This window comes from Lates calcarifer, linkage group LG14 (genome assembly GCF_001640805.2).
Source record: "Lates calcarifer isolate ASB-BC8 linkage group LG14, TLL_Latcal_v3, whole genome shotgun sequence".
Taxonomy (NCBI): Eukaryota; Metazoa; Chordata; class Actinopteri; family Centropomidae; genus Lates; species Lates calcarifer.
In genome coordinates this window covers 6,140,005-6,277,487 of record NC_066846.1, presented here as the reverse complement: position 1 = coordinate 6,277,487, position 137,483 = coordinate 6,140,005, and the positions used below count along the sequence as shown (strand labels likewise).

At 40.0% G+C, this 137,483-nt stretch overlaps 4 protein-coding genes and 1 long non-coding RNA gene across 9 annotated transcripts; 2 read left to right on the top strand and 3 right to left on the bottom strand.

Annotated features, from left to right (window-relative positions):
- Nucleotides 1-3,721: 3,721 nt before the first annotated feature.
- Nucleotides 3,722-4,945, bottom strand: LOC127143244 (uncharacterized). The gene is made up of 3 exons (XR_007814535.1): nucleotides 4,903-4,945; nucleotides 4,317-4,511; nucleotides 3,722-3,862 (listed from the first exon to the last, which is right to left on the bottom strand). It is a non-coding gene; the product is annotated as an uncharacterized LOC127143244 (long non-coding RNA).
- Nucleotides 4,946-15,900: 10,955 nt separating this feature from the next.
- LOC108888772 (sodium/calcium exchanger 3) lies at nucleotides 15,901-104,751 on the bottom strand. 3 transcript variants are annotated; one of them, XM_018684932.2, is made up of 18 exons: nucleotides 104,487-104,751; nucleotides 87,392-87,499; nucleotides 66,792-67,051; nucleotides 65,613-65,752; nucleotides 65,236-65,388; nucleotides 64,915-65,142; nucleotides 64,367-64,777; nucleotides 61,968-62,078; nucleotides 61,688-61,840; nucleotides 59,043-59,139; nucleotides 58,629-58,820; nucleotides 57,935-58,127; nucleotides 32,991-33,097; nucleotides 29,411-29,535; nucleotides 28,619-28,654; nucleotides 27,850-27,949; nucleotides 26,598-26,870; nucleotides 15,901-23,046 (listed from the first exon to the last, which is right to left on the bottom strand). In XM_018684932.2, the coding sequence occupies exons 3-18, from the start codon at nucleotides 66,970-66,972 to the stop codon at nucleotides 22,667-22,669; spliced, it is 2,880 nt and encodes a 959-aa protein (XP_018540448.1). In that variant the 5' UTR covers nucleotides 66,973-67,051; nucleotides 87,392-87,499; nucleotides 104,487-104,751; the 3' UTR covers nucleotides 15,901-22,666. The 3 variants fall into 3 exon arrangements, with proteins under 3 accessions (XP_018540448.1, XP_018540446.1, XP_018540447.1); XM_018684930.2 differs by lacking the exon at nucleotides 87,392-87,499; XM_018684931.2 differs by lacking the exons at nucleotides 28,619-28,654; nucleotides 87,392-87,499.
- Nucleotides 104,752-119,015: 14,264 nt separating this feature from the next.
- badb (BCL2 associated agonist of cell death b) lies at nucleotides 119,016-123,629 on the top strand. Its single transcript, XM_018684943.2, has 4 exons — nucleotides 119,016-119,177; nucleotides 119,817-119,969; nucleotides 120,404-120,624; nucleotides 120,769-123,629. Exons 2-4 carry the CDS (start codon nucleotides 119,825-119,827, stop codon nucleotides 120,904-120,906), a joined length of 504 nt encoding a protein of 167 aa, XP_018540459.1. The 5' UTR covers nucleotides 119,016-119,177; nucleotides 119,817-119,824; the 3' UTR covers nucleotides 120,907-123,629.
- A 103-nt stretch (nucleotides 123,630-123,732) lies between these two features.
- zgc:101765 (uncharacterized protein LOC450036 homolog) lies at nucleotides 123,733-126,522 on the bottom strand. Its single transcript, XM_018684936.2, has 6 exons — nucleotides 126,319-126,522; nucleotides 125,444-125,751; nucleotides 124,939-125,084; nucleotides 124,653-124,792; nucleotides 124,375-124,533; nucleotides 123,733-124,280 (listed from the first exon to the last, which is right to left on the bottom strand). Exons 2-6 carry the CDS (start codon nucleotides 125,692-125,694, stop codon nucleotides 124,101-124,103), a joined length of 876 nt encoding a protein of 291 aa, XP_018540452.1. The 5' UTR covers nucleotides 125,695-125,751; nucleotides 126,319-126,522; the 3' UTR covers nucleotides 123,733-124,100.
- A 72-nt stretch (nucleotides 126,523-126,594) lies between these two features.
- LOC108888775 (membrane-anchored junction protein) lies at nucleotides 126,595-134,617 on the top strand. Of its 3 annotated transcripts, XM_018684942.2 has the most exons (10): nucleotides 126,597-126,745; nucleotides 127,068-127,175; nucleotides 128,106-128,151; nucleotides 128,362-128,437; nucleotides 128,667-128,777; nucleotides 129,273-129,301; nucleotides 129,569-129,705; nucleotides 132,216-132,279; nucleotides 133,437-133,618; nucleotides 134,204-134,617. In XM_018684942.2, the coding sequence occupies exons 2-10, from the start codon at nucleotides 127,075-127,077 to the stop codon at nucleotides 134,241-134,243; spliced, it is 786 nt and encodes a 261-aa protein (XP_018540458.1). In that variant the 5' UTR covers nucleotides 126,597-126,745; nucleotides 127,068-127,074; the 3' UTR covers nucleotides 134,244-134,617. The 3 variants fall into 3 exon arrangements, with proteins under 3 accessions (XP_018540453.1, XP_018540458.1, XP_018540454.1); XM_018684937.2 differs by lacking the exon at nucleotides 134,204-134,617 and having other exon boundaries at nucleotides 126,595-126,745; nucleotides 133,437-134,194; XM_018684938.2 differs by lacking the exon at nucleotides 134,204-134,617 and having other exon boundaries at nucleotides 126,745-126,807; nucleotides 133,437-134,194.
- Nucleotides 134,618-137,483: the final 2,866 nt, after the last annotated feature.

The following is a 137,483-nucleotide window of genomic DNA, read 5'->3' as shown; positions in this document are numbered from 1 at the left end:
AATGTTTTTTGATGCCATACTATACTTGACTTTTTTTCATTTTTGACGCCATACTATACTATGACTTTTTTTGACCATTTTTGACGCCATACATGACCATTTTTTGATTTTTTGACCATTTTTGACGCCATACTTACTATGACTTTTTTTCATGTTTTTTGACGCCATACTATACTATGGTTGCATACTATACTATGACTTTTTTTTTTTGACGCCATACTATACTATGACTTTTTTCATTTTTTTGATGATACTATGACTTTTTCTGATGACTATGACTTTTTTTGACCATTTTTGATGCCATACTATACTATGACTTTTTTTCATGTTTTTTGACGCCATACTATACTATGACTTTTTTTTCATTTTTTTGACGTACTATGACTTTTTTTTTTTGACATACTATTATGACTTTTTTTCATTTTTTGTGACTTTTTTTTTTTGCCATACTATGACTTTTTTTGACATACTATACTATGACTTTTTTCATGTTTTTTGATGCCATACTATACTATGACTTTTTTCATGTTTTTTGATGCCATACTATACTATGACTTTTTTTCATGTTTTTTTGACGACTATTTTTTATGATGGACTTTTTTTGACATTTTTGCCATACTATACTATGATTTTTCATGTTTTTTGATGCATACTATACTATGACTTTTTTCATGTTTTTTGACGACTATGACTTTTTTTCATGTTTTTTGCCATACTATACTATGACTTTTTTTCATTTTTGATGCCATACTATACTATGACTTTTTTTTTTTGACGCCATACTATACTATGACTTTTTTTCATGTTTTTTGATGCCATACTATACTATGACTTTTTTTTTTTTGATGCCATACTATACTATGACTTTTTTTCATGTTTTTTGACGCCATACTATACTATGACTTTTTTTTGACCATTTTTGACGCCATACTATACTATGACTTTTTTTCATGTTTTTGAGCCATACTATACTATGATTTTTTTCATTACTAACTATGACTTTTGACCATTTTTGATGACTATGACTTTTTTTCATGTTTTTTGATGCCATACTATACTATGACTTTTTTTGACCATTTTTGACGCCATACTATACTATGACTTTTTTTGACCATTTTGATGCCATACTATACTATGACTTTTTTCATGTTTTTTGATGCCATACTATACTATGACTTTTTTCATGTTTTTTTTACTATACTATGACTTTTTTTGACCATTTTTGATGCCATACTATACTATGACTTTTTTTGACCATTTTTGACGCATACTATACTATTTTTTTGATGCCATACTATACTATGACTTTTTTTCATTTTTGACGCCATTATACTATGACTTTTTTTTTTTACGACCATACTATACTATGACTTTTTTTTGACCATTTTTGACGCCATACTATACTATGACTTTTTTTCATGTTTTTTGACGACTATGACTTTTTTGACCTTTTTGATGCCATACTATACTATGACTTTTTTGACCATTTTTGACATACTATACTATGACTTTTTTTCATGTTTTTTGATGCCATACTATACTATGATGTTTTTTGAGTATGACTTTTTGATGCCATACTATACTATGACTTTTTTTCATTTTTTTGATGCCATACTATACTATGACTTTTTTTCATGTTTTTGACGCCATACTATACTATGACTTTTTTGTTTTTGATGCCATACTATGACTTTTTTCATTTTTGCCATACTATACTATGACTTTTTTTTTTTTGATGCCATACTATACTATGACTTTTTTTGACCATTTTTGACGCCATACTATACTATGACTTTTTTCATGTTTTTTGATTACTATACTATGACTTTTTTCAATACTATACTATGACTTTTTTCATTTTTGATGCCATACTATACTATGACTTTTTTTGATTTTGCCATACTATACTATGACTTTTCTTTTTGATGACTATGACTTTTTTCATGTTTTTGATGCCATACTATACTATGACTTTTTTTCATGTTTTTTGACGCATACTATACTATGACTTTTTTGACCATTTTTGACGCCATACTATACTATGATTTTTTTCATGTTTTTTGACGCCATACTATACTATGACTTTTTTTGACATTTTGACGCCATACTACTATGACTTTTTTTCATGTTTTTTGACGCCATACTATACTATGACTTTTTTTTTTTGACGCCATACTATACTATGACTTTTTTTCATTTTTTGATGCCATACTATACTATGACTTTTTTTGACCCATACTATGACATTTTTTTGACTATGACTTTTTTGACGCCATACTATACTATGATGATTTTTTTTACTGATGCCATACTATACTATGACTTTTTTTCATGTTTTTTGATGCCATACTATACTATGACTTTTTTCATGTTTTTTGACGCCATACTATACTATGACTTTTTTTTGACCATTTTTGATGCCATACGACTTTTTTTCATGTTTTTTTGATATACTATACTATGACTTTTTTGACCATTTTGATGCCATACTATACTATGACTTTTTTTGACCATTTTTGACGCCATACTATACTATGACTTTTTTCATGTTTTTTGATGCCATACTATACTATGACTTTTTTTCATGTTTTTTGATGCCATACTATACTATGACTTTTTTTCATGTTTTTTGACCATACTATACTATGACTTTTTTTGACCATTTTGATGCCATACTATACTATGACTTTTTTGACCATTTTTGACGCCATACTATACTATGACTTTTTTTCATGTTTTTTGATGCCATACTATACTATGACTTTTTTCATGTTTTTGACGCCATACTTACTATGACTTTTTTTCATTTTTGACCATACTATACTATGACTTTTTTTCATGTTTTTTGACGCCATACTATACTATGACTTTTTTTGACCATTTTTGACGCCATACATGACTTTTTTCCGATGACTTTTTTTCATGTTTTTTGACGCCATACTATACTGACGTTACTATACTATGACATTTTTGATGTGTGACGCCATACTATGACTTTTTTTCATTTTTTACTATGTTTTTTGACATACATACTATGATTTTTCATGTTTTTTGACGCCATACTATACTATGACTTTTTTTACCATACTATACTATGACTTTTTTGACCATTTTTGATGCCATACATTTTTTTCATTTTTTGATGCCATACTATACTATGACTTTTTTTCATGTTTTTTGATGCCATACTATACTATGACTTTTTTGACCATTTTTTGATGCCATACTATACTATGACTTTTGACCATTTTTGATGCCATACTATGACTTTTTTTCATGTTTTTTGATGCCATACTATACTATGATTTTTTTCATGTTTTTTGACATACTATACTATGACCATACTATACTATGACTTTTTTGACCATTTTTGACGATACTATGACTTTTTTTCATGTTTTTTGATGCCATACTATACTATGACTTTTTTTTCGATGACTTTTTCATTTTTTGACGGACTTTTGACTATACTATGACTTTTTTTCATGTTTTTTGATGCCATACTATACTATGACTTTTTTTGACCATTTTTGATGCCATACTATACTATGATTTTTTTTTTTGACGACTATGACTTTTTTCATGTTTTTTGCCATACTACTACTTTACTACTATGACTTTTTTTTTTTTGACGCCATACTATACTTTTTTGACCATTTTTGACGCCATACTATGACTTTTTTTCATGTTTTTTGATGCCATACTATACTATGACTTTTTTTCATGGTTTTTGACGCCATTACTATACTATGACTTTTTTTGACCATTTTTGACGCCATACTATACTATGACTTTTTTTCATGTTTTTTGATGCCATACTATACTATGACTTTTTTTGACCATTTTTGATGCCATACTATAGCTATGACTTTTTTTCATGTTTTTTGACGCCATACTATACTATGACTTTTTTTGACCATGTTTTTTGACGCCATACTATACTATGACTTTTTTTCATGTTTTTTGACTGCCATACTATACTATGACTTTTTTCATGTTTTTGACGCCATACTATACTATGACTTTTTTTTTTTGATGCCATACTATAGTATGACTTTTTTTCATGTTTTTGATGCCATACTATACTATGACTTTTTTTTCATGTTTTTTGATGCCATACTATACTATGACTTTTTTTGACCATTTTTGATGCCATACTATACTATGACTTTTTTTGACCATTTTTGATGCCATACTATAGTATGACTTTTTTTCATGTTTTTTGATGCCATACTATACTATGACTTTTTTTCATGTTTTTTGATGCCATACTATACTATGACTTTTTTTGACCATTTTTTGATGCCATACTATACTATGACTTTTTTTGACCATTTTTGACGCCATACTATACTATGACTTTTTTTGACCATTTTTGACGCCATACTATACTATGACTTTTTTTCATGTTTTTTGACGCCATACTATACTATGACTTTTTTTCATGTTTTTTGATGCCATACTATACTATGACTTTTTTTGACCATTTTTGACGCCATACTATACTATGACTTTTTTTGACCATGTTTTTGACGCCATACTATACTATGACTTTTTTTTGACCATGTTTTTTGACGCCATACTATACTATGACTTTTTTTGACCATTTTTGACGCCATTTTTGACGCCATACTATACTATGACTTTTTTTCATGTTTTTTGATGCCATACTATACTATGACTTTTTTTGACCATTTTTGACATACTATACTATGACTTTTTTTCATGTTTTTTGACGCCATACTATACTATGACTTTTTTTGACCATTTTTGACGCCATACTATACTATGACTTTTTTTCATGTTTTTTGACGCCATACTATACTATGACTTTTTTCATGTTTTTTGAGGCCATACTATACTATGACTTTTTCATGTTTTTTGACGCCATACTATACTGACTTTTTTTTGACCATTTTTGACGCCATACTATACTGACTTTTTTGACCATTTTTGATGCCTTACTTACTATGACTTTTTTTGAAGCCTTACTAGACTATGACTTTTTTTGAAGCCTTACTTTACTATGACTTTTTTGATGGTTTTTGATGCCTTACTTTACTATGACTTTTTTTGAAGCCTTACTATACTATGACATTTTTTGATTTTTGATGCCTTACTTTACTATGACTTTTTCTGAAGGTTTTTGAAGCCTTACTTTACTATGACTTTTTTTGAAGCCTTACTTTACTATGACTTTTTTGGATGGTTTTTGAAGCCTTACTAGACTATGACTTTTTTTGAAGCCTTACTTTACTATGACTTTTTTTGAAGCCTTACTAGACTATGACTTTTTTGATGGTTTTTGATGCCTTACTTTACTATGACTTTTTTGGAAGCCTTACTTTACTATGACTTTTTTTGATGGTTTTTGAAGCCTTACTAGACTATGACTTTTTTTTGATGGTTTTTGATGCCTTACTTTACTATGACATTTTTTGATGGTTTTTGAAGCCTTACTTTACTATGACTTTTTTTGAAGCCTTACTTTACTATGACTTTTTTTGGTGGTTTTTGAAGCCTTACTAGACTATGACTTTTTTTGATGGTTTTTGAAGCCTTACTAGACTATGATTTTTTTGAAGGTTTTTGAAGCCTTACTTTGACTTTTTTTGAAGCCTTACTTTACTATGACATTTTTTGATGCCTTACTTTACTATGACTTTTTTTGATGGTTTTTGAAGCCTTACTTTACTATGACTTTTTTTGAAGCCTTACTTTACTATGACTTTTTTGATGGTTTTTGAAGCCTTACTTTACTATGACTTTTTTTGAAGCCTTACTATGGTATGACTTTTTTTGATTGTTTTTGAAGCCTTACTTTACTATGACTTTTTTGAAGGTTTTTGAAGCCTTACTAGACTGACTTTTTTTGAAGCCTTACTTTACTATGATTTTTTTGATGCCTTACTAGACTATGACTTTTTTTGATAGTTTTGATGCCTTACTAGACTATGACTTTTTTGAAGGTTTTTGAAGCCATATTATACAGTGAGTTTTTGACGCCAGATCTTCCTGCTCCATTCATCTCTGCATACCCTCTGCCCGTGTCAGCACTCAGCTCTGGAACTCCCTGCCACCAGCCCTCCAAAACGCTGACTCCTTTCCTGTTTTAAAATCCAGACTCAAAACCCTTTTTAAGATTGCATACTCACTTTAACAGTCCTACTGCAACTTCACCGCCCTACATTTCTTTTATATGTTGATTTTGTCCATTGTTGTTTTATTGATTATTGTATATTGTACAGTTTTATTGTTTATTGTATATTGTACAGTGTCCTTGAGTGTTCAGAAAGGTGCTTATAAATAAAATGTATTATTATTATCATACTATGCTGTGACATTTTTGGAGCCATGTTATTCTCGACATTTTAGGACCGTTTCTGACGCCATACTTTGCATTACATTTTTTGACCATATTTCATGCCTTACTATACTATGACATTTTTTGCTGTTTTTTCACACCTTCCTATGACATTGACTATGGTATGACTTTTTTGACAAGTTTTGAAGCCTTATTGTGGTATGACTTTTTTGACCCGTTTTGAAGCTTTACTATGGTATGACTTTTTTTGACCAGTTTTGAAGCCTTATTATACTATGACTTTTTTTGAAGCCTTACTATACTACGACTTTTTTTTTTTTTAACCAGTTTTGAAGCCTTACTAGACTATGACTTTTTCTGACCATTTTTGAAGCCTTACTTTACTATGACTTTTTTTGAAGCCTTACTATACTATGACTTTTTTGGACTAGTTTTAAAGCCTTACTATACTGACTTTTTTGACCATTTTTGAAGCCTTACTATGGTATGACTTTTTCTGACCATTTTTGATGCCTTACTTTACTATGACTTTTTTTGACCAGTTTTGAAGCCTTACTAGACTATGACTTTTTTTGAAACCTTACTATACCATGACTTTTTTGGACTAGTTTTAAAGCCTTACTATACTATGACTTTTTTTGACCAGTTTTGAAGCCTTACTATACTATGACTTTTTTTGAAGCCTTACTATGGTATGACTTTTTTTTGACCAGTTTTGAAGCCTTACTAGACTATGACTTTTTTTGAAGCCTTACTATGGTATGACTTTTTTTGAACAGTTTTGAAGCCTTACTTTACTATGACTTTTTTGGACCATTTTTGATGCCTTACTTTACTATGACTTTTTTGACCAGTTTTGAAGCCTTACTAGACTATGACTTTTTTTGAAGCCTTACTATACTATGACTTTTTTGGACCAGTTTTGAAGCCTTACTATACTATGACTTTTTTGACAATTTTTGAAGCCTTACTATGGTATGACTTTTATTTTTTTTTTTTTTTTACCATTTTTGAAGCCTTATTATGACTTTTTTTGAACAGTTTTTTGGACCAGTTTTGAAGCCTTATTATACTATGACTTTTTTGGACCAGTTTTGAAGCCTTACTATGGTATGACTTTTTTGGACCAGTTTTGAAGCCTTACTATACTATGACTTTTTTTGAAGCCTTACTTTACTATGACTTTTTTGAAGCCTTACTATGGTATGACTTTTTTTTGACCAGTTTTGAAGCCTTACTAGACTATGACTTTTTTTTTTCTTTACCATTTTTGAAGCCTTACTATGGTATGACTTTTTTCTGACCATTTTTGATGCCTTTCTTTACTATGACTTTTTTTGAAGCCTTACTATGGTATGACTTTTTTTGAACAGTTTTGAAGCCTTACTATACTATGACTTTTTCGGACCAGTTTTGAAGCCTTACTATACTATGACTTTTTTGACAATTTTTGAAGCCTTACTATGGTATGACTTTTTTGAAGGTTTTTAAAGCCTTACTTTACTGACTTTTTTTGAAGCCTTACTATGGTATGACTTTTTTGAAGGTTTTTAAAGCCTTACTTTACTGACTTTTTTGACCAGTTTTGAAGCCTTACTAGACTATGACTTTTTTTTACCTTACCATTTTTGAAGCCTTACTTTACTATGACTTTTTTTGGACCAGTTTTGAAGCCTTACTATACTATGACTTTTTTGACAATTTTTGAAGCCTTACTATGGTATGACTTTTTTTATTTATTTATTTTTTTTTTTACCATTTTTGAAGCCTTACTAGACTATGACATTTTTTGACCAGTTTTGAAGCCTTATTATGACTTTTTTTGAACAGTTTTTTGGACCAGTTTTGAAGCCTTATTATACTATGACTTTTTTGGACCAGTTTTGAAGCCTTACTATGGTATGACTTTTTTGGACCAGTTTTGAAGCCTTCCTATACTATGACTTTTTTTGAAGCCTTACTTTACTATGACTTTTTTGAAGCCTTACTATGGTATGACTTTTTTTTGACCAGTTTTGAAGCCTTACTAGACTATGACTTTTTTTTTTCTTTACCATTTTTGAAGCCTTACTATGGTATGACTTTTTTCTGACCATTTTTGATGCCTTACTTTACTATGACTTTTTTTGAAGCCTTACTATACTATGACTTTTTTTAATGGTTTTTGAAGCCTTACTATGGTATGACTTTTTTTGACCAGTTTTGAAGCCTTACTAGACTGACCTTTTTTGAAGCCTTACTATGGTATGACTTTTTTTAATGGTTTTTGAAGCCTTACTATGGTATGACTTTTTTTAATGGTTTTTGAAGCCTTAATAGACTGACTTTTTTTGAAGCCGTACTATACTATGACTTTTTTTGAAGCTTTACTATACTATGACTTTTTCTGACCAGTTTTGAAGCCTTACTAGACTGACTTTTTTGAAGCCTTACTTTACTATGACGTTTTTTGATGGTTTTTGAAGCCATATTATACAGTGAGTTTTTGACGCCAGATCTTCCTGCTCCATTCATCTCTGCATACCCTCTGCCCGTGTCAGCACTCAGCTCTGGAACTCCCTGCCACCAAGCCCTCCAAAACGCTGACTCCTTTCCTGTTTTAAAATCCAGACTCAAAACTCTTTTTAAGATTGCCTACTCACTTTAACAGTCCTACTGCAACTTCACTGCCCTACATTTCTTTTATATGTTGATTTTATCCATTGTTGTTTTATTGATTATTGTATATTGTACAGTTTTATTGTTTATTGTATATTGTACAGTGTCCTTGAGTGTTCAGAAAGGTGCCTATAAATAAAATGTATTATTATTATCATACTATGCTGTGACATTTTTGGACCGTTTCTGACTCCATACTTTGCATTACATTTTTTGACCATATTTCATGCCTTACTATACTATGACATTTTTTAAAACCATTTTTGAGGTCATACTACTATGACGTTTTCTGACCATTTTTAATGCCATATTATGCTATGAATGTTTTTGACATTTTTCTATACACTTGCTATGCCATGACCTTCTTTGACCATTTTTGATAATTTTTTACATTTTTTGACGCCTTACTATACTGATATTTTTTAATGGTTTTTGACACTTTTTTATGCCTTACTATATAAATACAGCATTTTATGACATTAAAAAATATTACTATAATAGTTTTTTTCATTTTGATGCCACAACATTTTTACCCTCATTTTAGATTAGTATTTCCTCTTCATTGCTTTTATATTCCGGGATATTTTCACTCCAACATTAGATTAGTTTTACCCTTACAGAGTACTTTTTTTTAAAATTACATTTTACTTCTAAACTTACATAACTTTCACTGTTGCAAATTACATCTAGTAACAGATTTTTACTATTTATCTTACTTCTGATAATGCAAATTACTTCTACATTATTTATATTATTAATACAGATTTCTGATATATTGAATACTAAACATAAACAATGTCGGTGCTCTGTGTTATACAGCTGATGTAAAGCTGTTTGTGAATTACCTTGTCTCTGAAATTATGGACAATTCCTTTGCAATCATGGACAATGTCTCCCTCATCCTCAACAATGTCTCTCCGATCATGGACGAAGTCTCTGTGATTGTGGACGATGTCGTGGACAGTGGTCACACCTGGAGGAAATCAAAGAGAAGCATACAAAGGAAAATGATTAATACACTACTACCTATACCCCATCAAAAGTTTAACCATGAAAACACAAATAAATATTCAACATTACAGCTGAACCACTACATAATTTTTTGGCCTGTATTTGATAGGACAGTGAGTGAGTGAGAGACAGGAAACGGGAAGAGAGTAGGGGAATGACATGCAGCAAAAGGTCCGGCCAGATTGGGAGTCGAACCAGGGTCCACCTGCTCAGGCCACTAAGGCCCACGTGGTACGTGCTGAACCACTACATTTAATAAACATTTTAATAAAAATGTTTATTTTTATGCCTTACTATACCATCTTACTTCTGATATTGCTAATTACTTTTACATTACTTCTATTAATACAGATTACTTATACATTATTTTTTATATAGCAGATTACTTCTATTATAATACTTTTCTGATATACTGAACATAAACAGTTTAATATCAGTCCTCTGTGTTGGACAGTTGATGTAAAGCTGTTTGTGAATTACCTGGAGGCCTCAGTCCCAGTTCTCAAAGAACTTCTTTATTGTACGAAGACTCTCTGTGATCATGGACTACGTCTCTATGATCACGGACAATGTCTCTGAGATTATGGACAAAGTCTCTGTGATCATGGACAACGTCTTTATGGTCGCGGACGATGTCTCTGAGATCATAGACAGTGTCTCTGTGATCATCGACAAGGTCTCCATGATCGCGGGCAATGCCGTCAAATCGGTGACCCCCGTCTCCGCCGATTCTATCGCAAGGTCTCTACGAAGCATGGGACAATGTCTCTGACCAAGGACAACGCCTCTCTCATCTTTGACAAGGTCTCTGTGACCGTGGACAACGTCTCTGATCGTGGACGATGTCTCCCTCATCCTCAACAATGTCTCTCCGATCATGGACCGTGTCTCTGCGATCATGGACGACGTCTTGGCGATCGTGGACTATGTGGTGGACGAAGTGGTGACACCTGGAAGAAATCAAAGAGAAACATACAAAGGAAAATGATCAATACGCTTAATTTTTGAATGCAGAATTTTAACTTGTGTTGTTGATTATTCTTCAGTAAAAGCCTAAGTATTTCTTACACCATAGACGGTCACATACTAAATCATTATTTCGCATTTCAACCTTCTTCTTATTAACACATATTTAAAATGTCTTTGTTTTGTGTTGTTTTCGTATAATGAAGAACAACCACATTTAAAAAGGTCTTAACAGCAGCATATTTAATTTTTTTAAGTAAATGAGTGTAGAACTGGTCATTATATACTGTAAAGATGACTCTTAACTCTTACTGTTGCAAACTACATCTAGTAACACATTACTTAGACTATTACATTTTACTTCTGATATTGCTAATTACTTTTACATTACTTCTATTAACACAGATTACTTATACATTATTTTTATATTGCAGATTACTTCTATTCTAACACTTTTCTGATATACTGAACATAAACAGTTTAATGTCAGTGCTCTGTGTTGGACAGCTGATGTAAAGCTGTTTGTGAATTACCTGGAAGCCTCAGTCCTGGTCTCAAAAAACGTCTTTATTGTATGAAGACTCTGAGATTGCGGACGACGTCTTTGTGATTGTGGACTGCGTCTCTGTGATCGTGAACAATGTCTCTGAGATTATGGACAAAGTCTCTGCGATCATGGACAACGTCTTTATGGTCGTGGACGATGTCTCTGAGATCATAGACGGTGTCTCTGTGGTCATTGACAATGTCTCCATGATCGCGGGCAATGCCGTCAAATCGGTGACCCCCGTCTCCGCCGATTCTATCGCAAGGTCTCTACGAAGCATGGGACAATGTCTCTGACCAAGGACAACGCCTCTCTCATCTTTGACAAGGTCTCTGTGACCGTGGACAACGTCTCTGATCGTGGACGATGTCTCCCTCATCCTCAACAATGTCTCTCCGATCATGGACCGTGTCTCTGCGATCATGGACGACGTCTTGGCGATCGTGGACTATGTGGTGGACGAAGTGGTGACACCTGGAAGAAATCAAAGAGAAACATACAAAGGAAAATGATCAATACACTTAATTTTTGAATGCAGAATTTTAACTTGTGTTGTTGATTATTCTTCAGTAAAAGCCTAAGTATTTCTTACACCATAGACGGTCACATACTAAATCATTATTTCGCATTTCAACCTTCTTCTTATTAACACATATTTAAAATGTCTTTGTTTTGTGTTGTTTTCGTATAATGAAGAACAACCACATTTAAAAAGGTCTTAACAGCAGCATATTTAATTTTTTTAAGTAAATGAGTGTAGAACTGGTCATTATATACTGTAAAGATGACTCTTAACTCTTACTGTTGCAAACTACATCTAGTAACACATTACTTAGACTATTACATTTTACTTCTGATATTGCTAATTACTTTTACATTACTTCTATTAACACAGATTACTTATACATTATTTTTATATTGCAGATTACTTCTATTCTAACACTTTTCTGATATACTGAACATAAACAGTTTAATGTCAGTGCTCTGTGTTGGACAGCTGATGTAAAGCTGTTTGTGAATTACCTGGAAGCCTCAGTCCTGGTCTCAAAAAACGTCTTTATTGTATGAAGACTCTCTGAGATTGTGGACGACGTCTTTGTGATTGTGGACTGCGTCTCTGTGATCGTGAACAATGTCTCTGAGATTATGGACAAAGTCTCTGCGATCATGGACAACGTCTTTATGGTCGTGGACGATGTCTCTGAGATCATAGACGGTGTCTCTGTGGTCATTGACAATGTCTCCATGATCGCGGGCAATGCCGTCAAATCGGTGACCCCCGTCTCCGCCGATTCTATCGCAAGGTCTCTACGAAGCATGGGACAATGTCTCTGACCAAGGACAACGCCTCTCTCATCTTTGACAAGGTCTCTGTGACCGTGGACAACGTCTCTGATCGTGGACGATGTCTCCCTCATCCTCAACAATGTCTCTCCGATCATGGACCGTGTCTCTGTGATCATGGACGACGTCTTGGCGATCGTGGACTATGTGGTGGACGAAGTGGTGACACCTGGAAGAAATCAAAGAGAAACATACAAAGGAAAATGATCAATACGCTTAATTTTTGAATGCAGAATTTTAACTTGTGTTGTTGATTATTCTTCAGTAAAAGTCTAAGTATTTCTTACACCACAGACGGTCACATACTAAATCATTATTTCGCATTTCTACCTATTCCTCATCAACAGTTTAACCATGAAAACACTAAAAAATATTCAACATTACAGCTGAACCAGAACATTTTCCAAACAGACGGCTGTTTCAGAAAATCAACAGTTGACTCTCATCACCTCCTCAAAAACCAACAACAAATATTTGGGAAAAAGTAAAATGATTTTTAATTGTGTGTCTACCAACTAATCACTGAAGCAATCATGTATGTTACTGTAAACTGCACAACAATAATAAACACTATCAGTTAATTTAATTTTTGAATGCAGAATTTTAACTTGTGTTGTTGATTATTCTTCAGTAAAAGCCTGAGTATTTCTTACACCACAGACGGTCACATACTAAATCATTATTCAGTTCAATTACTTTTACATTACTTCTATTAAAATTGATTAAGAGTTTATGTAAAGCCATTTGTTACCTGGAGGCCTCTGTCCTGGTCTCAGAGAACTTCTTCATGGTATGAAGACTCGTGGACTATGTCTCTGAGATTATGGACAATGTCTTTCTGACCACGAACTTCGTCATTACGATTTTTGCACATGTCTCTGATCATGGACGATGTCTCCCTCATCCTCAACAATGTCTCTCCGATCATGGACAACGTCTCGGTGATCATGGATGATGTCGTGGACAAAGTGGTGACACCTGGAGGAAATCAAAGCGGAGCGTACAAAGGAAAATGATCAATACACTACTACCTATTCCTCATCAACAGTTTAACCATGAAAACACAGAGAAATATTCAAAATTACAGCTGAACCAGAACATTTAACAAAACATTTTTACGCCTTACTATACTATGACATTTTTTGACATTTTTTAAGCTTTACTATACAGTGCCGTTTTTTGACATTTTTAACCACATACTACAATATGACATATTTGATGTCTTACTATAATACAACATTCTTCTTTCTATTTTGGAGTAGTATTATTTTTGCATTGCTTTTATACTAGAGATGGCTTTTATTGTTACCTTTAAAGTTGGATTACTTTTACCATTACATATTACTTTTCTTATTGGGGCCCCAGCACAAAACGTGCAAATGCCCTATTGGAATTTCTCAGATCATTAAGGCCCGAGCATGAAGCCTGGAAAGGCCCTATTGGAATAGGCCGATTCTTACTGTTATCATCATCCGCAATGAATAGCCTTTTTGAGGGCCTACAACTGCTCAAAAACACACAAAACTTTGCACATGTGCCAGACCTGGTGAAAATATGTGCATTTGAGGGGTCTCGTCCATGGACGGTGCAAAATGGCCCAATAGCGCTCCCTGGAAACATTCAAAAGTGATCCCCCATTGGGCTTAGTTTGTCGTAGGTGGATGAAATTGTGACCACATATATAACATGCCCAGATGTACAAAAAAGTCTCCTGATGTCATGACCTCAAACCAACAGGAAGTCAGCCATTTTGACTTTAATATATTTGACAAATATTGCTCATTTTTCGCCATTTGAGGACACTGTATTTGAACGAACTCCTCCTAGATATTTAATCATATCGACTTCAAACTCAGTCACTATACTGTTAACGCCTTTGTGATTAAAAGTTATCAAAATCTTGAGTCTTCGCCAAAGGGTGTGGCCGTGGCAGCACCTCAAATTTGCTGTTGCTAACCCTGACATCCAGGTGTAAAGCAGCACGGCACAGCCGCAATATTATACAAAATGGCCACAAATAGACACAAACCGATGACAACGATATGATAGACCGCTTTAAACTGAGTCTAAATGACTAGGAGGGGGTCCACAACTCATGACAGAGACGTCTAAATCACGGAAACACAAACACACTCTTACCCACGCGATAAAACGTGTTAGCAAATGCTAACGCTAGCCGCTAGCTACTTCGCTTCATAACCTTACCATCGCGCCGCAGGTGTGTTCAGCGTCCCGACTCACTCATGTTCGACAAAAAAGCTGCTTAGAAGCTTGTTCTAGCATCCAGGCGCGATGCGTTATTAAGTTTTTCACGGTTCAGACAAACCGAGCCAACGCCTCAAACGCTGGCTTTACTCTGCTTCCTGACCACGTTTCTCCGCCTCTCCGCGCTCCTGTCGGCCACGCCCTTCTTGGACCACTTTTTAATCATTAAAGGATCCGTTCACATTTCAAGTCTGAGATGGGGTGAAGCTTTACACAGTCAAATCAAGTATGTAGGTATGTTCTGAAGTTACAGACTTAACATGACATTTCCGCTTTTCATTTCTCTGGACATTGTTTCCTCACTGAGCTGAGATGGAGGGTGACACAAAAAGGAAATTCCATTTAAAAAATTAGTAACCTTAAAAACAACCACTTAATTTTGCCAATCCAAATTACTGCCTTTCTAAAGTTAATGAAATAAGGGATGTAGCTCAGTGGTAGAGCGCATGCTTTGCATGCATGAGGTCCTGGGTTCAATCATCAGCTTCTCCACCTCTGTAGATAACTGAACCTCAGGAGGCACAGTGGGTTGCTGTCTAATTGCAGCACAGATGTTTGATTTAGAGTACACAAACATTTCTGGGGTACTTGCAAACACAGATATAAACCAGGGCTAATAAACTGTCTAATCAATTCTATTCAAATATAATTACATACTACAGTCCATTTGCTAATTGCTTAGCATTTAGTGAAATGAGCATCTTAATCTAGAAAAATATCCCCAACCTCAAGTGAGTTATGACTTCATCGCCATCATTAGAAAAGGCACAGACACACTTCTGAGCATTTGCCAGTCAAGTTTTATTTCATCTTTGAGAAAAACAAAAGAGAGAAAAGAAAAGTTTGGTCTTTGTAAACATCTAAATCGTTTTTCATGTCATGTCATTTTTCAGCGTTTAAAAATACTTTACTCTTTACTACAACATTTCCAACATCAACACTGTATTCAGAATGAGTTTAATTCATGCATCGACACACTCATGGACGGAATGATATGAAGAAATGCACGCGTCCACACACGCAAGCACACACACATGCACACACAGTAAAAAGGATAAGAGCACACTCATTGTAATTTGTTACTATGCTAATTTGCTGTTCTACTCTCTGAGGGCTTTTTTAAAACAAATCACCTAAACAACACAAAACAATGAAAACAAATGTGACAAAAAGTACAGTAATATAACATCAATACAATAAATGGAAAAATTATAATACCAGATATTTATATCAAAAGCACTTTGTGACCTCATAAATAAGACTGCATGATATGTTAATAAAATTATGAGTATAAAGTGATAAAATATCTAAATATTTGTAAGGTAGAGAGAAACAGAGTGGCTCTGACAGTATAGAGAGAGGAGGAAAAAAGAAACACTGATCAATAAAAAGAGGCTTGTTAACACAGGTCTGGGAGCTTAAAACACACACACACACACACACACACACACACACACACACATCTGAAATGTGGCAAAGCATAAAAATGTAAATATTTCTTCTCTATGAATTTGCTCAGTGTTACCCTACATGTATTCAGAAACCATGTTACCTCATCACTGTGTAAAAATACAGGTGAAATAGCCTTATAATGCTCTGCCGAGGGCCAAAATGTGAACACAAACAAGTGACAACAAGTGTTGAATATTTACAAAATAAATAAGACATTATGAAATAAATGACTACATGAATAAATACAGACAATGAAAAATTACATGAAAAATGTCAAAGAACATTTTAATAGAACTCCTCAGTGGGGACAATTACATCCAGAACCTTCGGCTTCTCAACGTGATTGTGAAAAGTTGTGAGATGTAATAACATTTCATAATGTCTTGTTTATTAATTTAACATTGAACACCTCTGGTCTCCACATGAAAAAACAAAAAACAAAACAAAAAAACGCTTTGCATTCAGGTTCACTCCTGTATGTAGTCAGAAAATCAACACCATGGGAGCATGGAAATTGTGAGAAGGATAATGTAGATATAACAGCAACTACTTGCATTAGCAATACCTCCAGCCTCTGTGTTTACCTGAATACAAATACTTTTATAAATAATCTTTCCATTTCAAAGTCAGATTCAGTTACATAAATGTCTGTTAACACCCCGAACACACACACAGGCACAGCAAAGCAACTGAGAAACCATATACTTACAGTGTAGTCACTGTGGTCACTTTCTAACTAATATGATGTGTTACATATTTCTTCTCACATATCTTTCATTTACAGACTGTAGAGATTCAAAAAATACTTAAACTATTGAGCTCGGCTAGCATTTGGGTGTGTGTGTGTGTGTGCTTATACACAATATGTGTGTATGCCTGTGAAAATTCTCATTCATCCAGGTCATAGTTATCTCAAGGAAGTTTTAATCGAAAGCAAGTGGCTGGGACGAGTTGGACCAGTCCCAGCCAGGTCAGATGCGAACACGAACTGATGAAGCCTCTTGGATGAGAGGTGAAGCGTCTTCCTAGACTACAACTAAGTCCAGTTGCTTTCGATTAAAACTTCCTTGAGATATACGTGTGTGTGGTTTACTTGAATGATTTTTAGATCAATTTTCTGACTGTCTGCATATACAGTACATAATATGTATAAACACCTATGTGTAGGATGAGGAGTTAGCAACATTAATGTAGTGTATGACAGTAAAGTAGTGATGACAGTTTCTCATACTGTTCACACATACTCACACACACACACACATGCACTTAAAGCAAAATGCCACCATCTATTCCCAGTCTCAATTGTCAGTCAGATCTATTATATACCTAATCTTATTCAACAGGTGCGCACATACACCTGGTGAGGGAGAATGCCAGGTACAATCACACACACACACACACATGCACACACACAACGGAGGGAATCCAATTTCCAGGCATTTTTTACTGTGGGTCAGGTTGGCATTCTAATTCATTAATCTAGCGTTTGGGACTCAGCCAGGGACACACAGGGCGAGCCCTTATAAGGAGATTACAACACCAGCCAACACACATACACACACAAAGGCACAAATACGCATGTAGATGTGCACACCATGGATACACATGCAAACAAAGGGAGGCACATGGAACATAAAGTAAAAGGGAAACATGTTGAAAAGATGAACATATGAGGAAGAACACATGTTGAAATTCACCCACAGAGAAAGAAAAAAATGAGTGAGAAGCTGTATTGTCACATTCACTAAAGGAAAGGGCAAGCGGACAAAGTGAGAAACATCAAAAGAGAATGACACACACACAATGTCTCACACACACACCAGCAACAGTCAAGAAGACAACGGCTTGCAGATAGATGGTCGCTAAGCAACAGGCAAGATACTAAAAATATGGTTGCATTTCTTCACTCACTTAGAAAGCATGCACACGCAGAGCGAGCCACGCACACACATACATGCACACTCACTCACACACACACACTCACACACACACACTCAGCTGTCCTCCAGCAAGGCTTATCAACCTTTAAAAAGCCTACATTTCTAAATCAGTCCCAGTATTCTTGTGTTCCTGTGGCGTCAGCAGCACTATTATCCCGCCCACTCATTCTCAAACTGGTAACTGTTACAGAGGCTTAAGTCATTGAGAAAAAGAGTTTGGCCCGGCAGGCGTCCTGGCGTCACAGTGGGCCAGGAGCCATGCCAACGTGCGAGTCATGTCAAAACTGGCAACTGGCTGATGACCTCCGTCACGTCAGCTTTAATCGTGTGTTTACAGAAATGACTAAAGAAACAGTGAAAGGATCTGGGTGGTTTGTCACACCGTTTCAGCTGGATGATATGGATTCTAACATCATGTCAGCATCCAACTCCGTAGCAACCACTGAGGAAACTGAGGCCATGTTCTGTGTATTTCTTAGGTATTTGGACATTTTAGAGATTTGCTGGGGGGAAGCTTTAAAAAAAAACTCAGACAACAGGTGGCAGTGATACACAGCTCATGGAGGTAATTAAGATACTTCAACCAGATCGCTGCAACTTGTGTGAAAAATCCCATGTTTTGTCCTCTTATAACTCAAACCTGAACACACAGACATAATATACATACTTTTAGATTAAGTGTGACTCATAATTTATGAGGAATTTGTTGTCTGAGCATCCATAAGAACCTTGAATACAGGAAACACTAATAGCTAGTTCTGCAAACTTTTAATGGTGCTAATTTGCCAAAATGTGAACAAATATTTTTTAAATCAAGGTTTAAGATTGTATATTTGGTGTTTTGGGGTGGGGGTGGGGTGGCCAATGGCCCTGCAAGCAGCTATGTTGAAGTATCCTTGACCAAGATACTAAATCCTTTCAAGCTTCAGGCCAGCTCTTCTGTGAAGTGGAAACTCTGGGCATGCCATTGTGCCTGCAATGTTAAATATTTGCAGTTAAGAAATAGGGCACAAGCATCATGGCAGGTGGCCAAACTCCTTCTATCAGTGAATCTAAACTGTGCCTGGCTGGAAAACAGCTGTGTAAGAAATTGTAGAGGCTTTCACTGCTGCTTTTACTGATTTTCTACTAAAAAGTTTTCACTTTCTCCTTTCTTTCACAGCTGGTAGAAAGTGAAGGAACTGGTGTGGCATTTAAAATGTCACATTTGAGGGAACGGGGTTAATGCATACAGGCATGTTTACCCCCATGGATCAACGCCCCTATGCTCCAAATCACCTGTTTCTTCTATTTGTACAAGCACTGACCTTGCAAGGCTGCATCGGACAAGCTGGTGTCTGTTTAGCTTGGTCACGACTGAGCTGGTTTTGTAAAGCCCTGCATTTACATTGGGCTGAATGCGGCGGGTAATTTGTCCATATTTAACAAGGCGGATGGTGGGCAGGTAAATTGTTGTTTTCAGTCCCATTTTTCTCTTAGTGAACAGTGGTATAACAAAAAGCTAAATTATTGTTTTCTCCCCAAGAGGATTTTCCTTGAAGTTTACAATCAGCATTGTGGGCAGTGGAGAGGAAAACCACACGGTTCCTGCGGAGCTTTCCCTTCTATGTCATTGTTAACAATGCATTTAATAATAATCTGCACTGACAAGCCATATGCTGTTCCTTCTGTCCAGCTTCAGTCTAGCCCTTGGGCAGGGCAGGGGTATTAACACAAACATAATGTAAATCTGGGCTTTGACACTTTCTCCAACACACAAACTTTGACAAAACAGTTGATTTCATATTATATATGTCATAATACTTTCCTTTAAGCTAGTTCTATATCTTTCTCTTTTCACACCATGCCTGAATCAACAAACTTTTAACAAACAAAAAATAAACAGAACAGCTTTTGATACAGACTCACACCCATAAAAAATATCTATGGTCAAGCACATTTATCTGGAGCATGAACACCTTTATGAATTTAAATCTGCCTGTTTTTTTTTTTTTGTTTGTTTGTTTGTTTTTACTACAACTGGCAGCTTGTGGGACTTGTACAATGCCTGCACACTGAAAACAAATGAACGGTTCTCTACCTGTAAAGTGATCTGTGACAATGTTCTTCTATCAAATCTTTGGATAACAGAGACTGGTGGGATTTTTTTTGTTTTGTTTTGAGTACAAAGAAACGTCCCAACATTAAAACTGCTGCAGAACAGTCGTGTGATATTTCAGAGCTGCCGTACATTTCCCTCAGAGCTCTCAACTCTTCTTTCTGTCTGTGAGTCATCTCTGGTTTTTTCTATTCACCATCTTACAGCTGTTGCGATGGATTTCCTTAGAATGTTCACATGAGCTGTGTTTCGAAGAAAAAGGGTGGGTGGATTTTTCTCTCTTCTTCCTTCAGAGATTTCCTTACAAAGAGAGGGACTTAACATAAACGAAATATCAGTGTTTTTGCACACACATCAATAAATGTTTCTTATATTATCATGTACAATTAGAAACACTGGGTATGGTCATTGTTTGATTTGTCATCATCAACACTGTGATCGGCATCATCTTTGTACTGGTGTCCACGGCCACATCCTTCGTTCTGATTGGTCCTCCTCGTGTCTCATTTATTGGTGTCTCTTGCCGTTACGTCATTTCCTGCTTTTGCTCCGGTTGTTCACATTTCATTGTAAAACTTTAGGGTGTAAACAATGTACCTCACAATGTGTAGTGCACAATGCTTCCTCATTGCGTTGGTTCTCTAGTCGTTTTAATCAAACATTTCTTCAGCCGCTCCACACTCCATTTCTTCCCAGTGCAAATCCAACATCTTGATCTTACAAGTCCAATCTTCCTGACAACCGTCTTTTTCCTTATCTTTATCTCATCGTACCATATTTATAAGTCTTTTTTTGTTTGTTTGTTTTTTACAATTGCACGGTAACAACATCAACACGTGACGCCATTGAAAAGTTTAGAAAAAAAAGGGGGCAGGGGGGTAGAGTAAGTTTCCTTCACGGGGATAAATGAGGCTGTTGATTGGCGTTAAAAGGAGAGGGGCTCTGGATTGGCTCAATTAAAAAGTGGGTTGGCGGGAGGTGACTACAGCGTTTCTTTATCACAACTTTAAGACAATTCCTACGAGGGAGATAAGAGTAAGGCAAGAGGGAAGGATGGAGGAGTGTGTACAGTCTGTTGAGGGGAGAGTACAGTGTGTGTGTGTGTGTGTGTGTGTTGTGGGGTGGAAAGACTATTTTGCACAGTGTATTCAAGAAGAAAAGGAATAAAGAAAAAAAATGGTTGTCAGTTTTCATCTCGCCCCAAGTTGGAGAGTGGTCCTCTGTAGCAGAATCAGCTTAGGGCCCCAAAGCGTGTGTGTTCCTGTATGTATGTGTGTGTATACTGTTGGCAGAGAGGAGGTTAAAAGTAATAAGTCATTGATAGTACTAGATCGAGTTCAACGGGTATGAAGGGAGGATCCACCGTTCCCGCGACGACGAGATGCAGTTACGATAGAGGAAGCAAGAGAAAGTGAAGAGGGGCTGTAGAATATTTTTGCTCTTCTATTCTTCTTTTACCTCATTCCCTGTCTTCTTTTCTCTGGCCTCTCCATCAGCGTTATACAGACCTTTCTTTAGTTCTGTTGCCTCCGGCTTCCTTTCTAAACTTCACTTTTCATCCTTCAACCTTACCCTCCTCCTCGCCTGCTGGGTTGGCAGCATACTGGAACAATATCACTCTGTTATTAAGTATTACACTGCTGTCCACTGCTGAGGAACGACAACATATGAGTGCTCTTTAAAAATCTTGCATTGCAATTTTTGTCATTAATGCTTTAAGTAATTCTTAATTTAGAGGGTTTTGTATCCTTCAAGCTTCTTCATTTCTGTATAGAATAATTCATTTGGACATCACTGGAGTGTTTTAGTGTTTTGTGATGGTTTACACTCTATTCAGGTGAGAAAAAAATGTATTCAACTAGAAAAAAGTGTATTTTGGGCTTGTAAAAAAGGAAATTTGAATGAGAATTAGCCCATATCAGTCCAACTATACCTCCGATCTCTCCTCATCCCTGTCTGTCTTTGAAGATTCCTCCTTCCCTTCATCTCTCTCTCTCTCACTCTCTTTCTCTTCATATTGGCAGTGGGTCTCTCTCCCTCCCCTCTCCTCTCCTCTCCATTTAAAACAGTGGTATATGGCAGTAGGCCTCCAGTGAAGCCAGCAGGATGTAAACCAGCCACAGCGAGACGAACAGCAGCGACGTTAGCAGCTTGCAAGTCCGCGGTCCGCCCAGCTCGCCGCCAGCCACCGACGCCCGCCGCCGGTACAGCAGCGTGATCACGCACACCACGGCCAGGATGGTGAAGAGGGTGACGGAGAAGGCCAGGTTTCCCGGGTCCACTTTGAAGGGCTTGCCCTCTGCGCGCCAGGCGATGGCTGCGATGGTCCACGCCACGCCAATACCCAGGAAGACGTTGACGGCGTTGGAGCCTGTGACGTTGCCGATGGAGGCGTCTGCGTACTGGTCCTGGATGGCAGCGACTTTGCTGGCGAATGTGTCTGGATGGGAAAGACAGAAATCTTAAGGCTTCATCATCCTTTATGTACTTTTTAATAGCAAAAGAAATGTAGGAGCAGACAAACAAGGCAGGAAATGGATACCAAAGGTCAGAACAAAACAATGTAATAATGTAAAGCAAACATAATGGAAATGAGTCTCATATGAATAACGTTTGATGTTTTAGTGACTGTCTTTCTCACACCCACTGAGGAAATAACCTCTCACATACAGTATGAAGGCCCACGCAGTATTCCAGAAGCCATACAAACACACATACACACCGTGGCATACATGTAGGAAGAGGAAGAAAACATAAAAAGAAGCAAAGAGGATAAGAAAGATCAAGGAAGGCACCGTGAACCAGTGTCAGTGTTTATGGAAATAATCACATCTTTAATGGATGACTGTTAGAGGCAGAGACAGACAGGAGAAACAACACATAGACATAATTGAGCTGGGAGAGCAAACAAGGGGAAGGGAGTGCTGAGATATGAGAGCATAAAGAACTCAGCTTTTATTGTGAAAGACATCACAAATTTTGTAATGGCAGCCATATACAGAGGATCAGCTGTTTGTACTAAAACTTACTAAACATTTGGTCAAACTGTATAGGTGCACCATTTCAATGCATTTCTCACCAGTATTAATGGGAAATTAAACCTCACAATTGTGTCACGTCTGACTTTGCACCACTTCCACCTCTGTCGTACAGATTCAGATTGCCCTGTTAAGTAGGTTCCTATGCAGTTAGCAAAAACAATTAATCCTGTGAAATCACTTTTGTGTTAACTTGAGCTTGGTCTTACAGAGATTTTAAAATAACATAATTTTCCTTTTAATTCACTTTCCATCCATATTCTGAAAACATAAATCTGACCTGGATTATTTTCAGGAATAATCCTCCCTGAATCTGTAGATGTATACTGACAACAGCCTATGCTAGAAATGTTAGAACAGAAGTAGTAAATGCTGTAAAATGATGTAGGTGTATGTGACTGGAGCTCTTTGAGGAGAAATTGGATAAAAACGGCAGAGACTCTACAACTGGGTTGGCAGGGAACACCAGGGAAACAGCTGCCAGTTATTGTGAGCCTGTCTTGGCTTAATTCTATTTTTAGACGGGCTGGTGAGATGGGTCTCAATTCTTATTTGAATGTCAGCGAGATTAGTTGAAATTCATAACCCAACATGAAAAATATCCTCCAAACTTTCTTGGAGGGATGAATTGTAATCCTGTTGGCGACAGACCACACAAAAAGAAATGAAAAGTTTGTGTGTGTTGACACATGGGCACATGAGATTGTGGGTTTTGAATCTGAGTCATGAAACTGCATGTTACTGCCTCCACACACATACAGTGCACACACTCTGCACTAACTAATTCTGGCACAGAGGAGGATCATACCCAAATTAAGAAACGCACATCATCATATACGGTACAGGTTCACCAAGCTTACCAATCTTTCTCTTCCAGTCAAGAAGCTATTAAAGATCCAAACTACAGAACAACATACTGCACATTATACAAGCAGCCAACCATGAATTTACTGACCATCAACAGCTATCTTAACCCCAGTAACTACCCTACAAAGATCCTGTCCTCACACTAAAGCTCTGGGGTTCATTTCCTTCTATTATTACAAAATTCTGATATCAAATTACAGGAGCATTTACCCCTTATCACGTCCTTTCACTGTCTTGAATGTGACGCAAATCAGAAAGTCAGAACTCAGTTCATGCAGAGAAAAACTTGAGGTATTTATTGTACCAGTTTGTTAGACCAAGACCTTAAACTGTTTCACCATTCTGACGATAAAACCTTGATCTCTGCAGGACCTGTTCACCACCAACACAGATACAACAACACTGACACCACACACAATAGCTCAGATGGCTACAAATAAGCTCTTAAACAGCCAGAAACATTTAGTAGTTCACAGTGTTCAACCCAAGCCCCCGATCAACATTTGCCTCTAATTGCCTGAATCTGCAAATCTGGTGTAAACTGGCCCGATAATCCTCGAGCATGTCTCCGATGTAATAACGCAGAAATGCTTTTATAAATCTGGGGGAGGGCTGAGAGAGAGGAGGAGGGTGGGGTGCACATCAGAGACCAGGAAGCAAGAGAGAAGATAAATGTTTCTAACAACTTTTTTACGGAGATCACAACCACACACAGACACACACACACACAAATGCTCTAAGGGAGCACATGCTCCCGGTGGAAGTTATAATGACCTGCCGGACTTGTCACACACAGGCTTGCATCACCTCAGCAGAGCAGACACACATTTTCACCCACACACACCTGGGTATGATGGATGATACCACAGTGAAAACACAACATCCAATAAGAGGACGGGAGAGAGAGAGCGAGAGGCAAGGTAACACCTAGTCAGAATAATAAATTGACCGGGATGGGGCACAAGAGCAAGCGTAACAGATAAGTGAGGTGGAATATGAGAGTGTGAGGGAGGAACAGAGAGAGAGACAGGAAAAGGAGGGAGAGAAAACAGTGATTGTGAGTAAAGGAGACAAAGCAGAAGAAGAAGAAAGGCAAGAGAGGCCAACAAATTAACAACAACATTTTTGTGACAGGACACACACACTGATAATGGATATTAAATCCATATTTACAGCCTCCGATTCCAACACACAACATAATATGACTGTTGAAGAAATTGATTCAACACTATTTTCCGGAGACCTCGCCACAAGGCATCAAAGTTATCGCCTGGAAGAGTAGCAAAGGAGCTATTTCTATAAATCATACAGAGGGGCAACAATAAAACGGCTGACGAGAGGAATGAGGAAGCGAATTGAATTAAAGCCCTGGGACGATGCGTCTGCCCCAGCAGAGACGAGCTCAGGCTGAGGGCTCTGATGGAGCTGGGGTTTTACAATTCAATTTTGATTTCGGGCCTGCTTACTGAGGGCAGCTGCAAGGGAAATCAGATGGAGGAGAGAGCATCAGTCTGTCCATTTATTTGTTTATTCACTCAGGAAAATACGCATCTTATTTCATGTTTACTGTTTATTTACTGTTCACTATTGATGTGAGGAAACATAAAAGAAGATACATTTTTTGGACATATTTGTGGAAAAACTGTCTAAACTAAGGGTGGGTATTTCGCTTGGTAACAGCTGACTAGCATTTGAGAGTAGACCTTACTTAGAGATGGGCCTTAAACTTGTGTGGTGACCACTGATTGGACCTGTAGCCATGGCCCTGTAGCCTACAAATGTTATGAATATGAGATGTTTTGTTCTGTGTTTTCGGTGAGCCCACATAGCATTAGTTACAACCATAGGTGCTATAACACATCTGTCCCTTCACAACATTTGGGACAGATGTTAGGTTTAAGCTAGATTAACTAGCTTCAGACAGTTGAAGCTAGTTAGCTTAGCTTAAGAACAATTACAGTTTTATCAGATAAATCAAAACAACATATTTTTATTCTCTTTAATTTCAGTTTGACTTTGGTTTTTTCAGAATTCTCAAGCGTTACTGTATGTATATATGATTTACTCACACTATAAAATCACTCACCTGGCACTGATGTTCCCAGCGCCACAAACACCACAGCGGTCACAGAGTCCTTCAGTCCTATCGTGCAGCCAAAGTGTGAGGCCAGATCGCCGGTGACTGCTGTCAGGACGCCGATAAGTGATATTGAGACGATGAAGCAGGCCCAGCCGTTCCAGTACTCTGTGGGTGGGACGAAGGCGAACAGAACCTTCCAGAAGACGGTGAGGAAGTGCATGATGTAGTCAAAGCAGGACGGCAGCCGCTCCTCCCCACTCTCCTCCTCATCATCATCTCCTTTCAGGTGTGGCAGGAGATTGAAAGTGTGGAAGATGGCAAAAAATAGCAGCGTGACAATTGAAATAAGGAGGAAGAGACAGACAGGGATAAAAAACAGCAGAGACAAGTAGAGTGAGACTGATGGAACTGACAACTTGAGCAAGAATTTATCCCAAGGCAGTAAAATAAAAAAGCTCTCAGACTAAATAAATAGTTCAACATTTAGGGAAAAACGCTTATTGGATTTATTGCTACAAGTTAGTAGATGAGCACACTGACACCTCTCTCATACCGATCTGCTAATGAAAGAGATAGAGCCAGGTGGCGATTAGCAGAACTTAGCATAAAGATCACAGCTATACACCTAGCTTGGCTCTTTCCAATGACATCTGACTGCCAACAGCTTGAAAGCTCCCTCATTAGCATGTTCATACTCAAACAGAACTGTACATGAGGCAAATTCTGCTCACAAAAAAACAGCCAATGCAGAGTTTGTTTTAGACAGACAGAATGTGTTAATTAGTGAGCTTTAGAGGTAAAACACTAGACAGAGCCTAGCTAGGTGTTTCCCTCTGTTTCTAGTTCTAGTCAAACTAATTGCTGACAGCTTCATATATATTTTTATAGGGACAGATATAGGAGTGGTATCTATTTTCTCTTGTCAAGAAAACAAAAAAAGTATTTCTTTAAAGGAGGATTGAAGAAAACCTTTTTCTTATCTAGCATAATAGAGGAAATAGTCTGTACTTGGTATTAAGATCACTGAAAGCAAGGAAACCTGCATAACAAGAGGACCATGAATAGATTATAATAAATGCATGAAAAGGTTCAAAATAATAATGCTGATGCAAACCTTTAGGAATTCTCTCTCTCTCATCATCCATCATCTTTTCAAAATAAAGTCAAGAAAGCTGTCAACCAAAACCACTGTTCATAAATCAAAATGATGTGTTATGTCCTGTGTGTGTGTGTGCGCATCCATATAAGACTGTTTTACCTGCACTGACAGTAACAGCACTGACAAACTGCTCCCTCCAGCTGCTGCTTCCCACCACCAACGCCAGGTTTGTCTTCTTGATCAGCTTATCTACTGTACTCTACAGACAGACAGACACACACACACACACACACACACAAAAGCAAACATGCAAGTACATACAGACCAGGCAGAACAGGAAAGATACAAACCTCAAGTTGTTAATTCACTTGCAGCCACACAGATAGAAGAAAATGCTGATTTCAAGCCTTTCAATTATCCTCCACATTTTAAAGATACATGTACAAAGTCGATATTTCATAACAGTGAAAATTTTAGGTAAAGGATGTGCTAATTAATACGATACTATGAAATTGGCTGTGGTGCCATGTTAGACTGATGCTCCCCATGAAATCTAGGAAAGACCTTCAGGCAGACTGGTTGAGTTTTCTGTTTAAAGCAGCGAGGAATGGGAATAATAAAAGATGTTGATGCAAAACAGCTTGCAGCAGCTATGAAGCATTGCACTAGCAGTCATTATCATAACACAGCTGACAGGGCCTTGTGAAGAGAAAACCCTGCATGGTTTATTATCTAATAAGTGAAAGGCAACATTGAAAAAAAAACCAACAATACACTGTTTATCAGCAGTCTTAATAAGAGTAATTCCACTGACAATTAAGGGTTTATAGATTGGGATATAATGCGCTGAAACATGTCAGTATTGTCTGCGAACAGATAGAAGAACTGACATTGCATGCAAAGACAAACAGTGAGGAAAATAGATAACCTTTTGAGCCCTCCTAAGAAGTGTATTTAATGCTCTCTGCACACGCACACACATACAAAATGACACAAAATGGACAAATGAGCAAATGAAATCTGCAACAAACATGTACAGTATGAACAGTCACATTTAAAGACAAAAACAAAATCACAGATTACAGGCAAACTCAAGTGGAAATTGGCAGAAAAAACATGACAATGTGCAAAGTAATGAAGGCTGACCATGAGACAGATAGATCTAGTTTGTTTTGTCTGGCTGCGTTTCTTGTGCCGCACACAAAATGTTAAGTAGGAACTCTCCATGTCTAAATTACAAACTGATCAAATTTGAAAACGTATTCCTTCTAATATACAATATTTATTGAGTGACTAAGCCAATATAGTTTCTAATTTGCTGGATGAATGGTTGACTGTACCAGCAAATGTCCTTCTTATAAGGCCTGTTGTGAACTGAAACAAGATGACAGCTCACTTTGAATAAATTATTTGTTGTCTTTTGCATGTCTCCCATCAAAATGACAAGCATCTCATTAGAGAGTCCATTACATGCTAACAAAATGAATCATTCTTCCTCCTGAGAGGGGTAGCTGACATTCACTTTAAATCATTTTAGCTCTAATTTGCATTTTAAGTCAGTTTACTTTTTAGGTGATATTTAACACAGCTGGCGTAATGGCTGCCAAAACGGTGATTATCATTATTTTTTTAAAATCTGACTGACCAGATACACACACACACACACACACACACACACACACACACACACACACACACACACACACACACACACACTTACCTTAAACTCGTAGGACTCTTCTATGATCACTTCTAGTTGTGTGTGTTCACCCAGACTGGGACAGCCCATCTTAGCCACCTCCTCCTCCTCTGCCCCCACCAATGGCTTGTTCTCATTGGAGTCACCTAGGAGACCAAAGAGATGTATGGGTCAGCAGGCTGCAGGTTGCAAGTTGCCATCTTAGAGGAGTGCAGTGATAGGAACTGAGTTTCTCTTTTTCCCCACTGACAAGGTATAAATAAGCAGGTCCCTTGGTACCACTGTGAGTACTGAGGTTAAGCTGCTCTGGATTTATGGGTACCTGCATTGCATTAGCAACTTTTGAAATGTCTTAACTCCAGTCGGTCATTTCCTGTAGTAGATTCGGCCCAATGCTGCTGTTTTTTGCATTTATCTTCTGGTGAGGTTGATGGAATAAGGAAACAGATGTCAAATTTTATTAATTAAGCAACACCATGTTGCAAATGCTTCACCATCAGCTCTGATGTTGAAAGGAGTGTACTTTCTTTGCTTCCATGCAGACATGTTTTGTAATATTTACCATAAAAATGTGTGTTTTTTAATGTCCATGGAATTTATCTGATGATATAACTGTAAACCTACTGGTCACTTCACTAACCAAAGCAGGCAAAAAATACTTCTTATCCAAAACTGTCACAGATAAGTTGCATGATCATCTAAGCATTTCTGTAATCCTGGCTACAGCCCTGGATCAAATGTTTAACAGAGTTGTTTAATGAAGACTCTAAACTGAGAGTTATTCACAACAGTAAGAGGTTGGCTCCCTCTGTTTTCAAAAATTCATTACAAACCACTCAAGAAATACATTACTGCCCTCACTAATGAAATAGATTGCGGTGAATAACTGTTGCATTTCAAATGTCAAATCCCAGGAGAGTATCCACTCATCAGATTTGCCTCATTTGAAATAATGTGTCCAGAACTCTGACAGCTCTGGTTATGACTCTGTAGTTTCTACCCATGTCACATTCCAAGTCACAGTATATATGAAAATATATTACAGTAAAACTTGGATCATTCATCTGTTACTTGCTATGGAATTATTTATTATTGATCTGCTGATTTGACAGCTTTTGTCAAGTCATGTATCATTTAATTTTTTCATTAGACTTTGACTAGAGCAGCATGAACTCTAATATTAGTTTTGCTGAGATTTCACTTTAGGAAATGTATGCAATCAGTTGTGAAAGACATTAATGTAAATGATAATATTCAAATACTGTTGTGACATATGGGAATCCAAGCTATCAAGCATCCCGTGTTATTACAAATACGAAGAAGTTTATCATTTTGTCCCATTAAATAATCCATCCATATGTCTCCTCGCTCACTCTTACACACGACGACAGTCTTTAATTGAGTCAGCTGTTATCAGCGCAGGCCTTCTGCAAGTGAAAACCACTGTACAGTATGTGATACAGTATGTGTGTGGCCGAGTGTGTGTATCTGTGCAAATGTCAGTCCACTCGTTCTGTGACAGTGTTATAAAACCAATTATTTTCCTCTGTAATGAAACATGCCCCAGGCTGTTGGCTCTTCATGTCTGACATCCAGAGTGTGGACCCTCACACCATCATGAAGAGCCTCTGTGTGAGTCTGAATGTTAAGAGACAGAGGGAGCAGTAAAACACTTGTCAACCACCGTGGGGACTAGGCTTTTTAAATCCCAGACTGTGGCTGGGGGCTCCATCAAACACAACCCCTGTTGTTCACACGAGGGAACCTGATAAAGAATCATGTCCTTGTTGCGATCAACTTCTGCTGCTTGGTTGGGACACGTGTAAAGAAGAGGTGTGGCTTGAACTCTCATGCTGGCAGGTTAATAAAAGTAGCTGGTAACTTTCTATCTATTGGAACAAGTACTTGGCTGTTCATGACCTCCAAAGGCCAACAGCAGGACATAATAATGAGAGGGACCACATTTGAAAATAACAAAGTCTGTAACCACACTAGCAGCTCTAAGAGGCTTTTTAGGCAAGTGCTACAAGCTAAATGCTAACATCAAGATGCTAACCACAACTGTGCTGATGTTCAGCATGTACAACGTTTAGCACCATCTTAATGTATCGTGTTAGCATGCTAACATTTGCTAATTAGGTCTAAACACAAAGTACAGTCAAAGCTGAGGGGGGTGTCATAGGTTCTGCAGGTATTTGATCATAATCCAAAGTTTCAAATTGAAAATCTGACCTGATGATGACACTAGATGAGAAGTGATGGGATCACCACAGCTGTTAAAATGCATCCTGAGGGGATGAATGTCACATCCCAAATTTCATGGCTGTCCCTGACATTTTGCTCAAAACTCAAAACTTCATCTTGTGAATGCCTCTGAATGTCAGCACATGTCATTGCAGTCTGTCTAACAGACTGACTAACCAACACTGCCATCCATAAAGCCTTGTCACCAGCAAAAGTAAAAAAGAGAGATGGGGTTGTGACCCTCTGTTACTAATTGCATATGTCTACTGGCTGTGACCATTTCAACCAGAGTGATTTAGGAGCCCAGGTAGGGAACCACTGTGCTTGAGGTTAGATGTATACATGTTATCCCATTAATAACACAAAATGCAAGAACACAGTGCTGGAAGACTAAAACTAATGAGGATGAGAGAGGAAAAATAAAGAAAGCCAAGAAACAAAAGGAGTGAAATTAAGTTAAATGATACGAGAAAAGCCTCATTTAGGTGAAATGGTAAAAGGAAAGTTTCCCTAGATTTCTTTTTTGTCTTTTCTTTCATCTTGTAAACTTTCAACCTTGTGCAAAATTCATTTGAAGAGGAACGTTAAAGCAGAACAAGCTGCAGAAATTACTTATTGACTTTCAGCGTTGGTGCTCTTTTAGCCTTGAATCACCTGCCAGAGATTAACTGTCTGCCTGCTGTAATGAGCCTTTTTAAATTTCAACTAAAGCTTTCTACATTCTTAAAGAATGTTGAAGGGCTTAGACATTTTAGATTCATGGATTTCTAAGCTTTTTGGTAACTGGAAAGTAGGAAATGACAGAGCAGAGCTGCCCCTGAGAAAGGAACTTGATCAGCATAGTTCATCAGGCAGGAATGAACTGCAAATTGTTCAATCTGCTTTTTTCTTGCTGTTTAGCTCAGTGAAATCCTATTGTGATCCCAGTACACACTGAGTATTCAGAGCAGCATCTGGCTATTAATGATATTACCTATTTATGTGGAGTCGATGGCAACAAAGTGGACCAAATGCTGCTTGGGGTAGGTGATTAATCCTGTTCTCCTGTTATCTGTGCAATCCAACATTATGTGACAAAGATGTTGATGTATTAAAAACCTAACAGCTTGAGCATGATGTTTTCTAAATCCAAGCCAGGTCCTTAGTGGTTCAAAGTAAAATGTTTCCCAAGCTAATCTGGGTTTAGATCGGAGGCTTCAGACAATCAATGCAGGCCTCGCTCTGTTTATAAGAGATAGGTGCAGTGGCAGTGGCACTCTCCTTGTTCCTGCTCGCGCTCTTGAATTCTTGATATTCTCCTTGAACAGCTACACACACACACACACAGACACACATGGACATAGGCAGACGGACCCACCATGTTTCTGTCCTATCTCCAACAGAACCGGCTCTCCCAGCTCGATGGTGAAGGTCTTGTTCTTCTCATACTCTTCATCGTCAATAATCTTCACCTCGATGATCTTCCTGTTAAAAAGAGAAGCAAATGATGAGACAGAGTGAGTGCATTCCAGACAATTAACCTTTTTAGTTTTATGCCCTGCCTCATAATAAAAGGGTGCTCACGGTGCGTGCTCTATTAAAACTGGGAAAGCTAACCTTAAGTAACAAATACAATAAAATTACAAAACACAAAAATTAACAAGACTGAATTTGCACTCCTCTGTTTTCTCTTGCAGAGGATGATGAGGAGCCTCTGCAAAGACAAAGGCTGTGGCCCAAGTCGACGTGGCTCAGTGAGACACTACATGAGGCTGCTAATTTGTCCCCAGCTGACAGTGATGCAATGCACAGTCCAGCCACTGCTGAGACATTTTCAATTAGGAGCACCCAGGGGAGAGCCCCAAAATGCAGCACAGAGAGTTTTGAGGGGACGCATGCCTCAGCCAAACCTTAACAAGTTAAGTGAGAGAAAACAGTGTGCACAGTGTGACTGAGCAATATGATGTGTTTGTCATCACCTCTGTCAGGATATTCAGAGATGGAGCATTATTTAACTTGAAATATGTGTTTTCAGTAACTCTGTTCAGAAACATTCTTGTCATACTGTATATTAGTCACTATGTGACTAAAGCTCGTTTAGAGACACTGTAAGCACAGCCCTGTGTTTATAGGACTTCCTGGAACATCTCTCACCAAAACACACCTCCATGCTTAACACTGTATTCCATCTACATTAAACATTTTCAGAGCTGATGTTTCAAATAATTTCAATCGTACAATGTTTACATCTGCTCGTTGACTTTACTCTCCTGCATGGCACATTGCTTTGCTTCTCTGCATGCTGTCACCTCCATCACTGCAATAGTGTTATGTCAGGAAGAGTTTGGCATCAACCAAGTGCTTGCATTATGAGCATTTTTGTGCACGTAAATAATACAAACACCACTTTTAAAAACATTGCTCAATAGCGCTTTCTGCTTTAACTGTAACCATTATCTGCAGTAGGGATGCACCGATACTGATACCAGCATTGGTTATCTGTCCGATACCCTGTTCCTGTCCCGATACCACAGCACCTGATACCACTTTACGGCAGCGTGACGTTCAGTTGGGCTTGTACTTGTAATTGGATTGAAAAAATGCGGTATCCCTAATCTGCAGTATAACTAATTCTTCCCCTAATTTTAAAACATTCACAGGGCACCAACATGCACATGTAGAAGTTTTGGTGCCTCAGGGTAAATCAGTCTCTTTCTGGCCTGTTTCACCCACAGTATATAATCTTCATTTCAACACTCCATCTGCATCTGACAGGCAGAGAGGAAGAGAGAGCGTTCATTTCCACCTGGCTGTGTCATCATATGCTTCACTGTCAGCCATGTTGACTCTGAAGCCGCAAATAGGCTTCGGTTCAACAGAGAAAAACAGGAGGGAGAGAAGGAGGGGGGTAGCATACCTGGGAGGACGGAGAGAGGGATGTGAGAGAGTGATGGAGGTGTAGAGAAGTGGAAGCACATTGTTTTCATTGGTGAGCTGTCACAGCAACAGTGGATAAAACTGGCTGGATTTGCTATTTCTAGCACCACATCAGCTCGAGCCAACTCTCAACAATGTTGCAAAACGAAATTAAAACATTATGTAGTCAGATGTGAAACAGAGGAGGAAAAAATCACTTTACAACTACACATAAACTCATTTAAGGAAGAGGGAGAGAGATGAAATGTGTCTTATATCTCCCAGCTGACTTCTTTTCATTTCCAGTCATCTGCCTGTATTTCTTATCTAACAATATACTTTAAAAATATAACCTGAATTGAAAGGAGATGAATCATGGTGTCAATGAAAGACATGAGAGGACTGTTTTTTTTCTACCTCCATCTGAAATCAAGGACTCATTCTGTTCCAACTGAGAACGTTGATGGTAAATCTGCTACTGTTGCCACTGTAAACTGCACATATACTCCCTGAGAATGGAAAGACTGACAGGTGTGTCAACAGAAAAGACAGATGTAAGAGGCTAGAGAGAGATAGAGATGAGAGAGAGGGGGGAGAGAGGAGAGGAAAAAGAGTTTGGGGAAAAAAGGAAAAAAGACGTACTTACAATAGGGTAGGATGAGAGAGAGAGAGAGAGAGAGAGGAGTAAAGAAGAAAAAGAAGGAAACAGAGACAGAAAGAGGCTGAAGGAGGAGTGTGAGTAATGCACAGAATTCACTGATATACAAAGGGTTACGACTCAATACACACTGAGTTCACCCGGGGGGACAAGAATGCACACGCACACACACATACACACACACACACACACACACACACACACACACACACACACACACACAGTGAAGGATTACAGTTTACCTTGCATATACACATATAGACAAATCACAAGCGCACACACACACAGTGGATATGCACACATAATGTTTTTCATGTTGCGCATCATGCACATTACACAGATTGTGGTTTGTATGAACAGACAGCGAGCCACCCCCACATGCTCTCATGCCTCACCAGCGTTACAAACACAGAGGCGTGTACACACGAAACGCAAACACACAAACAATTCAGCTCAATGTACACAAGCATGCACGAAAACGTTGATCCAACTAAACACTTGGGGGTTTAATTAACGTATGTATGCACGAATCCAGCCAATTTACACATTGCAGACAACACACACACACACACACACACACACACACACACACACATACACTTCACGCACTGACTGTACAGTTTTCATTATTCATAGTTGGCGCTGGCTGTAGCAGCACTCCCATCTGTGCCCTCCTCCCTCCAGCTCTGTCTCATTAGGACTCTCTTAGCCTCTTCTTCTCCTCCTCTCTCTCAAACTTTTTTCTTTTCATCACATAAACCAAAATCTTTCCCTTTTTTCTCTCTGTCATACATGTGAATATACTCAGGGGACTGACTTGAGAGTTAGGAATACTGGTCCTGGGGACTCTCAGTGGTGGTCCAGGGTCTAGTGTGCCTCTTTTTGGGGACATTTTACTTTAGACCAAAGTCATGACGATACATTCTCTGGGACTGTGAATGTCTGTGTGAAATTTCATGACAGTGAATTTCATGACAGCCCGTCCAATAGTTGTTTTTCAGTCTGAACCAAAGTTGTGGACTGGCTACAATTTCACAGTGAATTTGCAGCTTTCCTTAATAACTACATCACTATTCATAATCCAAACAAGTTTCCAGTCAAACACAAGATGCCCTGAAAATGTTAGAGCAGACAAAAATGATTTAAGAATTGGACCTGGACCTGCAACTGCTACCGTCCATGAGTAAATGAAATCTGCTGATATTGATTAATCCAAAAACTACGTCAGCATCCTGTGATACCGCCTGACAAACAACAAACAAACTTCTTACTCTGTGAGTTTCTGCTGCTCTTCCTACAGACACAATCCTAAATGCAACACATTACTTCTCTCCCACCTTGGTTCCTCACCTCCCCCCACCCCTCCCTCCTTCTCTCTCTCTCTCCCTCTCTCTGTCTCACCTTCTCTCTTTATTTCTACCTTGTTACTTTTTGACACCTGCTCCCCAGAAAGTTCCTCTGTCAGACAGTAGCCTTGGTGCCCCGGTCTGTCAACACACTGACACAAAACACAGACACACAGACACACACACACATACACACCAACTTCACTGAACACAGAACTCGCACTGCCAGGAATAGAGACTGAGAAAGGCGAAGAAAAAGGAGAGTGACAGAGTGAAAAAAGGTCTAGAAAAGGTATTGATGATTGAAAAGCCCCAAACACAATGAAGTGGGCTATAAATTAGTTTAATGGATAAGTTTTTATCACCGCAGAGTTTGAGTGTATGTGTGTTTGCATGCAGCTTTAAAGTTCTTACAGAGGTGAGTGATTGAGCGACAGTTTGATTTTATTAGTTGAGACCTCATCACATTACTTAATGGACAAAACCTCTCTTTATATCTCGGTCTCCATCTCTTTCCATTCTCTTCTGGCTCCAGCTCTACTTTTGATTTACAACCACTGGAAGCCCTGTGTTTATGTGTGTGCGTGCATATGTGTGGTTTCAGGCAATGAAAGACTGCCCACCATATTTTTAGGTGCTGTGAGCAAGTGTGTGAGTGCAAGAAAGAAAGAGAGAGAGAGAGAGGGAGAGAGAGAGAGAGCATCTTAGAGAACCGCAGCAGCAAACAACTCATTTTCTTGAGTGAGCTTGATTTATACACACACTCCAGTTTTACCGTTTCTGCCTCTAAATCTCTCTCTCTCTCTCTCTCTCACACACACACACACACACACACACACACACAAACAAGCAGACACACACAGTGAGAGAATTGCTGCAACACAGCAAAATTGGGATCATAAAAAATTCATTGTAAGGAGTGTAAAACTTGAACAACGATGGAGGCCACAAGGCCATCGTTTTCCTAAAGCAAAAGGTGGAGTCCACTGTGCTTGACTCTTCTTTTACAAATAAGAATCTTTGCAGGCCATAAACTTTTACTTAAATAATGGATGCTACTGGCTGTGTATGGATCCCCAGTGATGCAGTTACAACTGCAGGCACACAACTCAATACTTTGTGTGACCTAATACCTCTGACTTTTCTTGTTGTAATGCTGATAATCTAATAACTGAGGTTTCTTTCTACTAAAATGCTGTTCTGCGCTATCTACTGTCACACTATCAGGAATGACTTCAAAAGTAAATAAATCAGTGTGAAAACTGCCAACATTGGAGTTAGTAGGATTCAGAGCGACAGCAGCTTTTTAGTATTTAGAGATAGTAGAAAGTGCAGAAAGGCAAAAATGTGGAGCAGAGCTGTGTGCGATCAAGTGATATGAGTCAGTCTAAATCTTTCTGTCTCTGTCGCGCACACACACACACACACACACACCACCCACATGCACATTTCTACAGGAGCAGGTAGGTTGAAAGAAATCCTTCATTCAGCTCTTCTCATCTGAGTAGAAGCAACACAAACAAAACAATTTGAGGGAGGCCAACAGAGAAAGTGAGGGAGATAAAAAGCTCTTAAGGGGAGGGATATTACCCCTCTCAATGATATCATGGAACGCATAATGAGAAACCGCACAAAACACACACTCCTGTGACACCCACAAATGCACTCGTGCTAAGTGGTCTCCAGCTGTGGTGAGTAATAAAGTTGCATCTCTGGTGTATGTGGGAAGACAGAGATGGATAGGTGCAGGAGATGATTTGAGGTTGAGGGACAGAATAAGTTTTAGAAAGAGGAGGATTAGGCTGAGAAAAGCAGGACACATGGATAGGATGAGGAAGATGACGAAAGGGCCAGGATATGAAGTGAGAGAGAAAAAAAAAACAGCAACTGAGGTGAGAATAGAAGAGGAAAAGACAGAACTTCCCCTGCCTCTCACACAGGAAATTCAATAGTCAGGGCAAAAATGAGCCTCAGTTAAAAAAGCACATGGATGACACTGTCTGGTTCTCAGCACGAGGGTATCACACTTGACTATACTTCAAATCCAACAGATTTTTTTTCTGTCTTTTCAAAGATTTTCCAACTGCAAACAATGCTTTGGAGTAAGCGTCAAGACACGCTACATTCAGCCAATCTGCCAAAGCTAGTGTCTGTTTACATGGAGCAGCTTCCACAGATACTACTTTTGGTACGTTTGGCTTCAAATTTTTGATTAATGCACACAGACAATAAAAATTACAAGGTAAGATGTCCAATCTATTTACAAGGGCATCAAACATCAAGAATGAAACTTTGAAGATCGCTGTTGAGTGTGAAGGCTTTTGAAACAGCCGTTTGTAAGGGTAAAAATCTCCTTCCTGTGAATGACCACTTGCTTTTACATGGCCTTGGACCATATCAAACTGAAGATAAAACTTGGTGAATTACTTACAATTTATTGTAAACAGCATTTCACAGGGTATTTTCAGTTTGTTCTTGGCAAAAAAAAAAAAAAAAAAATTAAGTCGCTGGGTTTCTGAATGGAATTCAGTCATTTGTCATTTAAATATCTTCCTTGTTCTTGTACAAATTTGCATCTTGCTAGCAAAGCCTCTGCAAACAAGAGTATTCACGAGATTTTGAATGCACAACATGGAGCTGATAATGTGTGACACATCCGTACAGGGTATGGCAATGACGCTAAGACAATTAGTGTGTGAAACCCTACACTGGACTGTAATCCAGCTGCTGCATAAGAAGCTTCCTCTGTATGGTGGAAGAGCCAGAGCACCTCGAGGGCGAGCAAAAATCCAGCTTCAGTCCATCTATCAGCATGACTGAGACTTGAGAGAACTTCCGTTTTGAGAGATCCAGTCTTTGGGTTTATGGCCTGAACTAGATTCTCTGTTGTCATCCAGGACAGAGAGGAACAAGGTTTAGAAGAGTGAGAAATGAAAGAGGAGTAGAGGGAGGGAGGAGGGACATTAGGATCTGAAGCACTTATGGGAGGTACAGTATAGAGGATGTATGGTTGGCATGGAAACCATGGAGACAGGAAAACAAAAAGTGGAGTATCACCCACGCACAGACATACAGTACACACATCACAGTCCCTTATACACCTCATATATTGTACATGATGAAGTACAGTATGTCTTCACATCAGTCTTGGATAGAAAACCCACAGAGTATGTGCATGCTAATGCTTCCTATCTGTATTAAGTTGTGTAGGATTAAGCTATGTCACAAATCACATCAAGCATACATTACCACATGTACACACACACACACACACACATATACCCACACGCACAAATCTGCGTCATGTAATCCAGAGGAGCTACTGTACTGTTATCCACTGGGAGTGGAGGAGAAAAAGAAGGATGAATGAGAGGGTGAGGAAGAACAATAGTGGCAAGAAATGTCCAGTGTAAAACAGAAGAGAGGGGATGAAGGAAAAGACTGAGAGAAAAAGAGAAATGAAGGGTAGAAGAAAAGAAGCTGAGATATAGCAGGATAATGTAGAAGAGGAGGGGAGAAAAAGAAGAAGTGATTTTGGTGAGAAACTGATGAGGTTTGATCCCAAGTGTTGCCCACATGATGGTTGGACTAGGCTGAGAAAGCATGTAAGCATTGCTACGACTTCTCCCATGGGGTTTAAAGTAGAGTAGAACAGATAGGAGCTGACACAAACATATAATATACAGTACACACACGAAGAGTAGCGGCAGTATAGCACACAGTCTGCGTGAATCACTTACATGAACATAAACACACTTTCATTTCTCCCCCGATCATCATCTATCCCCCGCAAACTCTCTGCCTCTCCCTCCTCATCAATTCAAATTCAGCATGCTTCATTTGCATGAATGGGTGCTGGGTGTCAGCCATTGTTGCAAAAGATGGCCTGTGACATAAACAACGTGACTCTTCATTAGATTCACATGGGAGGATGTGACCTGTGGATGTTTGTGTTCTTTCTGTTGTCATATTTTGATAAATATATTCTTCTGATATGTTTCTATTTAGAGCAGGAAAGTAAAAACTGCTGCTTGTCTCTGCTGATTTACTGTACATGTCCTAATTGAGAATGTTGCATCTCTTTCTGCCTCTGTTGCGTGTGTGATGCGTCACTTGGAGAAGGTCTCATGAGGAAAAGACTGCACTTAACAGTTTCCAAGAGGGAGAAAAAGTGAAAGCGACGGGGAGAAAAAAACATTAAAATTTAAAGGAAATATGCAAAATGATCAAAAATGAGTGAATGGAAGTGAATTAGTAATGAACAGCCTCTGTATTTCATATAACCTAAACACATTCGCAGCACTCCACACTTCATTAACAGCTTTCTTACACTATGCATGTAAAAAAAGAAACAGAATTTGATTCAGACTGACAGTGCGGGGAGTCAGGAACGAGGGCTTAGTGTAGCTGAAGATTTGAGGCTCATGACTTCAATCATATGAGACAGACAGACCCAGACTCCTGCCATTTTTACATGGCAGTTTGCCTTCCTTGTGTAATTTGTGTCCATTCAAAAAGCGAGAGAAGACTATATCAGGATCCCGGCCTGACAGTTGACGGGTTTTGGGTACAGAAGAATCACAGCCCACAGTTTGCCTCCGAAGAGAATCGCCCGACTTTAATGAGAGCATATGAATCTGTGAGTCAGCTGAGAGGTTGTTTTTTTTTTTTTTTTTTTTTTTTGATGTGGCTCGTTCATCATGGGTCAGGGGCTTACCCAAACACTTTGACTTTATGTAATAGTTTATGTAACAGCTTGTGTTGTCAGCCATTTTGCATCCTTCTCGGGAAGGACTGGAGAACAATTCACTCCTGGAAGATGGTACACAGGACAGACACAGGAAAACTTTAACCCAAACGGTGACAACCATTGTTGTTAGAATAATTATAATTCATTCACAAGGCAGCAATTCACTTAGTGCCTCAGGTGTCAGAAATAGGCAGCTGTTATTTTGTAAAAAGTGAACTAAAATGTAAAACACCATGCAGATTTTCACAGTTACAGTGTCACCTGTACTTGTAAACTAAATGCTAATTGGATTTGCAGCTGCCATGCAATTACAGATTCTTAATCTGTTTTTGTAACTGTATAAATATAAAACTTGTACAGCACACAGCACACAGTATGTCCCAGACTCTTCAGCTTGACAGTGTTTCAACTTCAAGCTGTCATTAGGCAGTTGCCATGGAGATGACCAAGATACATAATAGCCACCCTGTTCTCCCGATGTTGTTGTTGTGTTTCAGAAAATGTTGTTTAAATGTTACGGCTGCCAGTTCCGCTCTTCCCCCCGCTGCAAACCCTTTTACTGGCTTTCAATTATACATCACCATTGGTTTTTCACAGAGCGCAGAGATGCATGGAGGCATGGATGGATGGACGGATAGAAATGAGAATGGAGGAGAGGATAAAGAGGTGCTTGGCAGAGAAAACAAAAAAGGGAAATTGAGACAAAGGGTATGGAAATACAAAACAGAAATAAGCCAATGAAAGTAAGGATGAAGGATGGATCAGTCAATAGAGACCAGCAGATGAAGAGATTAAAGACAAAGTGAGTGAAATGCAGGCTGGGAGATAGATTTTTGAAGAAAACGAGGGACAAGACAAAGAGAATGAGTAAAAAATGAGACAAAGACAACACACAGAAAAATAGCCAGACAGCCAGACAGACAGACATCACTTCATTTTAACCACTCCTTACTCATCCTCCATCTTTATCATTGTGGAGAAATGATGAAAAACAGGCAGTGTTGAAGACAAACAGACAAAGAGAGATAGATGAGCGACTGGCACATGTCCTTCCTCCTCTTCTGTTGTCATCCCTTGTTCTCTTATCCCCCTCCTCTCTCTCTCTCTCTCTCTCTCTCTCATCTCGTCTGTTCTCATGTATGTTTTAACACTTCTCATCAGATATTTATGTCCTGGTCAAATAGGGTGCTGCCATGGAGATCCAAGCTGTTTGAAGAATGTCATAACACTAAGGCAAAATCTGTTTCACAAGCCTCTGTGTTGTTTGGATTTGACATTAGGACATTTAGTTTAGGATCAGTTTTCCTCTTTTGTTCCAGCTTTAAGGCTGTTGAAGTCACCTCATTCCTCACTGTCTGACAGTACATGTTGATGTGCTCTACTTCTTCACTGAAGCTATTCAAACATTCAATCATTATTTTCTACATATTTCCTCAAAATTCTGAAATTATTTTGTATGGTTTGAAACTTTGTGATCTCCACCATGTCCTTCCACTCTGGCCAGAATACAAGCTGGCCCCAGATTTACTGTGAGTTACTTACTGTGATAAACTCATTAAACACATATGAACTCAAAAATATGCTACAGATAAGCTCAATACTGAAAAAATGACAGTCCTGAAACTGTGAAACTGTATTATGACACAGAGATCCTCTTTGAGGTCAGATTTGATATTAAAACAGAACCCATCTAGTGCATATTTTTCAACAAATCTTCAATTAAATTAGCACAAACCACTTGACACAACTAAGCCTGGAGCTTTTAGGGCCCTGGAGTTTTGGGGCCAGTTGGCAACCCAGTGTTAATCTACACTAGAATTTGAAATGAAGTCTGGTGGGTATAGAAGATATTTGGCTGCACAGCGTGAGCTTGTAATGGCTGACCCACGCTGACCCTGCTATATATATATATATATATATATATATATATATATATGCCAACCGCTGCCAAGCCTGCATGCGGCCGACTGCCAAAGGCTTTCACTCACACACACACACTCACATCCTAATTCTCTCCCTGCCCCTGGCACAGGAAAAACTACCGCTCCCCTATTTCCCACCCCTCAATCTCCCTCACTTGTTCCTCCTCCTTCTCTCCCCTCTTTTCCTCCTCTCATCCCTCCATTCACCACCCAGGGTGCCAACAGTTGGCTCCACTAAATGTGAGCCATTCTCCTCATCCATTGTTGCTTCCTTTCTTCCTCCTGCCCTATTTGTTTTACTTCCCTGCCTCTAGCCATCTTTTGCTCCTGTTCTCTCTCCACCCACCTCCACCTGCCCTTTCCTCTCCCTCTTGTCTTTTCTCCCAGCAATTCATCTGTCTTGCTTTCTCCTGAACTCTGCATGTGTCTGTCTTTCTGTCTCGCCCCCCCTCCACCTTCCATTCGTCTTTCTCCTTCTCTCTCTCTCCTAGCATTCTCATTTACTGCTTGTCCCTGGACCTATTCATCTTCCTCTGACACCCACCCTCTCCTCCCGTGTCCCCTCTGTCCATCTATCTGTCTTTTATCTATCATTCATAATACCTGCACAAATGTGCTTATAACGTGGCGGTCATGACAGGTTTTATCATTGACCATCAGGGGAAATTAGAGTGAAAAAGCAAAATCCACAAAGAATATTACTGTGTGTCAAATGGTACTGTAATATATGTGAATTATAAAAGCTAATGTAATTGACCATACAATTCCCCAGCTGTATTTTGTACCTGTTAATAATGTAATAACATTTAGACGTGACGTGATAAAACACAGCAATTCACTCTTGTGTTAACTTTTTAAATTATACTAGTGTAATATTAGATAACTATAAAACACTGGGATATAATAATAATATAGGGTTATGGGTTAAAGAGGGAGATCCAGTGTTGAATGTAACTGATTTCTATGGCCACATGCCTCACACACAAGACTGATTTCAATCTTCACTTCTCACAGATCATCTCACTGTGGGAAAATGAGACTAGGATCTTCAAAGACATTCCCATAAGGTTTAATAAGATGTTTAAGCCATTTAGAACAACACAACATCACATAATGTCAGTTTTCACGCTGTCTGACTATTTTAATGCATTTAAAGGTTCTGTGCATTTTAAAACAGATTTTTTTGTGAACTGGGGCAGTACAAGACGCTGTAAACACAAAACATGGCATTATTATCACCATATAATAACACATTATCTAACAGTTGCCAATTTACTCTTTCTCCCTTGGTTCCCCTTTCTTCCTCCATTTTTGTGCCTCCACCTCTCTGCATCTCACCTTTATCTTTTCATATCAGTCTGCACTGTCTTAAATCACCCTCTTTTTACAGCCTCAGTACCAACCTTCCCCCCTCTTTCCCCCACCCACCGCTTCCTCCTCCTTTTCATTCAATATGCACTTAGTTGAATCTGTACACTCTCAAGTGCACAACAGAGGATATTTTCAAATTCATGTCTCCCTCTTCCACTTTGTTTGTTCATGTCTCCTTTGCATGCATGTCTCTCTTTCCAGTTTACCCTTCACCAGCTATTCACCCTTCTACAGTGTTTCTATTTACTGACCATTAAAACTGAAAGTCGTCTCTGCACTAAGCTTTGTTGGCAATGCATTTATGGCATGCTAAAGAAATCAATAATCACAAGCCGTAGAGTACACTAATAACGGCTTACAAAAAATGTCGGTGTGTTCGCGCATACGTATGTGTGTGTATTTAAAGCCTGCCTTAGGCTAACCTTTAAAAAGCACCGGCCAAACTTTCTTAATTCCTCTTTTTCTCCCACAAACACACATTGTTCAAACTTCATCATTCACTACACACAAAAGAAAAAAAAGAACAACAAACTTAAAGGAAAGAAGGATGCAGGAGGAGGATAGTAAAGTGAGGGGTGATAAAGATGGAGGGCAAATGATGAAGCGGTAAGAAGAAGCGATGCAGCAAAGGAGAGAGCAGAAGAGGTGAGAAGGAACGGATGGGTGGACGATAAAACGGCAAAAGGATGATATATCATCCTGTAAAATGAAGAGGGAGACAGAGAAGATATCTACAGAGATTAATAAAGGAGAGGAAGGATAGAGTGATAGATGGATGCATGTTGAGGAATGAGGGGCAGATCAGGGCATGATATTCAGATGGCGATGGAGAGTTGGGGAAAGATAAAGGAAGAGAGAAACGATGATAGAAGGAGAGAATAAGGGAAAATAGGGGGACAGAAAGATGAAAGAGATGATGAGTTAAATGGTGTCAGATGGGGAGAAGAAGAACTGTATTGGAAAGAGTACTGAGAGGCAGGGCGATGAGATGTGAGTTGAGATGGAGAGCTTGTGTGAGTCACATTGTCTCCTCCGCAAGCTATTAGTGATTTAATCACTCTGACATCAGTGTGTGTGTGTGTGTGTGTGTGTGTGTGTTTGTGTGTGTGTGTGCGTGTGTGTGTATGATACCAGATTACCCTGAGCTAGTGCAGTCAGGAACTGGCTCATCACTCTTCCACAGCAGCGTGCATTCATCATGTCAGAGTCGAGTTTCTAAATCTCTGGGCTGCGACCCCAAACAGGTCGCAGGTTTTCATGGGTGGGTCGCCAATGATATAAGCTCTTACAAATCTATTTCATTTGTGAGACTGATATGCTCACTAGCAGTGTGATAAACCTCATAACTGATATGATATGACAGGACTGTAGTGACACAGCAGAAAAACGCTACACTTCAGACTTGAAAACTGAGCTGGGGAAAATGTAGTACACAGTGTTTAGAGACACACCAGCAATAAACCTATGCATAAACTGCGTGAACCGTTTATGCAGCAGCCGTGCTAACAAGCTTGTTCGAAGACATTTAGCGAGTATGTAGTGGAGAGGGCTTTTTTCCCCTCTTCAAATCAAAAATAAATCTTTATCTGTCACATACATCATTATACAAGTAGAATGTGTAATGAAATGCAACATTCTCTTGGTCATAGACTGTGCAGTAGAGCAAGATCTGACAAAATATGGTGCTAATATTTGCAAAACAAACAATATAAAGATATTAGGAATATTAAATACATATGTGTCAAAATACAACTAACCAGGAATATAAACACAGTCACTAAAATGAGATGAGCACAAATAAGACGTTATGGTTAAGGTCCAACACAGAGAAAATGGAGAGATGCTTTACCAACACTAGCTTGTCCCAACTGGCTAGCACGTTGGCCACAAGCTTCTGTTGTCACCTGACCGAAAGTCTAAATTATGGAATCACAACCACATCATCTATCACAAATGACTGCTTACTTTCTCAAAAATCTTCTCTGCAATGTAAGACAGTGTAACACAGTGTGATTACCTCAGTTATTTTAGTGCCAAAGCACAGCTATGGAATAAAAGCAGTGTGAATGAAAGACTGTTGATTGAACACTGTTATTATCATCACCTACCACCAGCATTAACCTGCTTTTAGATACAAAATGAAGGAAATTATATTATTTAAATCCAACCCCCTTTCTCGTCAAATTAAATTCAGAAAAAATGTGATTCAGGCACTTATCATCTGATTGCACCAGACTGCATTTACAATGTTTTGCAATCAGACTATTTCTCTTCTTTGTTGTAAAATGTGACCAGTCTTTCTCTTGTGTACTGGACAAGAGTTTGGTAATCCCCACCATGGGACAGTCTGAGGCTGCATTATCATTTCACATCACTTCATTAGCTTGATACTGCCATCAGAGGAGTATCCAATCATGCATAAACAGAGGTCACAGCTCTAATTGAATTTAACAATGCCCTCTGACCAATCAGAGGCTAAACGAGGCAAAATGAGGCCATGCATACAGAGTAAGTGAGTAAAGACAAATAAACCTTACTTGCCAACTTTTTTCAGATGTGAACCGATAGAAGCCAAATGTGTGAATAAAACAGATGGAGAGTTCAGAGGTGACAGAGGAAACAAGAGGGGAGAAAAATTTAAACTTGGCAGTATGGGGGTAAAGAAAGGCCAAAATGATTTGAAATTTATAGGCAACAAATTGTGAAATATTAGCTAAAACAATTAGTGGATCAACAGAATTTTTTGTCTGTGTGTGTTTGTTTAGTTTACTTTTAGTTTAGTTAAATTAAAAAACTTGAACATCCATGCTACCAAGGCAAAAAAACTTGGAATCGGACCTCTGTCCTGTCAGGTTACAATTTCTCAGTCATATGACCCATAAATGAGCCACTAGAATATCTGACCTATTATTCAGTTTTGAATATGTATGAAGTATTCAGTTGCTAATAAGATTCAAATTATTATGGCCGCCTTCCATATAGCAGTGTCTGGTCGGCCTCTGCACTACACTAAACTGTCTGTATGTTACACTTCCTGGATTGCATTATGGAACAAAGAAGGAGGGCGCTGTTCCTCCAGCACTTTTAGCCTCTTTCAGTGGCAGATGGTGGAAGGAGTGAAGAACTAATTTAAAAAAAAAACCACTTCCCACATGTTTATCCTGTTTGTTTGGGGAAAAAAAGAAACATAGCACACACAGAGAAAACATTGGATTTATGGGAAACCGACTTTTTTTTTTTTTTTTCTTCCCAAAAACAAGAGCAGTGGTGTGAAACAGATGCTACCAGTCATTCCAAAACAGAAATATCAACAGGAATAATCCCAGGATAGTGTAATTAATTCGATGAATTCATAAAGTCCAAGTCCAACCCATTACATACATGTAGCAGTTAATTCAGTCAGTCTGCTGAAAAAGTGTTGCAGCAAAACTTGCAGTCAGACTAAATAAATGGAAAAGTGGCACCCCAGCTGACCCACCCTGGAGCTTGTACCGCGGCCTCGTTGGTCAGTGAACCCAGCACGGGCTTCTAATGTGGTCTCAGCGTGGCAGGGTGGGGGCCAGTGGAACAGGGAGGCCCGGGGCAGATGGGGAGCACTGACTAGAGGAGGGTATAGTGGGTAACTCTGTCCCCTCTTAAGGCTCTAATCATGGGCATGAAAGGGCAGAGGACCAGCAGCCTGTTGCTGCAGCTCACGGTAGGTCTGCGAGCCGTGATTACAGGGTGTGTGCAGTCCACGGGGGTTTGATCACAGGGTTTCGTTGGCAAGAGTCAGCATGTGCATGTGCTTCAGTGCGCATATGTGTGTATGTGTATGGGCGCGGGACTCTGACCATAGGGTGTGTTTGTGTGAGTGTGTGTATCCTTGGCAGAGAAAATTGCTGGGACTGCAGGGCTAAAAAAACAACCACAGGGCTAAGAAGTACAAAAAGAGAGCCACAGAGAGACTGAAAGAGAACAGAAACAGGGAGTGACAGGGATGCTAAATGGCAGAATTGTATAACAAAGAAACAGAGGCATGGAAGGAACGAGGAAACAACAACTGGGGTAAAAAAGACAGACAGGCAGACGCAGGCAGAAGCGGCAGGGTTAGCATTTCAAAGTCAAAGCTGCTTCAACTGAAAGCTGTTTTGTATTTTAGCATCGCAACATCTCTACCTTTCGATACACCTGTCTAAACCACTACTATAAAATCCTTAACTGCAACTTTAAGTGTCAGGTTTTTGGCTTCATCTTAAACCCACAAATCAATAGACTCTTCTCCTGTTATACAGAAGCACTGCAAGACAAAGGCACTGAGAGAGAGAGAGAGAGAGAGAGAGAGAGAGAGAGAGAGGGGAGCCAGAGGCGGGGATTAAAAATGGGTTAAAATTGTGTTTAGAGGAAGCCAGGGGTGCCGTGTGGGTATGTGTGTGTCTGTGTGAGAGGCTGCCAGTCGAATTACTGTAGTACGGAATAAAATGTCAATAGGCAAACAACAGACGGCGGCTGCCACATTGATTTTAATACACAGCTGAAACATAAAGCACACAGGCCGGCACACATGAAGAGGGATGGACGCGCACACACACACTCAGAGAAGCTGCTAAAGTTGTTAAAGATGTTGACTTAAGCTACTTAACTTTGACTGCTCTGACATTAGAGGAGATGAAGAGGAGTGGTGGAGGGGGTTGAAGCGAGAGAAAATAAGAGGAGGAGGAGAAACAAGTAGAGGCAGGAAAGAGAAGGAGAGGAAAAGAGAGGACAGAAGCACAAAATGAAAAAGACAGAGAGAGGCTGGTTTTATTTTTTTTTCTCCTCCTCATCATTTTTTCTTTCTGACTCTGTCATATTTTCCATCTTTATCTCTTTCTGCCCTTCGTCTTTCTCTCTGTCACGTAGACCATGACTGTGCCAAAATGTGATTTGCTCTTTAATCTTCATAATCCATTTGGCCAATGAATGTTTTCCTTTACTAATTAAAGAACAAACAATGGATGTGTGTCTCACTCCTATGCACGCATGCACACGCACACTCACACACTCACTCACTCACAGTGGTAGATGTCTTCTGACAAGAGATGTTACAGAAATTCATAAAGAGATGAATAAGAAAGAAAAGGAGGAGAGAAATAATGTGGAGTATAAAATACAGTCTTCAGAACGTTCAGTGCGCAAACATGGCAGCAGAAAAACAAATCCTTAGAAAAAACCACAAATCAAAAAACAACTAAGCTCCTTTTTCTACCCCTATAATTTCTCCCTTTTATTCTTTATCTTTCTTTCTATTTTTCTGTCTTTTCTGTCATCTCTTCTTTGTTGTGCTTACAATGGTAGGGAGGGATCAAAAGTTGCTAAGGCAACAAACAGAGAGAAGAATAAAAAAGAAAACCTTGTCATCCTTAGACGGAGGAATCCTGACGTTTGTCAGTAGAACGGAGAGAAGGGGAGAAATGGAGGGAGGCAGAGAAACTGAGGGAAGTTGAAAGTGTTTATCTGCCCATTAGCAGGCGGCTATTTGAACCTGAAAGGATGCTGGGTGTGCAGAGTAGACGGGAAGAGAATCAGAGAAAGAAATGCTACTGCCAAGTGTGAAAACAGTCCTGAAATGCACGATAAATGCTGCATGTTCCTACTGACTGTCTAATGTTATACAAAATCTCAAGAACCATTTTGTACAGTACAGAAAAAGACCAATATGTATTTACTGTGGGATCAGTTGAATACGAAGCTTTGACTCAAATAACTCAAAACTGGTTAAAACCAACTCCCTTCTATTCAAAATTCAAAGTTGACAGTACATGGAAACAGCAGGAGATGGAAAGAGTTAACTTACAGGATTAAAATCAAGAATAAGTGGAGTAAATAGCTTGAAAATGAGGCCCATAAATAAATAATACAGGCAGGTATATCATTAGACTTGGGCAGATGTAGGAATGAAATAATAGGGTATAGCGGAGTAGATGATTTATCAAGTAAATTAAATCAAGAAGCTGGTCATCCCATTGCTCACACTGACCTTAATATCTTAATAATTATTGCAGTGTATATAAAAATGTTGCAATCATGCTTGTCCACTTTTCTTTGTAAATAAAAATATATGAACAGACAACAACATTGCCAGAAGCTGCTTTTAACCGCATTAAAGGGTTTTAGGATGGATACTTTCTAATGCCAGTTCTGCTGCATAAATATGCCCAGCAGGAAGCAGTATGCAAACTAACCAGCCAACATTCATGCTGTGTTTGTGACAACCCACCGCCTGACAATTTCAACATGTATGATTTATATAAAACATTCTTGCTTCTGGTGTCATATTTCTGCTGTGTGATTGGTTAATTGCATCATTACCCATGATGCACAGTGATTATTCTGGTGTCTTCTCAGTCGCATCTGGTAAACAAGACATGCTTAGACTTTTAACAAACTGACATTGACGAATAAAATCCGAGCCACTGTCTGAAACCAGTTTAATCTCAATATAATGATAAACAGTTTATTAAGCAGTGCGCTGATAAGCAGGAAGGGCACAATGTGCAGACATGGTGATTGTTTGGAGAATGCTAAAGATGCTAAAGCGTGTGTCTGTGCGTGTGTATGTGTGTGTGTGCGGGGCTAAGCCAAAGAGACAATGTGCCACTCAATATAAATGACTATGTAGTGAGCTGTTGATACACACAAACAGACACATATGCACCTGCAGCAGCAAGTAAACCAAAAACACTCCCACAAACATGAATGCATCTGTATGTACATGAGCAGAAAGACACACACACTTGCATGCACACGCACACAGACAGCGCACAGCTCTTGGGGATTTGGAGTTCAAAGGATGTTTTATTTTGGGAACAGCTTTGGGTTAGTCACCCTACTTTGGTGACAGACGGAGAAACAGGTTGCAAATATCAAACACTTTACAAGCACTGTTACACTCACACTCCCCCACAAATACACACAAAGACACACACACAGGCTCACACTCTCACTTTCCTTGTATTTCCTGCGTCTTTCTCTTAATTCCACGAAACATCTCGCCAAAGGGAGAATGTGTTGTTACAAGCTGACTTCTCCTTCACCAGCAGCTAATGTATGATCACAGCTCTTCTGACAGCTTTGTCAAAAACACTAAGACGTTGTGTTTGGGCTTCATTAACACATAACGCAACATGGAAGGATGCTGGGATTACAGCAGATAACATGCAATATTGTGGAGTTGCAATTTGACTGGTGCACTTCGAGGGTGATCAGTGATCTCTATGATCTCATTAGAAAACAAAATAACAGATCTTTCCTGCCCATTGAATGGTGCTATAGTCTGAACTTTGCCTAACCCTAACTATTCACAGCAGGCCACGGAGGTGTGACTGTGGCTGTAGTTAGAACCAAACTCAGTGTAGAGTATGAAGGTTCTTGTCTTTTGGTTAGTTTTTCAAAAACCAGGAATACAAAAGGAAGACTCCTAGGCATGGATTAAAAGTGTTTATCTGCTCTAAAATAAACTACAAATATTAGCATGCCAGGCTAACTAGCTTACAACTTAAGCTGTGTTCACATTAAAGCAGTACAGCTAGGGGTTTTGAGTTGTGTGTTTCAGGTTGTTTGGTGCAGTATTTACCCCTCTGAAACTTCAAGGGGCAACGCACTTCTTGGCACCACCTTAGCAATTGTGTTAGCTGCATCTGCATGCTGTTCAGTGTTAAAACAGTAAAAGGTAAAAGCAGCATCATTTTTATGATCTCAAATTGAAAACATTTTTTCCCCAAAAAAAGCATTTTAACTTACAAAAACATTAAGCATGTGCACACACTCATATACACACACATACACGCACAGGGCAAGGCAGTAATTGAACAGCCGTTGACACAGTTTGGTGGCGACACCTGTTTGAAATTAATAATGAGCAGCCAGGGGAGAACACAAACACACACACACACACACACACACACACACACACAGTCATACACGAACACACACACTCACACACAGTCATCTGTGTTTTGGCTGTGACTCGGCCCTGAGTTGCAGGTCAGATGAAGGCTAAGAATAAACTGGTCCTGCTGAGTCTATCTCCCTCTCATATACACACTTAGTACACACATACTGTTCGCTTTGCATTTGACTTCTGCACACACCTCTGATTAACAAAAAGAGCAGCGTAACAGAGAGAAAACAGAGACAGAGCTGCAGATAGACAAAGAGAGAGAGAGAAAATCAGGAGAGACTCAACTGGCGAGAAAGAGAAAGCTAAAGAAAAGAAGCATTAATTGACTGAACAGAAATAGAATCAATCCATTCCTGTAGTATATAATGAGAGTCCACATATAGATGTACTGTGCTGTATGCTGTATATGTATATGAGTAATATCCCACAGAGTGACACTGAGTAAATTCCACTCAAGCGAACAAATAACATACTGACACACATGCAATCACTTACTCCCTCTGTCCATCACTTCTGCTCTTCCTTCATCACTAAATCAAGAAACACAGACACCTTCCTTTCTCTTCTCCTCTTTGTCCTTCGCTCTACAACTCCATGTTTCTCATTCTTTCCCTTTTCCTGCCACTGCTCCGTCTGCATTTATGGTTGCATAACTGCATAAGACTGCATAAGAAAAGAATTACTACTCTCCATCCTTCTCATTTTTTTGTATTGCTACATAATTTGAATGACAGAATGGTGAACTGGTTAGCAAATGTTCTAAATAATTTTTTTTTTTTTTTTTTTTTGGCAATTTAGCATTATATTTCCATAAAGCTGCACTGCAGATAGATAAAAACAGCAAAGACTGAGATCCTGACTACACTATCCATCATTTACCATCTTTTCATTAGTCCCTCTCTGTCTGGTAAACACGAAGGTCCTTGTTTCCCAATAACAACAGCTGTTAGAATTTAGGAGTGTTTTTACAAGTGTGTTTCTGAATGCTCTTAAATTCCTACACAGGTTTCCCAACGCAGTATTTAAGAGCGAGTGCATCTCTAAGAGTGTCTTCAGTATGGTGCTTGTGGGAAAACACCTCTTAAGCCTAAGATTGTTCATAAAATTGACTTTACAATCATCTCAGCCTTAAAATGCCGTTGGGAAACAGGGCCCAGGTCGAAGCCAAGTGGACGTCCTGCACTTATAACTCAATCTGAAATAACCCTGATGACGTCACCGTGACGTCATCAGGGTCATTTTCTCAGACTTGATAGACCTCCTCCAGAGCCACAAAGGACACTTTACAGCTGTTTTTACAAGCCAAGTAGTACTCCCTATGACTGGTAAAAACTGACCTTGATGTCTTATTATGGAGTAGAAATGAACGAGATGTCAAATCAAATCAGCTCCAGGGAGCACTCAGCTGAAACCTTACCTCTGACCTCTGTGTGAATGGAGGCAAAAGAAACTGAGAATTGAGCCGAGATGTCCTTTTCCTTCTCCACTTCCTCTCCCTGTCCTCCTCTCTGCTCTTGTCAGTTCAGCTCCAGTGCCTTTCAGACTTTCCTCAAAACTGTTCAGCTGCACCTGGCTAACCCCCACCCATTGCTCAGTCCATTTCAAATTGCCAGTACTACTTCTAGCACTTTACGGTCTTCTCAAACTTCTAGGAAAGCTCATCCAAACAGACAGAATAAACAAGGATAGTGACAGATTAATATTAGGTTGCTTTAATGCATCAAATAGACAAAATAGACAAAACGGGTAAACAACTATTATGTATGAGTGAAGGAAGACATACTGTAGGAGGGACAAGAGTTAATGGAGGGAGTGTGTGGACATTGAGTTATGTCTGGGTTGTGATCCAGCTAAATTGCCTTGGCAGTAAGTCCCTTTTCTCTAAGTAAAGACTTCGACAGAGATGGATGGATGAAGAAGATGAGGAGAAGGATAAAATAAGGGAAGAGGAAAAGGTGTAGAGGCAGGAGAGAAGGCGAGAGAGAAGGTGGAGGAAGATGAAAAGGTGTCAGGCAGAGTGAGAGGAAGGCAAAAGGGGAGGAAAAGTCTGACAGTGTAAATAAGGAGAGGTGAAAGGCAGTGGGGAGAAGGATGCAAATGAAGAGTCGTTGAGAGTGCGCAGGAGCGAGGGATAAGGGAGCAAGGAGAGACGTGAGATGACAGGGAGGTGAGGGTAGAGGAGAAAGTGAAGAAGGGAGGCAACAAGGGAGGAGGAGAGGAGGGGGATGACAAAACTCATCCTGCGTGGAGGAAAATCTAAAAATACACCAATAGAAATATGGGGGATGGGAGGAAGATGGGGAGAGATGTTAAAGAAAGCCTGTCACAGATGAGAAAGAAAGAAAGAAAGAAAGAAAGAAAGAAAGAAAGAAAATGGCTATACAAAGAAAATTCAAGGTCAATTAAAGAAAGAAATTTAATGAGGAAAAAAGACAGAAAGGAGAGGAAAATAGGATATGGAGGGAGGAAAGACGAGTGCAGCGGATAAAAGCAGGTTTACATTGATGTAGAAGAGGGAGGAAATTTTTTAACAAGGGCCTCAAAAGCATAATGATGAAAAGAGGAGAGCAAACACAGAGAGGGGGAGCAGTGAGAAAAGCCATGAAAAAATAAAGGGGGAAAGATATTATGAGAGCGCGCCCACTGAACGAGTGGAGGAAGAGACTGAGGAGGTGAGAGAGGAGAGAACAGAGAGATGAGAACAAAATAAATAAATAAACAAAAAGAGAAAGCCTGTGGGATATTGATAATGAGGGAGGAAGCCGCCTTAAGCCTTGAACTGACTGGTCATGAAACACTAGTGGATGGATGGATGGACTGACTGACTGAGGAGATACATACAGTATGTGTGGCTGTAAGAAAGAGAGGAAGAAGGTAAAATCTGGAAAGAAAACAAGGCACAAGCACAGGTGGGCACTGATGAGTGGAGAGAGGGAGAGTACACAAGAGATTAAGAATGGAGGATAAAAGGAGTGCTGAAGAAAAGGTGGACTGGGAAGACAAACAACAGGAGAAATGGATCAATATGTCAGTGGGGTTTCCTCTTCGCCACATCCCTCACTCCCTCTCCTCACACTCCTTTACATGGAAACATCGGATTATTGATCCATCCCCTCCTCTCCTCCAGTTTCACTCCGCTCACCTGGCTTTTACAGAGCAACATCTGCAAAGTCCCTTGCGTCTTTCCTTCAGCATCTGATACCAACCATCTATTTCCTCCATTCAGTATGGTGGTAGTGGAATATTGTAGAAGATCTTTACAACACCTCTCAAGCTAACACTTTTCTTAAGCAAATCTGTGAGGCTAGGACTAGCAGTAAAATGTGTAGCAGGTAAAATGTCAACCATGGTCACCATGTTGGTCTATCATGTTAGCATGCTCATTAGCATTAAACTCAGTACAGCTGAAGCTGATGACAGTGTCATTTGTTTTGCAGGTATTAATATTCATCCAATCCATCATGGTTGTTGAGCTATTCTAGTCTCGATCTAGAGCCATGTAATAAGCATAGCCAGAGAAAAAGAGCAGTAATTTGTGTGCAGGTTATTTTAGTTCTTTTACAAGTTTTAACAAGATGTATTTTTAACCTTAACCTGCGCTGAAGAAACTCATCATTCATCCAGTGTGTTTCATTTCACTTTTCCTGCATCAAATGATCAGTTTAAAATGTGCTGAATCCTTTGTATTAGGATTACAAAAAAACTACTTATTTGAGTACTGCTTGTTGAAAGTGGGTGTCCTAGTCAAAAGCTAAGACCTATTTAAAGTTTCAGTTTTATTCCCAGAGTGATTCTAACACGGTTCATAAATACAAGCCCTGCAATAATAATGCACATCCAGCAGAGGAAGGTGCTTATAGTTGCTTATTTTTTACCCATAAAGTTACATTCTCTCTGGGGTAAAATATCTCTGTAATCCTGTTGTAGGAAACACAACAACAGTAGTTTCAGTTTCAGTTAAACTAATCTGCTGCAATCTCAGCTCCACTCACATCAACCCTGCACTTAGTTTCCTGTACTAACACACCAGCAGTGGACTATTACAGAGCTACCAGAGGGCAGCCTTGATCTTACAGTATATCTCTACCTTATCTCTCTTTCCCTCTATAGCTCCCTCTCACTCCTCTCTCATCCTTTCCTGACCTCAATGTTCACTAAGAGCAGTGATGCATACACACACATGCAAAAACACACTGCCCTTGTAGTGACACTCCTACCTAGAGGCTGGCTGGTATCAGATGGCAAGCTTCTTGTCCATGAAACCATTAAATGAATTTTGTATCTGGCACACACACATAGTTGGGCTTCTACATTTATGAGGACCCTCACTGACATATTGCATTCCCTAGTCCCTAACTATCATAACTACAGTACATACCATGCCCCAGCCCATGACCTTGACATGTATGTAATTCTAACCATAATCATAAAGCCAAGCCTTGATCCTAAAACAGCCCTTTGAAGACAAAAATGGCCCCTCACACAAACAAAAAATAAAATTGGTTTTTACAAGAATAGAAGTACAAGACCACACACTGTCACTAACACACAGGTAGACACACACTCCATCTTCTTAGCCTCTGAGGGCAATCCACAGATGAACAGCTTTTGGATGGCTTTGCCAACATTTGCTGCCCCTAATACACACACACACACACACACACACACACATCTGTATTATTATATTTGTGAAGATACTCATTGACATAAATACCCATGTCATATGTCATTACACTTTTAGCACTAATCACTGTTCAGATGTTCTGACTCTAACATTGTTTTTAACCTTGTCAATCAACGAGCACCATGAAAAAGTTGGAAACAAGTAAAATGTCCTCACTTTGCATGAACATCTTCACTCTCACCATCTAAAACTCTAATTGGTCCCCATACAGGTAGATATATAAGACCACACACACATCCTCTCACGTACACTCAAACACAGAGCACTTGCTTTATAGGCCCCAGGAGGCGCTGAGTAAAACTGCATTCCCAACCGCTTTATGTATTGGTCAATTTAACACCGCTAACATCAGCATATTAAAAATGCATGTGCCTAAGGACGCGAGAGCAATTTTGTCAGTGTGTATGTGAGCGCACATGCGTGTGCAAGCAATTTAATGCAGAGTGGCCATACCTTAAAGAGTGGCATTATTACACTGTTATCTACCTAATGGAGCTATTTATACTGCGGATGCATGTTAAAGGCTCAGTCAACCTACACAGTGATTTTTGAATGTAAGTCAATCACACAGGAAGGAAACAGAGAGAGGATAATGTGTCATTGGCAGTCCAAAAATAATTCAGCTTTTGGTGATACAGAAAACATCTGTGTGTATATCTGCAATGGAGAGATATAATGCTTCCTCACACTGTAGAGGAATTCTTAAATGTGCATCAATAGCAGCTGAAATTACTGACAACATCTCCATACTCACATTGTCTCGTCGTTCTGAAACTCCAGCTTGCCAGCAGCCAGTTCGTAGTCCTCCCCTCCTTTAGCGGTGCCATCCAGGGTTCGATAGGGGACAGCTACCAAGCCTCGGGCCCCTGAAGTCCTGAGTACCTTCACCTCCATCACTCCTACGCTCTCGCTCACCCTGTGACTGGCGCTCTCAAAGGTAAAGATACCTGCGAGAGAAAGGAAAAGAAGAAAAGCGGACACATTACCTCACAGGGGGAGAAGTGCTTGAAAGACTTGAAAGATGAGGTTGATAAACACCTACGCTCTCACTCACTAGCTTGCTCTCCAAGGTGTACGGTATATATAGTGAGAGGATAATAGTTTACCACCCACTCTCTCCAGATAAAAGATAATAAGCATTAGGTAAACGCCCACCCTTCACTCATCCTGCTGCACTTTCATTCTCTTGGGATGTTATCAAAGTCCTGTAAATGAAAACGTGGAACTCTTTAAACCTTCCCATGATACCTTTTTGTGGATATCCTGGGACTGCATGCTGTTGCAAAGCAATACATCCATGCGGATGAAAAAATATTAAACATTGTTTATAATTTCACCTCAGTTCCAACATCCACTCAGCTAGTTAACCAGATGGAGGCTGATGTTGGTAGCTGCTGCTGCTTTGAACCATCTGAATGCCTTCAACGTTATTCACAGGTTGCTCTTACCTGCGTGATCGTCATCGTAGATGGTCACTGTGGCTGTGTGGTTGTCACCCAGCACGGCTTTGGGAGTGGCACTAGCATCCAGAGGGGCAGTGCCGATCTCGGGATAACCAACCACCCGAGGGTTACTAAGGTGGACGTAGAAATACTCATCCTCCTCAAAGATGTCGTCATCAATCACTCCAACTGTGATCTCTGGCAAAAGAATTGTTATTTTAGGATTAGCACAGATTAGTTGATGTCGCAACTCAAAATCATTTTAATAATGAAACTTAAATCATGTATTTTGTTAAAGCCAGGAGAAAAAAAAACATCCGCCTCAGGTGCTGCAGATGACCTCTGCCATTTGAGCCTCAGTCTCAGTGACATGTTTTTTGAAAATATGTCACGAATGGTTGCTGTCACTGTTGTTTTTACCTTTGAGGGTCTCTCCAGGCTTAAACAGGAGCGTCCCCTCGGCAAACTCATAATCTGAACCTGCGTTCGCTGTACCGTCCTCTGTGCGATAATCCACCTGGGGGGAGATAGGAGCACAGAGAGATGGGAAGTGGGGTGAGACGAGGGGAGCAGAGGGAGCGAGAAAGAGCCGTCAAAGATGAAACAGAAGTGAACAGATATGAAAAGGGCAGATAAACACAAAGGGAGAGGAAGAGTGCAGAGAACAGAGAAGAAGAGAGAGATAGAGGAGGACGGCAAAGAAATGGAGAAGAGGCATTTGGGGAGATGGGAACAGAGGGTGAGAGAGAATAAGAATAACAGCTTCATTAAACTGAGCCCTCTGGTCAGATACAGTCTGATAATAAAGACTTTGAAGATAGTACAACAAAACTTTCCCTGTATCCTCTCCTTTCTGTCTGTCCTCTCACCATCTGGCTGGTTTATTAACCCCCTCCATCCTATACTGAGGCTCACAAACTTACCTGCATTACTTCGGATAACAGTCAGATAACAGTGATCAGATTCTGTTACCTTTTGTGTAAAACTGGAGAAAATTCAACTTCCTTCAAAATCATTTGTAGTTGTTTGTAGGCAAAGCTGAATCAGTGACTCAGTGTTGGTGGTGCTATTGTAGTCATCCTCATGGCTCTGCCCTATTTTTAGCCCTTCATGAAATGTGTATAAGTGACACAGCTCTAAACCTATTTTTGAATACATCCATTAAGCTAGCTGATATTGCTGGGACTACTACATACTGTGGTCTGATTTTAGGAATGTTAGATATTTCAGACATCAGGAGTGCTGCTTTTTAATTTTTCTGATTTAAAAAAGTGAGAAATTATATCTTCATATCATTATAAAAGTAGAAAAATGATGATATGTTCCATTTAATGTTATGGAGATATGAACAGATATGATTAAACTATCAGCCAATCATATATGTATGCTTGGCTGGGAGTGAATTTTTAGAAAATAATAAATTAACTGAAATTAATGATATAGCACTGAGATGTCTTCAACATGTTTTCTAAAATGAAGCATGAGCAAGCTGTTCTGTATATGCAGTGTGTCTTCTCTGATGTTTTATTATGTTGAGGATGGTACATCCAGTTGCCCCATTTTTTTCTTTCTAGCAAACTTAAAGCTGCTATAATCAACATTTTCATTTTCTTTTAAAAACTCAAACAACTATGTGAACTTGAAATGTGCAGTTAATAGAGACAAAGTGACTGTGAATTATCACTTGACTCTGCAGTTTCAGTCACAGTTCAATGGAGCATATTAGCTGTATTTTACCATTGTTTTAGCATTTAGCTCATTGTTTTGGTTTCCAGCTTCCATGTTACTGTTTTAGTTCACTCTTGCAGCTTTGTTGTCAGTTACAGTAGACAGCTGCTTTCAGTGATGCAACTCTAAAAACCCACTGTGCACTACCTGCCCAGCGGAAGCTGACGAAGTTAGCAACTAGCGAGTGAACACAGCGGCACATTTAACAGCTAAAGCCAAATATTTCCCTCAGGAGTCAGTGGAGTGCAGAACAGCTTAAAAGGGTAACCTGACAAACGACTCCTGCTGCTCCATGACTGTTGGATATGTATATGCAACTGTTTGCTAACAAGCTAGCCATATTTGCTTTAAAGATAATGTGTTAGCCTACAGCTTGTTTCCACTGCCTACATGTGGCCAAAAAAATCAGTTAATGTGGATTTACATTGCAGTTTAGTTTTTCCATTCCATGTTTACACCTGTCAAAAATCAAACTTTTTTAGAATGGCTACCTTATGCTAAAATTGCTATGCTTTTTAAGAGGATAAATTGCTGTGTAAATTTCTTTGAACTTTGTTTTAGTCTGTGATTGTGAAAAAAATGGAACATTTTCACCTTTTCAACAAGTACAAATAGCTTCATTGAGAAATCCTGCTTGAACCTGAACCTGAAGGCTAAATAAGCTCACTTGGCATAACAAAGTCAGCCTTGAGCAGACAGCAGACTGAGGTCATGTCATCTGCATACCTCGACAGGCAACACTGATGTTGCATCATAGTTCAATTTGTATACAAGGAGAAGAAAGGAGAGAGAGCCTTGCAAAGCCCCTGAAGTAATCATCAGATATCACTACACTGACACAGACCTTCTGTGGGAGACTTGAAAGAAAATCTCTGATTCAGAGTATAAGGCTACCGTTAAGCCCCAGATCAATGAGCCTTTACAAAAAGATGTTTGTTTTTTTGAGTTACATCTCAAAGAAAAGCTGAAATCTAAAAATCTGGAAAGTGTGTTTTTTTTTGTATCTCCAAGCTCTCCTCTGTTCTCCTCTCAACACCCACTGCTATCTCTTTACCAGACAGAAAAGAGAACAAGGATGCTCAAAGCCTCTAGAGGTAGAAACATGATTTGAGCTAGATCAGACCAACACTAGGAAAAGTGCCAAAGATATGAGTGAACTCAGTCCAGAGAAGAATTTTTGTTTCCTCTGGTGTCTGCTTCCGTCTGACTGGGCCAGACAGACAATGTCTGACAGTGTCTCTTGGCGTCTCCCTCTCTCTCTCACACACACTTTCATATACGCATTCCAATTCCTGTTTTCTGAACAATCTATTGTCTCACATTCCTTCCACACACACCTTGACAGTAACTCCAGGGTCTCCTCCATGTCTGGCAACAGTCAGTTTCAGGGAGCCACAGTTTTCGAAGCACTGGTACAAAGAGGGTTCAAACTCCATCCTGATGGTGTGAGGGTCGTCCTCCTGGGCCTGGGTCTCATGGCTGCTCACCACCTGCAAATAAACACACACAGTGTCAGATGTGATGTGTCCTCTTGCTGTCGATTTCAGGTTAAATAAGGGATGGGAAAACACTGTGTGTGTGTGTGTGTGTGTGTGTGTGTGTGTGTGTGTGTCTCACCTTGCGAGCTTGGTCGGCAGCGTGCTTCTTGAGGATATTGCCGGCGCCGATCATCATCCTGGTTGCTTGGATACGGTAGAACGCTCTGCTCTTCTGCTGCTGCATCAAAACCTGATCAACAAAACCAATCAATTAACAAAGTGATTTATTGTATCTATCATGGTTATTTATAGCTTAATAAGTTTCACACATTTGTCCTACTTATATAAAAGCTCTCAATCAGCTTCAGTGAAAGGCCCATGTGAAAATCCTTGTGTGCCTCCACAGGGAGGTTAGAGGTCAAAGGTCAGCTAAAGATTCACTGAGTTAATTAAGGACACTTCAAAAGGGTGGATGCTTAACATTTGAACCAGATCCTGCACTTGAAGATGAGGGATGTGGTTTTGTCTGGTGTTTGAGCTTCAACTGTTTGTGTTTAACTCAGTACATAAGTAGAATCACACTGACGAAGAGTGATTTAACATTGCAGCCATCCATTTTCTTTAAGATTAACCTCTTCGTAACGTAGTTGGCTCGCTCTCTTAGCTGCATACTTCTGATGTAATGAACCTTATCAATCTATACTTAATGATTTCAATAAAAATGTATGACTGACTTGCAATTTAATATCCTAATGATCCACCAAATTGAAAATGAACGAATTGGCCACTCTGGCTGTGGAGATCATTAGATTAAATGTGGCATCAGAGCTGGGAACGCTGCAATTTATTTAAATCTAAAGGAAGTGAGCCTGCAATTTTACCACAGAATCCTCATAAAATCTGCATCTCTTTAGATGGAAGGAATCAGTAATTTAGTTAAAAACTTGATCTGTTTTTGCTGAGCAGGTCAGTACTGGAGGTCCAATTCCCCGACCACTGTGTGAAAAAAATTGTTGAATTTTTCATTCAGTGATTCATCATGACCACAAGAATCTCAATTTACCACATTGAGTTTAATCTCCAGGGCAGCTGTCATTCTTATTTAAAGCACAAGGCTGAGGCAGTAGCTGCAGGGGGAGGAAGGTCTGAATGCAAACAAACATCTGGGAGTTGCCCGGTGCACCTTTGCCTGCTAAACTCTGTTTCTGCCTTCCTTCACCACCAAAAGCAAAGACCAAGAAATTACTTGGAGAGGGAAGCAGAAAAAGGGAAAGCAGCGGCGACTTGGACAGCCTCTATGGTTCAGTATGGATGAAATGATGAAATGTGTGCAACGGATAAAACTGAGAAATCCTTTATGTGCCAATTTGATTATTAGTATACATAGAATTAACATTTTTCCAAATGTTAAGCAACTGTGGAAAAATATCACAACAAAGAGGTGTGTGCTCATGTGTGTATGACAGCCATCTAGCAGCAGCTTTTTTTCAGCCGGATTAGAGCCAATTAACCGAGTAGTCGATTAATCGCTGTGACAATTAAAACTCAACTAAACTAACTAAACTTTAAACTAAATTCCACAAAAATCTTAACTTGAGGTCCACTTGCCTGCTTATTGCAGAAGTAGAAGAACTACATCTTACGGTCTTTAAAGCCTTAAAGCCTCAATTCAGTGTGAGATGTGGCTTAAAGCTCAGAAAAAAAGCAGAGCATGGACTTCGAGTTAAACATTTTTTGCCAAGCTATGGCTTCCAAGCTCAAGAATGAACTTTCACTCTCACATATCTAATGTTCATGTAACTTACCGGGCAAAAAATCACCGGGATGGCAGAGGGGTTGCATGTTACAGTGCTGTCAATCAAGTCAACTGGCACCTTCCTCTCAGCAGACTAGTGGTTTAGTCAGCACATAACATTACATGAGGAGGGTCCTGGAAATCTATTTTCTTCTGCGTATGTGTTAATGTATTTCTCTATAACTTTGTTTATATTATATAATAGTTGGCAAATTTACTTAGATGGTTCTGCTATGATTAGCCACAGAAATGCAAAGTACAGTAATTTGTTAAATGGCTCAGAAGTTGCTTGGGAACATTTTGAAATGTTCACTATGTAACAGCTCTGTGCTGTCACCTTCAAGAACTGTCCTACTTACTGTCACCTAAAACACCATGTTCACAGCTGAATGTGTCAGTGTCATCTCCAACACAATGTCACCTTCAATGGAGTTGCATATGAAATTTGATGCATGATGTTGTGGATGCTACTGTGTCAATCTGTCAGGTGTACAGTATATAAGTCTTGGAAAATCAGACACTGAGGAAAACAAAACTGTGAGACAAGAAGTTTGATGCTGAACTCACAAATGTTTCTTCTATCCTGGTAAGTAAACAGTTGTTCATGCTAATGTTGGCTATGTAGCGATGGCAAAAACTTACATATAGCACCTTTAAAAATATATACCCAGTATTAATTACCTCACACAGGTAGTATGTGTGTGAGTGTGTAAATGTGTACATGTAACCACACTCTTTCTAACCTGATAATTAGCCATCTCAATCAGCTGCTCCATGTCTTTATCCGGGTGCCTCTGCTTCAGCTCCTTCAGGGTCCTAGCCATGTCCCTCCTGGCCTCGTCCTCCTCATCCTTCGCTCCTCCCTCTTCCATCAACCCTCCATCCATCCCGCTGTGACAGTTCAATGCCATCTGTCCGTCCAGCTCCAGCATGTCCATCTTAGTGAACCCACCCGGACCTAGCGCTCCTCCTCCTCCGTCCAGGCCTCCTATCCCTCCATCCGCCCCTCCCTCAGATTCAATGATGATGCCGCGGTTCTTGTCAGCACGGTAACGCTTGCGGACGTACTTGTAGAAGAGGAGGCGGCGGTCAGCCACCCAGGCCTGGACCACGCAGAGGGGGAAGCAGAGCAAGGTCAGCACTGCCTCCCATACCTAGAGGAGAAAAGAGACAGAGTTAACACCCTTTTCCTTTCTTCCTTTACTTCCTTAAATTCCCTCCTTAAAAACCCAACTTTCTCTTTTTCCCAAACTTCTCTCCCTTATCAACTTTCATTTTTTTCCATCCTCACCTCCACCACTCCAGGCGTGAAGACACTCAGAATTACATAGAGCCAGATGTAGGCAAAGATACTCCATGCTGCCGTGACAAAAAATACCCGAAGGTGTTTAATTTTGCGTGTCTCTCCGTCGGGAACCACGTACACACACAGGGCGATGATGATGAACATGTTGAAGGCAGCACTGCCCACGATGGTGCTGGGACCCAGAGAGCCGGCCTCGAAATTGTGACCGCACACCTATAGGTGGGGTGAAAATCAGATTACAGTGTTCCCATTACATTCTGTATCAGTTAATCTAATGTGTAACCACCCGGCTCATATTGTACCGACCTCAATAACAGACAGCAGTATCTCTGGGGCACTAGAACCCAAAGCCATTAGAGTGAGATTAGAAACGGTCTCATTCCAGATCCTGACCGTGGCCGTGGTGGTCTCACCATTCGGTTTCTTTATGGTGATCTCCTTCTCCTGGGAGGTTATGACCTGGAGATGAGAAGCAAGAATGGAGCATAAAAGATAAGAAACAAGGGAAGAAAAGGAAGCAAAAGGAAAGTAGAAGAGGCATCAAAAGGAAAGGTAAGGTGAGGGGGCATTGGTGATAACATATGAGCACTATAGATAACTACATTAATCTACTACAAGGTCATGTAATATTGTGGAAAAACTCAACAGATAATAAAGTAAGAACTTATTAATGTGTTGCCTACCTCTATAGACGACATGAATCGATCCGCTATAATGCTCATGCCCAGGAACATGTAGATGAGCGCTACGAAATAAACAATGGCCCGTGCTACTTTGTCCCCTACAGAGGGGTTCTGAGGGTTCCACACTGGCAGGACCACTCCTGAAATTGATAATCAAACTGAGTTTTGCAGCAAAAGATCACAAGCAATATTTGGTTGCAATAATTTTGTGTAATAACCTCACTGATCTCTCTGTCTCTAAACTTGTATAGTCTGCCACTGTGGCCATTTTATGAAAAGGTCACTGGCAGTACAACCTGATTAAGGATTATAATAAGTGGGGGATTTTCCATATGGTCCTATTTTTCTACTAGAACTTACTGAAATGGATCAATGCGCTCTGGTCTCAGGTCAGTAAATTGGCACAAGAGGCAGATACAGTACTGTTTTTTTTGCACAGGAAGCAATGAAACACTGTCACCATCATAATGTGTGGTGTTGCTAATGTGGGTGTTTTAAGAATATTCTGTGCAAAGGTACACTGAATAAATACAAGGAGGTTATGCTACTTTAGAAATTAAGAAGTCCTTAGACGACATGGGATATATACAATAAACTCTAAAAAATTTACCAAGTACAGTCTATTTTTCTCTGTATATTCACTGTGCTATATATACTTGATGGATAACGCAACCTATACAATGGAGGCTATTACATCTACGGGACACTATCACTGACTAATTATAAAAGCATTAATGTAGTCCAGCCATGTAATTCAATACATCTCCTCCATCCATTATAACATAAATATAATAATCAATCATGAGTTTCTTGTTTAATTATTGCTTCTGAAGAGGAAATGGAATTTATTGAATAATCCACTTGAAACACTGTAAATGAGTCAGTTGGAAAGTGGAAGAACGATGGTATTGAATGCAGTGTCTCCCCTAAGACTAGGCTGTATGTTTTTTTATGAAAACTGCTGCGTATTAATGGTGAACTTCACCGACCTAAAATGTCAGCATCTTCAGTCGTCATAATTGTAGCTTATATTGGTAGTACACAGATATGGCTTTTAACCCTTTAGTCCAAGCTGCACTCGTTGTAAGGGTTAAGTACAGAAATCTATCCTATATAATCATGTTAATCCGTTCCTATATGGATTAAACTGCAGTGCGATCACAGATAACACCAACTCACCTTCCTGACAGACGTCTCCACTAGCCGAACAATTTTTCTCAGATGAACTTGCGTGAACCGATCCAGGACATGACAGGAGCAGAAAGAAAGAGAGGGAGAAGAAGAAGAGGGATGAGGACAGGCGGGATGGGCGGAAGGAGGTGAGAGAGGATGGAGGCATAGACATGGCTGCTGGAGCCATTTCTGCTGACGGAGCCAGGCCTTCACTGGACTCTACTGGGTTCTTCTGTGTTGGCTCGGTGTGGGGTGGCGTCCAAATCCTGGAGTTAGACAAAGAAATGGTGGAGGAGGAGGGAGCGTTGTTATTCAACACTTCAATCACACCATTTAGTGAACTATTTTCACTTTTAACTGCATTCATTACTATTACATTATATATTATAAATACATTCTTCATTTTTAGTAGAGCTCTATAGAATAAGGTTGCTTTATGGTGGATTAAAAACAGATCAAATGAAATGAAAAAGTAATAAAAGCCATAATGAAAGGTCATTACATAACAGCATCTCTAAAAAAAAATAAAACAAAAAACAAGTCTGTAGAAGCACTGTAAATGATGACACACTTGTAGCCAGCATCTGTAATAAAGTTAAAATAATAAAGTCTGTAATAAAGCTGAAGTAGGTGTAGCCGGCCTGAGCTCCTCAAGAGCCCAGATGAAGAAAAAAAATCAATCAACTCTTGTTTTTAGTCTGGACTGCAGAACAGTCAATAGAGCCTTTTTTTTTTTAGCTGGACCACACAGCAGACAGTAGACACACATTACTCTGTTAGTAATGTGGGCACTAGAACTTCAGGTTTGTTTTTAATGAAGCTCTAGTTAGATAGAAATCTCTCAGAGCAGTTCACTGTATAACCGCCACAGCAGTTTCCTATATGAGCATTAAAGGTGTAATTGTGTCTCCCAAGTAGCCAAAAAGTTAGTTAATGCAGGTTTAAAGTTTAGTATTAAGAGTATAGTTGGGGTTAATGTCCCTGGCTGACAGTTCTACTGAAGAAGCAGAGACTTCTGCGTAGCCTCAGAGGAGGTGCTGCCTAAGAGGCCAAACTCAGGGCAGAAAATCCCCAGGCTGACTCTGCGTTAATGCTCAACAATCTTTTGGTGTGAGTGCACAGTGAAGGCTGAAATCTTCAAACTTTGATGACTCTTTTGACTTGGGAATATTCTCTCATATGAACTGTATGGACATACTGTTCAGCACAAATCACAACACTGAAAGTAGGTTTAAAACTCTGCAGTGCTCCCCCTGTTCCCTAGTGGAAATAATGGCCCTGAATCAAGCGTTTCATGTGTGAAACTTTACACAGCGGTCATTATAGACTCCTGCATGTGTGTGCAGCCAGCTGTAAATGATGATATACAGAGTTTGCCAGTAAACATAAGCTGAGCTGAGAACAGGCAGCAGAGAGCAGTGATACAACAGTAATGTGTTTCCATGATGAGATAATGTGCTGTGAGTGAGAACAGACTGAAAACAGGAAGGGACCAGTTTGAACTGGCAGTGTTAGGTCAAATTAGTGCAAACAGAGGAACAGAAACATACATACAAAAGTCCACACATGTACACACACAAAACAGAGACAAATACACAACCACAAACTGTGTCAGTTAGCCTTGTAGTTCAAAAGTTGCTGACCTTGTACTCACATACTCTCTCACACACACACACACGTTTTCACGCACACACTCCATAACCAGGGTTAGTCAGCCTTGGACGAAAAATTGCTGACCCCGTCTTCACACAAACACACACACACACACACCTATTCACACACAAACACACGCATACACACACACACACAAGCACAGTTAGTCATCTGTCGTGACATTAGCAGGGAGTTGCTGACCCTGTCTTCATCTATCTTCCAGGGTCTCGCTGCTCTGACAACAACCTGTCACTTCAATACTCAACTGGCTTCTCTCCTCCACCATCTACCCCACCACTGCCTCCCTCCACTCCTTCAGTCGCTCTCTTCTTTCCTTCTCTTTCCTTGTTTGTTTCTTTTATTCTCTTCTTTAAATAAAGCAAATTGACTTTTTGCTAAGGGCATCAACTTCCATTTTCATCTATGATCTTCTGTTGGACGAGATGTTTCCTAAGTTGAACTTCCTAACTTGCTTAAATGTGATCATCATCATGTCATTGTGATGCTGAGAATTCCCCCCAAAATCCCCCAGTTCCCCCTTTCTCAAGACTTGATGCATCTCACTCAGCCCTCAGCCGCCATCTTCTCCACCTCCACCTCCCTCTCCGCCTCTCCATCAGACTCCTTCACCCCCTGCTCATCCTCCCATCCCCACTTCTTTTCCATGTTTGCGCGTAAGCTAATATCCTCCTCTCTCTCTCTCTCTCTCTCCGCCTACACACAATCACCACTTCACGTCTCTAGCACCTCTCCATCCAACCCCTCCAACCCACCCCCCCGCTCGCTCTCTCTTTTCACACCTCCTCCCGGTCCAGCTCTTTAACGTGTCGTCCTCATCTGTAAACAAAGCTGTGGCTGTTGTAGTGCGCAATATGTATATTTCTTGGCATAAATGAAGACAGACATAGTAAAAGAAAATCATGGGCTGTTCCTAGAAAGCGAGTTTTCCTTCTTTATAGAATTTAACTTTGGGTGTATAGTGATAAAACATGAATACTGGGTGTAAATACACACAATGTCTCAATGCAGAATTGAATGGCTCTGGTTAAATATGCATATGTGGTTGAATTTCAGCTTATAAACTCACTTTTATGTCATGGTACTGAACATTTCCTCAGATTTATTCATGCTCCACACAACTATTAGCCTCATTTTCAAAATGCACAGTCTTAACACACATAACTGGGGAATTTTATAAGTCATATCTGCATTGTCTCCATCTTATTTTACTGTTAATTCTTTTCAAACCAGTGCATCAGGGGCAACATCCAAAGCTTACAATGACCTCTTAATCCTTGTGCATGTATGTACTTAATGTATGTGCGTGTGTCATTTCCCCGAGGCTTTCCCTCGTAAGACATGAATCACTCTGACAGATAATACACACACACACCATGACCTATCCCGACTTTGCTCTTGACTGACAGTGATGCTCATGTGGGCGCGCGTACTGACACGCTCACAAAAACACACACCTGCGAGTTTTGTTTCGTTCTGCTTTCAATCAAAGCAAACAGGTGTTCGCGGCATCGGTGCGTATGAATGTGGGTGTATAGCATAGGATAATTTGATAATTGGATGATGCATGTTTACAACCCTGTCTCAGCAGGTGAAAGGCTGGTAGACATCAATATAATGAGCGAGATGAAGGGAAGCGACGACTTTCATTTTGGCAGGGTGGCAAGATGTCTTAAAATAAAAGTCAGGAAAAGAAAACAGGTGATGATGATCTGACCTGGTTTTTGATAGTATTTACAGTCTGCATTTTACAACAGCCATTCAGTGTCTTTAGATTCTATCATACCTGTCTTTATAGTAGTTTTTATTGGGAGTGGTAGAGTCCACCATTCCTGCCCAGGATTTAAATTGCCCTCACGCACAGTGGGGATTTACAAGGAAATGATGCAGCATGTAATCCAGTGTTAATGTTTGTAATTTCATCTGACTGACATCAGCCTCGGTGTTTACTGTTCACTCTTGCTATGAATTTGTCACAAAGGTTATAGGACAGTGATCATTCATCAAAAAGTGTGTCACTTTGGGCTCTTTTTTGAGTTTAAAGAACTTCAAATCCCACCTGCTGTTACCACAGAGTCGCCAAACCAACCAGGACTGAAATCTTAAGGATGACAACTTCGATGCCCTTACAGAAAAACAGAATAATCAAAACCTGTTACCTTTAAGCAATAAAAAAAGAATGGACACCAAAACAATAAACAGTGCTGACAAGAAGAAATGACCTGCCTGGAGAAGCAGTAGCTGAATAAACCAGACTAACAATGTTTGCCTCAAAAGTGAATTTGGAAAATGTTAAGTATAGCAATGGGCCAGAGGGGGCTGGAGGATGAGATGAGGGCAGGCAACGCACATATTCACACCCACTGTAAAGCACATCTCACACACACACACACACACACACAAGCTTCGACCCGTTTATTGAAAGCAGTGAGAGCACTGACCGTGATTGTTGATTCATATCAAATCAGTGGTGGTTTGCTGCTCTGCCTCGTTTGGCGCCATGAATCACCACACACACACACACACACACACACACACACACACACACACACACACACACACTGCAGAGGGCTAATGTTCTCTCAGGGTTAAATGACATTTGATTCATCACATCTTCACAGGCTCAGCTAACATTCCCATTTTCATTAGTCCATCCCGCCTTTTTCCTCCTCCATCTTTCTTTCCTTTCACTCCACTAACACTGACTAAACATGTAATATGGCCTAATACTGCACTGTAAAAAGCTGAATGAAGTGAAGTGAAGTGAAGCGTGATCATATCACTGTTTTTAGTACAAATCACCTGTGACTCCTCGAACACCCCCCGAGGAAAGTGTGAGCTGAAAAGTGCAGGTAGTGTTTTGTTTTTTGTAATCTCTCTCTCCCCTCCAGATAAAGACATTTTATATAACGACAACACAGCAGCGGCTAGAGCTGGATTTATATACTCTCTGAGGACTATGAGTTTATTTTGTCAGTCCTTTCTATTCAACTTTGAATCCAGAGTTATGTTATTGTCTTTATAGCACTTTTATGTGCCTCATATTATTTTTAAAGGCACTGTTTCATGAGAAACAAGTGAAGAGGAATGACAATTTCTCTCACATAGATTAAGACTCTATATAAACTGACTTATTATCATTATTGAAACCCCCTCTCTGTGGCTATCTCCTCCATCTTCCCTGTCCCCATCTGTTCCTCTGTCGTCTTACCACTCCAGCGCTTCATCTCCACCTTCCCCCATTTGCCCCTTTCCTTCCTCCTCTATCCATCCCTTCCTCCCTCATTCGCTCCATCTCTAACAAAGTTATTATCTCTTCTTCACAGAAACTGAAAAGGAACAAGATAAAGCCAGTGTGACTGATCTTGGTCATATCCTTAGTGTGAATGTGTGTGTGTGTGTGTGTGGACTATTATCAACTTTACTGCTGCTGTGCTCCATTAGAATTTGCTGGGTGTGAGCGTGTGCATTGGGAAGTGGTGTGTGTATATGTGTGTGTGTGTGTGTGTGTGTGTACATGCGTGACTGATCTTTGGCTGCAGCCATGGGAGCTCCAGGCTTGGGGGGTTAGGAGAGTTGGGGGGGAGGGGGGGGGAGGGGGAGGCAATGAGGCATCGAGGCAAACCCAGGAGGGAGCAGTTATTGTGGGAGGGGGAGCAGAGTGGCGCTGGCTGCCTGTGGTACACAGAGCTCAAAGAGCTTGGTTACTTGGTTAGGACAAGATTAGAGGAGAGATGAGAGGAGGATGACGCAACAAACAGAGAGGGGGGGGGGGGGAAGAGGGAAGCAGAGGGGGGAGGGGAGAATAAGAGAGAAAGGTAGAGGGAAAAAGAAACGCGAGGCCGAGATAAAAACCCAAGAACGGCAGGAAGGAGATGCACAGAGATAAAGAAAGAGGTGGAGAAAGAGAGGCAGAATGTGAGGGTGTGTGGCTCTGGGATTACAGCTATCGAGCGGCTGAAGAGCTGATGAGATGCGTAATTAGGCAGATTTAAGGGCGATAGTGAACGCGCCCCACTGGGCCGTGGATACAGCTGTCCAAGCATGTTAGAGAGTGTTGTGAAGTGCTTCCCATACTCCGGAGCACGGTGCAGATTGGAGGCGATGGTGGATGCAACCCAGTGGAACGAGAAGAACGACATCAGGGATGCAGCCTGGCTATCCCCTCCAAACAGCATTCAAAGTGGCTGCAGAATGTTGCACATGCATCACTGAGCTTTTAGTTTAGGATATACGTATGTGTGTGTGTGTGTGTTGATCTAAAGAGGATAGTGAATGCAATCTGCAGACAGACAGACAGCTGTCTATCACACTCACGACATCTTTACAGTGAGATCGAAAGATTTTATGGTGTCAGTGAATGCAGCCCATTGAGTCTAGACAGTTGTAGAGGAGGCTTCATTTTTAAAATGTTGCACAAACTGTAGCGTAGCACAGATTTTTGGGGGCTTGCAAATGCATCCCACTGGAGCCTGAAGCAGCCGCTGATGCACCTGTTCCTTACTCTTCTTTCATCTCAGGACACTGTTGCAAAAGCATCCTGCTATAAAGTCATAAGAAGCAAAACAATGGTACCAAATATGGCCAATCTTTTCTGGGAGTGGGATCTAATAAATATTTATGGATGAATATTTATACTTTTCATTTGCAGTTGGAGCAACAAAGTTTATTGAAACAAAAATTCTTCACCAGCCAACAGTTGCAGGCTGTCAGCAGTGTGTGTGTGTGTGTGTGTGTGTGTGTGTGTGTGGCCAGTACTCTTGTGGCCACTCAGTATTTCTTCCTACAGGACTGTGCTCAACATTGATCTGCCTCCAGACTCATCCATCACTTTGAGGACAAACACACTTTTTCACAAACACACACACACCACCAAAAAGACACATGTATATAATTGAGCAAACACACTATACAGGTTTACCGTACAATTTGACAGTGCAGTCAACACTCAGAGTAAGCACTGTATATATATGGTAGGGTATGCTGTGATACACACATGCAGCATCGCATGTAATGTTTAGATGTCAGCTTGAGTCATACGATGTGTGGAAAGTCGGATCAAGCCTCCAGCCAAGGTCACAAAGGTTAAGACAGAGAGAAAGACAGAGAGAGCTTGTGTATAATCCCGCGGCTTTTGGTCACAACTTCACTCTTTCTCCCACATTCCAACCCTTTCTTTTCGTTTTATCCCTCAAAAAACCTGCTCTTAATTTGAAAATACCGAAAATACCTCCTGTTTTTATCATGTGGCTGCACTGTAAGATGGTTTGTTGGCCATTGGAATAATGTAAGAAACAGGAGAAGGTGAAGTGAAGTTCATGAGTACAGAAGTCTTGCTGCTCTCTGCTCCCAAAAGAGTCTGGCTCCTTCATTTGTTGCATACAAATTCACCACAGGCTACCGAGTCAATGTAGGTTAATATTATCCTGCCTCCAGCAAAACTCAACTGTGTTCCTTTCCCTTTATGTCTATTTCTCTCTGTATTTGAATGTTTTTTATCCTCCATGAGGAGATCTAGTTCTTTTCAGAGCTGTTCTTATGTTGCACAAAAATATATAAAGTATCAAACTGTGGTCCTGCAGCCAAAGTTCTCCTTTCTTTAGCAGTGTTTTCTGTCTTCGTCTCTGTCCCTTCATCAGCATGCTGCATAACCATCTGAAAGTTTGTGTAGGCGAGGACATCAGCCAAATGGGGTTAAAAGGGTTTTAATGGGCTGTGACATTAATACGGGAGAAGATGATGCATGATATGATGAGGCTGGCTGTGGGTGGAGTTTGTGTGTGTGTACGCGTGTTTTCAAGGTTGTGTGTGTCCGTTGTTTTCTAGGGGTGTTGTATGGCAGTGGCCAGAGGCATTAAAATCTAACAAATCTGGAGGTGGAAGTTTGTTTATTTGAATATTTATCTCAGGAAGTGTGCATAAATGAGTCTGAATTTAGCCCAGGAGCAGTGGCGGGCATGCATTTACATTTACAAGTGTTAGGAAATGTGCCTTCCGCTAATCAGGCAACATGCAAAGATGACGCAGATCCCAGCTACTTTGAGAGCCGCCGTGTTAGTGTATTGAAGTTCAATTATTGCTGTACATCAGATATGAAAAGATAAATTTGAACTGAAGATAATTTTTCACTTCTTTAATTAACGTCTGTAAGCATGGGTGCCAATTATGTGGGTGCTTGGGAGCTCAAGCAACTATGGATGTGTGAGCACCATACTGTTGAGTGGTGATACTGGGAGAACAGAGCATCGTCAGGCGATGATAGATAGAGAACTGGATCACCCTCTGAACCATTATCCATCTAATTCAAAGATGCAATGTGGATTTTTCTTTCTTTATATACACATTCATGTTTCAGGCACCTTCCAGGAAAAAACTAATTCATCAAATATGGTTGCAAGTGATAGATTACACCACTATTTATTTCAGCGAACAGTGCTGATAAATAACTAATGAATTAGCATGAGGATTCCTCAGTGCTTTAAACAAAACACAATGAACAACTCAAGTTACATCTGTGACAAAAGCTGGCCAGCAAGAAGCAAATGAGGAGAACGTGTGTGTGTGTGTGTGTGTGTGTGTGTGTGTGTGTGCACCAAAGTCAGTGAGGGTGAAGAGTTTATCATCACAAACATCCTCCTCATCCCCCGGGCTTGTTTCAGATGAATGATGCAAGTTTCTCTTGCTTCCTTTCCCCTTTCTTTCCTATCATTCTCACCCATTTCTCCCCCATCTGTTTGCTCCCACTTCTCCCTCTCCTCACCTCCCGCTGCTCTCCTTTTCCCTCTCATCTATTCTCTCTCACACACAAACTCTTCAGTTTCCCCCGTCACTCTACCTTCTCTTCCGCTCTTTCTTTTATTCCTTCCTCTTTCGTTCCATCCATCTTCCATTCGCTGCATCTCATTCATACTTCTACAACCTGTTCCTCTCTCTCTCTGTCTCTTGTCCGTGCTTTTCATCCAGTCCTCCCTCCATCCCCAACAGCAATCTTAATAAAAAGGCTAAAGAAAATCCCCTTGTCACTGAGAGCTTAGAGGAAAGAGAAAGAGAGAAAAAGGGAGAGGTCATTTGCTTGCACGTGAATGTGTGTTTGACAGGGGGAGGAAGAGGATGAAGGGAGAAAAGGAGGAAAAAAGAGGGAAAGAGGAAGAGAATGCAAACACAGGAAGAATAATTGGAAGTTGCATTAATCCCCCCCCCCCCCGATCTCTCTCTTATATTCCTGAGTAGTGAAGTAGGGACACACACATAATATACCTGTCAATGCGCACACACACTTACTTTCGTCACGTCACACACACTTACCAACATGCGGTTTTTCCACCTTGTCTGCACAAGTACTCTCTTCTTTAAACACACCCTCTTATCTGTATCTTTCTACACACTCACAGCGTCACCCACTCTCTTCATGCTATACAGTGATAATAACTTTGGTATCCCATTAGTCACCATGGTAACGGCATACGGCCAACCATGTTCCATTCTCACTGTCACTTTTTAGTTCCTATATATATGCACTGTATCTATTTTCTGTTCCTCTTCTCTCTGTTCATCTATCCTGTCACTCTGCCTGTCACTCACAGATGGATTACTGAACTGGCAAAAATAACCACAAAGAAACACAAAACATCTCCACAGAGACTCAAAACAACTGCAAAGAGACTCAAAACAACTATAAAGAGACACAAAACAACTACAAAGAGACTCAAAACCACTACAAAAAGACTAATTTTATTTTATTAATTTTATTTTATATCGCAATATCATTTTATATAACTATATTATCATTTTGTCATTTAGTAAACGGCTGTAGAAAGCCAGTGATTTCAGTTTCAGATACATTGTACAGCAGTTCAAAAGTGGATTTAATTCTGGCCAAAATGGCCTCAGTCTCAAATGTATTTATCTCTTCTTTTTGTTTTCAGATTAAAGCTACTGTTGTTGTTTTTCCCCTTAAAAATAGCAGTATCATACTCAGGTAAAAAGATAACCAATGGAAACACACACACACAGGCTTGCACACACAAAACTGTCATTAAAGTGGTTTTCAAACATAACAGAGTCCATTACCCTCAGACAGTGCATTATACTTCTCCCTAGTTAAAAAGATGATCACAATTGACAGAATAGTTATGTTAAATAATAGTTAAGTGCAGAAGAATCATACATTAAGATACAAAAAATGATGCAGACATTCAGTATGTCCACATACAAACACTCATTTATCTAATTATTCAGTTATCAGCCTGTATGAGGAACACAAAGTGGTAGGGGAAGGACAACCCATACTTTAAGAAGAGATAATCAAATGTATTGATTAGAGGTTGCTGCAGGTGGATGAATGCTGTTTATAATATATATCCACAAGAACAATTTGTTTGCACTTAGGTTTGTGACTCTAAGTAAATTAAAAAGTCATAACGAACGTTTTCAGCTGCAGTGTGATACAGTCGAAACCTCTAACTTTAAAGCTGCAAATATTTTGGCACTAATACTGAACAATGAGTAGGGCAGCACTTATATTGAGTGTGGTTCAAAAGGAGCTAATCTGTCATATAGTGTTAAATTCAAATGACAGAAGGGATGATGGGGGGAAAAAAGGAAAATGAGAGTGGGGAGCAGAGACCGAACAGGCCTCTGTGCTGTTGTGGCGTTACCACAGTGATTAATGGGATAGGAAAGTTATTATCATTATCATTATGGGTATGAAATGAGTGGGTGATGCACTCATTGTGTGTGTGTGTGTGTATGCGTGTCAGCCAGATGGGAGAAACCAGAGAGTAATGTTAGCAGATTATTCATAGGGATGACATTATCTAAATCAATTAGATAAAAGGGTTTTCCTCATAAATTAGATTGTTAAGTGGAGATTACAGTAACAAGCAGAAGCAAATGTCACTGCACACACTGGATTTCCTAAAAGAAAGAGCAGTAGAAGAATAAAATGATCCAGTCTGGGCTCTGCTACATGCTTACAACTACATCAGAGTGTTATAAACTAGCTTATTTTTTTACTATTAACAGTTTATATACTCCTTATAAATTCTTCATAAGAGTACATATCATTAATAAGTGACATATAACATTCATTATCTGTTTATACTGTACACTACTTATAGATATTTACATATGCTAACAAATACATTAATAAACACTTAGAATTGCTTTTATATGTGCTTACAATTATATTACGGTGTGTTAAAAAAAACATTCATGAACTGTCTATAGACGGTTATGAATGTGGTTAGAATAAGGTGTTACAAACAAGACAATAATAGTGCTTGCTGCATGAGAAAGACCTGCAGATCTGGTAACATTTTTTTATAACACAGCTCACATTGCAGTGTAATTTGGTATTATTGATCAGGTATCAAAGGGGGGACAAAGAAGAAATTAATTATAACATGAGTATTTTTTGTAAATACTGACTAAATGGTGCAGTGCTGGGAAACGAGGTTAAAGTTTAGGGAAAATGGTGTTAACATCCTTTTCCTTATTGTGTGATTAAAAAGTGAAAACGGGAGAATAGCTGTGCATTATATTACAGCCCACTTACTGTGCACTTACTACCCCCATAGTCTTGTTTCCTCCTACTGTAACTGCATTTAAGCACCAGCAGGAGGTAGTAGATATTTTATAGGTACCTATCAATTCAATAAAATTACAGTGTAAATCACAGGCTGTGTTATTACATTTTATAGGTGTGGAAAAAAAGAAGAGTAAGACTGGGGTGTGCTTGAAAGAAACTAGTTCATATGACATGTTGTCCAACCACAGACCTGTTGGAAAAGTGTGGGGAGAGGCTGTTTCAGACATGCATTTAAACCAAAACTCAACATGCTCAGGAGCTGCATGTTTTGCTCAAGTGACGCTATAGACAGATTTCTTTTTCTTATCTATTAATACTTTTTTCATCATCTTTAAAACTTTGTTCTATTCTTAACCCCGCCAAATACCAAGGTCCAAAACATGCATCTGCGCTCACAGTCTGCCCAAACCTGCTAATAAAAACCAGTGAGAGCGTCCCTGCTGTAATTATGAGTGGGAGGGTAGCTCTATTCATGGGTGTGTGGGTGTGTGAGTTGGTGGGCATATGTACTGTTTGATATGAGGAGAGGGAGCACTAAAATTTTACTGTTGCATAGACAATTAAGCATACACACACACACACACACACACACAGATTGGATGAACACAATGTGAAGTAGAGCGAACCTCTTTTTATTTATTATGAAGAACAGAATAATCACTGTTCCTGCCAGGCTGAATAGCTGCTGGTCGGTTTGAGCTGTAACAGGTACGTACACACACACACACACACACACACACATACACACACACACACACACACATCACTTTTTATCTTCTTCACATGCATGACGCAAACAGCATCTGTAAAATGCAAATGAATGTGAATAGACCTTTGCTGTCAGTGTTGTAATGACTAGGACAGTTAAGCAATGGGGTTGGCAAGAGTTTTAACAGGTGCAATTAGTCGAGTAACACACACTCCTATAAACACACACATCCACACGCGTGCTGTAGCACAGGCTTAGCCACAGATGAGCGAGGTTGGCGGTTAAATCCAGTTTGAGAGCAGACTGCAAGGCTGGGAAGAAAGAGACAAAGACAGAGCGAGGGAGAGGAAGGCATCGAAAAGAAAGAGGAGGCAAAAAGGCGAGAGAGAGATTTAGATTAGGAGGGGAAAATTTTTGGGCTTGGCAGCAAATCAATTCACGGCATTACCAGCAGCGAGACGCCAGAGAGGCCTGGCAATCAACAGCTGAATGGACCTTCTTACTTCAAGGTCACACACCTTCACATACACACACAGAAAAATGAAACTAGACAGCAATGTGAAAGATCGAGGACACAGCACTGTTTGTAGGGATGTAGAATTTCAACCTGCTGTCTCACTGCTCAGATTCACCCTCGAATGCTCATCATTCAAATAATGTCAACAAGCTCACTCCGACAGTCTCCTCTCTGGTATCAGCACAGTTTGGGTGGCATACTCCGCACTCTGTCTTTATTGACTATTTGGGGAGCTCAGTGGAAGGATTAGCCCGTTACTTGTGTGAACATTGATTAGAGAAGAGTGCAGTGTTTCATATTGACATGAAACCTAGAAGCAAAGAGTTTACTTTTGTTTTCACCTAGCCATTAGTTTTATCACAAATCTGACTGCTGACTCTCCTCCTGAAGACCTTTAAATTTTCATTGGTCCAAATTGCACAACTTGAAATAGTAAAACAGGTCATTTATCGCCCTCTTGCACAATAAAAGGCAAACAGGATCCAAAAAATCTTTATGTAAGAAACTAGAGAATCCCTCACTGTTGCTCACTTGTACTTACTTTATATTACACTAATAACACTAATGTGACATGCAGTTCCAACTATGGCCACTTTGACAAAATCTCTTCACAGGCCAGTGCAGTCTCTGGAAGTTTGGTAGTTAAGGTAATGTAGTATAACTGCCAAATATTGCTAGAAGAATTGTGTGAAAAAATGACCTGCTAGCTAGCTAACAACTATTAACTGGACCTGGACTACAGTCATGACAACGACAGCGTTTTTTTTTTTACAACGTTTTGCATCTAAAACCTGTGTTTACAAAATACTTGCTCTCAACAACATCTGCACATGACAATATCATTATGGCTAAGGTTAGGCAAAGATCATGGTTATGGCAAATAAACTGGTTAAAGTATGGTCAGGTTTAGGTAACTAAAACACTTGGCTTGGGACAGTTCAGTGTAATTTCAGAGCCACTTGACATGGTTTCAATTAGAAGAGTAAAGATTACTCATCAGAGAGACAGATACATTCACCAATGCCTTTTACACTTACATTTTAAAGCCAGGTATCCATCCAAAACATATAAACTGTAAATGTGTACAAAAGTAGTGTATACATACACAGTGTATCCTCTCTCCCCTAGGAAAGCTTTCTTTGTGAGACATCTCTGAAACATAAGCCCCATAATGCTCAGGAAATCTACAGCTCAGTCCTTGATATTCTTCTCTCTGTGAGAGAAGAAGTTGGCAGCAGAACCGGCTATTTTCCAGTCGTTTGGTGCAAAACCTCTTGGGGCTACAGCTATAGCTGCAATCTCACTCGAATCAGCCCTGGTGCAATGGCAAGGCAGTGTGGTCTGAGTACAGTCTGATTATTCTGACCTCGCATTTGAAGGTCTGTCCGAAAGCATCGCAAGAGGTTGTTTCTACAACTGGAACAAGGTAATCAGTGTTTGACTCATTAGGAATAAATTATTTTAATTAACCGTATCCACAATCAATGGAGGACGAGGCTGAGAGAGGAGATTAGAAAACAACAGTTTATATTTACGATGTGACTGACAAAAGAAGGAAGCATCAAGTGCAGCAGTGAGCAGGGGAAATGAGGGAGTGCTATAAAAAAGGAGGAGAAGTCAGGAGCTAAAGGAGATATATAGCCTGACTAATATGGATGGTGTGGATTTCCATTTTAACCTTGAGGAGGAATAAAAATCCTATACACACACACACACATACACACAGTCTTGACTCATATATAAGCCTTTAGTAAGATGCTTCATCCTGCACGAAATCCTTAAAACCCTCCAATCATCTGTGGAGTGAAAAATGCAGCATGCAACACCACAGTATACTCTAATTGTTCTAAGAATTATACTACTCAGATATTCTCAGAATTTACTTGTATGAAATTATAAAAAAAAAAGATTCTGTTCAGATTTTGCTCAAGCACAATCTGAGCAGTGGATTCGTGTGCAGGCAGGGATCAATTTCAGCAGCAGCCATGCAGGGCGGTTTGGCCATGGCCTTCATAGTGGCTCCATTAGCCCAGACCGGAGTGGTGGGGGGACAATTTCACCCAATTTGTCTGGCCTCTAATGCATTCATCTCTGGCTAGCAGGCAAGCTTGGGATGCTTAATTTTAAAATGCACTCTATCTCAGATTAGCCATTACACTGTGACAAAGTGGAACTGATACTGCAACCACAAGAGATTAAAGTAAATCAGGTAAAAAAAAATAAATAAATATAAAATAAGATTACCCCGAGTTACTTTTTCGGAAGGCTCAAATGCTGAAATCAATTCAACAAGTAGAGAAGCAGGTACCGTACTAACACTGTCGGTTCTGAAGGGGGTAAAGCACTAAAAATCTATATATTTGTTACAGCAATGGATCAAATAAATATATGTGATGTAAAAGGTGTCACTCGTAATGATGAATCCACAGAGATTTATCTCTTTATTTTGCCATTCGCAACTACCTGGTGTTTGCTAGCAAATTCGCTATATCAACAACGATAATGTCAGTGTTGTGTTTACAGCTTGTCTCTGCTGCCCCCTAGTGGCCAAAACAATCAGTTATTGTAGGTTTAGCTTTGCATTTCATTTGTTACTGACATGAATGCTATAATTTATATTAGTTCTATAAATGATTCAGGAAATAAAGATACAAAACAACTTGCCTAGCATCAGATATTGTCAGATAAGACTGTGTGTTGCGTACTCAACATGTTGTAAAACACAAAAAGAAATGTCAACAGAACAACTCTAAACAATATGGGAAATGCTGAAGAATGAACTGTTTAAACGCTTTGTCTTTAAAACATTGTCAGTCGACATCAGTACCGCAGCTGTGATGAGACAGAGTTGTGGTAAAATTACATGAAAATGTCTGGTTTTTCCAGAAACCCATTATATCGTTTTTCAAAGGGCTAAGACATTGATCAAAATTGAATTTTTTATACCTCTGTCTGACACAGACCTTTAAATGTGATCTTATATCTTCCAGTGAACTTTGTAGAGACAAAGTAGCGCCTTTGATAAAATGGCACTGGAAATGGCCAAAGTCATTTTAACATTTAGCCCATTTCTTCTGATGAATCGGAAATTGTCTCTTTTATTTAAAGAAACTTTTTCATGACCCTGGGCCCGGGCCAAATCACTGGTAATGCCTCGAAAAATGTCAAAAGTTCTTGGAAGAAAAGGAGAAATTACGGTGAAATCTATTTTGTACTCCAAATTACCACAATGACCCCCATCAAAAATGCCCATTACTGTCTTCACTGTGAGAAAAGGCTTTAGAATTTCCTGTCAGAAATACACTAATATCAGTGCAGATCTAGTGGATGTTGCGACCAGCCGAGTTTTCTGCCGGACGCTTGACGATGCAGAGACTAATTGTCCATTATGTAGGTAGGAGCGTCTGATCCCACCTCGTTCCTGTAATGATAATGGCTTCTTGCAGTTAGCTGTTAATTACTGCTGCTGCCCGCATGAGACTGTGTGTGTGTGTGTGTGTGTGTGTGTGTGTGTGTGAGTGTGTGTTCGTTCATTATGCTGAGCACGCTCATCGAGTGTGTGCAGCCATGGGTGAAACCACCCCTCTGCTGCAGAGAGACAAAGAGAGGGAAAGAAAAAAACAGGAGCGGCAAAGTTAGATAGGCATTCTTACAAACAGGTGCTGTTAGTCCCTGAGTCACCCTGACCTTCTGATTGGTCCATCAGCACACACTCATAGAAAATATGCGCACGCACACACAGACAGAGTGCGTCTGTGGCGTGGTGATGTCAGAGCAGTGGTCTGTACTTGACACCACCATCTGGCCTAGCTGCAGGGAAACACACACACACACACGCGCGCGCGCACGCACACGCACACACGTATACGCACACTATTGTTACAATTAATGTTAGAAGACCACAGAATAACTCACCCAAACACAGTCTCTGACACTAACAGCACACAGATAGAGAATAAGCACTCAAAAGTACACTCTGTTTCTATAGAAACACAGAAGAAACATTTACATGTACTTCCAATATCTCACACAGACATCATGCACACCAACTGCTAATACGCACACATATTCCTGCACATGAATAATTTAGTTATGTTCACATAAATTTCAAAATATCCAGCCTCAAATCAATTAAGATGCAGATGCCCCTCTATCACAGCTCCCTAACAAATCTCTGAGACGCCTTGCCTTTGACTAACAGTAAAGTATATGAGTCTCTGGAGCTCTTGAACCAAGCCCTGCATTAAATTATAAGCTGAAATATTAAATGCATTTGAGAGACTGTAAACATCCAAATGAAGGGCTGTGAAGTTCCTTCTACAGTTGTGTCATTTCCCAAAATCACTTTCAATTAATCAGTGACTTTGGGGCTGTCTTGTCGCATTACTTTCCTTCCTCTTCCTCCTGAAACCAAATCTATGTCCCAAATCCATACTGCACACTAACACAAAGCAGGTTTTGAGTATTTATCATGTTCGCACTGAAAAAGTGACGAAACCAAGCACATTCAACGATGTCTGTACGCAGGCTAAATTTGCTTGATTTTTGAATGTGTTATTTGATTGTCCCACAATCAAATGCATAAAGGAAATGGAGGAGCTAATGAACTGCTAATGGTGGTGAAACTCCTTAAAGATGATTGTGGAAAACAAACAAACAAAGTGAGTATTAAATCCTTGAAAAACATTTTTGCTCGCTCAGTCCCAGCAGAAAGCTGACATCCCACCTGCAGGAACCAACTGATGTATCTGTCAACCAACTCATCAATAGCTGTGTTATTATGAACAAACTGAGTTGTGTGTAAACATCAGTGTGGTCCTGCTCTCCTAAAGTCAAATCTGCATATGGGTTAAATCTCTGTATCAGTAAGCATAGGGCATTAAAATGGACATCTATATAAAAATGTCAAACATTATTACTTTAACCTTCAGCTAGAAAAGGTCGATTAAGCACAGCTGCCTTTTTTCACCAACCTTCACACTCACAGTTCTGCACTGTCGGCCTCAGAACTTCAGTGTCTTGTTCAAGGGCAGGGTGATGGTAGCTGCTGAGGGAGGGCAAAGTGTGTGTGGATCTGGGCATATGTGTGTGTCTCTCACTCATTCTCTTCATCCAGACACTTCAGCTTCACCTGGGATTCAAACTGACAATCTTGCGGCTGCAGCCTCACCTTATTAACCACTGGGCCCCAGTCGTCATCTGCTAGAATGACTTTTTGTACAGTTGTATTGCCGGGGCCGGGGCTAAATGTTGTACTGAATGTAATATACAAGCTCCTTCTGATATACCTCCATTAAATTCCAATATTCTAAACTCAACAGCGGTGTGAAGGTAATGGCACTCATACATTTCTATGCATGACTGTGCACACAGGAGACAAGAGCATTTACTGGACAGATATGAAGCAGTATACTGTATGTGTGCATGTATGTTGGGAATATGCAGAACAGTGACTAGAGGTTGTTTAAGCTTCCTTCACTTCATTCAGCCATGACTGCCTGTCAGAGGAACACTTCCCTGGAGATATATATATATATATATATATATATACACACACGCACACAGAGCTGTTAACAAGTTAATACTATGTAAACTCTGCTCTTTGTATGGCACCAGCTCTGAGTTAAAGCTGAGAGACCTCAGTTTCAGCCCCTGATGTAGATCGTTCTTAAGTGTCACATTAGATGAGACAGCATGTCTCCAAATTTCACGATGTGCTGATGAGCAGAGCAGAGCAAGGCCAAAGCACACCGAGGGCAAGAGCTGAAAACATGCGCTGGTTTGCCAACCACACATATAGAAACAAGAAATACATCAAATTTATCCTGAGGGGGACATGCATCCATTAAACTTCATGACAAATTGTCCAGTAGCTGTTGAGATATTTTGGTCTTAAAATATTAGCCTGTTCATAACTAATTTGTCTTCTCTGCCATTTTGATAAATATCTCTGCTTTCAACTCCGTCTCCATCTCTATCGCCCTTGTTTATTCTCTTCATCTCTTTTCATTCATTTCTCCGCCTGAGCTCCTCTTAGTCCGTTACATCCTTGCACAAGATTTTCCCCCAAAAAATGACCCTGCTTAGACTCAGTGTTATTCTTCATTAAAGAACTGGCCTGTCTCCATTCTTTATCTCCAACATAATGGTTTCCATCTATTCGTTTCACCTTACAAAGTCATTATAATGTTCTAATTAGGTTTAATCTTGTCCCACACTCCATCTCCATAGCAATCATCCATCCATTCTCCACCTCCTGCAGCAGCCCCGTACTCCACTTTGCATCGGGCTCTCATTTCAGTTAATCTCACCCCTCTTCTCACCTCTTTTACTTCTCACTCCACCTCTACCTGCCACCTTCTCTCTACCTCCTCCAGTCACATCTGTCTGCAGTCACTTATACTGTGGTTGCTAAATTTTCCTCTCTTCATACTTTTTTCTACATCTTCTTTCCTCAGTTTCATCAGTCCCTTTTTGCCATACAACCTTCCGTACCTCACCCACTTCCACCTGCCATGCAGTTCCTGTTTTCTGCCTCTTCCCTTAATGACACTGTTGCCTCATGACTCCAATCTTTCAGTTTTCCTGTCGTCTTCAAGTGCTCACTCCATTTCCCTCTTTCTGGCTTTATTGATTTGTACATTCACCAGTGCAATAAAACAGCACCATCTGCACACATCAGCATCTTTGGAACATATGGCTACAAATTAGACAGTGGGTAAGTCAGCATAATCAACAAAACTAATTATGTCAACACTGGAATTAGTTGCCATGTTAAATGATTTAGAACCAAGGAAGTAATTTCTAATTAAATATATCACACATAGAGATTTTAAATGAATGTTTTCACAAACACAAATTATGGAAGAAAGAGAGAGAAAAAAAAAAAAGAAAGGAGACGAATGTAAAGCAAAGAACAGATGGACGAGCAAAGAAGAAGATTAGCAAAGACCCAGAGACCTGAAGAAAGAACCAACTAATCAAAGAAAGAAAGAAAACACGACCTCATCTATTTTGTTGCAGTTGGCAACTAATGAAAAAGACATTTTTAATTATTCTGGCCCAATCAAATTAGAAGGACTTCATTTGTATCTGACTCACCTCTCGCCCCCTTCGGGAATGCATTTCAATTACCTACTCATGTATTCATTATTGATCCTATGGTGAACCAGTGCAAGGATTCAGATACTTATCTGAGCCACGATCCATATGCACAAGGCGAGAGCCCGCTGGTAATAAAACCACCGCACACATTCAGCAGCCATTAGAAAGCAGTTAAAGGGTTATTTCATTAAAACTGTGAGCATTCAAATGACCTTTGACCTGAGGGCTATGAGCTGGCCAGCTGTACAGCTCTACCTCTATTTCTCTCTGTGTGTTTCTATTTCTCTCTCTGTAACTTTGTCCTTTTTACTCTTTTCCTTTAATTCAATTCAGTGACATTGCGATAAATTACACACGTAAACAATATAAAAAATTGCACAAATTCACCTCCAAAATTAAACCTTTATGTCATCTCTTGCTCTCGCCCTCTCCCTCTTTCTAGCTCTGCGGTGCGCACGCACGCACACACACACACACACACACACACACACACACACTCTTTCTCTCACACAATGAATGGTGTGTGTGGATCTATAGTAAAGCAGCGGTGTGCGACAGACCAAGGGAATTCCAAAGGTCAAACAGAAACATGGAGCTTACTTTCAAATACAGACACACGCCAGCACACGCACATAGACTCGCACATGTAATGTACTGTTTGCCAACACAGAGACACGTAGCTTATGCTAAAGACAGGCACAGAGAGGCAAAAAAAACACATACAAATACATGGCTGAAATGCGAAAAGTCCACATATACAAGACAAACACACACATGTACACACACACAGTCACACCTCAGAGTGAGTTGCGGTGTTGTCTAAATGGCACCGTATTGAGTCGAGAGTGACTGAGTGACTCACTGTTGCAGCTGACTGCCTATTTGGCTGTCTGCATTGCCAACAGACACAGAGAGTCAATAACCTGTGTGCGCTCACAAGCACACACACATACACACACACACACAGACTGAATGTTTTCAAAGGTGTTTAAGGTGGTCGAGGGGATGACTCATACCTGTCTTCAGACACTGTTCACAGCTGGGAGTTTGACTTTGCCATGACCTTGCTATCTGACCTGCACCGTGTGCTCTCTGGAGGAGGACATCACACACTTTGCTTGACACTGCCAGTACGAAAACAAAGAAAAACACATTCTTGAATTCTTTTACAATGCTGCCTCTCTGGAGTTATTTGAGATGAACCAGTTAAATGACACTTTTCCTGAACATACCATTTCTACTTCTGATTTCCACAAGTTAAAGGTGCACTTTAACATTTTGGGAAATGTGCCTTTTTTTTCTTTTTTTTTTTGTTGCAATTTAAATAAGAAGACTGAATCCACAGTCATGTCTGTGCACCAATTATGGAGCTAGAGCCAAGAGGTGATTCACTTAGCATAAAGACTGAAACAGCTAGCAAGAGACTCCAGAAAAGCTTTGTGGTTGGCCGCTCATCACCTTAGCCTACCACCACACCCACCCACCCCAATGTAATTGATTTTCAGATATGTGAAGGAGGCAGGGCCAAACTAAAGGGCAGTGTTTGATTATTCCTTTAGGAATAGCACTCACCAGGACTTGATGAATTCACTGGGGCTGTTACATGTGGAATAGCAGTGGTGACAATACAGTAACAACAAGTGAAGCTGTTAAATATTTTCTCAGGGCCCCTTTCTTTCTGCCATGGCACCACTCAGTGCCCCCTCCTCCCATTCAGCCTCTCGTGCCCGCAGGAGCACTCAATATCAGCAGCCAGGCGGGTGAGCAGATGACAGGTCTGACTGCGAGTCATCTAGTGGTGATGTCTTTGCTTCAACAAGACCACAAGGCTTGGCTGCCTGGCGCACTTGTGTGTTTTCTGCTGAATCACTTCTGTTTACTGAAAGTGGAACTGATCTTAAACGTGTTTTCAGCCTCCTGTTTTATAAAAGCCACTGTTTTGTGTTTCTCCCTCTAAGCAGTGGTCATCGCATGCTTTACTATGCCAGAGGTCATTTAAGAAGGCTGGCAATCATGCCTCAGGCACCAAACATGCCAGCAGCATCACATTTGTCTTGTCATCTGCAGAGCCAGAGACAAACGCTACACGTCACAGCTTTCACTCTCTTCAAACACAACACGTCTGTGCAGTCTGTCGGAAAAAAGAAGAGGAAAATAAAAAAACAACAAAATGTGTCCAGGAATTGCAAGGTAAATCACCAACAGGTGTTTAATGTGGTTTTAGGTGCAGATGTTTCACAGAGGAAAAAAAACAATCACACAAAATGATGAGCCCTAGAGTCAGTAAGCTGGGTTATATTCTGTTCTCAAATGTCACGTCCAAAAACCCATTCAAGTGTGTGAGTCTGTGCAGTTGAAAAACATGATTGATATTCCACCATAACAACACCAATCTGGAGTTGTTATAGATTTTGACCGTGTCTCAAATCCTCAATCCCTGCTGAGAGCAATACCCCCACCCCACCCACTCCCCCACCTTCAGGAGTATTTTTGATTTAATGTTTTTCAGTCTGGTGCAGCAGGAGAGTGTCTCAACCAATTTTCAACCAGAGATCAAAATTCTACAATAGCAAGCGTCCAAGAATCAACTGTGAATCCCTGCAGCTCTGAGGGAGGAGTGATCTAAGAATGAACTGACTGAAAGAAAGCCACCGAAAATGACAAAATTAACAAGCAACACCGGTGCAACTTGGGTCCTATAATGTTGGACCCAAGTGCAGAAAACACACCACAGCCTTTATACAGCAGACAGTCTACTGCCAAGAGGGAAAAGTAACTTCATCTGGCCAACAGGATTTGGCAACTACAACTGTCTTAAACACAAATCACTCCTCTGACTGTTGAAGTGGCAGGACTGACTGAACTGATGGCTTCTTGGCAAAATGACCCCAAACCTCAGGATAGGCAGTAGACACAGCATACAGAGGTAAACAGGTGTTGTAAATAACAGACCAGCAAGTCAAAGCACACTATTGATCACCAGTGATCACCAGCATGAATGAAAGTTATTAGAGTTTAATGTGTGAAATATTATAGCAGAAAGCAGCATGTTAGCAAGGACTGGAACCTGTTTGTGAGGGTAACAAAATCCAACTATCAGCACGTCTAAAGTAACAAAAGTAAAGAATGGATGTATGGATTTATCATTTATTTCACTTACTTTGCTTTTCTGATTGATCAAAATTCATGTTTAGCATAGCTCTAAAGTCAGACCAATAATCTGGATTCAAAGTTCACTCCAGCCTACTTTGTAATCCATTAAATAGTTCCTGTATGTAGCCCTGTCCATACCTCATATCACTTGCTGTTTTGTGCTTTGGCTGGTGTGAAATTGTGTTTTCATAACCCTGTCAGGATGACAACCGCACATACATACACAGTGAGCAGCAGGAACGTACACACTCTAAATGAGTCATGTAGCATACGCTCCAATAACATTTGAGTTCCCATCTGCTCTCGCTCAGAGACATCTTGGGCTGTTCTCACCTGCTTTACAGTACAGATACACACACACACATACACACACACCCTTGAGTTCTACATTTATAAAACCTACATTACCAATCCATATTACCCAGTGATGTGGATGCCCCTGGAGCACACACACACAGACATACACACACAAAGGATGTAGCACTACTCTGTTAACAATGTAACTCTGCCCTTAGGGGGTTACACACCTGCCACAGCTTCCAGCAGACAATCATTCATTCTGCTTCCACAGTTCCCCACACACTCACTAACACTTATTCCTAGATACACACACACACATACGCACACACACATATATATATAATCACTCAGAATCCACAGCACATCCTGTAGCAACAAAATCTGAGCAACAATGAGCGTGCATCAGCAGCATGTAACATCCAACAATATCAAGCACAGTACTGAGTATAGATGGCTGTATAATGGAGGAGAATGAAACCATAATCTCCCAGTGTGTGTGTGTGTGTGTGTGTGAGTGTGTGTGTGTAAGCAAGAGAGAGTTAAACAAAGGGGAGAGTAGAAAGTAGGTCCAAAACTGTTGCCATGGTGATTAATGAGATACAAAAGTCTTTAACGTTATCATTATGGGTATGAGAGAAGCGGGTGATTGTGTGTGTGTGTGTGTGTGTGTGTGACAAAGAGAGGAAGCCAGAGTGAGACAGACACAAGAAAAATGAGAAACCCTCCATGAAATGAGTTTAGCCCAAGCCCCCCAGCTGCTTTTCTATCTTCAGATCAATATTGTTTTCTCGCATCTAACTGGGGCACCGTTTGACAGGGCAGGTGAAGGAGGTCAATAAAAACACACACCATGTATACAGAAGATTTCAGAGTAAATCGGAATGAAATCAACTTTCTGCCTGCCTGTCATTTCTCTTTTAAAATATGAATTAAACTGCTGCCTTTGACCAACAGCTCCAGGCAATACAGCTCCGAGAGCAGGGAGAGGTTCACCAGGGGACGGAGGTAGCAGCCAGGTTAGAGGAGCACGAACTCGTGACTGGAAAGTTGCCAGTTCAAATCCCTTGACTGGCTTTGTAAATGTGACTAGAAGAAACAAATAATTAAAATCCTCTACTATCTCAAGATTTAGAGCTACGGTGCCTTTAAGCAAGGAATCAAACATGTTTCAAACACGCTCTAGAGGACTGGAGTTGTAGTTGTCAACTCTCATATGTGTAGCTGTTAGAAACTTTTCTCAACTTTTCTCACTCACTTGCTTGAGATCTTTAATCCATCAGTGGATATTTTGAGTTATTCTTTGCCAATACATGGTGACGTATTGTAGGTGTGAGCCAGGGCACTGTGTTTGATTCAAGTGCTATCCAACTTTTAAGATCTGAGTAAGCTTCCTGTCCTTGAACACACCAACAACCTGAGTCTTCAGAACAGTCTGTGTTTGCAGCTGCATTTCTAATACTGTATATTGAAGCTGCCAAAATGTTCACTTAAAGGGATTATGTCAAGCAAGTTTCAATTTTCTGCAGCTTTTCATATCATACTGAAATGAACTGTAAGTAACGGCTCCCCAAAGGCTATAAATCTAAAATCTTAAAGCTGCAATATTTAATATTTCAATATGAGCAATGGATTAAATAAATATGTTTAATATATAAAGGGGTCACTCATAGTGATGACTCCACAGAGAATTATCACCTGATTGCAGCTCTACAGATCACTTTATTGTCAGCTCATTGTTTTGGTTTTAAAACCTGCACCTTTAATGTTTTGGTTCAGTCTCACCAGACCTCACCAGCATCCTATCCAGCCACAGCAGGCACTGTACATTACCTGCTCAGCAGAGAGGCATAGAGCACCAGCTAGAGACCAACCAGAGCAAGGAAAGAAAAGTGAATACTGGATTTATATTGGTCAAGTGACAGGCAAACTGTGGTAATAATAATTAGCAGAATTATCACCCCTGTCTTGGTTTTCCAGGCTGCAATTTTAATGTTTCGGTTTGACCTTGAGGCTCTTATCGGTTTAATTTCCAGCTGCAACAAACACCTGGTTTTAAACAGTCTGCTGAATGCATGAATTTGCAATTGTTTGCGAACATATTCTCCATATAAACTTTATAAGATGATAATACGTAACTATAAGGCAATGATCTGAAATAATGTATGCTTAATTTGTAATTAATGAGGTCAAAGCAAAACAGGTAGGATGTAAATTTAAAATACACTACAACAACTCTGTATTGTTTTTTATTAAAATGACATAAATAACCATAATTCAATAAATGTGTCAACAACTGTGCTGATAATAACGACTGACCACTTAACGGCTACTTTTCAAATTGCTGTCCATCACAGTTTCTCATGTCCCTAAAAGGCGTGTGTGAGAGAGAGAGTGTGTGTGTGTGTGTGTGTGTGCATTCCATAGTTCGATTAGGGAGTTCTTGCTTTCACAAATGGGTCAAATTAAGGCTGGCCAATCGATCCGCAGATCCAGAGGTCGAAGTGACCTAACTGAGGCAGGCATGAAAGAGCTTCTGATGCTTTCGAGTCTCACCTGACATCCTACTCAACCAGCAGATCTGAGAATAACAAGCATTCATTACACAGGCAATCACACACTCAACTGCACTCGCTCCCTCTGACACACACAGAAAACCACACACAGGTTTGTTCTAAAGTTCCTGCTTTCCCCTTTATGCATTTTCTACATATATGCATGTTAAATGTGTGTATTCGTATGTGTGTAATTTGAGTGGGTGGGTTTGGAAGTGAGTGGGTGTGCATGTGAATATTCAGCGATAACAGCATTTATTCAGTCTTTGAAGCCAGTAATTGGCAACAGACTCATTGTGAGGGTGCGGGGATGTATGCATGTGATGCCCGCATGTGTGTGTGTGCCTGCATATGTGTGTGTATTAGTGCTTAATATCTACTTTGATCCATCTAAAAGCATGTTTGAAGCCGCGATTGAGATCCAAGCAAGCAACAGATTGTCATGCTGGTAATGGCAGCGGAGAGAAGCAAAGCGATGAAGAGGGAGGGGGGGGGTGTTAGGAGAGAGGAGAGAAGAGAGGAAAGCAGAGGAAAGGAAAAGGGAATAGAGGTGTGCATGAGGAAAAATAACAGTAAGGACATGGATAGCAAGAGAAAAAAGCAAAGCAGACAATATGAGAAAAGAGTAATGGCAGAACGATACAGAGGAGGAAATGAGAAAAGTGTCAGTGGGCCCTTTAGGCTGTACAGGCCAGAGAGGTTTGGTGGCGCATCAGCAGACAGATGAATGGTGAAGTGTATATGAATGTTTCATTCTACCTCTAGATTAGGCCTACATTAGAGAATGAACTTAATGAACATGGCCCTAGGACTGGAGGTTAATAACTACATCGCCTTTATAAAGACATGATCGGGGATGAGAGGGAAAAAATAACTGGCTGGACCCAGCCAATGGAAAAAGACTCTCGGAGAATGTGCGTGTGTGTGTGTGTTAATAATCATCCCACAGCTGTATCAAGTGTAAAATTTGCTAAAAGGTACCCAGAGTTAAAGTTGAATTCAGTTTGGGACTTTCTATTCTTTAGCAGGTTGGTAAAAACTGTATGTAGATAATTCAAAGGCAAAATGCTTGTTAGTTGTTGTTGTAACATTTCAATGAATTTCTAATTTTTTGCCTCATATCTGCTCTTTAATATAAAATCATAATCTAGATAAGCTATAGGGTTGCCACCTGTCCCTAGTCAATATTCCATCATTTATTTTTTAATATATCCAGCACCAGTTGTTATTGTATATCCTTTATCACAATTTAATGCATGACATGATTGCATGGTACTCAGTTCTGATTGGGTAAATGTAATGTATAATGACAGAAGGTGTTTGATCACCACTGTATGTTGTATTTATTTAATCATGATATGTCATGTGTGCTTATCATGCATCCCTACAGTAATATGTTAAATGTAACATAATGTCCAGGTGTTTTGATTCCTAATGAGCTGCAAACTAAATAGAAACTCTGTAATAGCATCCATGCAGCTGTGGACTGCATGCTGTGTAAGCCTCCCTATAACTGGCCCCGGCAGTTTGACAAATCTCAAATTGTGGCTTTAGATAATCCCCATAATGTAATGTATGCAATCTCATAATGCATATTACACGTACAGTGTTACGCAACACACAATCAGCATAATCTTCCCCTGACTTTCTATGGATATGAAGTCATGGATATATTTTCCTCCACGAACACACGCATGCACTCTGCTCTTCCTTTGCGCAAGTCATATTGCAGATGTTCATATCCAGTGTCTGCCAGCCTCCGTTTGCTTGTTTCTGCCTCTGTGCGTGTGTGTGTGTGTGTGTGTGTGTGTGTTCGGGTATATGAGGGTGTGTATGATGTTGAGACGTACTGGCAGCACGGTGCTCAGACTTCCGTCCCTTGCTAATGTCACACAGAGAGGATAGCAGAGAGCCTGAGGGAGCTAGCAAGCTAAAGCGCGCACACACACACACACACACACACACACACACACACACACACACACTTATCATGCATAAATAAATGCATATGAACACTGAGAGAACATTTAAACTTAACATACTCTCAACAATGTACCATACTTCAGTGCAAGCTGTTCTATAGTGTTCCTTAACTCGTATGGATTTTTTTCTTGTTTTTTTTGCTACAATGACTTGATCACACACACACACACACACACACACACACACACACACACACACTTCTGTGCGGGCTGTTCATTTAAGTGTTATTTTTCTGCTGCAGGGCCCTGATGACACACACACATGCACCCTACATGGAACCTACAACTAAAAGCCTTCACAGTGTTCGAACACAAATAACCATTCCATCATACAGACCTATACATAGAGGCATTCTCTTAACACACACACACACACACTGAATGCCAGCCATCCTAGGGGCACCTCAGTCTTTTAGAATTTGTACTACGCTCACCCTGGATGCCTTTACACCTCCACCCAAAGCTTCTCTCCATTTTGATGACATGGCCATTTGCTGCAGCTGAGGCCTTTACTTCAAGCGACATGTGGTTGTAGCTACAAACCGTGAAAGAAATCAAGATTTGGGGGGACCAGCGATCATTTTACGAATGACGAAGCTGACTTGTTTATCAATCTGTAAATTAATGGTAAATGCCAGGTACAACAACCGTAGGAACAAGGAACAAGTTTTTGCAAGGAGGTGATATATGGACAAAAAGCTTCTTCTGCTACTGCAAGGAAAGTAGTGGAGTAGAGTACACAGCTCCTGTACTTTAGTGTACTTCAGTCCTGCATTCAAAGTACATTAAGTTTTTTCACCAAAATGTACTTAAAGCAGCATAAGTAAAAGTATTCTTTCTGCAGAATTGTTTCTAAACTTTGGGGTTTGGGGCTTTAAAAACATATTCAAATGAAACCATCTCAGACATTTAGAGGAGAAATGGAACTGCAAACACCTTATAGATATCTGTAAAGAGTCACAAGCCAAAAAGGCTGTGAACCAATGGTTTAATATATAGCAATGCACTGCATTTTCTAAGCTTATCATATGTTACTTCACATAGAATCCCCATTTGTAAAGTAAATAGTAACTACAGTTTTTAAATAATAAATGTAGTGGCGTAAAAAGTATTTAAGTATACAGTGTAGTATAAAATGGAAACTTGTACTTAAGAACAGTAGTTGAGTACTTTTTGGACTTTCCACCACTGTGTGAGAGGGAAGATTTGTGAGGTTGCTCACAGGGTTGCAGTTCTATAAATCTCCATCCTCATCTATCTATCTATCTATCTATCTATCTATCATTTCTTTATTTCATCCTACTGTGATTAATTCCTCTGTTTTCCCTCCGTCTCCCGTCTCCTTTGATACTCTTTCCTCCACCTCTCTCTATTTTCTGCAAATCTTATTTTATCTTATTTTCTCCTTCCAGCTCCACTGCCTCATCACTGCTCTCCTCTGGCTAAGAAATAAGTGCACTTTACAAGTCCTTTGGCTCCACGCTCAGCCATATTCATAAAGAGATGGCACTCCCCCGTTCTCTTTCTCCTCCATTTCTTTAATTTCAAAAGTAAATACCCCTGTGGTGATGAGAAATTACTGCTTCTCTGACTGAATGCCAAAAAGAGGTGTGTCAAACCGTGTGACTGAGTGTCTGTGTGTGTGTGTGTGGGCCTGTGAGCGATGCCAAGAAGCATTACAGTTTGATAACAGAGCAGATGGATAACACGACTGCTTTTGATTTGTTTGTGTTCAGGAAATGGGAGCGACAGAGCTGTGGTAAAACTAATGAAGTTAAATGGAAGCGAGTCTTTCATTAGCTCAATGCTTTCCCGTATGATAAACCCTCACACTGCCCTTTTTTTTTTTTTATCATTTCACAGGAGCGGCACAGAGAGGCAGTAAAAACGCTTCATGTCCAGTGTGTATTTTCAAAGGAGGACATTATTTTCAGCGAGCAAAAGAAAAGATAAAAACGGCTTTATTTTCAGATTCACGCTGACACCCGTGCCCTTTTGAAATCGGTCACGCTGAGGTCTGAGGGCACAAAACTTCCACATACACAAAGACTAACCATGGAAACTTAAACAGTGCAAGGGAGTATAAAGAGAAATTGCACTTGTGTTATGTTTGCACAGCAGTGGTGTATGAGTGTTTGAAAAAGAGAGAAAAAAGCTGGATGTGCATTGGGTGTGTTTGAAAGAGAAAAATACAGAGAGAGAGAAAGAGAGGCAATAGCATGACAACAGTGGATTATGGGTATTTAAGAGCCCCTGTCGTCCACTACTGCTGCTTTTTATTTTCTATTGTTTTTCAATCCATCGTTCTTAGGATCCTCATCCCTTCTTTAATCCAATTAGAAAATCGCCACACACAACAAACCATCCTCCATGCACACACACATGTATATACACACACAGCATACAACCCACCTGGTTCAGCAAAGCTGACACTTGCAAGATTTCACAATCACACATGCATGCACTCGTGAACACACTGTCACGCACACATATAGCATGCCGAACAACCCTGCAGTCACGCATGCAACGTGTCTGGACAGCTTGTGTGTGTGTGTGTGTGTGTGTGTGTGTGTGTGTGTGTGTGTGTGTGTGTGGACTCAGATCAGATTATATAAACCAGGTTTAGGTTTATGCTGCTGGGACAGATTAAACACAAATGAAAAAACGAAGAGGAGACTGGGCAAGAGAAGGATGGAAACAACAGGAGAAAAGAACAGAGCAAAATGAATAAGTAAATTAGGAAATATAAGATAAAACGTTATAGGGAAGGACAAGGTAAGATCTCTAATGACTGATTCTGAGCCAGGCAGGAAGAGACAGTAATAAGGACATATGGGAATGATGGTGGAAATTGGACAGAGAGAAGACAGGGGAGAGGTGAGGCATAGAGATAAAGGTAGTAAACAACCCAGGAGTGGAGTGACAGACAGAGGATGGAGGAGGGCGCAGGGAGTAATGGGGCGAGCATGGGAAGAGAGGTGAAGGAGAGGGGAGAGGCAGAGAGACGGGGGGCGGGGGGGGGTTTGAGGATGTGAAAGGATAAAACAAGGGAGAGACTGACAGAGGAGGACAGATGGGAGTGAACCTGACGAGTATCAGAAAAAAGGGAGGGGAGAAAGAGACGGAAGGAGAGAAACACAGAAGATGTAACTATCATAATAAATCATATCAACACTGTAAATCTTATTATTTCTGCATAGAACTTCTGTGACAGTGCTACATTGTTAATTAACATCAAAAACATTAAAATGATGTCATTCTTTCACCAGGAAAACCAAGATTTCTCTCTATGAAATATGAAATTTGATTTTAAAGCTGTACAAATCAACATGTCTATATCAACAAAGTGTGAAATGATTATGTGCAATCTGAATGAAGTTGCTCGTATCGTCACCAACTCTGCAGTTTCCCTCAGATCTACAGAGCTCACTGTTTTGGTTTTAAGGCCCGAAGCTTTAATATTCTGGTCCAGTCTCACTCTGTTTAGTTATAATGTCATGGCTGTCTCATGCACTCGATGTTCCACCTGTTGAACATTGCTCTGAATTCTACTTTAGTGAAAGAGGCATGTATATCTGTGCTTTGATAGTTTTCATTTACAGATTTTGCTCTTACTGTAGAAGACATTTTGCCACACAACTAGACTGTACACTGACCTTTTCACATGAAAACTCACTGGAAGGGAGCAGCTGAAACGTTTATTTAACATGGGAGGATAGAGAGGGAGCGAGACAGACATGGAGACAGGAGAGATGGAGAAAATTAAAGAGTGAAAGCAGTACAAACAGGGTGGAGAGGGAGAGAGAAAGAAAAATGACAGGGCAGAGAAGGGAGGTAAAAATGTAGAGAGAGAGAGAGAGAGAGAGAGAGAGAGAGCGAGAACACCAATCTCTGCTTGAGAAACGAGTGCTTCATCTGTTCGACAACCAGCGGCCACTCCAAGGAGGCTGACCCCTTATGCTTATTTCTTCAGGTTTCTCCTTAAAAAAAACACATGTAAACACAAGACTTTCTGCAGATGTCCACTTCACATGATCTCTATCCAAGCCTGTTTATTCAAAAAAGCTTCAAAGGTCAATTTATTTTTCATCTGTGCCTATTTTACAGTTGATTGGATACGTCTGTGATTGTCCATTTCATATCTCGCTTGCCATTCATGGATTCAAAAGAGCAGATTGTGTTGAATCTGGTCTCAGAGGCCAACTGAGAAAAGGACAGAAGCTGGGTTGTCATTTTTTTTCCTCCTCCTCTGTCTCTTCCTCTTTCCTTCACAAATCCTAACCACCTTAGTCACTTTTCTCCACTTAGCGCAGTCTCATGCTGCCAAGCATCAAGCCATCCCTGAAATGTGTTTTAAGGCAACAGCAACATCTTCGACAACAATAACATCATCTCTGGGACAGTCTGCTCTGTGAATCATGATGCACGCACACACACACGCACAGACAGAGACACAGACAGCTACAGACACGGAGACAGACACATTCACAGACGCACTTACTATCACTGACACACACTGTCACCGGTTCAAGTGTGTGTCATATGCTGAGGTTACTCATAAAACAAATGGCTCTCCTTCACCTTGGTGTTTTCTATTCTTAGCAGCAGCAGGGCGAACCTCTCTGCATATCAATGTTTGGCTCATCTTTAAACATCATCTGGTGGGACGGCAGCGATGACAGCGCCATCAAGTGTGTCTGTGTCTGTTAGATTTGAAATGTTCTGCGTTAAAGTTTCTGTGAGACATAGTGTTTGTTTTCTGATTTTTCAGGATGCATTAGATGTTGATTGTAACTACATGTTGACCCGAGGACTCAGAGGACACAGAACTGTCATGTGGGATCATAGTTAATCTTAAAGGATCAATGAGGTAATCTGGTCAAGGGGCCCTAGCAACTGGTCCTCCGTGACTGATTCTCCCACAATGCTTTGTGAGGCATTGAGAAGAAAGGATGTAGTGGTGGGTCAGGAAGTTAAATCTTTACCTGCTATGGATAAATGTGAGGGAGGAGATTATTATTTTAATGTCGGGGATCCCTCGCTACCATTCATTAGCTTCCAGACACGCTCACAGCGACAAACAAGAAATGGCAGAACTGATGTTGCATGATTTGTTTGCTTTCCAGTAGGTAAGGGAATTATTTTATGGCTGAGTGTTGTAGCTCTGTTTGTGGTGCACTCACTTTCTCCTCCACTTACATTTGCTGCTTAGTTGGTCACTTCTGCTTAGGAAAGTCTTCTTAAACCTATACAGGCCTTAGCTGCATCTCATCTTGATCCACTGAGGCAACTGTTGGAGAGCCTGGTAGCTCTGCCTAGACTGTGATAGGTTGTTCTATGTTTGATTGATTAGTGGACATTGGTGCTTCTGCAAACAACATTATCTACATCTGCCACTTACTGGCTGGCATATAAAGCTAATTCAGGAATGCAAGGTACAGATATTTAAGTGGATTTCTCCTTTAACATTCCTCTCTCAGAAACCACACTTTGCCTGCCCCCTCATACATAAATACAAATACAATCTGGAGCTTTATGATCTTCACAATCCAAGCAGGTGTTATTGACAAGCTGTCTTTATGGCTGAGATTTATAGAGAAAATAACTTCACCCTCAGTTAAATATGTTTATTTTCAAGAGGATTACAGTATGAGTTTACGCACTGGCATATGTAGCTCAAACAATGACTTTACCACTTCTAAGTGATCTAACATTAACTATTGTTGAGAGGAGAGTTACACTGCAAGATCCCACTGTCCTGTCTTTAATCAAGCTCCCTGGTTCGTTCAATGTCAGGATTAAGAAAAATGCTGCATGCTGAATTCAGTGCTACAGGCTATTAACGACTCATTTCATCATTAGCCACTTTCCCTCTGAAGAACTAAGTGAGGTACACAAGCGTGAGGGCCAAATCAGTCTGCCGTGCAAGTGAGATCACTGGTGCTACATCGGAAACTGCTGCCCAGCTTGGAAATCACACCATTTGGCAATAAACGTGTCAAATGAATCCCTGAAGCGATGCTTTGGGAGTGATTGGAAACTGAGTGGAATGAATGATGTGAGGGGACAGGCCAACCTGTTTGGCCCCATGAGGGACATCAGGGTGATATTAGGTTGGCACTACTCATCTTTATTGGTTTTTTAAACTCAGAGGGTGTTTCATCCAGAATAGATTTGAAGCCTATATTGTTCCAGCCATCTGTGTAAGTGATTATTGATTTTTTTTAGCTGAGTATTTAGTTTCCTTTGATACTTGATAGTGGTGCATTACTTTGATCTTATGTTCTTCTAGACCTTAGTTACATTATGTTAAACACATTTTAAACTTTTCTTTAATTTCCCAAAGGTTTCCTGCTAAAGCAGGTGTCATGCTATGTTTTCTAATTTTATGGCTGAATTTAACAAATGCCTGCACTGGGACTGAACGTTTTGGTTTGATAGACTGTGGTTTCGTAGTGCTCCACCCTTTGGCCTTCATTCACCAGTCCAGCAAGTGTTGAGGTGCCAATATGTGATGTGGCGTTTGGGCAGAGTAGACAGCATGTTGGGCACTTTCCATCAATGTAAGACACTGCATAAATAGAACAGGGTAGGCCAATGACTTTGTGCCACTGCTAGAGAGGAGATGAACACTATGATATATCACTGTCCTCACATTCTATTGTTATAGTGACTTAATTAATCAACCTGTAGGCAGGAGGCTGTGCTTTAAGCCTCCAGGGGAGACTCACAGTCAGGCTGCAGTAAGATTAAAATGCCTCCTGAAATTATCCTGATTAAATGGTAGTCTCAACTGATGAAGGAGATGGAGTGTGTGCTTTTTTTAAATCTGAAATCAAGCCACTTTCCCAACACAAGATAAACTAAACTAAAAGAGTAGCTGGTGAGTGGTGAGTAGCTGGTTACTGGTTTATTCACTGGTTTATTCATTTACTTTGACAGCAATTTGATCTTCAGAGAAAGATGTACAACTCTCAAATAAACAAAAACTCAATATTTCTTTGTGGTAGCTCAACGGGACTTTTAAGAAGAGCGAGCTGAAAAAGCCAAAACAACATTTTAAGGTTGCAAAGTTTAGTTTTTTCCCTCCCTTTTTGGTTCATTAATCTATTTTTACAAAAATTATTTAATTCAGAATGTATTAAACATGTTGGGGCTCCATACAAGGAGAGGCATATATCTGCAAAATTTTTAAATGATTACTGTCAAAATCAATAGGGTCCCCATCATCAGGAGCTGTTTTAGCCCAGGAGGCCTTTGAGTGGCCATAAAAAATAATCAGATAGTATTTTATAGATTTGAATTTTATGTCTCATCAAGGGACACACCCACAACAGTGTGCTGTGTAAACAGAATCAATTGTTCAATTATAGTCAAATGACATTTCTATCCTCTGGTCACTTTTGAAGAAGCCCCTGCTTCTGTTCTGCCTCTTTATTTCTTCTTTTTCTATTTTCCTGTCATTGTCAACACAAGGCATCTATCTCCAGGGCTAACAACCCCCCACTGACACAACTCGCAGCAGGTAACAAATTCACACAACATACACACACACACAGAGGAGAAGAGGATTATGACCACAGGGACTTTCCTGTCCCTCCCAGCCGTCGGACGGACACGCCATGCTGACAGTAGCGGGATCCCTGGGTTCAGTAACCGGTAACAACACAAGTGACCAGAGACTGGTGCCAGTGATACACATAACCAGATTAACATGGACAAGAATAGAGGCCAACATGTGGGTAACCGTCTTATCTAGTGAGGAAATGACTGTGTTGTTTAGGTCATTAATGGATTAGTTGAGGATACAGTCACAGGAACAGAAAGGAAGACACGGACGGAAAGAGAGAAAGTCTGGGATATTTTTGGCACCGGCACAAATACACAGAGACTTAGGCAGGTACAGTGGCAGCATGTAAAATGTGCATAGACAGCGCACACTCATAGCCAGAGGCAGACTATAAATGTGACACACTGACCAAATCAGTGTCAATATTGACATTTCTAGGATTAGGCCGCTCGCAAAATAATGAATAAATGCATGTGTTTTTACTTCCAGACACCTGGTTTCTCTGGACTTGCAGTCATTTACAGTCACATATCATCCAGAATGAATAACTGAACAGATGGATGTGCTGTGAGGAAGTCCAAAACATACTGTTGATGTTTCCAAGTGAGTTAAGAGCACAAATATAAAGAGCGGGCTGTCATCTTTTTTTAAAATTAGAGCTCTAATGCTACTGGAAATTCACTCAGAATCCTCAACAAAGTTTAACCGTGTCTCAAAAAGTTGTTTCTGTGTCAGCTTAACTCAAGTAAGTGCCATTTTATTTTCTTCTGATCATTAAATCATTTAATCTTCCTGCCAGAAAACACTGAAATAGATCTGTGACCCTGTGTGCATGTGTGAATTGTCTGCCGTGTTGCCTCATGTATCACCACCCTGCAGACGTGGCCCACATTGGCTCGTGTTGTCAGTAAATGCCCACTGGACAATAACAGCTCAACAGCATCAAAGCTGCTTAAACACAAAGACTTATTGTTGCTGATGTAAGCTGAAAAATGGTTTGAGATATGCAAATTCATGTTTAGCCTACATTTCCTTAGACAGCTTGGATCCTTGAATTATTGAGAGGGCGACATGTCTTTAATTAATTATTTATCCTGGTTGAAAAAGTCCCCGTAACCATCATCATGCTGCCATTAGCTCTGCTATCGTCCTCCTCATCATCCTCATCACAGCATCATTATCATCATCATCCTCATCACCGTCCTTATTATCATCACTATCTCAGCCAGTATCAAAAAACTTTCACCATAACCATCATTGTCGTCGTCTTCATAACAAGAAACACTGTCATCATCCTCACGGTCGCTGCAAAATCATCATCATCAAACCCATCACCGTGTGCCACCATCATCATAGTTATCAGCAAAATTCCCACCTCAGCCACTTTTACTATCATCATCTTCATCATAGCATCATCATCACCAGGTTTTTTTTTTTACTAGCACCATTTCCATCTTCATCATCATTGCTGCCCCAACTGCAGTTATCATGATGATCATAACTACCACAACCACCAGCATAGCATCACCACCACTGTAACCCCCCCCCCCTTCAGTAGGCACAACAGTTATTCAATACAAAAGAACAGTCAGGCCCTTAGCAGTGCCACTTCATGCACTGCCAGCTCTGTCAGGGCACAGGGTACTGTCCTGAATGACCTGCAAGTCGTGTTCAATGTTTTCTAAGCCAATTTCCAACTCTGTGTTTATTTCTGATGGAATTTTCTGATTTCCCAAAGCCCCCTCCCCCCTGGATGGTTCTTGGTCTCCCGCTGTGCCACCTCATTTTAAAAAAAAATATATGTACCTGTATATATCCTGGAAACGCTCCTGCTCTAGACCTCTCAACCATCCCTAACCCTAACCTCGTCCTCCCTCACCGGCCACCGGCTCCACAGTCTGCGCCGTCCACACCCCCCCTCGTTCGACAGGGTTATACCCCTGCAGCTTTGGGGAAATGTCACTTACCGTTTTTTCACCGAGGCTCTATCTCCAACAGAGAGAGCCTCGCTCTGTTCAACCGGCGCCGATTAAAAAAAACAGTTTTACGCACGTACACTATTTCTCAGTGGAGAAGACTGTGCGCTGGAAAAATGCTTAATTGGACTGAAGGCGTCTCCCGAACAAGGGGAAGGGCTGTCGCACACACCTGAGAGAAACGCCCGCCCCAAGTCATATGTGTCTGTCCGGTGTCCGACAGATTCCTCGGCTGTCGCTCCATCAGCTGAACGATCAGTTTCCGTTTCTCTCGCGCTCACCCTCCTCTGCCTGATCTCGCCCTGACGAGCTTTTGTGCTCCTTCTTTACGCACGCATGCACCGATCTGTGCGAATTACACCACCCGCTGCAATTAACGGAACTGTCAAAGTGCCTGCACCTCGCGCTTCACATTTCTGCACACTTCTTACACACACCGACTGTCTTGTGTCACTCACACACACACACACACACAGACTAGCTCAGATATGACAACCAAAGCAACTAATACAATTAGGATAAATGCACAGAAATTCATTCAAACAACAGTGATACACACGTTGTTTGTGTCTTCTCACCGGTTCGGTTCTCTTGGAAGAAGCCCGGGTCGGGATCCGGTCATTCATTCATTCACTCATCCCTCTCTGTTCATCCTTCCCTCCGTTTCGTCCTTCATTCAGCAACTGAATAAACGTCTCTCTTCCTCCGAAGCGGCGGCGACGGCGGCGGCGACAGAGCACGCGCACTTCACCCGCTCGCGCGCTCTTGTGCGCTCTCTCGCTCTCTCTCTCTCTCTCTCTCTCTGGCAGTGAGCTTCTCCCTCCTCTCTCTCTCTCTCTGTTGCTTGTTTTTTTGCGCAAGGAAAAAAAAAAAAGGGGGGGGGGGGGGGAGAAAAAGGAGATGGAGGCAGAGGAAGGATGAGCTGATGTGAGCTGGAGTGGAGGGATAAGCACAGGACTAGACAGTGGTTATTACTGGGTGTGTATCTGTGCCTGTGTGTGTGTGTGTGTGTGTGTGTTGGGGAGGACACAGGATGAAATGTGAACCAAAGGAGCGTGCACTCCCAGCAGCATCACCCCTGCACAGATCACTGGAAGAGGAGAGAAGAGAAATGGATAGAAAATTGCTGAGCTGAAAAGCAGCAGAGGTGAAATAGAAGAAAGATGATGATGAAAAATGAATGGCATTGAAGGCAGAAAAAAAGTTTGTGCTGTTTCAGAGCTGCAACCAACAATTCTATACATCATCTGTTATTTTCTCAGTGAATAGATGAATTGTTTAGTCTTAAAAATGCCCCAAAAAACAGTGGAAGTCATCTTTACATGTCTAATTTTGTCTGATGATGAGTCCAAAACCCAAACACATTCATTTAAGAAGAGCAGAGAAATCTCATGCTTGATAAGCTGGAATCAAAATTGTTTGGAATTTTTGTTGACAATGATTTGATGACCAGAATGTCCCACTTGTGGCCTCGGAAATAAGGCGCTGACCCTGAACCACAAGATTTCCAGTCTGTCTCAAGCCAGGGACTTTTTGTTCCTCATCTCTCGCATTTCCTGTCATCTCTCTGATACCATCTATTAAAGACAAAGTGCCCAAAAATCATTGTAAAAAAAAAAAGGTGTAGATCAACTTTCTTTCTCGAGAAAATCTTAAATTGTTAATCAGAAAAAAGGTCAAAGGTCAGCATGAAGGGGTCAAAATTCAAAATACACCAACCGTATATGTGAACATGTTTTCCCAGAGGCCCAGAAGTATGGTGTTAAGAATTTTCTTGTGGATTTATCACACGCTGCTCCGCCTCACCTCTCTACAGAGGAGGGGGAGATGAATAGCCACCGATGAGATGAGCTCAGTGGGTGAGGAGGCGAGTGTTGGATGAGGGGGAGAGGAGCAGTGTGAACACTGGAAAAGTGTACAGAGAGAAACAAAAAAAGAAGAGGGGGAGAGGAGAGGATGGAGGCCAGCAAGGTGAAATAAGAAAAGGAGGAGGGAGGTGACGGGAGAGGAGGATGGGATGGGTGCCGTGAAAATGGGAAAAGGAGCGGGAGAGGAGAGAGCTGGAGTTGGTGTAAATAATGGGAGAGAGGAGAGGAGTAGTTTCACGTTATCTGTCTTTTCGACACAGTTGATCAGAGTTCTGTCTCAGTGTGAAGCATGGCCTTTACACCGCAAGCTAATTCACACCCTGAGGGGACATCACACACACACACACACACATACACACACAAGCATGCACGCACTAACACTGAACAATTCCAGCCCAACTCTTCCATACGCTGAGAGAACACAGCTTCACACTCACTCACACACACACACACACACACACACATCCATGTCCAAATGCATTCCAGCTTAAGTGCAAATTCATAGCCGGACAAACAAGAACACTTGCACATGACAGAATATGCATGAATGAACAAGTCACATGAGTACATGTGCAGACATCCAGATGCCAACGCAGTACAATGTGTACAATGTTGTGAGGTAACAGTTTTTGAACCAAAATGGAGCTACTACTACTGACACAGCAGTAATAAACAATATCAGGCTTTGCCTACACATCATTGTTAGCAGATTCAATGTGTTGGTAAGAAGAATACAGATACTACACCTATAAATTAAGGTGTAGAAATTGTTGAAAGAACCGTTTTACAATTTTGGATACTATCAACCTATGATAATCGGTATATCCCAAGATTTGTTTTTTTAATTATGTGTTTCATACCCCGTCAGTTCCTTCCTTTTTCCCCCTTTCCTTTCTCAGAATGCCTTTTTCTTGACCTGTACGAACAGAACTGTCCTGTTGATTCTGTTACATACACTACATCAAAGCATAGTGTATGTAACAACATATATTCTATATCTGAAACCTACTAATCATTAATTAACAGCTCTAAAGTGAAGCACTGACATAACTCACATCATCCAACTGGAACCGCCAGTTTGTTTACCGCTCTGGGGTGAGTACTGATTGATTGTAATGTAAAGGTGACAGTAGAGACGAGGCCTCACTCATCTAATACCCATAATGAAGGCAGGAGGGCGTCCAGCATACTTGTCAAGTTCTGATGGACGAAATGTTAATGAATTCAGTTCACTGTCAATTATCCAGTCAATTAATTCAAATACTTCTAAAGTAAAAAGTGAAACACTGTACAAGGTTCTATGTCCCAGTGTCCCAGTGTCACCAGTCCATGCTCCCAAACTAACTCCTCTGTGTTTCCTCCTCTCTCAGCTCAGAATCACAGCATTACAGATTCAGCACTTATCAACCCTCCCCCCATCACCTCATAGTGTGCGCGTCTGCCTGCCTCGCTACTGTATTCCCAAACAAACCACAATGATATCTTCAGAGAAAGCTACATTTCCACCCAGTTTCTATGGTAATAAAAGAACAAGCGGCCTCAGACCACTGTCCTACTACAGTAATATAGCTGAAAACGATGAATATACCACAGTGCATATGGGCGTCTTTGAAAGAAGCAGCGTGAACAGTTTCCGCCTGGAGGATAATTGCTGTTTTCCATGAAATATTAAGGTGGTTCTTCAACTTTACACTGTAAGACATTCGTTACAGTACTGTTCCTTAGAAATAACTGGAATGAGTCTTGTTCATGTTTCATGTGATCTTAATTAAATACTATGAGATTCGTCCAAAAAATATGTAAACATAAATTGTTTGGTTCTGCAAGAAAAATCTATATGTTCAGCAAACACCTACACACACAGGCAAACTTTCGAGAGACCATTTCTCATTTTAATATTTCTACATTACTCTCCTTGTTACTCCAGGCTAGCAAACAAACTCTAATTAGAGATGCATTGAAGGTGAACAATCTAACACTCCTTTTACCCTTTAAGCTGTCTTACTGCTGATGCCCACAGCCCAGCTTTTTTTTTTTTTTTCAGAAGTGAGTAAAAACAGCCATTTATCAGATCACATTGTAATGCTGAGGTACATTACATACATACAATAGCCAACTGGTGTACGTTACTGTTGCTCTTGGCCTCAGGTTTAAGACATTCTTTGGGCAAATGTAAAATTGTACATTTTTCTCCTCCAGTCAAGCATGAATAAGTATCATGTTATTAATCTTTCTTGACCAATTCCTAATGAGAATGTGCAATACACATATTCATTCAGAGATACCATGTTTTATTAAGCAAAGGTCAGACTAATTGTGAGTTGATGCCTGTTAGTTGAAACTAAGATGACGGCAGTCTTCAAAAGGTCTAAGATATATAACAAAGGCTAAAGTCTAAAATATTATACTGTCAAGGCCCCAGTGGAAAAATTAAAGATTAGGAAAATAAAAGTAGGAAATTAAGGTCAGCTTTAGTACCAAGGCTTCAGGCTATGACACCTGTGCTGCATTTTCAGTAAAGACATTTCTAAATAACCATAGTTTTCAAGCTGCCTCTGCTCTGACACCCTGCATGAACAATATATGCTGCTCTCTGTGTATCTCACAGACTTTGGCAGACAATCAGTTGGCTCGACACAAAAGCCAGTTAAAAACTAGGCTACTTGTTCTTCACACTGATTTGGCACATGTTACTGTTCCCTATACCAGTCCCCTTTGTGGCCAATATAAGCTGGTCTAAACTGGCTGCATTCACTGTACCTAACTGTAAGCACCAATGCAACACACTTGCTACTGTATTGTGTTCAGATATTTAACATGTGTACCTTATTCAACATTCATTTGTTCTATTGTGTGTGAGATTATTTTTAGCGTTACTACTGTGACAACCAAATAGCAGAGCAGAAAACTGACTGAGGTTGTTGTGTGCAGCTTCCTAGATTATGTGCTTAAAGAAATTAGTTAGGGAAATATGCTTATTTGCTTTCTTGCCAAGAGTTAGATGAGAAGACTGATACTACTCCCATGTTGGTACGGTAAATATAAAGCCATCAACAGCATGCAGTTAGCTTAGTTTAGTTTAAACTGGAAACAGAAGAAACTGATAGCCTGGCTGCGTCAAAAAGTAACAAAATCCACTTGTAAGCACTTTCAAAGTGAGATGACAAAAATTATGTCTTTTAAGTGGTACAAAAATTGAACTATAAAAACAAGTTGTTGCTTCACACACTGCTCCTTCATTGTATAACTCAGTCACAGCTCTTCCTGAAACTAAAGGTTTGGACTGAGAATGAACTGCTGTTTTTTCCTTTGGATAAAAATAAAAACATGTACAGCTCAATAAGACATTTGATTTAGGTCTGGTCTTGAAATCTTTCTCCTCGGAGGACAAGCAAAAATCTGGTGGTAGTGGTAACTTTTCCTTTTCCAGAGCACATAAAGGTGTGCTTCAGAAAGCTAGCTTGTATTTCTTAAAAAGAGAACAAAATCCACTAAAACACTAATACTCTTACTACTTTGCTCTCTTGCCGACAGTTAGATGAGAAGATTGATACCACTTTCATGGCTGTATAGTGAAAATGAAGCAACCATAAAATCTGGAAACGGGGAGAAATAGCCACTCTGATTCTGTTTGAAGGAGACAAAATGCGCCTACAAGCACCTCTAAAGCTTTCAGACAACACACATTTTACATTTTTAATGAATTCATCAAAACAAAAATGTGTAAAAACGACAAGATGCGGTCATTCTAGGCCGGGTGCCAAGCCAGCTGCTGGCTGGATATATGTTATACAGCCAGACATGAGAGAGACCATCAACCTTAACAGCTAACTGTTTGCAAGGAAGCAGATGTCAAACTATTTCTTTAAAGTCATGAATAATAATCATCTATTTCGCAACAGGTATCCAAATATTACACAACGTGTGCTTCTAGCTTTATTCTGCAATCACATCACTTTCACTTCTTGGAACTGTGTATTCTAATCACAGGAAGATAAAACATAGAGACTTACAGACTGATTAGTTTGTAGCAGGATGTTGTTGGACAGGAGTTAGTGTGATTAGAGAAACTATACCTTCGGTAAATAAAGGCTAATAGAGGCCAAATTCCCCAAATCCCATTTCAGAATCCTCTCATGTACTCGGAAAGACAGTTCAAATATTGGACATGATTACACAGCAGCCCACTAATCAAGCCATTCTGCTTTATCTCCAACCTTATAAAGCATTGTTGGCTCCTGATTATTCATGAGCCGCCTCATACTCATTGTGTCAGACCACTGAAGCAATTGTAAGTCATGCAGAGTATGGTCCATAGGGGAGATGTGAAACACAACTAAATGATGATGAGGAGGATTGCAAGCAAATGAGCCTTGATAATTTGAGAGGTGAAAGATGAGCGTCACAGCCACGCTACACGATATCGCTCTCGCACCAGCTGGAATCTGTAGGATGATACATTCTTGCCTGCTTGTACATACACTCACAGTCATGCCCAGACACAGGAAGCCACGTGAATTGATTCAGAATCACAGAAACACACGTTCTCCCGCACCCACTGATGATCATTTTCTGTCCACTTAACTTATTATAACGCCAACAGCCACACAAGCACGTCAAAGCATCTGTCACCATGGTGCTTTGGCCGTTAGGCACGTCGTCAATCACAACTAAAGTCGATTGCTAAGTGCTTATGTTTCACACTCACACTATATATAACTGTAGCACTGAAGACTGTGTCCATTCACTAAAACACGCAAGCACATTTTTAGGGAGAAACACATACATACATTCAAACTGGGTGATTCTCCAATATGACATGCAGACACACACACTCAAACAGACTCACACAAAATATTCAGGTGAAATGTGTGGACCACCTCCATCAGCCTGCTGGGTTATTGATCAGTGTTGAAATGGAGCTGCTGATTAATCAGGAGGTAGAAACTAATCAGATTCATGACACACACACACACACACACACACATACAGTAACCGTGCATCCTGCCAGATCCCATTGTGATTTGTGTGAAAATGAAATTACAGATGATGGCCAGATGATGCCTGCATTCCCAAAGGTGGAACTGCGCTGTCACCTGAAACTGAATGTCAACAACAAAATGAGCAGTGTTCTAATCAATCATCTGTGTGTGACGTAAATCCTCACCACAGCCATGGTGGAAATATTTCTTATCTAACTATGTCTAAGCTTCTTCTTGCACCTCTGCATTTTCTTGCGTAATTCTCCCCTTAAAATTAAAAAGGAGAAGTTGCTTCAAATGAAGTCAATGCAGTGAGTTCCTCCCTACAGTCATAGGTTTAACTGTGAGAACATCTTGCAGTGTTACAGCATGCGTGTAAATTTATTTTCACCCAGTAAAAATCTCAGATTAAACCCAATCATTGCACACACATACACACATCATTTAATACCATCATAACTTCTGTTGTAATCTAAATTACCTCTGAACTTTCTCTTTGCTCATGACACACAAATATTAAATACAAAAATGCATACACATGCACATACAGTAAGTACCTTCTATTCAAATATACACGTTTGCATGCACCTGTGCTCTTTCTCTCTGTGTCTCTTACACACATCCACGCAGTTCAATATAACCCGGGGTGTTGCAAGGAAAATGGTCCCAAAGTGCAATTCATCACTTCTGTCTCCTCTGTTTCTTCTCCCCTCAAGCAATACTGACCTTTCACTGTGATTCATACCACTACACACATACAAACACACACAAAGATACATGTAAGCACACAGACACACACACACCTTGCATTTCTGCCTACATGTCTCATGTTAACACCCCAGCCTGATTCTTTGTGCTTTATAATTTCATAAAACTGAAACGCTCATTTTCCAATGATGGAGATGTCCAGCAGCCAGCAGCAGGGACTGGGACCCACAATGATATAGTTGAGAGGAATAAAATAATGTCTTTTAAGGAACAGAAGTAGGATGAAAAATACATTGGGTTATTGGCAATGTGTTCCTGCTCTTTTCCATATAATGATGGCCATCTATCACAGCCTTTATTTTATTATTTCTTATGCATATTTGTATTGTTATGCTAATGTTACAGTTACTTATCCCATTTCTGTTCTGCTGACTGGGACTTGCTGGAGCCAGCAGTTAGTGTAAGTTCTCATTAGCATTCAATAGTTTGTTAATGTAATTGTGCTGCTCCCTCTATGGTATTTTACAGCACTTTTCTAACTTTGCAAAAAGTTCAATCAGAGTGAAGCAAAAGTTGTACACACTGTGAAACTGCCAAATGTAATCACTTATGAATGACACCATTTTGTGTCCCCAAACACCCTGTGTGACGGAGAGTAAATTCCAAATGTGAAATCACATCCGCCCAAAAAATTTTACTTACCTCCTAATTTTCAGCTTGTTCTCGTTTCTGCGTCGGCTCTTAAGATTTTGTTACCACCTGACTGAGTCCAACAAGCAGCTTGTTCCTATCAAACAACATCAATTAAACAGGGGAAATGACGCCATCAGCTAGCAAGCTCTACGTGAACTAGTTCAATCAGCAGCCCAGATACATTAGGGGGGAAGAAAGGATGAGGGAGAGGGAAAGGAGAGACAGAACTGAAACTGCAAGAAAGGGATGTGGAGAAAGAGAGAACATGGGGGATAACAGCTGAGGGAAGTGAGAGAAGGGGAAAGGGGGAGAGGGGGAGGTGGGGCACAGATGGAGAAAAAGTGATGGAAACACAAGGGTAGAGAAATGGAAAAGGAGAGAGTGAAAGAATAAGGAGGGAAATGTTGTGGGTATGTGAGTAGGTGAAATGAGAGAGATGGGCAAGAGGATTAGGGCAATGAAGAAGACAAATCTACTAATGCAGATACCGTGTCCTCTCATCTGGGCTGAAAATGATTCTTGTTTTGTCCCATGTTGCGCCTCTCCATCCAATTTCCTGCCTCTCATCACTGTCAAAACAAAACAAATAAAATCTTTAAGGAGGATGGATTACCCACTCCTCTTGAAAAAGATGGAGAGGAAAACAGAGGCATTGAGCCAAGCCCCTCACCTCACCTATAATTGTTATATAAATATAAACACAATTTGCCATAATACAATGACTGTGACTGGCAGGTTGACAGATGACCTAAAGGCACTCTAATTATACAAAATCAAAATATTAAGCTATTCAAAAAAATAATTACATTAGATTATATTTACTAAGGCAGAAAGGAAAGTGATGATTACCCATTTAAAAAAAAAATAAAACCACACAGTTCAACATCTTAGTGTGACTTAACAGTATCAATAAACCCATTGGCCTCAGTGAGTTTGTTACTTTGTCGGACGTGGACTTACTCATCTCGGCTCTGAAACCTGTCATCTGGTCGAGTGTGGGTTGGCGACACTGCTCGTTCTAACTAACGTTAACGTTAGCTCTGGCGTCCGTGCTCGCTGCTACATGTTTAGCATTCAAGTGATGAATTGCTTTGTTGACATTCAAATTCTTTGTTGTTATCTACGCTTCCTTCCGACAGTTTCTTAAACTGACACTTTCCTTCCACTGGGCCAAGCAACGCGGTCTCATCTGTTTCATCCATAGTTTGTTGATAGCCTGCTACTGTGCTTTGGCGTTTTCACGTGGGGCTTTGTTGTCTGACGTCACTCGACTTTCTCACGTGCACTAAGAAACGTTTCCGTGTTGTCTTGAGTGTAAAAAGAAAGTATAATTAATGCCTCTCTGATTCCTTTTTGATCCCAAATTTGCTTCAGCTTGACAAAATCATCACAGTCAACAATCACATTTCCAAAGCAATGTTACATTTCTATTATTACACATGGGAGAATTTTATATCTTAGAAGAGAATACCTAATGTCACCACTTTTATCCAAGCAAATTCTTTTATTCCACATTGTTTAGTTAAGTAATATATCATACAGCATTACAAGTGCCATCTACAAATAAATTTGCATTTCACTATGTTGATAAAAGATCTTAGTGTTATAGTAAATTATGATTTAATTGGCTTGGAGCAGTGTAAATGACTTTAATGTATGGCACTGTAATATATGGTGGCTCTATCATGATAACTCAGTGAAGCGTGGAGATATGTTTTTGCTGGAGGCAGATATGTTGCAGATTAGTCAACAAAAGCTAAATTTACTGCAGACAATTAAAGCAGCATTGTGAAAATACTTAATGGGGTGATAGCTAAAGCTTATTTAATGAGCTATTATTTAGTTGCAGCAAAGTGTGAATAATTAAAAATCTGAACTTGTGCACACGCATATTTCAGGATGCACAGAATTAAAGGTGAAAGGTTTAAATCAAATCATGATCTTATTTTCCCTGTCTGAAAAAGTCAACGTGCATTTTTTGTGTGGAAAAAACTACAACTATTCATTAACTATCATTAGACAATTTAATGACAAGCATGTATAAGTATACACCTTAAAGTTCACATATGGAGTACATATGTTCCAGACCAGCACGCATACACATCTACAGTAGCTCACACATACCGCTCCAACCACATGAAAACAGCCCAACCATAATTGATGATATTAGAGGGTTAAAAGAGGGCTGGAAGAGAGTGTGTGTGTGGCTTGTAGGCTGACAAGATAGAGAACAGGCATGGGTGGGAGTGAGTGTGTGTCCTATAAAGTCAAGGCAGAGGTTAATTATAGTTTTTATCCTGGTTTTTACCTTTTAGCAAAGCTTGACTCATGGTGGAAGACAAACTGTTAAAAATATACAGTTGTTATTTGAGTTATTTTCAGCTTCATAATGTTACCGTAGTGTATTGTTTTAAAGGAGTAGTTTGACATTTCAGTAAATATTCTTAATCACTTTCTTGCTGAGTGTTAGGAGAAAAGATTGATACCACTCTTATGCCTGTCTGCTAAATATGAAGTTATGGCCAGGATACAGTCATCTTGGCTTAGCTTATAGCTTAGCTAAAAGTTTGCAATGAGAAAACGGCTAGCCTGGTTCTGTCCAAAGGTAAAACATTCACCTAAGATGTTATATCTCTATTAAAAACCAAAGCATAAAAACTGCAAACTGCTGGTTTTATGGGTGATTATGTACTGGACTGTTTCTTGGGAGAGAGCAGTGACTTCCCCATAACTTTTTACATTTCAGAACTAAACAAAGAAGATATAAGGTGCTAATCGATGAGATTTAGATATGGTAGTAGGTGGATTTTTTACCTTTGGATAGAGCTAGGCTAGCTGTTTCCCCTTTCTGCTCTTTATGTTAAGCTAAGCTACCCAGCTGCAGACTGGGGGGGGGGGGGTATCAAGAAACAAGAGGTAGCTTCTTGAAACTTTATTTATACTGGGAAAAGGAGAGTTTCCTCAATCCTATGAGAGATGCTTCACTTGTCATAGGAGGAGAGAGATTAAATGTCTTGTTGAGCTGGACATTTCTGTATTTTTATCCACTGGAGAAAAAGCCAACAACCCATTTTTAGTTCTAAACTTAAGTTTAAGAAGAGCTGGGTTATAAGCCCAGCAGGCTACACAGGGGTGGAGTGAATCGAATTAGAAAGCTGCCATATGTCAGCCCTGTGATCACAGAGTTACTCAGTTATACAGCGAGGGAGCGGTCCGTATATAATGAGCATGTACTGAGAGCAATGATGAAAGGGCTGGAGTTGAATAAGCGGGCTGGGGGAGTGTATTCACTCTGATGTAGGTTAGGTTTGCTCTTTCCGTGTCCCTGTTTTTCACCTGAGCCAGTCCTCTGACTTCTGTCTCTCAGACTCTTCTTTATTCTAAGCCAGTCTTCCGACAGTGTGCTCATCTGTTACCTTAATTCTCCCTCTCTGCACCCTCAGACACTTTTGTCATCACTTGATCTGCCTTTACTTTTCGTCATCTGTTGCTTTTTTCTTTCTTTGTCTGTGTCCCTCCCTCCCTCCATGTCTGGTACACACTGTCTGTATTTCGAATGCGCTTGTCATCTTTTTTTTGGACTTGGGAAACCAAATCATCCCCTTTTTTCACACCATCCCTCCTTTCTTCTCTCTAAGCTCTCCCACTTCAAATAATTCAAAACCTGCTATACATCTTACTCAGCTCCCGCATCGAGCCAACTGACTGAACCTGGGTCTGCAGAGAGGGGAAACTATTTGAAAGGACAGTGAGCGAAGCTGCGGCGGTGGCGGCAGACAGGCACTGTCCTGGCATTGAATTGGAAGGAACATTTTGGGAGCCACTTGGAAACGCTGCCGCATTTGTTCTCAAACAGCCACACACAGACACACACATACACGGGCACACTCACACACACTGAGTGGTGGTTTGGAGACAGTGTGGGAGTACATAAGCCTCCGTTTCCCAAAATAACCGCCAGATGAGGGGCAGGGAGGCAGGGCGAGGTTGGTACAGGGAGATATAAATGGATGCTAATTGTATGGCTCCTTCAGATTACACTCAAATCCTGCAGACTTATACACAAACACACACTCTCTGTCAGTGTGTGTGTGTGAAAATGATCCTGCTCATACATGAAAGTGTGTAAGATCAGTTTTTCTCACTCACACACTCTCCACCTCTTATGGATGGTAGTTTTATGGCTCTTAAATGCTACACAGTTCGTACATACATGGCTGGCATACACACACACACACACACACACACGGCACATACAGATTAAAATGGATAATAATTGTATGGTTCTTAAACTGCACCCAAATCCAACCAAAGGGAGAATTCCAATGCATTATTTCTATAATCCCTCCAAAAATAGAGTTCAAAAGAGGCAAGTCATCTTCAAGAGCTGCTCCATTTGTACATCAGTTTATGAAAAGCTGACTGTTCTGACTTTGCTTCGCATGTTTGTCTAAGCTTAGAAACCCACATTAGTTCTATTTGGACGTACTGAATTAGAAGAAGCTGCATGACATCGCCTCGATAAATGTTTCCCACTCAAGTGTCACTTGACTGACTTTGCAACATCGATTAATGTTGTTTCTAATCAAGAGGTGCTTAGTGCATGAGAGGGAGATGGAAAGAGAGAAGAACGACGTAGAGGAGAAGAGGAATAAAGGCAGCTCTGGATATAAATGTTAGATAATTACATGGCTGAGTCTCCTGTCTTGATGTGAGGAAAGTGCAAGAGAGCAAAGTAGAAAAACAATCAGAGGAGGAGATACAGAGCCATACACACTCTATGTACAGTACTGCTTTATTGTAAGGATTTTGTATAAATAATGTGGGACACAGGACAAATTTATAACGTGAACAGTGCTCTGTCAACAGCATTATTTCTGCAGTATCAGCTTCTCGGGAAATAAGAAACACCTTTTCATGTTGACATAGCTTTCATAATGAAGCTTTTAGGGGAATCTGACTGTGACATTATGAAATGTTTTTACATGTTACAAAAGATGTTACTACAGTAATCTCTTGCAATTGCAATGAATCAGGGGTTTTTCCCAAGAAACCACACAACCTGCGACAGGAGACAGGAGATGAAGCAGTGTGACCAAAGAGGAACACAGCTCAGCAAAAGCCACAGCAGCTCAGTTCGTAGTCCTGCTTCCCCACCTGCTGCTCATATGAGGTATGACAATTAACAGCATGGTGGGACGAAGGAAGAGAAGAAAAGAGAAACCAAGAACTTAAGGTTCCTTGATTTCTAACATGTCTGGATGACTATTTCATGTCATGTTTTGTGAAAGACAGTATAATCTGTGTGTGTTTACACTTGCAGGACTACTGCCTCGGGTCCCACCCTCTTCTAATCAGGCTCAACATCTGCCAAAAGCAAATCTCACTTAACTGTTGCGTAACACAGGTCCTGCCTTTCCTGTCTGTTTACTTTTTATTCACCTTTGCCCTTATTCTTTTATGCTGTCTGCAAATCCCTTCCAATAAAAAAGAACAGAGTCCTTAAGAAAGATCACACTCATTTTATATGAGCAGACAATGAGGAGCCAAACACACACTGTATGTTTGTATATATGCATGTCCATTTGTTTATTCTTCACCTGCGCTTCAAAGGTCCAGAATCATGAATGAAACACAACTTTTAAGGTTACACGGAAGGGAAATCTTTAAAGTACTATTACAATTTAGAGGACAAGTACAATTTAGAGATACTTGTATTTTACTTGAGTATTTCCTTTTTTCTTTTTTCTACTCCACTACACTTAAGGAGTCATATTCATTTGACAGCTAAAGCTAGAAATTAAAAACCCAACTTTTAAAAAGTAGTCTGAATTACTTCCTAACAGCTACAGCATTAACATGCTGCTTATGTGTTCAACAATTAGTAATAATCCTCACTCACGTGGGGCATTCTGCTGTATAAGTACTTCTACGTTTTCTAATTTTTGCATATTTGGTGATACAATCAGTGGTGAACAAAGTATTCAGAACCTTTACTTGAGTAAAAATACAAATACCACACTGTTAAAATACTCCATTACAGAGTGATAGTTCTGCATTGAAAAGATTACTCAAGTAAAAATATGCAAGTATAATCAGGACAATATATTAAATGTATTAAAATTAAAAGTATATTTTTCTGCAGAAAAATGCCCCCTTTAAGTGATATATTATCAAGTATTATATTATTAGATCATTATTGTAGATGGTTAAGCTGTACTTTATCTAGGACTGCAGCAAATGGTTATTTTAACTACAAGTAATAGTTATTATGCTAATGAATGCTAATTAAATTGATTGTTGTGTTTGTCGCATTGTTACATGAAAAATTATTTAATTTTCAAAATACACTCTAATTTCCCTTAATTTTGGTCACTCGACTACATTTCATCTCTACTTGTATACATTTAAGTAGTTTAATTTACAACACAACATAATAATTTGTCATAAGTAACTAGTAACTAAAACTGTCAGATAAATGTACTGGAGTACAAACTGCAATACTTTGCCTCTGAAATATAGTGAAGTAGTATAAAGTAGCATTGAAAGCATTAAAAGATAATACTCAGATAAAGTACTTCAAATTTCTACTTAATTATAGCACTTGAGACAATGTACCTCACATTTCACCCTGCATACGATGATTGTACGTTTACCTAAGTAAGGACATTTACTTTTGATGGAATATTATCAAGTGTGTCTGAACCCCACCACCAATAGAAATGGGTAGATCGAAATACAATTTCCCTGACTTCTGTCGGTCTTAAATCCTGCTGCGCCTCTTCATCGCCCATTACGGTAAGCCGGTAAGACAAACAAAGCCCCAGCCCAGTCCTAGCTCGCAACAGTGACGTCAGCGCGCAGCGGCGGTGCAGTGACGCGCGGCGATTGGGTGAGCGCGGAGCTAAACTGTATTGTACAGTAAAAAGAAGACGCCGATAACAACAACAGCTGCGGCCGCATGAGGCTAACTAAAGACACACTCGAACTTTTCGGGCTCACACTGTAAAGGTTTCGGGTAAGGAAACATATTAATAATCCTTTTTTAATGAACGCTGTCAGCCAAGACAGCCCCGCAGCAGCTGCCGCCCTGTAGGAAGTTTCTTTTGTCCTCTTCAGTCAACAACAACACAACAAGCGAGTCAGTGTGTTGACCGGAGAGGAAGGTGTGCTGTCTGGTTTAATAACAGTGTAACAACAAGTTCTTAATAATATAAAAAAAACGGGTTTATTGTCTAAACAAGTCGGTTATCTAGCGGGTTGTTACAGTGTGAATACCTTTGGACTGGCTAATATCATGGACAGCATAGTGAGACAGATAGCCTGCTGGGTGTGTTAGATAGGGGCAGCATCAGCGATGCAATGGATGATGCCATTTTATGATTCTTGAATAATTAGCTAATGTGCTGTTCGACAGCACAGTTGTCATGTGGCCACTTTTTTGCACGTTGCTCTCTGTGGTAGTTCCTGATCAGAGAGATGTACAGGAACAAATGTTGTTTGGTCATCATTTGTATGAATAACGTGCTTAACGTTTGTTTTCCTACTGTGGTATTAATAACTGTGAAACTCAGTAACATTGACTCGTGCACATCTACTTATGGGCATTTCCTTGTCTATAATAGAGTACAATTTCTTTTGAATCTTCCCTCCCCAGATGTCACAATGGCTGCAAACTTCACTATTTCAGACAGTGAGTCAGAGGCTTCGGAGGAGGTAGAGGAGGGAGAAATGAACCAATCATCAACTGAGCAAGAGCAGCAGATTCCTCAACGCAACACCGTCACCCTCCCTGAGCTCAGACTGCCAGGTAGGAAACCTCAAAGGATTATGAGTTGAGCAGGACTACATGTACTTTTCTGCCTGTTAATGTGAGCATTCACATTCATCAGAACGGTCCCCATCTTCTTGATTTTTCCCACTTTTTTTATCCTGCCATTCCTTGGCTTTGCCTCCTAGGCCTCATTTTTCACAAATTCTAATTCTGGCTTTTCTCACATTTTACTGTGATGTGCTTTGGGACAGTACAATGAGGCTCCATTGTTATTTGAAAGGTAAACTAAACTAATTTGCATTTTGAACCTGCGCAGTTTGACATTTTTGAATGCATTCAAATGAGGAGTGGTGATAATTGAAATCCCAGGAATTCTTCTATTCCCTGTTTTATTTCCCCATTGCCCTGTTTAATGGTGCTTTATGTTGACCTAATCTTAACCCTTTTTACCTTTCTCTCCCCTGACGTAGTGCCCGGTCGAATCAGGCTGAACTCAGAGTCCCACGCTTCCACTGCCTCCAGAGACGAGGGGCTCCAGGTAAGGGGGGAAGAGGAAGCCGGGACGCCCACCGAGGGAGCTCCATTCCGGGGACGGTCCAAGTCAGCTCCCCCTGCGTTGTGGGCAGCTAAGAAATACGGACAGAAGCTCCGAAGGATGAGCGATGAGTTTGACAGCCTGCTAGACAAAGGGGTGAGAATGAGGGGTCAGTGGGGCAGGTTTTGTCACAATGTTTTGCTAGAATGACTTAATCCAATAGAGAAAACGGGAACAAAAACTACTACTTTAAGCCATAGTCTTATTTTTAATGTAACACTATGCCTATATTTTGTGCAGGAGATGAGGAGGGTGAAGAGCGCTACAACGACCAGACAGATGCACCACTCTAAAAGCTGGTGGAGCTACCTCTTTAGTCACCAGGAGACAGAAGGTGAAAACAACCACCACGAAAACCACACTCACCGCACTGAGTAGGCACTGACAGAGGGATCCATGGAAATGAGAAGAATGCAGCAGGGAAGCCAAAAGAAAACAACAGTTATGAGAACAATGACACCTGCTCTAAAAGTAGGAACGGAAGAAAGGTTGGTTTGATCAAAAAGAGAGATGAGATCTAAATGCAAAGGCACGGCTAAGTGGGACAAGCAGTAAATAGCACTGAGGTCCAAGCTTCTAGTCATGTCACTGTTACACATCATTAGTAAATGCATTTATATACATTTTTTTTTTTTGTATTTTTGTTGGTTGTGATGTAAACAGCACTGTTGGGCAGCTCACTGTGAAATGGTAAAAATTGAGACTAGCATGAGGACAGACTTTTGGCTACCTGAACCATTTCAGTTGTCTCTCACATCAACACTATGCAATATACTGTAGATGGAGAGATAAATGTATTGAAACAAATCACCTGACCGTTTGAGGCCACCTTGAATGCTGTTAGAATCTCCTTCCTTCCTCATTTTCTTGAGGAATCACAGATGTCAGCATGTTACTAATGCTTGTTTTGCTCCAAATGTTTGTGCGTGAATTGCGCAAGCTCATGGAGATCACTGTATCGCGTGCCAAAATAATCTTCAGGCAACAGAAGAGAGAGTATAAAAAAAGGAAGGATTTTTTTCAAGTATTCAAGTTGGGGTCTTTATCCAGTTTCCTGTTCTGCTACCTGCAAGCCAGTACCACTTAAACCACTGTACTCGACTATCATTAACTGCTTTATATCAAATTTATCAAAAGAACAATCTTGAACAACGACAATCTCTGTTGATGCAGAAATAATATCTTTTGTACAACTTCAGGGTTAGATTATATCCGAAGAAAATGACATTAAACAGACATATAAAAAAAAGCACAAACCAATATCAATCTATCTTTTTAAAGCCTTGGTTGAGCAAAAAATAAAACAGACTTTGTAATTTTTATGTGTAAATATTTTGTTGATATTCTATTAAATGGCATTGGATGGGGGCTATAAGCAACATGGTTTAGCCAGAATTTAATTTTACGAGTTCCTATTTTACAAGGTTACCATGCTATATAATAAGTCTGGCCAACCTAGCAATAGGCAGTGTACAATCCATGGCTGTTGTGATAAATGTTATGTGCATATTTAAAGATGTGGGTGGGGATGGACTAACTGCTGTACAAGGAGCCAACACACTAGCCTTTGGCCCCATTTCCTCAGCACCCAGTGCATACAGGTGATGGATTTAAGAGTCCAGTCCCATTTAAACACAGGTGTAAACTTCTGAAAGGGATTCAACTTGATTTTTCCTTGTTCAGGGAAATCAGTTTCCAATCCTGTCGAGTTTATATACGCGTTTGTTTAAATGTGGTTTTCACTCTGATCTGCACTGAGGTGTGAAGAGAATGGGATCTTAATCTATCAAGCCGTAGGTCTAGGGGTGCTGATCTAATGTTAAGATTAGCTATTTATGTGTTATATTCAGGATTTTGAAAATTGCTTGGCACATACTATACACAATATGACCTTTATGGACATTATTATTGTTCCCAATAATCATTAAAAACCAAGATCAGCACTTCCTGCACAGCTTGGTAAATATGATATGGCTATTTGTGATTTGTTTATCAATGTGATTATTGAAAATGGTAATAGGTTTGTTCTACTTGTGTCTTATTCTCTTCCTCTCGACTTGTCCAGTTGAGTTGTGAAGTGCTTGGGTGTGCAGGTCGAGGGTTGCGTTTGTATTGTCTTTATACTAAACTTTATCCCGTCTTTTTTATAGCTTTTCCTAAACTTGGTTAAGTACAATTTTCAATAAGAATTCCAGATGATCTGAATGATACCAATCTTTTTCTAACATTTATCCAAGTCTACAATGTGTTTTGTAACATATGATGAATTTTGGCAACCCTTTAAAATGAATTAGTATCTGGTATAAAGCTCCTAAGACAATTCAGTTAAACTATGATATACAAAAGAGTGACTCCACTGTTTTAAGATACAAGATATCAGCAGGGAAATCAGGAATGAGTGTTTAGGTAATTGTGCTGTCATGACAAATAGTGCTTTACATTTTAACATGTCACTCCTAGTAGATGAACCCTTACTTTGACACAAGTAGCAAAGAGCCAGCTGGCAGAGAATATGCGCATGGTGTTGTGAGCTTGGGATCAGATATGAATGCTTTACTCTCTCTTGAAAATAAAGTTCAGCTGGAATTTAAAAATATGATTATGAACTGCCTTGAACACGCTGTAACCTGTGATGTGACACCGCATAGCCAGCCTTGTCTGTTTACCCAACTGCCGCCTTAAACTTTCCAGCTCGCTGTCGCAGATTACGCTCAAGAAGAAGCACAATAAATGTGGAGTTGCGTTTCCTGTCACAACTGAGAGAAAAGCGTTGAAATTGCTAAGACAGATTTTATCTTGGAATGCCGTTTAAGTAGAAGTCAGGTGACCAGTAATGGTTTTGACTTTTAAACATTTGTGACAGTGAACACTCCCCAGAGGAAAAAACCTGCCTGGGCACCTGGAGTTCTGCAACCCTCCTTAGTATTACTTGAATCTGGAGATGTGTGTGTGGAGAAAACAGAATTTTAATATTTCCTTTGTTTTTTTTTTGTTCGATTCTTTTTCATTTATTAATGACTTTTGTAAATGTATTTTCTCTACAGCTGTCAAACTTCTGGTATATGCTGTCCTGAATAAAGAATTTTAAGAGTGGTTTTGAAGTGAATCTCTTGTGTAATTATTCAGTGCAGAGGAAGCTTTGAAAAGTTTGTTCATTGCGAAATTGTGGTACTTCATGAGCAATTCAAATGGAAGTCATGGAAATACTTTGTAAGTCGTGTTATTAAACAGCATGAGGCAACAGATTATAAAGAACAAAAACTAGTCTTAAAATGACAGCACACTGACAGATTTGTCAAGAACAGAAAGATATTATTTGGTCATTAGAAAACAAATCTATAAATACTGCCTGAAGGGTTCTCATATGGGGCACAATAAACAAGGCAACTTATTGGCCAGTGTTCAAGATGTTAATTGAACTCACATAAGAGTGCATACATTAACCCAGAAAAACTTAATTAACTCCAATTTCCCACGTCCTCTGCAGTGGTTTCCTACCACTGCATTACTGCCAGTCAGAGCTGAAGAACAGCAGCAGTAAAAACACACCATGTACGACAACTAGTGGTCTATCAAGCCACCTCTGAAGGATCCCAGCAGTACTTGTGTCCACAGTCCAAAGCTGACAGTCTGTCCATGTCTGCGTCACTCAGCGTGAAGTCAAAAAGCCTGATGTTCTCCTTTATTCTTTCTGGATTCGAGGACTTGGGGAGGACCGGGACACCCTGCTGCACCGCCCAGCGCAACAGCACCTGGAGGTGAACAAAGGACTTAAATGTTGTCTGTGTGTTTGTGCAAAGATTTTTCATTCAGTCATGAATCTATGTGCTTTGTACACGTGTTTACCTGTGCGGGGGTGCGCTCACAGTTCTTCGCTACCTCCGTAACCGTGGGATCAGTGACCAGCTCTCCTCTCCCTAATGATGAGTAGGCTTGGAAACACACTCCATACTCCTCACACACACTCCTCAGCTCTGTTTGGCATAGCCTTGGGTGAAACTCTACCTGAGGAATAAAACACACACACACACCCTCTGCATTGGCTTGAGTATAAAAAATACTTTTTTTTTTTTTTTTGCATTTGTGTACAATTTTATATATCAATTTACTCTTCTGCATTATACCTGTAGCACTGCAGGTGGTATTTTGCAGCTCTGTATCAGTTCTCTCATGTGTGCTAGTGTGTAGTTGGACACTCCTATGGCCTTTAGCTTCCCCTGGGCATGCAGCTCCTCCAGTGTGGCCCAACTCTGAGCTCGGTTGCCTGGGATCAAATATTAATTACAGCCTCAAGTACGACTGCATTGTAGAGGAGGAATGTGAGAAGGCAGCTTGAACCTTATCTCTAAATTAGTGGAACATTTATTTTTAAAACACCCAATACACCAAACCAAAAGGAAAACACTTTACCCGGGTTGTGCTGATCAGCCACTACCAGACCCTGTGTGCCAGGCCAGTGGATCAGGTAGAGGTCAATGTAGTCCAAGTCCAGCTGTGACAGGCTGTGGAGGGCTCCTTCCATGGCTTTCTCACCCTGATCCTTTGGGCCCAGCTTACTGAGTTAAGGAGAGAAAGTGAGACTGTTAAGGGGAAGAATTTGCATTTGCATTGCGCCACTAAGAGTTAAATATGAGCTTCAGCACCTCCATGTGGTCTGAGAAAAAAAATCATGTGATGTGTGTATGATCTCCATGCCCTCAAAGGCATGCATTGTACATTTACTCAGCTACAACAGTCAGAAAAAGAAAACATTTTCAGCACATAACAATGTTGTGAAAGAGGAAATTTAGTGTCACATCTCAAAACAAATATTCCATCAACAAGATTCTGCTTTGTGTACTGTAATGCCACAAAGCTTGGTTATTTACTGACAATCTGTGATCTTTTGGAAGGCATATAATCCCATGAGCATCACCTCGTTATGAATACATCTTCTCTGGTCAAGCCATATTTGGGCAGGAGCTCCCTCAGGGCTCGACCCAAGTCAGCTTCATTCCTGTAGACGGCTGCACTGTCAAAGGCACGGTAACCAGCAGCCAGAGCGGCATCCACGGCCCGGCAGACATCCTCAGGACCCCACAACTTGTACATACCCAAACCCAGAATAGGCATCTGAGCCCCCGTATTTAGGAGGACAGAGGGGATGGAGGAAGGTGAGGAGGACATCTGGTCTGAAAGCCTATTTTCTTTGAGCACTGTTTGGATGTTTTAGTCTACCCAGCACTGTTAAAGAGGGAGAGAAAGCTCAGTTGTTAAAAGTACAAACAGTATTACAGTGATGCAGTGTTTTTGGGATGACAACAAATGAAAGTTACACCACAAATATTTGCATTACACACAAATATTTTTACAATCTGCAGTGGTGGGACGTTGGAATGTCACCATGTAGCACAATCATGCTTACAACAATGCATTAGGACGTCCCAATATAGCTTTAAATGCAAACAATGCAGAGTTAGAACAGAATAACGTCACAATATGAAGTACAACGTTCAATGTTAGAATGTAACGTCACAATGAAGAAAAACATTTACAATGACCCTACAGTGATGCAGTAGAAGAATATTCCATTATGAGTACAATATTGCAGTGATGGAACGTTGTAACGTCACAATGTAGCATAAACATAAATATTAGAACATTTACACGTCAAAATATATGACAGCCAACAGTGATGCAATGAATTTTGGAATGTGACAGCTGTGAATTATGACGACGGGAACATCACAGTTACACGTGGAGACGACATTCAATATGGATGTTTTCATTAAGTATTAAGACTTGTCTCACCTTTTGGGTCCTTTGAGATGAATTCTTTAAGGAGAAGTGCAGAAGCTGCTTTAATGTGCAACGACCTGTCGCCACACACACATAAATAACATTTTTAATAAGAGGATGAGTAAAAAATAAAAAATAAACGTAATCTGATCTACTCCCCACTAATTTATCTACAAACTTTAACAGTTGTGTAACGATGAATGTTTGCAACTACTGGTTCCTGCCACACGTGGTCAGCTGACGGTCACGTGACAGTTTGGGCGGTTTTCGCCGTCACCATAGTGACACCTGCTTTGACGCCGTTGATTGGAAGAAAATCTGGCTAATCAAAGAAGCCCAAGCGACCGGAAGGCGGGATTTCACCCTGTCTAGCGAATGTGCGAGGAGAGTCAAGCGTTTGATTGACACGGGTTTAACTGTTGACGTCCTGGTGTAGAGGGTGAGGTTTGCCTTTTAGTGAACGTAGCAAATTCAGCATCGCCGTTTTCTGTAGACATTACGGTAATTATGAAAGCGAAAGGCACTAGAGCGAGCGAGCGAGCGAGAGGGAGGGAGAGAGTGAACGCTTTACTGTAACTCTGACAGTTGCTATATAAAGAGTAAAGGTTCAGATTATCTCACTAGTTAGCAAGACTAATTTAACGGTTTGCTTAGTAAAGTCGACATGTATGCTAACATGTATTCTTGCCTTCTTAACCAATTCACCACTGCACCAAGTGATTAATTACTTTATTTTCTGATTTTCTTGATCAACCCTTTAGGTCAGCCATGACATTGCAGCCCTTCTCCTTCCCTTTCCCTGAAACTCGATTCTTTAAAGCTGGTAGTTTCATCTACAAGTTCAAGGTCAGAGGAGGCAGCAGCTACAGGCAAGATGAATAGTTCATTACATCACACCTCACAGCTCCTTACTTGTACTTAAAATCCACTCTTCCTTTCCCCATTGTTCTCTCTTCCGGGGAGAGCAAGAAGTATAATATCAGAGCACGAGACAACCACTGACAAATGAAACTAGATCCATACAGTCTTTATTTTCCCGCAGGAAATTTGTTGTCTTGGCCCGTATCATTGCAACATAAGCATATGGGTAACCACACCACACTAGCACACTAGCAACTTGGACTTCATTCTCTTCTAACATTTTCTTCTTGAAAGCAGAGTAGAACAGCATGAGCTCAAAATCCATGAGCCAAACGTATACTGCAGCAGAAAGATTACTGATCAGTGTTGCATCCACTCACTGGTTCCTTCCATACCTCCCTTCCCTTTACTCCTCAAGATTCAGTGCTAAAGCGATGCAAAATGGTCTTCAGTCTCAAAAGCAGCTGAAGTACTGATCTTTTTTCTCCTTTTTAACTCCATTCTTTTAGCACTACTGCCTGATGTGTGTTACCTAACTTTGTCTTGACATTTTGTTTAATCCGCATAAAAGAGCATCTAAGACCCTACAGGATCTGTCTGCCTTTAGGGAAAACAACCTAGAATAAGAGTCCTGATTGATCCATGAACGCCTTCAAGCTGTTCAGAAGAAGAAGATTCCTTTTATCGTACTATCTAATGTTTCTGACACCCAAGGCTCAGCAGCATTCCAGCGTTATCTACTTACTGTTTGATATTTGTGCTCCACAGTCACAGCCTTTTAATGCATGTGCTGCAGCAGCAAAAGGCATCCACTGATGGATACAATGCCTAACACTGTATCAGCATTTGATTTAAAAAAAAAAAAAAAAAAAAAAAAAAAAGGTTTCCAAAACTGGAGACTGCCACTACAATATAATGTGTTTAATATTTTTCATCAGTGGAGAGGAGGTGATGGGAGGAAATAGCTTCAATCAGGAAATGGAGGTAATTCTGAATACTGCTCCCCTGCTTAGTCACTCTGTCAGCATTCACATTTGTTGTGTTGACCCACTGTCATTCACACTATTTTTTCAGCAAATTAATTGTCTATTTTCACAGTAAATTGGTTCACTCTGACCTCTCATTATTAATAATGCTTGTTCCCTCTTTATTTCCCTCTCCTTAACTCTTTTTCTTCCTCTTCTGTGTTTTCAGGACATCATCAGAACTGTTCTGGGCAACCTGGACAGTCTCCAGCCCTTCTCTAGTGCCCACTTCAACATCTTCCCTTGTATCCCTCACTGTAACTTCACCAGTTTATTCATCCATCAGTGTATTTATTCACCTGTCAGCTTTCTATGTATCCCACTGTTTATCCTATATACCATACCTATATTATGAATCTCCCTACCACACTTTGAGCCTCCATTTCTGTTATACATGTAAGTGTGTCACCAGTTTTCACACTACCTCATACATCACACGTAAAGTTACTGTATTTTGTTAACCATAGCTACCAGATAAGAAGCGGTGGGAGGGATTATCTAAGGTGATGTGCAAACACTGCAAGAAGAAGCTGAGAGCCTACCCTTTTATTCTCGTTCTCTACCTGGAGAAAAACACACAGAACGGTGAGAAAAAACACACAATTTATGCAGCAACTGCGATGACACACAGTATCAGAGCATTACATTTTATCAGTACCACATCACATCGCTTACCCACTCATTATTGCACTCATTGTCTGAGTCAACAAACAGGAACAGACATTGTGGACACAGGCATGAGTGATAACTAACACATACTGTAAAAATGAAGGTTACAAATTGAAATATTAAATCTATGAACACTGACAAAGCCATACACTATATAAGAGCCTAATTGGTTCCTTATCTCTTTGTCTTCAAGAGGAGAGGAAGTGTGGATATAGGCTGTGGAATAGTGGCTTTATACAGGTTATTCATACGCATAGATTCAGACTGTTTACCTGAGCATGTACATACAGGGGTAAGGTGTGTCGCTTCATGTAAAAAGAATGGCCAAGCATAATTAGCCTGGTAGAAGCTGTAGCCTGTGTGATATAGAACAGATTCTCACATTAACTGTATTTTTACATCTCATTTCAGGAAAACAAGCAAAGGAGAAGCTGAGTCCAGTGAGTTTTTGTTCTGTTACATTGAACAGTGAGGATACAGATTGTACAGACTGCAAGATTGTTTAGCTTCTACAAAACTCTTTTGTCTGATATAATACTGTATGTCCCCAGTGTTACTGAGAGTCCACTGTGTCTTGATACCTTGTCAGGCAGGCTGCAGTGTGTGTTGTTCTTGTATTGTATTGCATCATACCGTATACAGCTGTATACAGTATGTCCCCTTTTATACACTAGGACTCAAGAAATGACCATGGTGTGTGTTTTTAGGAGAAAGAGATAGTGCAGCACTTGTCTGTTGCTGAGCCCCAGTTCAAGCGCTGTAGGAGAGATTCACCACTAGAGGAGGCCATACTAAAGGACTTAATCAAGGACATGGAGGCTGACAGTAACATTTCTATGGTGGGGTGAGTAATCTCTCTACTACTACTATGTAACATTGACTCTGTTTTTGTCTCATTTAACTTTCACAAAACATTTTGTGGTTCTTATAATACTCAATGGAACCACAATGAAAGAAACAAATGTACTGTGCAACTTTAAATCGAACTAAATCCTCCTGTGACAGCTTTTTATATTTCACCAGAATAATTGTAGTTTCAAGGCTGTGCAGTGTGGCAGTGTTCTCACATTTGCTCTAAAAACATCCACCCTGTGCTAATACTCCAGGTTTGAATTGACATTGTGATTGTATTAGCAAGTGTGTATCTCTTAAAATGCTTGTGCTAGTTAATAAACCAATCTCTCTAGTAGTACTGAGTAATGTGCCAATTTATACCATCAGATGATACAAATTTGTTCCATACTGTATGGTGTTGTAGCTATTTGTTTTATATCTCTTGATGTGTCAGGATAATGCAGGCACTATTGCAAATCACAGAGCAGGACTGCTTAATGACAATATTGGATTTTTGTGTGATTTTTAAATTAAAAACTTTAACAACAGACGTTCCCATCTGACTATTTTGTCAATTACTGCCTTGATTTTCCTGAAAATGTATAATTGCATTATATATATTGATGCTGCAACATGAAATTACATGTACCATGCAACAAGTGTAAGACTCAGATAAATGTAGGCAGCTGCCTTTGCCCATTTTCTTCTTCAGTGTGAACAGCAGGTATTGTTGTTAGGGTGCTGATGTGTTGATGAGTTGATGTGCCACTTAAAGTGATGAGAGAAAATAGAGGAAGCTCATACACGTTCATACACACACACACATACACACCTGTATACACATTGCGTAGAGATGAAAATAAGTGTTCTTGTCCATAAAATCACTAAGACATCCATTCTGACAACCAACCTGATTCAAACACACTCACGCTCCAGTGATTCCTGCAGTTATGAAACAGACAAGAGGCAAACGGGCGCCACCTCAATCATTCTGACAGTCAGATCAGTGGGGCGAAAATTATTATTTAAAATGCACACACACACTCACAGGCCCACACTCACACACAAACAAGGCCTTTCCCTTAACTTAGTTTGTATTTTACTTGTGTAAACAGAATTGTCTCCCTTTCTGAACACTTGAGGAACACACACTCAAATGCACAAACTGAGTAAACATCCCGAAAAAAGCAGGGCCCCGAGCATCATTATCAGTTCACAGGAAATCAGGTTTCATTGAGCAATTCTCAGTGAATTACATTCACCACATTGACCACCACATTAACATGTCATTACAACAGTGCCACACATAAACACCCAGCAGCACAAGTTCAGAAACCACATATAGTGTGCACACTGTACAAACACAACTACTGTACATGTTCTTTCAATATGTGAAGCATACATACACACACACTCATACACACACACTGTCAGCATGATGTGTTCCTTCTATTCTCAGAAGCTGCCCACATACTGCTTCATCACTGATGGTGTTTGTCTGTCTCTGTGTGTGTGTGTGTGTGTGTGTGTGTGTGTGTGTGTGTGTGTGTGTGTGTGTGTGAGTGAGTGAGTGTCTCCATGATGCCCCGGAGAGACAGATGGTTTGTTTTTGTGTTAAACCTGCTGGAAAAATAGGAACAGAAAAAAATGAGTTACAAAGAACAAGTAAGGACGTAGAACAAAAAGAGACAGCTTTTTGTCCTGCAACACTTTCTCTGTTCTGCTGTCTTTTCAGAGTTGTTTGCTGTGCAGTTTGTAACTGAATTGCATTATTTTAAATACATTTCTGTTTTATTGACTGAGATTTGAAAAGCTGCCAGTTGGTGGGGTAGAAATGGAAGGGCCCTCTCCCTCTCCATCTCACAGTTGGTGGTTTGCCACTCCATTAGTTTTAGGGTTGTCTCTGAGGATTATAGTCTGAATTTTCATGTCTCTCTGCAGCTGTAGCTCAGACATGGGCGATGTGGTTCGGTCAGTTTTGATTATACACAGCAGTTGATGAGCTTTGACTCCTAAACATTTTGGGTGTTTTGTTGGAAGGATGAGCTGTCACCCTGTTCTTATTTTATTTATGCCCCAACTCATGTAAGCGCTTGTGTTTTAAGCAATCTTTAGTTGTAAAAGCACAGTTGAGTCTATTGTATAAATAAACTAGATTTATTCACAAAGTCTAATGGTAGAAACTAAAAATGCTGAGCATCCTCCTCTCTTTCTTTCCCATGTTCCTACTTACTTCTAATGGAGCAACTTTGTCCATTTCATGTGGTATTCACATCAAAGACTGGTCCAATCAGACTTGTCTAAGAGTCTGGATGAATAGGATTTTATGTAGGTTATTGTAGGTTACATAGGTGCTCCGATGATCATATAAACATAACACATGGTAACAGGAGTCTATTTTTGAGGAAGGTTGCTAAAATATACACATTTTCATGTAGTGTGTGATGTGGCAACCATTACTAAACCACACTTAGATAACATAAGTGATTGTTCTGTTATGTCATGTCTAACTTTCATTAGGCTGTGCAAGGACAATGCACATGCAGAGGGAGAGGTCAAAGACGATCCAGGACATGCTGACAAGGTGATTCACTTCATTTATTCATTCAGTTCCTGCTTTTACTCATAACATTTAACTGGTTAACTGATTTGTCAGTTTCTTCAGTGTCAAATGAAGAAGTCAGTCATAGTTCAAATTAATTGAATCCAACAATTCATCTTCCAGTTTCAATCTTATAACACCCTTTTGTTTCCTCTCTATCACATATACCTACACACACACACACACACACACACACACACTTGTAGCATCTCTGGCTTTATTGCAGCCCCAGGCTAGGCGCAGACAGGTAGGATAACAAGTGTGATTAAGGTTAATAATAGCATTACATCAGACAAAGAGTCAGACAGAGAGTGTACATGTACCCACTCTCCTCTTGTCCATGGCCCTTCATCTCATCTGATCCTCTTTTTTTTTTTACACTTGTCCACTCTGACATTTTTTTCCATCTCTTCCTTCTCTAGCTTTGCTTTTTTTCCCCCTCACATTTGTTTCAAGTGGAAAAAATGATTTAAACTAATTATGTCAGCCCATTGAGTTATTTATTTTCTTAAACACTGAGAAGGAAGTGCCAATACAAGTCTACAAAGCTTAAGATTGAATATTGTGGTGAGCACAAGGCGATTTTTTTAGAGCATGTCATTCGTGTACAAACAAGTTAAAGTGAAAAAATAGCACAAATTTTGTTGATTAGTTCCAATTTAAAATGATAACTGAAGAAGAATTTTTATTTACATTTTTATTTACATAATGCACTAATGTTTTTACATGGGTGCTTGACCTGACCAGCTGAAATGACTTTGAGTCTGTTTTCAGCTAACTCTTATGATAACCTGCAAAAGAGTCTTAAATATACATTTGATTCCTACAACCCTAAAGCTCACTGGTCCCAATTAAAAGTTAATGGTTAATAGTTAATGGTTACCTTGTGTAAACCCAAATCCAATACAGAGGAGGACACATTCACTAACATTAGCCTAAACTGATATAGTAGCATCCAAGACTGGTCTTCTATGAAATGGATGTGTCAAATCCAAACATGGCTTTTCCCCAATAAGTCCCACATAATAACACAGTTAGTTAATGATATGCTAACTTCTTTGCCTTGGATGTAAAGTTAGGTTACTACTACAGTTAGTAAGCTAGCTGTCATTTTCATTCCTTTTAATCTTCTCCGACAGAAAGGGACCAAGGGATCTGACGACCCCCAGCTGAAATCAGGTGCCAACACAGGAAGTGGGACTGAAGGTGAAGTGCAGCCTGGGACAGTACAGGACACGGGAGAGGAGGAGGAGGAGGGAGAAAATGCAGACTCAGTCTCTGGGACACCTGTGAGGTCAGGTGTTCTGACTCGACTGGCCAGGTTAGCATGGCGGCACAGTGGGCAGCAAGCAGCTATACTGGTCTTCATCCTGAGTTGCTAGGTTTAGAGCAACCACAGCACCAGCAAATACTATTTCACTTGCTTGCTACAGACAAAAGCAGAAAATTTGACGTAAACAGCAGATAAGTAAATCTGCACACAGCAGGGGGAAGAGCCTGTGGAGGTGATGTCACCTCCTCATCTGTAGATTTGATTGACTTTTACACCCACAGGAGAAACAAGAGCTGATTAGTACTGCAGATCAGCAAGAAAAAAGTTGTCAAAGATTAAATGGATTGGGGAAATCCAGCTAATATGTGCACAGAAATTACAATATTCCTGTGAGATGTCTGTTCAGACAAGCTGAGACACCTGATGTCCTCAGGCAAACAAAGACTGACAAAAGTAACTCCACACTGAAGGGACATGTCAAACAATCTTACAAATGTAGTCTTTTTATGATAATAATGATATACAGTAGCACTTTTATGGAATAAGACCAAGGAGCACAGAGCTGCAGTAATCATAAGCACTTTGTTGACTGCAACAGACTTTTACAGTCTCTCTCTGTGTCTCTCTTTGCAGCCATATCTTCCCTCTCTCCTTGTTCTTCAGAAACTCCTGAGAGCTGTGTCAAAGAGACAGTGGGGTCTTACTGGTTCCAGTAGTGGAGCCTCACTGGGGTTCGTTTGGTTAAACTTCTGCTTTGAGCACAAAAATGTGTTTTGATTTATTTGGAAGCTAAACTTTATAAATGTGTTAGTTTTCTTTTTCCTTAGTCCTCCACTGATTCATTTTTATATTCTTATATGTCAGTGGTGTTTTTTCCATTTGCCTGAGATTTCTGTTCTTGTTCTTTATCATACATGATAGATTATCTATCACAGTGATTTGTTCTACAATATAAACTGTCTCTACAGAGATGAAGAGTCTGTGTTATACCATCTTTTTGATGTAGTTTTTCATTAACATTGGCAAATAAATGTCCTTACTCCTTTGTCTCCTGTTCTCTTCATGGTTGGTCTGGTCTTCATCTACCTGCAGAAAATGTAAAACAGCAGCAGGTCATGCCGAGAATACAAACACTTCCTATATAGAAAAGTGGAAGATTAAGACAAACACAAAATATAGAGCCAAATAAATGCCAATAGAATGAGTCAATGTTCCTCTAAAATCGATGATGATGTCTTTGGTTTTTATAGCACAGTATATTATTACCACAGAATCAGAGATTGATCTTCATTCTGTATCTTCTGTGACTCCATAAATGTGGGTTTTATTTCCCCTGGATCTGCTTACAGGAACATTTTTTCTCTCTAACAGCAGCAACAGTTTCTCATTGTAAAATAGGCTACTTCCATGATCACTGTGTCCTTCTTCTCTCACTATTCCTTCATACTTACAAAAAATTTTCTGTCTTCAATTCTTATATTTCTTGTTTATACTTAACTGGGCCTTTATTAAGCAAACCTTTTTTCATGTCAGCTTGTCAGAACATTTTTGAGCAACAGGAAATGTGCTGACACCAACAGGAAGGCCCATAGTTTTATCAGCTGTCCATTAGTTTGATGATTATTTATGCAAATGCTCTTCACTGATGACTCCTTATTAACATGCATGTTAGACCATTTCTGCACTAGTTGTATACAGTGTAACACAGTGAACCGTGTTTAATGCAGTTTCTGGAATTATTGTGTGAATGTGAATAAGCAGGTCCAGTTAAATTGAAATAGTGACATCTTTGCTCTGTGTGCAGACTGTCATGAGTTTACAAGAACACGTTCCAAGGCTTGTGTGTGTGTGTGTGTGTGTGTGTGTCCTCATAAATGCACACCTTGAGCAGTGAAAATCACCCTGTGGAAACTCCACTTTCCTCCTGTCAATCTAAATTAGCTAAGTATTCTGTGCGTGTATGTGCGTGCATGTGTATGTGTGTGTGTGTGTGTGTGTAGGTGAGTTTGTCTCAGGTCTTATCAACAGACACATTTTAAAGACTTTAAATGCTCACAAATGCAAATATTGACACCTGCTGTTTCTTATCTGTTGCAACTATGCAAAAAGAAAAACATATATAACATGAAACATAACAAAAAATAAAATACTGTGGTTGATTATCTTCCGGAAAAAGACGTATATGTGTGTGTGCCCGTGTGTGTGTGCCTGCATGCACATGTTCATGCATCCATGTGTGTGTTTATATATGGGGGTAAATGGGTCAACTGGACTCAAACATCATCTTAGAAACAGGAAAACTTTGCCTAATCCTCTCCTTACATTGTCACAGAGCCCAAAATAACACACACATAATTTATCTTACACTCACGTCTACTTACACACTTTGACCACACACACAACATCCTGTCAGACATAATGATACACACATAATATTTAAAATAACAGGCACACATGCAATTGTGCCATCCCTAACTTCATCTAAAAAACACATACACACATCGTACACTGCTACACAGAGAGACACATAGTTCATATACTTTCATTCACACACTGACACACACATATATGTACACACACACTGAGATTAAAATAACAGAGCAGAAGTGGAAGCGGACACATTAATGATATTATAGTTATTCAAGACGCCACAGTTTCCACGGCAGCCGAGAACGACGGGGCCACTGAGCGATACAAACATCAGTCACCCCGCTGAGTCACACTGGAGTAATGTGTGTGTGTGTGTGTGTATTTCAACTGCATGAGAGTCTCCAGTTTAACAAAGTTCATTCATGTCTCTCTCCCCTGATGAGATGCTGTTGCCTATCCAGATGTATAGTCTCTCTACCCTTCTCTCTCTCTCTCTCTCTCCAGTTGGCATGGAATCAGAGGAAACACACACTGCGGCTGTCCATGCAACTTACAGTCAACACACTAATAGTTTTGTGTGTTTGTGTGTGTGTAGGTGGGGGGTTTAGGTGATGATGTCACACATTCCGTTTTCCATTGACATAACTAGACTGGGAATGTTTGGGGTAGAGGGGCCATAAGATGATAATTGTGTTTTCCTTAGAAGGTGTGTGTGTGAGAGAGAGAGAGAGTGTGTGTGTGTGTGTGTGTGTGTGTGTGTGTGTGAGTGAGTGAGTGAGTGAACGTGCAGCAATGGAAGCATATCCAGCATCTATCTTGTGTTAACAAACACTGCAACCTGCTCTTAAAATGCTCTGAAATACAACTGTTTTGCTCTAACATCAGCTCCTGCCATGCAAAATGTGTGAATGCATGAGACTTTTAGCAACTTTTAACCATTGTTCTCACTGCAGTGCAGAAAAAAAGCTGAAAGGATGATGTTGCCATTACTCTATTTTTCTTATTATTATCAATGTATCCCATTAAACGACCAAAATCAATCATTTCCCACTTATTCTTAACTGAAGACAATTCAAACAATAAATAAATAAAAACACGGGTCCCAAATATATGGTTTGATTTTTGGGGACTATTTTCAGCTGTGGATTGATACACATTTTAGCTGCTAGAAAACAATGGAGCTCTATGGTGTAAAGAAATAATCTGTATCAACAACAGCTGCAACTACAGACAATATTAATTAGTAAGAGAAATTTATTATATGTTTTCTTATCTTAGTGGAATTTGTTGACAAAAAAAGTCTGTAACTGAAAAACATCTGCCAGAGTAATGAGAATATTCCAGCATTTCCTTCTTGAAGTCAAGTTTCTTGATTCTAGTGCAGTGACTTGCTTTGTTTTTTCCTGTTTCACTGATTTTGTCTGGAAACAGTTTGACATATTCTACAGCACCAGCAGATGTTTGCAATTACTTTTTGACAAAGTTGAGATTTTAGAGGTAAAATATGGAAAGAAAATATTTGTGCCATGAAGACCTGCTGAGT

Bases quoted from the DNA above. Each gene is read 5' to 3' on its own strand.
- LOC108888772 (XM_018684930.2), bottom strand. From the start codon at position 104,530: ATGACCGGATCCCGACCCGGGCTTCTTCCAAGAGAACCGAACCG. The intron at 58,821-59,042 runs GTAAAAACAACA...TTCTTTTGCCAG, and splicing joins GCCTGGAGAGACCCTCAAAG to AGATCACAGTTGGAGTGATT. The intron at 29,536-32,990 runs GTGGGTCCGTCT...TTGGTCTCCTAG, and splicing joins GGAGATAGGACAGAAACATG to GTGACTCCAATGAGAACAAG.
- badb (XM_018684943.2), top strand. From the start codon at position 119,825: ATGGCTGCAAACTTCACTATTTCAGACAGTGAGTCAGAGGCTTCGGAG. The intron at 119,970-120,403 runs GTAGGAAACCTC...CCCCTGACGTAG, and splicing joins CCCTGAGCTCAGACTGCCAG to TGCCCGGTCGAATCAGGCTG. The intron at 120,625-120,768 runs GTGAGAATGAGG...TATTTTGTGCAG, and splicing joins ACAGCCTGCTAGACAAAGGG to GAGATGAGGAGGGTGAAGAG.
- zgc:101765 (XM_018684936.2), bottom strand. From the start codon at position 125,694: ATGTCCTCCTCACCTTCCTCCATCCCCTCTGTCCTCCTAAATACGGGG. The intron at 125,085-125,443 runs GTGATGCTCATG...TCCTTAACTCAG, and splicing joins GAAGATGTATTCATAACGAG to TAAGCTGGGCCCAAAGGATC. The intron at 124,281-124,374 runs GTAAACACGTGT...GTTCACCTCCAG, and splicing joins GTGAGCGCACCCCCGCACAG to GTGCTGTTGCGCTGGGCGGT.
- LOC108888775 (XM_018684937.2), top strand. From the start codon at position 127,075: ATGACATTGCAGCCCTTCTCCTTCCCTTTCCCTGAAACTCGATTCTTT. The intron at 128,152-128,361 runs GTAATTCTGAAT...CTGTGTTTTCAG, and splicing joins GCTTCAATCAGGAAATGGAG to GACATCATCAGAACTGTTCT. The intron at 129,706-132,215 runs GTGAGTAATCTC...AACTTTCATTAG, and splicing joins AGTAACATTTCTATGGTGGG to GCTGTGCAAGGACAATGCAC.